This window comes from Lagopus leucura, unplaced genomic scaffold (genome assembly GCF_019238085.1).
Source record: "Lagopus leucura isolate 7727_CA_CO unplaced genomic scaffold, USGS_WTPT01 Super-Scaffold_100009, whole genome shotgun sequence".
In the NCBI taxonomy this organism is placed as follows: Eukaryota; Metazoa; Chordata; class Aves; order Galliformes; family Phasianidae; genus Lagopus; species Lagopus leucura.
In genome coordinates, this window is record NW_024962266.1 from 612053 (window position 1) to 736776 (window position 124724).

Genomic DNA, 124724 nt, shown 5'->3' on the forward strand with positions numbered 1-124724 from the left:
AAACAATTCACAGAATTTTAAATAAATAATCTCAAACATACACATTTATCACGATCAACTTGAACCCAGCCAAACCCAGCAGGTTGGGTCACAGATAAACATGGCTTCAGAGTACAAAGCGTAGAGTGAACTGGATTCCTTTCCAAAGCAGCTTGTAAGAACAAGGCTGAAATGAACTTTTTTTTTTTTTTTTTTTAAATGAATTCTTTTTTACCTACCTCAAAATAACTAGATCTGCCCAGACTTGTCTTCCTTTGATTTTAAGACATACTGTTTTCCTTGAGAATGGTAGTAGATGCTCTAACACATTCCAAAGGTGGTCTGAATGATAGCTACATGCTTAACCAATAATTAAGTAGCTTTCACTAATTGAACACAGTACTGGCCCCTTTTTTTTGTTACAAGGTTATTGAATTTTCTTCCTTCTGTGCCTCAAATACAAAGAGCAAAAACACCCTTCCATCTCCCAAAGCATTTATACCACAGACCACCTCAAATCAGTCACTAGTATCAATTGCTGTAGGAGATCTGGAGTCAGCTATTTGTGCTACCAGTTACAAATTTGCACTGTAGAACATGATCAGCATCTTTAAACAAATCAATAGAAATACAGAAGTCACAGTCAAACTATACTAGTACCACAGTCATTACAACACAAGCCTCTACAAGCATTCAAGAGATTCAGATGGAAATATAAAACAAGTCCTTTTCCACAAGTAGCCAAGGAATTTTGGCTGGGGGCATAGAATACCAGGTTGCTGCTCTACTCCAGTCTGAAGTAACATTCTTTTTATCTACAGTTCCCCAGCTGATTTTATGGGAAGATCATCTTCTACATTTCTTCTCTAGAAATTAAAAAAAGATACCCTTATATGCAAAGGTTGAAGTGCTGGTACAAGATCCCACGTAAGTTCTTATGTGCCCCAATGAGACTAGATACTTCAATGCTGGACCAGGACAAATGTGTCTGGGACATTTTGTGCTTAGCTAGCTATTATTTTTTTCTTCTTAGAGCTCAAGCCACTCCTTTAAAATGCCTCTGTTTATACTTCAATAAATAAAACATTAACATCCCCCCTCCAACCAAATAAACAATTTATAGTCATGAGTTAGAGCTCTATTTATGTAGACCTAGATTAACAAAGCCTTGGTGCCTTGAAGTTTAGGTCACTCAGTGCTACTTATGTTTATATAATATCCCAATTTTTTTTTTTCCCCCCCCCGCGCCCCCCATTTTCTAAATTATTCCCCAATAATTTCCATTTGGCTACGCAAACCTATATTATACTCATGTCCTTAAGGACAAAAGGATTGTATAGTTTTATCTAAAATAACAGATTTATACCATCCAGAGAATTTATATTGACCAATTACAGCTACAAAAACAAAAACAACCCCACACTAATAAACTTTGGATTAAGTTTAAGATCTCCCCAAACTCACAAAGTAAAATGTCTACTGATATACAAGCAGCCTTGTTTTCCTGCCTGACAGTCGTGTCTAAGCTCAGTACCTCTGTTAACATCATCTCACATAATACTTCTGCGACACATGCTTCAAAAACAAGTAGGATTTCAGACAAGTTCTATTATTCTTAAATAATTAAATTAATAATTAAATTAAAAATGATGAAAAAGTATAATGCCACACAAAAGGACAGACTTACAAAAAAAAAAAAAATCAATCATGTAAATTACTGTACAAAGTGCCTTATTTGCATGAGGGAGAGGTAGTATCATTGACAAACGCAATGCATTTTGACTTTAAATAAGCAAGTCTCAAACATATTTGTTAATCCTGGAGTGCTCATACGGAATTCAGAATCTTTTTTTAGCAGTTTCAATAAATCATGCTCTCATTTTTAGTCTGAAAGTCTGTTTTCAAGTTCAAAAAATTGCTGAGGCAATAACTTGCTTTTTGTAGTGTTACATGGCCTATCAAAGTGAGAAGACAATCCTAACACCCTTAGTCAAGTATTAAAACAAGTAAAAAAACCAAAAACTGGAACTTGGTCCATTTTGGAATACGTAGTTCTGCTACAGAAGGCTTTTAACAAGGGATTTGCTACTACAGAGCTGAAACACAGAAAATCCCTTTTTCTAAAATGAAGCCTTACCTGAGTAAGGAATCTAGGGCAACCCTCAAAGTGAAGATGCAAAAGGTTGCTTTTTGTTTTCTAAATACTAGAGCTATAAATAGAATAACTTAGATAAATAAATAAATTAGATGGCTAATTTACAACTCAGCAGATCGCTCTTTCAGTAGTAGTGTGGGGTTGATATCTTCCATTGCTGTGTTTGAGGTACTAACATTAATAGTTGCCTCTGTGGGTTCAGGATTTAAGACATGGAAAGCAGTGAAAGGACAGCCTTTCACATTGTTGCAGATGAGCTTCTGTAAGGAGGCAGTATTGATTATTTCAAACCCCACTTTTCCACCAAAGGTGCTTGGCTTCCAGTACTCAGGGGAGCATATTGTATTTCCCATCAGTCCTTTCAGAGAGAACGGTGCGCCAATTTCTACCATTGTTTCACCAAAGATGGCACCTGGTCTTGGCTTTTCTACAAGAAGGCCTGGATACAGTTCCATAGCATCTATGTCTCCGTAAAGCTCTTCTAGTTCAGCAGCCATTTCTTTTTCTCCTGTAATTATTAATGAATAAGAACAGTAAGTGGAAAGTCCTGTTTCAACAACAATATCCTGCTGAAGTTCAGAAATAGCATCACAGGTTTCTATTACCCACTTTAAGGAAAAATTGAACTTGTTTATAAGGAAAGATTAAAAACTGTTACCTGTAAGTTCTTCAAATGATTTGAATGGTTTCAACATGAAGCGTTTCCTGTACTCATTCAAGGACTGGTATCTCATTTCTCTGCTTTGGTCAATTGAAGCCTTTGCTACTTTTTGTACTGCAGCTGGAATATTTTTCCCACCAGCAACCTATTTGACAGAAACAAAAAAGTAGTAAGAACTCCACATAAAAGTTGAATCTTTATATTATTAGTTCTGGATAGATTTATTGAACTGCTGCTCAACCCCCAAGTTGATGTTTCCATACTAGTAACTTGAGGAAAATACCTACCCTGCCAGCACTTTGCTTGGAGAAAGATTTCACCATATGGGAAAGGCCATGTTCCAGCATTATGGAGTTGTTGTAGAGGAACTGCTGGAAAGTGTACTCCTGGTCACGTATCTGAAAAGTGTCAGGCAGCAGTGGGTGCCAGTGGTACAGAGTATTGAATTCAGCTGCAATTCGGTTCTGGTATTGAAAACGCTGGTTGAACAGAAGCTCAGGATCAAACTTCAGTTTGAAGTGGTAGCCACTCAAGTGCTGCACGTAATCTTCAATAACTATCTTGATTGTTTCTCCTGTTGGAGAATAAAAAGGATAAAAAAAAAAAAAAAAAAAGTCAATATAGCTTCCCCTAAGAATTACCAGGCAGTTGCCCTGCTCTGAGGGCATATTTCTAAGCTTCTCTAGGGAACAAACACACAGAAAACCTTCAAAACTATAGAAATCAAGAATAATACACTCATTAGCATTCTGTAGTATATTATGGAATGGATATTTATATTTTGGGAGATAAGTTTTCTCCCTCTACCACCTCCACAGCTTGCACCACTTTGCTTATCCTCTCCCAAACTATACTTCCTTTGGTTTTCTACAAAACCTGTAGAAAATCATTAATTACTGTCTGCATTGCATTTGATTATACAATACTATCTGGGATAGAGGTAGGAGGAAAAAGAAGTCAGCATCTCAAGGCAGTCTCTCAGCTTCTGAACTGCTTAATGTAATTGCTTTCTTTTGGTTTACTGTTTCATTCGCTATTTGGGCACAGACTTTTTCAACTGTGTGTATCAACATTAACAAGATGTAATACCATTTAACAGAAAGTAAGACATAAGAAACACGTACAGTTTTATTCTAGGCTGCTTTTCTGACTTAACTATAGCCCATCTCAAAGCATACCTGGTTTCACCCAGTCCCAGAAGAAATTGTCATAGTTGGAGAGCAACTGAGATCACCTAACCTCACAGGCTTTTTCTCTGAGAAAACTAACCTTAGCTTCTGCCTTTTCAGTTCTGCTTCCCTTAGATAAAAAGAAGTGTCTATCACTTGACTCCATTTTCTTCATTTTGGTATTTAACATGGGCAGGAGGAAGCTGTATTTTACAGCTTCAGTATTGTACAGTTTCAGTAGTGGTCATGAAGGTTGATTTATTTCCTCACATTTTTCTTATTAAATTTACTGCAGCTGCCATAGGAAATGGGCAGAAGTGTCAACCTCAAGAGAATATTAAGAGTTTTACATGCAAAAATAACACACCTATCAATATGAGTCTTGTAGTCTGAAATAGCTGCTCATCATCCCACTCTGGATGCTCCTGTTTCAAGACATCACAGACTCTGTTGTGTTCTCTTAGCCATATCGTTGCATACATCATTAGGCCTGGGACCAAGCCAAACACCTCCTGCCCAACAGAAAACTGCAGGTGCTCAGGAACGTGAGGAGGGTAGATCATCTCTGCTTGAGTGTCCTTTACTGTTGGTGGATACATTTCTCCATCAATCATCTGCCAGGGAGGGGGCACAGGAAAAAGAACAAGAGCATTATTAGCTAAGATGCTTATACGTTACACCACATCAACTCCATTAATGCCAACTTTAGGCGAGCTCTGCTGTGAACAGAGCAGTAATTTTAAGAAACATGTCAGCCAATAAAGAGGTGGCAGTTGAGATAAGATGTACCTGGTACTTTAGTTTTCCATCCTTGTGAAGTCTCAATTTAAGTTGCCTCTCCAGAGTCTCTCCATAAATGTGATTCAAGTCAACCTGTAAAATAAGAGCATTAAGAACATGAAAAGAACGTTAAAACAAGCCACATTTTTTTTGCTATTTTAGGACAGGTCCTATTTCTAATAGATGATCTGGCATCCACAGATGTTTACCTTTTGATTACAGTATTGTTACCTTATAAGTATCACACACTGATATTTAAGATGAAGCCAAATTATTTCCTGGCAACTGCAGCAATCTCTGCATTAAGTTTTTAAATCACACTGGCAATTTAAGAGGACTCTGTTTAGAGTGTCAATGGCATTTTATTAAGCAGACAGCTCTTTATATATACACAAAGATGTTACAGATTTCTGCTTTAGACATGCAAACTATATTTATATTGAGAATTTCTTCATCCCAAAACCATTTTTCTCATAGATAAATATCTTAAAATCCAAATTTGCTTTTCAAGTTCTTTTAAATCTGTCTAATTAGCAGCACAAAATAAAATACTGTATAAAGCATCTCTGCAACTGATGGGAAGAGTCCGGAGTAGTTCTAAAAACACTCATTACATCTAGCACACTTTAGGTAAAAGCAGATTCTTTGAAGAATTCACAGTCCTCACTGTACAGAGATCTTAAGCAGAATTATGTGCTTGGCACAAACAGTTCTGACCTAAGAGATGCTACTGAGTAGCTGGAATTTTGCCTAAAGATAAGCCACGTATGGGGTAAAGCCAACAGTTTGTTGCTGTGTTGCACAGTACAGTCACTAGTGTTTGCGTATTCTAACTGCTTGGTAGCTCCTAAGAGCTTAGTGCCGCATTCAAGTTCCAAAGATATGATCTTACCCCATGGCCATAAGCTTTAGTGAAGCCAGGTCCTTTCTTATGGTCTGTCTTAAAGAACTGATGAGTGAAGTGCTGGGCAAAGAATGTGAACATCACATTTGTGCCTTGTGGGTCAGGAATAAATTTTCTCCGCAGCAAGAATTTCTCCACAATCAGCTTTGAATCTGGGAGCTCCTTCTTACCTAGAAGAAAAGTTTCCTTATAGCAAGATATTCACAACAATTATGCTTCATACTTATTTTTACTCCTAACAACCAAACAGGTTTCCCATTTTCAACTCTTTTACAAAGGACAGCAGCTTACTAACAAGGGGAACTATCTCCTTTTTGTTGGTTGTAGTCATAGGTTTTCCATGCTTATTTTTTTGAATTTATTAAAGCTTTCTAATTCCTGGTTTTAGAACACAGTTCAATAATGAGTGCCAGAATGGTTATTTTTTAGGTCATTACACAATATAACTCATTCATTGCCACTCTCAAAGTCAACAGCGCATTAGGGTGGTTGCAGACAAGCAGATCTGTTGGTGTTTTCTAGGACAACAAGATAAATGACATTCCTAGAAATGAACACTGTGCATCCTTATTCCTTACCTTTAACACCCATCGGTGTTGGACAGTCATGTCCTACTGGTGGAAGGCTTCTTGTGTAATAGGAAAGATTGGAATAAGCTTCCCAGGATTTGTAATTATAGTCACCGTTGTATGTTGGTGGGCTGTCAATCAAGTGTGATCTTGCTGGAAGAGGAAAAAAAAAAAAAAAAAAAAAAAAAAGTACTTCTTAGGCTCCACTTTGATATATGCCAAATAAAAGAAGTCACAGTGCTACGTTGTTTCCATGTATTTTTGGCAGCGGTTGCATTCATAAATTCCACACATATAATTGCATTTGACTCCAGTAACTTGTGGCTAATAGATAATAGGAACCGATCCCAGTTTACCAGTTGGATCCAGCTACTAAATTTATAACAAATGGTTCAGGTTGTGTTAGCAAAATTTGAGATTTAATTTGAGGAAAAAAAAAAAAAAAAAAAAAAAAAAACATCTGAAAGCCTATTTCACACCAAGCGTGAATATGCTTATAGATCTTAAGTTTTCTTTAAAGTGCTTTTACCATAACACATTTTCCTCTTGCTATTTTATCAATAAACTAATCAAATAAAGTATTTGGAGCCCAACATATAGCTCCTGTCAGGAGTACTGGAAGAGTGAATGTATACTTACACGTCAACACGTATCTCATAATAGTATCTCGTAAGAAGGAAACATTGTTGATGATGTTCCAGACTCCTTTGAAGTGGGTGAGAATGTAGTGGACAGTATTTGGTGTAGGTTTTAATGTTAGTCTCAGCCATGTGAAGAATTCCGCTGTGAGCAAAGATGGAAAGACTGTAAGTTGCTATTCAGAAAAACCTGCAATTCTGTAATTGAGTTCTCAGACTCCATTTCCGCACAGAGATCAGAGGTACTTACGTGTCGTACAGTTTTCCCCATAATAGCCTGTCCTCGTGCAGTCGCATTCATACCGATCAAATCCTGTTGTCATACACACACCTCTGTTCTGACACGGGAGGGAGCAGCAAGGGTTGGCTGGAATGAAATCAAACGCCGCAGTTAAAAGAGCGCCTTCTCTACTGGATCAGCACCGCAGGGCGGGCAGCAGAACGAGTTCCACTCGCACGAGATTTCGGGCATCTCCCGGCAACATCAGTGACACAAGTATGGAAGCGCACTGCTTGCGGGCTGCGACGAACCAGTTCCGAACGCTGGCTCAGCGGGGGGTCCGACAGCCCTCCTGCCACGCTAACTTCAGAGTCACGAAGCACGTAAAACAGAAGTCCTACGCTCCGGCCGCGAGCATCGCCGCGGCCCAGCCCACCGCCGCCCATCCGAGAGCTCCCCGCACCGTGGCCGTGCGGCACCGCGCAGCACCGGAACCCGTTGGGCCAGACGCCCACCGCACCCCACACTCACCTGCGTGGCCGGCAGCAAGGAGAGCAGCCAGCAGCGCACAAGGCAGGAGCATATCCCGGCGGGCTTCTTTACGCTTTCCTCGCAGCTATTGAAATCCCAAGGACGCTCGAAATCGCACAGATCGTACTGCAGCCAGGTACTCACCCTCATTTATACATCCCGCCGTGAGTCACCTCCCCCCCCCCCGGCCCGGAAACTAACGAAAGGGGTGGGGGATTTCGCGTGCCTTGCTCCGCCCCGCTCCACCCCCCGCTCCCACCTGCTGTGGGCCGCCCCCGAGCGCGGGCCGTGCCTCGTTCCTCTCGGTCCGGTCTGGCGCGGTCCGGGCGCTGCGTGGTACGTGAGGGGGCGCTGAGGGAGAGCGCCGGGCTTGGGGCGGGGGAGCGCAGCACCGCGAGGCACCGTGCAGCGTAGCGGGGCAGCCGCGGGGTGCCACTGAGCGCCACTGAGCGCAGTGGGCGCGCGGAGCGGGCAGCCCGCGGCATCGTGTGCGCCGGGCTCCTTCCGCCGGACGCTGCTGACCCCCCGCTGACCCAGCCTTGGTTGGATCGTGGCTCATTCGCTTTTAGTGAGGTCATCTCGGCAGTTTCATTTAGTGAAGCGCGTTTCCTCACGCGCGGAGCAGAGCCCGTCGCACATCGTGGTGCCGCAGACGGATGCTGCGGGGTGAGACGGGTGTTTGGGGCATACTTGGTTTAACTTTTGCACATTTGCCAATCCCGTTATTAGGAGTCTTACCTCCATACGAGTAGCGCTGCTTTTTTTCTTGCCTTTGCCTTAAAGTGCCCCCGTTGCTCTGAGCACAGTCACGTTGTAAACAAAATCTTAGCTCATTTCCTCCCAGCAGCACGCAGACGGGATGCTTTTTGTCACAGATTTCTAACCGGCACACGTTACCTCTATTTTTACTCTTTGTTGCGCACGGAAGGTTACGAAACAACAGGACGTTGCCGAGTTGTGTAAGGGCCGCGCGGTGCTGGGCCGCGGTGTAAGGGCCGCGCGGTGCCTTCCCTGCCGCCTGCCCGCTCCGAGCCACGGTCGGGTCTGCAACGACGCCTCGAGATTTGAGGTGATGGTGTTTACATTGCAAATCGTTGCCTTGAAAAGGGATTTAGTCCGATTTAAACAAAATCTTTATTTTTGGCTCTGAAGAAACCTGCTTTGGCTGAGTGAATAATTTGTGCGCATTGGTAATTGGTCATCAAGACCTTTCAGAGAGCGGTGCACAAAGGTCTGTCATTGCGTGATTCTTCTGCAATAGCACAAGAAGCATCTTCTGATTTTATGCTCACACACACAGAGATATGTGTAGGTGTCAGTGTCCCTACAAAGCACTGCTAGCCTCAGCTGCACATATGGAGCACAACATGGCGTCAGGAGCCTGTCCCTGCACGCACTGCTGCTCGCTGTGCCTTTCTGCAGGTTGTTCAGCCCTCCCTTGTGTGAAACAGGGAGCCTGGCTCCTGCGTTATGAGCTCAACGTCTGGTCGTGAAACACAAGTGGTGTTAGAATCATAGAATCACAAGGTTGGAAAGGACTACGAGGTCATCGAGTCCAACCATCCTCCCATCACCACAGCTACCACAGACACTAAACCACATCTCACAGCTCCTCATCCAGACGCCTCTTGAACACTGCCAGGGACAGCAACTCAACCACCTCCCTGGGCAGCCATTCCAGTGCCTGACCATTCTCTGAGAGAAAAAGTTTTTCCTCATGTCCAACCTAAACCTTCTCTGGTACGACTTGTGGCCATTTCCTCGGGTCCTGTTGCCTGAGAGAAGAGGCCAAACCCCTCCTCATCACAACCTCCCTTCAGGAAGCTGTAGAGTGTAGTGTTCCACGGGACAGGATATGGAGAGGAACATCCCCTACACCATGGATCGAGGTCTAGCCTTACAGGTTTTGCATTTTCATTTCACACCTTTCCTATTTTGTCTCTCAAAGTGGTGATGGATGTTGTTGGGCACTAAGACCTCACTGAAAACATCAGACAAGCGAGGTGTTACTTTTTAATTGTGTGGGAATTGGTAAATGCAGACAGTATTTCTGAGATGTAAAAGCAACAGTGATAAAGGGAAAACTGAATGAGTTGCGTAGTAGAGAATTATCTTTGAAATGATTAAACCTTGCTTGGGTACCATGTAGATATGGGAAATGTATTAGTAAAGGTTTTTCATTACAAAAACAAATGCTATACACCTTGAGCAACAGAGCAGAACTTTTCTGCTGAGAGTGAGGGGATGCTGCTGCTGGCACCACGCTGTACTGGCTCCAGGCAGGGTGTGTGGTGAAATGTGAGCTCTCTTTAGTCTGCTTTATGCTGGGAAGGGGCATTTGTGCAGAGAATGGCTGTGCTGGAGCTGGAGGCATCCAGCGCCTGCTCTGGCAGGTTGAAGCAGGGTGATAGAAAATCAGGGAGATGGGGTATGGTTGTTTTTCCAAAGGGTGCCCTTCAGCATCACGTGTTGTTTTGAAATTGCTTGTAATCAAGATCTGATCATATTCTTGAATGAGATTTTTTCTTATAAATAAATTATTTTTGCTGTGGCAGCATTCAGCACCAGGTGTAGAGTCTTTGCATCAACTAACAAATTCATTATTTATTTAACATATAAAGTGTCCATGAAAAAAATCACCATTATTTTTACTTCTCCAGTGATCATTTCAGATATCCTTTGCTCTAGATGAAGCAGTGTGTGGAATGGAATAGCTTTCTCTACCTGAGCAGTTTCACTTTGACTGAAATTTCTGAAGCTGGTGATTCCCATGTTTCCCTTATGTCCTGTTTCTGTTCCAGGTAGTTCTGTCTAGAGCATCTGCTGAATTCACAGTTCTTTACTGAGGCCAGTTTGCTACCTCCTGATGGCTGAGTTTCAGGAAAGCACTAGGAGAAAATTCAGCAATCTGGCATGCCTCAGTAATGCCCCTGAGGGACACAATGGACATCCTTATCCTTCTGCATTACCCACCACGTGCACCCAGGTCTGAGAAAAAGCAGTCCCACAGATAGGCTTGTCTTTGCCCGAAACCCTGAAAACCTAGGCAAATTGTGTTGTTCTGATAAGAATGATGATGTTTCTGAGATGTTCGTGGCATGTTTGTGGTGGTGAGATGAAGGTTTTGCAAAGTGGGAATGTTTGTCCATCATTCATCTTCCTTGCAAGGTGTGTACAGTTTTTAAGCATAGCTTTCAAAGCCACATTTATTTATTTATTTATTTATTTTAACAAATGCAGTTTTTCTTTTCCTGACTGTCTTCATTTGTTCATTTTATCTGTAGGCATGGCTTGGAGGGAAAAATTAGGAAAAGCTTCATTTATCATTGGGAATGTTTGTATCCCTGAAGTTAAATTTGCCTCTGCCACTCTGATATGTTTGTTAACAACACATGGAAATTAAGTTATAGCTCTATATACATAGTGGATATAAAGTAACATAGATTTTCCCCCATATTAGTAGGCAGAACCCCACCTGGCCTGTTTATGACAGCTCTGCTTAAAGAAGCAGTAAGTGTCTGAATCACAGAATATCCTAGATTGGAAGGGACCCATAGACATAACTGAATCCAACTCTGGCTCCACACAGGACTACCCAAAATCTGAACCCTATGTGTGAGAATGTTGTTTTAATGCCCCCTGAGCTCCACAGCTTTGGGCTGTGCTCACTGCCCTGGGCAGCCTGCTAAGTGCCCAACCACTGGTATAGAATCTTTCCCTAACTCCCACCAGCCCCTCCCCGACTGCTCAGTGCTGTTTCTCCAGGCCCTGCCGCCGTCACAGAGAGCAGGGCTCAGAGCAACTCTTCTTCTCCCCATCATGGGAAAGCCATAGGCCAACATGGGGCCTCCTCTCAGCCTCTCTGGGTTGAACAAACCATGGGACCTCAGCCATGCCTCACATCTCTTCCCCTCCAGACCCTTTATCATCTTTGTAGCCCTCCTTTGAACACACTCAAACAGTTCTGTTCCTTTTTGTACTGTGCCCACAGCTGCATGTAGTATGCAAAGCTGCACCAGTGTAGTACAGGGTGGGACAGTCACTTCCCTTGGCCAGTTCGCAACGCTGGAGTGCTTGATGCACTCCAGGATACAGTTGGCCTTCCTGGCTGCCTGGACACAATGTTGATTCATGTTCAATTTGCTGTCGAGCAAGATCCCCCCAGGTCCCTTTCACTGAGGCTGCTGTCCAGCGTCTCCCTCCCCAGTACAGATAGGCAGGAAATGCAGAAGGGTTCACTGAATGTTACTGCCCCCTTCTGCTGGATGGTTTTTTCTTCTGCATGTCATGATAAATGATGGTATTCATATGTTGTGTTTTTTTTTTTGCCATTTAGATGGCAGTTTATTTTCAAGGTGAGCTCTAATAAGTCAGTCACTTACGAAGCAAGCCACACAGTGTTCTGTTTTGTAACTGAACTCCATAAGATGAAGTTGTCATTAGATTCTTAAACAAAAGGCAGACAAAAAAATATATGTACATATTAATTTTAAGTAACTTAACTAAAAAGAGAAGTGGAGAACATAAGATATTGCCACTTAATGATCACAAATCACCTTTCTTACTTGGTTTAAGAATCAAGTATTAAGAACAGCTTCTGAATGCCTTTTTCCTTTTCTTCTTGTTTTCTATCTGCCCTCTCCTTCCATATGGTGAAGAAGTTAAGCTTTATAAGGAGGTGTGAGTTTATTCTTATTTTGCATCATACAGGGTGAAAATGACAAAAGCCTCTAAGTTACAGACCTATTAAACTTTTAATTGTAGTGAGTGGAAGGATCTTGTACATCTAAAAGAATCCCTGAGAAAATTGCTTTTGGAGGTAAAAAAAAATACTCCAAAACCTGATTCTTTTCATTGAGCAGTATGCTGTTGAGTAGAAGTAAAATAGAGTGTGAGAAACTGTGATTTAGACCTCTGCCATGTTCACCTGTGTAGTGGGTCTTCTTGTTGCTCCAAAATATGATGGGTAGCAGAAAGGCTCTTTTCTGTTGGGAATGTTCTGGAGAGGGAGCTTCAATCTCCAAGGACTGCATGTGTTTCCCAGCGAGGTGCTGGTGCAGTGTGCTGGTCAGCTCCTTTAATTAACTGATTGTGTTTTTATAAATGAATAAGTATACAGTGCACAGTGCCAGGTAAAGGCGTGTTTCTGCTGATAATTACAAAGATCCATGTCTGAGCATGTAACAGTTTTGTGTTCATCATGAGCTCCAAGTCTAACATCTGTCACAACTGTTACAAATTAAGTGTGGTATTTGTGGCACATTCATGGAAACATGAATCAAATATTTATAGGCGCTTTAGAGAATGGAATGAAACAAAGTGCATTTTTTTCCTATCCATTTTTTGCCTTTATGGGTTTCTGAGAAAATAGAAATACAGCCCGATCAATGAGTTGTGTGGGATACACACATTGCATAGTAAAAATGGTAAAACCAAAGACTCGCATCAGCTGACATTGAAATCAGAGGGGCTGCTTGCACTGAAGCTGGCAGTGAATTTATTTTCACTTCTTTTTAATATGTTTCAAATGTTTTCCCTTCCTCTGTGATTGTAGGAGTCTCATCGTCATGTTATTTCCTGGCAAATAGACCTGTTATATTTCTTCAGCCTGTACTTTTCTGCTCTTTTATTGCAAAACATGCTTGATCTGAAGCTCCCTATCACCATCATGTTAAATATGTTGCAGCACAAACACTCTGCAGAGTTGTTGGGGATAAAGATACGATAATAAATCTGCGTGTTCTGAAAACATTCTTGAAAACTGAAGGACCTGAGGAGGAAGTTTGTCTTTATGCTTCTTTTGCTGCCTTCTGCTAGTCAGAGATGTATTAACAGAAATGTGTGTCTGTGTGCTTGCTTTAAACTCTCATGAAACCAGCTGGTTTGTCTGGCCAGGGTTGCCATTTTTCTGTCTTTTTATGTGGTCTCTTGGAGAATTCTGGTCATTTGGGTCTCGGTTTCACTGGGACCCCAGTTCTGTAGGTGAAATACTCAGTTACCTGGTTTCAGTAATGGAGATCAATTTTTTTTCCAGGTTTAAAAAAAAAAAAATCATGGTAAAAACAATTTCTGGAGCTTCTAGACTGCTTCAGTTTTGCTTTTGTCATTTGAAATGCAAAGAAATGTGTTCCAGTGAAAGCTGAGTATGAATGGGAAATCTGCGAGGTCCAGGATATGGGTGGCTGTGCTCTGAAGCACAACACCATGGACTGCGTGTGCGCCCTGCCTGCCAGCATAGGTCTGCTTCAGGGAGCACAGTGGGTTGAGATGGGAGGCCAGTCAGGTGTGGAATTGCTTAGGAAAAAGGAGCCGTACCTTAAATTCAAATTCAGTTTTTTCTTCCAGAATTATCCTAGAAAGAAATTGGCAGAACTAATGGGTAGGTGGAAGAAAAAGCTACTGCTAATTTAGGGAAGAGCTGAGTGAATTTGGTCCCAAATTAATTTTTGTTTTGCTGAAAAAGAAACAAATCCATTGCTTGTGTTTTATTTGGAAGCTGAGAGGAATTTTGGATTATGCTTTCCAATATGGGAAGATTGCAGTTTCTATCATTAACGTCTTCTCAAGTAACTCTTTCCTTGCTTCTGTTTTATTAATGCCTGATTTTTTGTTTTAATCCTCTGAATCATTCTGGACGGATGCAAAGCTGAGTGAAAGGCCAAACTGAAACTAAGTTGAAAAGAATGACTTAATGTCAGATTTAACTAGTGAGATGAAGTGTGAAATGAGACACCTCATTGCGTGGCTTCCTGGTTAGGTATTTCCCACTGCTGCTTGCTTGCTTTATAGATTATTTGCCATTTGCATGTGTTATAACACAGCTATAGGGAAACTGTGCATTTCTTGGTGCTTGATAAACATCAGTTTGTTACATAACCAGACAGAAAATAAGAATCGCCAGGTAAAAATTCAGTATCTGCCTTATTCAAAGAACGGGTGAGCTCTCTACTTTGGGAAGTGACTAGATGTGGGGTTCATCTTATTTTAAATGAAAGTTAATCCATGATTCTTCTGCAAAAATGACTTCCAGAATCGTGTCTCCTGTTTTTCAGATGAAGTGTATTAGACAGCATTGCTCTTTTCCTCATTTGCAAACTCGGTAGTCACAAAATCAGTCCTGCCCAACTAGTTCCTGAAAAACAAACTCTAAATGACTTAAACTCAGCTGGAAGCACTCTAGGATGAATTTTTTCCAATGAGTGTAGGCAATGGTATATGAAACAGAACATTTTTATCCTATGGGGTAGTTTGAGTTTGCGGCAGAGGCTGCCCTTGATATTTCAGCCCCATTGCTGTCTGTCATATTTTGTTTAGGTCTTTTATGGGTGAATTTAAAGGAAAAGGCCATAAATGAAAGCGATCAGGTTTCATTTTTGTTTTTTTTTTTTGGTCAGCCTGAATGCATCAAATCTATGTATGTATGTATGTATGTATGTATTACTATTATTATTATTATTATTATTATTATTATTATTATTATTATTTAATGTAGCTAATACTTTTTCAAGAAGCCTTGTTTGGATGCCCTTGACTTTGACATTTTCTTCCTATTTTAACAGTACCTGTGGGAATTTTTCATTGTTACTTGAGTGAAAGGAAATAGATTTTTCTTATTGGCAATCAGCGCCCAACTTCTCTGCTACCGTGATTTTTTTGTGTGATTTTTTTTTTTAGTAGTTTCCATTTTTCCTCAACGTAGCCTCAATGTGTTTTCTATTTCCTATGCAGACATTTGATCTATTAGATGTGACAAATACGTCATGAGATTTTATAACTTTCTTACATAAAGAAGCATCAGCTGACATTTTGTCTGCTTTGTCATCTCACAAAGCTGTAAATTGTATGAGGGTAATTGATCGTGTTACGCCATTTATAATAAGCATTTTAGATCAAAACAATCAAAAGGTTACCTTTCCGTGGAAAATCCATCCATAGAGAGAACATTTGCAAATGCTGCTCCCTTCCTCATTGCAGATGCTGGAATTTTCTCTTAGCTACTTCCTGCTTAACTTTAGTGAATTCTTTCACGCAATCTCACGCTCTTTTGTCATGCAACTGTAAACCAGTCATTTGTTACAGCAGTGAATATTTTATCTTGGAATTTTCCATCACTACCAAAGGGAAGAAAAGGAGCACTTTGGCATAAACTATGTAAAATGGACTGTGATAGGATTATACCTAAATAAAAGATTAAATCTAACTCAGTTTAAAGCATTTATCCATATGTGCATACTATATAAATACTCCCACTTATAACTAGGAGAATTAGGAATAATCTGGAATTAGCAGAATAGCATGGCAGAGCATTCAAACCCCAATTGCAGTGCAAAAAATTAGAGGCTGAGAGATATGCAGAGCAGCTATGCAGGACTGCAGCACCAGTAGCCTAAACGTTGCATGGTTGTCGGTGCGTGTGCAGGGATGGACTCACCGACCCAGTGGTTCACTGCAAGCCTCTGTCCCTAAAGCAATGCTTAGTGGAAATACTGGGATATTTTATTTTTTGCTACCTGAAGTGCACAAATGTGATGTCTCATCGTGACTTGCCATTCTTTAATCTAATGCATCGCAGAATCATAGAATATCCTGACTTGGAAAGGACCCATGAGGATCATCAGGTTGCTACAACAGGCTGTCTGTATGTGAATCTCCAGGGTGAGTAATAATTGGGACGTTTGATGTGTGTAGTGCGGTAAGGCAGGCTTCTGGTCAGGGCTCCGACATGTTTAATATGGGACAAGAGCAGAATCTCAGGAGATGGGTACACCTTCTTCCTGCTGTGAGCGTTCACACAGAGCCCACGTGAGCAGGTGCCATCAGGGCGCATTCTCATTAAGGACTGGATGTGGATTAAGGTGTTGGTGTTAAGATGTTGAGTTCATTAAAACTGTCTCTTCCCATTGCAGAGGTTGGAGGAGTCACTGGGTGTCAGGCAAAAATGTTCCATGACACAGATCTGGTGGCAGTACTTTGCGATGGGCAGGGACCGTGCGGGCACAAATTGCAGTGGTGTCTCATGAGGTGTCTATAGGGAGGTTGTGCTCCAGGCTGGGCTGCCCAAACCGTGTCTTCTTGCTGGTCATCTCTACTCCCAGGTTTAAGTCAGAAGAGTTTTCCATTGTCCCAGTGTCCTTGTAATTGCTTGTTGTTTTGCCTCTCCTCCAACATGTTCTTATGACACACACACACACGCAAAATTTTTCAAAGAAAAAAGAAAAAGGAAATTTTGAGAGAAAAAAGCTGAAAAAGACTCGAGATTAGAGAACAACTGTTCCGTGTGATCGTTTTCCTTAAAGACCTTTGAAAACTCTAGCTAGGTGGGTAACTTGCTATAATTTCTTGCAGTTACCAATGTGAATTGAAGGCGCTGGGGAATATCATGAGTTGCACTGCTTAGGTCAGAACAGGAATTGTAATGCAGGATGATTCTGCCAGCAAAATATGGGGCTCAGGAGAGAAAATCTGGAGAAAGTCCTGCCTTTTTCAAAGTGAAATTAGATGATTGTGCAGGAGACATCACATCATGTTATGTCTTGCCAGACATATGATCCTTACCAAAGAAAAAATAATTCAGAAATTGTTCAAATGCTTTTATGCTTTAAAAGACGGCCAATTATCTAATGGCACCAGCAACTGACTTGCTCACTGGGCTGAAAACCAAGCCCCTGAGGGAAATAAAGTCTCGCTGTTTACTCTCTGAAGGTCTTTAATTTCTTTTCCCTAGAATTTTCAATTAAGGGAAATGTGTAAATTATGTTAAGATATAAAATAATTAAGGAGATATAAACACTGCAATGGCTGTACTAGATCAGACTCAAAGCCTGTCTAATCTAGTATCTGCCAGGGAAAATATCTATCATTGCTTGAACTGTGTTAGAGGTTTTAGCCTGCTTACTGTGACAGGAAAGTCATCTACTTATAATTTCTATTTTAGTTCATTAGTGTACCAGAACACAGCAAATTCCACTGCTGAAATGCACCTTTTGCCAGTAGGAACATCGTTTTGCAAAGCAGAAGGTCTGCCTCCTGAGAGGATATTTTTTCAGGAAAGGGTATGTGCTTATTTCTTTCAGGTATCGCCGGATTCCAGGTGCTGAATTGTCAGCACACAGGCTGAAGGACTAACTCAGGTCTAGCTGATAGTGTCATTGCCATTAGTAAGTGCTATGCATGTGATCTTGTGATTACTTCTGATTATTTCACTCCACACATTATGTCTTATATCACAAACATTGATGGTGTTTCTTGGTGGACCTAAAGTAATTGTCTGTTTGGTATGATACTGCTGTGACTCTGTTTCACTGTTTATCTGTTTATACAGCAGATACCACTAAAATATTTTTTGGTTTATTTCTCATCCTATACCCGAAGGAGGAGAAATGGGCTGAGTGCTATCACTGCTTCTCCTTACAGGCCACTCATTAAGTAAATGAGGGCTTTCCAGCATGCAATGGCAACGTGTGTTATTTTGGGTCATCGCTTTGTGTGGCAGTTTTCCTGAGCTTGTTTGGAGAGAGTTGCCAGAGACCTCAGGACTGCCAGCTTCCATGGAAGCTCGGCTTCCCTGGTGGGCAGGTCTGGAAGGAAACGGCAGAGCACCTCATCAGCTTGTCTTGGGAGCCGGCTCTGTGCCAGAGCTGTTGCTTCTCTGGACCACCACCAGCTCCTCCGAAGGGGCTGGTTTCCAGCTATTGCAAAAGCTGTCAGCATTTTGTGATGCAGCCAATGAGTTCCCGGGTCAATAGCTGGTTCCAGCGGTTACTAGATATGAGCTTTTCTTCCTCACCTGCTGCTCCTTTGGCTGGGAGAAGGGCGTACTGCATCTAGGGCTTTTAGCTCCTGCTGGGAGAGGAACGGCTGGCACTCTGCAGGGCTTGCCTTTCCTCTGGACTTGACTGTGCAGGGCTGTGGCTCCTGTGAAAACAGCTCTCCCACCTCCCTGACCGCAGGACACCTCCCACAGCGTCCCAACCCACTCTCTGCCCTCGCTGTCCTTGGCTGGCTCTGGGTGAGGCCCGCAGGCACCTTAGGACACTGTGAATGGAACATGGCGGGGGCAAACATGGCCCTGTGAACTTCCTTTCGATGTACTCGTTAGAGCACTCCTGCCTGTGTCAATTAAACATGCAGAGTCGTTCTTGAGTGCTATAACTTAGCTCTTGGGGATTTGGAATGCTTGTACACTTTCCCTCAGGAAGGAAAAGGAGAAATATTTATATGTAGAACACTTTGTCGTTTCCTTTTGCTGGTGAGAATGATTCGCCCTCCTACCCGAGGCTCCTTGTCCCCGGCTCTAACACAAATTAATGTAAATGCCATGTTGGCGGTACTGTACTCAGAAAAGTCAGGTATTATTGTCACACTATGAGCAATACTGAATGGGAAAAAAAATCCCCAGCAAATGCAAAGCGCTTTGCAGAGCAGGAATTTCTAGGTAGTGTGGGTAACATTCTTTGCTGCACCACGCTGTGCAGCAGCACTGTGGTGTTGGCTCATGGTTACCTGCTCCCCAACAAGTCTGTGCAGCTCCATGGGGATTCACACAGCAATGTTTTGGATACTCTACAGCACTGTCCTGGGGATGAAGTATTTCAGTGTTTTCCTACTACCTCGAAGCCCTCTCAACACAAATTGGTGTAAGATTAACGTGAAATAAAGAATTTACGCACATCATCAACATTTGAACGGCTGAACTGTTGTGGAAAACAGAAGAAAAACAAGCCCATATGCAGAAATCTGTCTTCAGATCAAATCCAGGTTTCTTGCAGTGTACCTGATAGGTGGATAACACTTGTCTAACTGTTCAAGTGGGGAACCAGTTCCTTGCGCCTGTGGGTTTGCTGTCACGAAAAATAAAACTGATTGAGATAGATGGATTTCACTTTATACCCTAACCCTGTTTAGATTTTATCCAGATGAAAATCTCAAAATCTCCCCTTCTTCGGGTGCACTTGATTCTAGCTTAACTAGGAAGTTAATTCTAATCTTCTTTTTGCTAAACTATTCTATGTTGCTCAGTACTTAACCAACATATTAATGAGTTGTTAACCTATTTTGGATTAAAACCAGTCTTCGTCACCTGGCATAGCCATGCCCTTATCTTAAGGAAAATCTTCTCTTTCTCTGGCTTTAAATACAAGGGCTCCAAATATAGTGCCTCCTGTTTTATGATGTTGGCCCTAGGAGGCAGGTTTTGCTGGTTTGGCGGTAGAGGTTGAACCTTCCCACCACCACTCCATTACATGTTGTTGCCTTATGACAGATGACAGCAGAGGGGCAGCCTGACAGAATGGTGCCTGACATGGAAGTGTATGAAGCAAAGGAGTGTCATTAAATTCCTCAGTGAGGAAAAAACGGCACCTGCTGACATTCACTGACACCTGGTGAACATTTATGGAGACCAAACAGTGGATGTGAGCACAGTGAGGTGGTCAGTGGTGCATTTTAACACTGGTGACAGTGATGTGAAAGGCAAGCCACATTTTGGAGAGCCGCACACAGCTGTCATACCACAAAATGAAGAGCATCTCAATCAACTCATCTGCACAAATTGTCTAGTAGTAGTGACTGTATTAAAAACTAGTGTTTGTTGCTGAGAATTTGCTCTATCAAACAGTGTTTCTGCTCCCTTTGTATCCTTCGTAATCTTCATGGAAATAAATAGCAGGCGTTACTTTCAGAGTAACTTACGTATATTGATGCTTGCTATATCTATATTCATACCCAGGATTGAAGGGCAACCTTCAAGCTTTCCTCAAACAATGTGTTCCTCATTTGCATAATTTTTGTTTAAAATACAGCACCATGTTGTTCATTGGGCATACACAAAGTACCTCCTTCTGACAAGGGCTGACTGTTTCAGCCCCGCCTGCCATATGGATGCGTTCCTCTGCTCATCCAGTGTGTCTGTCACAGACCAGACTGTGGCTCCCAGGAGTTTTTTTTTATTTACTGGTTTTGGAAGACAGCAGACCATTAAGAAAATGTGACAAGCAGAACTTGGGCAGACAGTTCTGGAAGAAAACTTGTCGTTTTTTGTCCAAAAGCATATTTAGAGAGAACTATCACAGTATGGTTGCACTGCATGTTTTCTTGATATGAGATGAACCACAGCAGATGAACTTCCAAATTGGCTTGCATGGGTTTGTGCAAGGACCCACATAAATAGTATTTTGTTATGTTTTGCAGCATATGGAGGATTTGAAGCTCCTCTTGGGCTTTCAAAAGTCATGAAACAAGAAACTGAACATTTGATGTTCATTTGCGCCCAATTAATTTGCTAGGTTTCATTGGACAAGAGCTGATTTATTTCCTGAATTAAATACCACTTCAAAAGTGTATTCATTCTGTGCCTGCTTTTTTGGGAACGTGAGGCATTGTTTTGTTGATTTCTGTACAAAAAAGGAATAGGTAACTAAAATCTCCTTTTCTCCATCTTTTTAATTACTGCCTTCATCTTTTTCTAATGAGAAGACAAAACAAAAATGACACTTTTGAGAGTTAATGAAACTTCGGGCTATGGCAGCTAAGTGGAAGACCTATAAAAACCCACAGAATTTGCTAACCTTAAAAATAAAATGTAATAATTTACAAAAAGGCAAACAACCCTACCAGCAGTAAATGTTCTATTCAGTTACTGAATAAAGTACCATTATGCAAATCAGGTTGCAAATTTGACTTTTACGAATTATTCAGGAAATGCATCTTGAAATATAAATATAGTGGTAGCCTGTTTGTTCTCTGAAGTCACTCCTCTTTTTGTCTATGTGGCATGGCACGGCATGGGAACTGTGCAAGGGAACTATTTGCCTTCTCCAGTTATAAGAACTTTCCAGCTCACATAGGCTGTCAGAAACCTCACTTCTTGAAGAGCGTGGGGACTGAGGTGAGCTGCAAGTTGCACGTCACCAGGTTATTCCTGTGTAGCTGAGGAAATGCCTTCAGTTCAGAAATTGGACTTAATAAATAATGGAAACAGCCAGTTTATTGATTTTTCACACAGAGAATATGGGGGAGAACTTACTAAGACTGAAAGTGATCATCCATTTGCAGGTTCTCCTCCTCTTCCACTCTCCCCACTTTCTTTTCAAAAAGGAAAATGGTTGGTTTTGCACTGTTTTCCAACTGAAAATGCACAGTGAGTTGCGCTTGGTTGGGTGTACATGGACATGATTCAGAGCCCTTCTTGCTGAAATTTGTGAGAACGTATGCATAACAACAGTAAGCACAAAGAGCAATGTACACATAATGCCTGTTTTTATCTTCTCTCAGGTTATATGCCCAACATTTTCCTTGCCAGGTTTCTAGTTTTTTTTTGTATTGTATGAATTCAGTGAGATAAATATGCAGAAAGGTGAATTCAGTATATCTAAGCATAGCCTATTAATTGCAAAAGAGAGTAACAGAAATAATCTCAAACGAGTTAACATTTTTGGGAGCAGACTCAAAGTTTATCCGCATAGCTGGTAGCCCCCAAGAGTCAAATTCCCAGAGGGATTTGCTTGCTAGGGAATGGAGCTACAGAGGGCTACTTTGAGTAGGATCAAGCTTCATGCAGATCAAGTTTCTGTGAAATAGTTGTTCTTTTTGTGATGTCTCACTGCATCTTAAAAGTGGGAAAGCTAGATACCAAGTGAGGCTGATCTTGTGGAGTACTTTGATTTTAAAACATGCTGCGAACATCTCCATTGAGAATGGTATGACTGTGTCCCCAGGCTTTTTTCACAGGATTATGATCAGGAGAAGTAGTCACTCTTGAGTTTATTATTGTGATGGTGTGTATAATATATATAGTCTATGAGACTGCTTTGCTGAATCTGATCAATTAATATTGACTTTAACAGACATAGCTCTGAACAGTCACAATTCTCTGCAAGGGTAATGAAAGAGGAATTAATGCAAGTGGCATCCTCCTGGGAAAACTTTATAAACAGAAAAAAAATGAGTTCGTTGTTTGTTCTTAAGCTGCTAATACAAAACTTAGAAAAAAAACGTAATGTAAATGTATGCATTATGTTAAAGATTTTTCTGTGATAATGCTTCTCCTGTTTCAAATGGTGACCATTCCATTTACAGGAAGGTAAAGATCATCTGTATTTCCATACACCAGCTGAAGACATTTAAGGCCTGTCTTTAGCAGTAGAGATAGTCCTTCAGAAGATGTGTGTTCTTAGGAGCAAAAGCATTGCTATCTTCTCCACTGACAGCATAAGAATATATGTGAATCATATGCACTTTCTCAGGTCTTGACTTAATCACAGTCTCAGGGCTTCTGAGCCTGTGCTCATTTGTGGTGAAAAATCTCATTTATTCCAATAGAACATGGAAAAAAAAACAATAGGGTTTTATTACAAAGAAAGCATAACAATAGGAAGTGAATGTTTTTTGTGCGTTCCTGGTTTATTGCATGTTTCCATGCTTGCCTTTTTTGACAAGGCACTAGCTTAGCACATATCAGAGAAATCCTAAAGAAATGTGACCTGGGTAAATGAACCAGTTTTTCCCAAGCTGAAGAAGAATGACTTTGAAATTAAAGTTAGGTCTTTGCCATAAGCTTCACATGTAATGCGCTGAGACTTGTTCAGGCTCCTGTGTCAACTTCTAACTGGAGCAGCAGCAGAACTTCTCACTATGTCTTGCCTTCTGGGAAGGGGCACCCTTCTGTGCTCCTACAAAATGCGATGTCTGAATTGCAGTGCCAGTGGAAGTCTCTGGTGGAAGGAATTGCAAGTAATCCCCAAAACAAGGAGGGTTTGGGATTTGGGACTGCAAAGCCTGAACATAAACATGATTTATGCCCATTAAATCAGACCTCTTTGTACATTTTCAGCTAAGTTTTCAGGTTCTTCTCATGCATAGCAAGAAAGGATCTGCAAACATAGCTGTCTCTGGAAAAAAAAAAAAACAACAACATTTATGATGTGCTCAAATAGTTCACATTAAAATGTAGCTGAATACAATGACTGATATGTATCTAACCCTCTGACTGGTATAGGTGATGCCACAACTCAGCTTTCTGCCTAATCTAGGGTATTTTTTTTTCTACCAGCAGCACTGGGTAGCACACAAGGTCAGGTCACATTCTTACCTGCTTCTTTGGATCACCAGTGGCAGTGACCACTCTGAGCCCATGTGGCTCATGCTCCATGGCCTCTTGCCATCTATTTCTATGGGCTGTGACACCCAAGAGGCTGAAGCTGCTCCTGATGAGAAGTGTGCTACTGCAGTGAGATCCTGGTGGTGACCAACATCAGCAGGGACCACAGCTTACCTCCACCACTGAGATGGAAGCTGTTTTCTGGTTCTTTTTATGTGTTGTTAGCTTTAGCTACAGCTACCTTGGCTTAGTACTGTGGCGCACCTGGGAGGAATTGGACTTGAGCCTTTCTGTTAAGTCCAGGTTTAGCATTAAAGACTTTTTGGGCCTTCTTAGCTTTGTGCAGGTGTATATTTTTGTCTTACTCTAGCTAATCCTGAGAAACTCCCACAGAAACTTCATAAAAATCCCATCCTCACCCTACCTCAGCACAGAAGGGTGGTGGGTGTTCACACAGCTACTGGAGAGCTCCATGCTGCAGTACTCGTGAACAACAGGATGGACCTGATGGTGAAGAGCCAAAGGTTGCAGGTATTTTGATTACTCAAGTCTGCTGGATCAAAAGCTGGATGTGAAGTTGTAAAGAATTTTTCATTATTTGGCAACAAGTAGTGTATGAAATTCGAAGTAAAGCATCCAAGGAGAAACACTTAACTGTGCATAATCAGTGGTGCAATGCTAAAGCAAGTCATAAGCAAGACAATGTGGAGCTCTCATGATTTCTTTAAATCTTCAAAGCCATAGGAAGAACTGAAGTGAGTTCCTGACACATGAATGTATGCTAATTCATATGTCTATGAATGTTTATTTAGGTGTATCAGTGCTTAGACCCAGCTTGATGATTTTCCAGACACCATTCCACATGACATCCCTTCTTCTAGGATGGTTACTTGCTCTCCACTGCTTGACATCTTGCTGAGTGTGATCTCTGTTATACAGTTCTGGCACATGGCCAGCATATTTCCAACCAAAGTTTGGATGATAATGATATCTATCCATCTGCCTATCGAGCTGTCTCCCTTCCAGGAAATGTTTTAGCTGTGCTTTGTATCCCTTTTAGCTACAGTCAGCACAGTGACATTTACGGCTTGTGTGTGTTGTGATTTAACCTGTTGGGCAGCTCAACACCATAAAGGGGATTGCAGAGAGAATGGAAAATAAACAAAAAAGTAGAACTTGTGGGCTGAGATAAAAACCAAGTTTTATTAAGACAGAAAATGAAGAAGAAAAATGATAGTAGTCATGTAGTAATATTTACAGGTTGCATCCACTGTTTGGTCTCCATAAACGTAAGCAAGTGTTGATGAATTACAGTGGGTGCCATTTATATTTTTATATTTATTTAAGACAAGTGATGCAGAAGCAATTACTCAACACCTGGCAACTGGTGCCCTCTCGGTCCCCAAGCAGCAGCTGCCTGCCCGGCCAACTCCCCACCCTTTTTGATTTTTTTTTTTTTTTTTTTTATTTTTTTGTTTTCTTTTGCATGATGCCATATGGGATGGAATATCCCTGTGACCTTTTGAGGGCAGTTGTCTTGGTTCTGTCCCCTTCCAGCTCCTTGTGCTTCCCAGCCTGCACAGCACTGCTCAGCAACAACTGGAACATCAGTGTTTTATCAACCACTGTTTTTCTCCTAAAGCCAAAACACAGCATCATACCAGACACTGAAGAAAGTCAACTCTGTCCCAGCTGAAACCAGCACAGTGTGCCTGTTGTGATCAGAAAAATCAGATTACACCAGTCCTTCAGACTAACAAAGAAAGAGGCGGCTGAGCAAGGCCGTAGCTAGGAAGCGGTGATATGGATCATCTGAACAAAGAGCCAAGAATTAAACCTGATAACGTAGTTAAGCCATTTTTTCCACATGGTGAGAAACTGGACAGGATTGCATCCCATGGAAATACCCAAGATTTGCTCTATTTGGTGAAAATCCAAAATCAGTAGGAGACACAGAATGATGAGTCAGCTGAACACAGGGACTACTCTTGATGCTGATGAGTATTTGGCTGCTAGAGAGGGATGAGTGGCACTGTTAGTCCTCCTGCTGCAGTAAGAGTATTTTGCTAAACAGCAGTGGATCCACTTGTATGGAGAAAGCTCAGCTGGTAAGGATTTCTCTTTTAATTTCTTCTAACGCTGCTTGGTTGTTTTTCTTGCTGTTGGTATTACATGCAATGATGCAGATTGTTCACCATTATACCATACTGATGTATCAGTACAAGGGGTATTTGTGTGCGTGCATGTGGCACATCTGGCTACATAGTTATATACTTGCAGGGTTTTCTGAGAGCCCAGGATGAAGCACAGTTTGCTGTGTTTGAAACTCTAGACCTAATTTTAATCTGTATCATAAATCTAAAGTGTGTAATTTCTGAGGGGTCTGGTAGAAGATAAAATGTCTTTACATTACAGGTTTGCAGAACTTGGGAAGACCTCAGTCTGTATGTGCACTAAATATTGCATTATAGGCTAACACAACAGGTGACTGATGTGGATGAAGAAGCTCTGTGATGCCGCTGGTGTCAGGCACTGTGGGTGCCTGCTGAAGTCCCGCATGCACCTGGGACTTACTGTGCTCATAAAAGGCAAGAGCAGCAATGACAGATCAGTTTCCTGGCCTTCCTTCTCATCCTTTCCTCTTGCATTTCTGTGCAATTACTTTAATCTGTGGCTGAGAAAATGGCACAGTATTTCTCTAATTTGGGAAGGAAGCTCATTACTACATGTGTGTGTACTGTCCATCCGAGGCATTACATAACTTCAGGAACAGCACACAGAGCTGCTCCGGTGTTGTTAAAGTTGGCATCAAAGAGGAACAGCATGCTTGGCTTGGCTGAACAAATGCTTCCCTATTAAGTAAGACATATTGCAAACACAGAGGTGTCCTTGGCATTCTTGTAATTTTGTACAGCTTTTACCGCTGCGCTAAATTTAAACTGGAAATATTGTTTCCATTTAATTATTAGGAAAGGAACAGTTAGGATTTTCATCCTAATCTTTCCTTGCTAATGACCTTCCATATCTTCTGGGCAGCTAAGCGCACTTCTCCTCTGATACATTACACCCATCTGAAAGATGATTAGAATGTACTTTGTGCATTACATCTCATCTACTGATTACAGTTATTCCCAGTGAGAAATAAGGGTACTGTGTGGACAGTAGGAGTTGGTTACTTCCACTCAAGCTTTTCCTCAATTTCAGGAAGCATGTCAGCAGGAATGAATTCGCTTTGGCAACTGGTGTTTTCTGAGATAAAAAGCAAAAAGCAAGGATTGTTAACCTGGGTTTCAAATGTGATAATTTGGAGCATCGAAGATCTTTGAATCATTGCTCAGTTCTTAGATACAGTTAAACTTCTGGATGTTGTATGCCGAAGGAAGAAAGTCTGAAAAAATTACGGTTAGGGCAAAAGAGTCCTATTGCAAGTTGTCTGTCTCTGTCTTTATATCTCTGTCTATATCCATGTAGTGAACCAAATCTTAAAAAATTCATATGCTGTTTATGCCACTTAAGACCCAGGAAAAGGAATCCATGTGTGACTGTAGGCTTCCCCCCTCTGCCTTCCCTCTCTGCCCCTCCAAAATTCCAACATTCCTTTTTAAGGGAGTTTTGCAAAACTAGTGGCTGAAGAGACAGCAGCACATAATAAAACAAAGCTTGAGTAAAACATTGTCAAAAGGAATAAAATTGAAATCCTGCCATCTCAAGTCCAAAACTACTTGGAATTGCTATAGGCAGACAGTGGGCTATGTAAAGTAGTAAATAAAAGGTAATCAATAACAATGATTTACTTACAAAAGCAAGTATCCAGTCAATTGTACTTAATGAGTTAGTTGATTATCTGTAACTGAATGCTAATGAAATTTGGGACGTTTACAAAATAAGAAAAGTCATGCTTTAGTGAGGATTATGATTATTTTTAAATGAAGAAATTAATTATTAGTGGTGGCTTCAACGAGATGGTAGTGTATTCTTTTAAATTTGTGGCAATACGGAGAAGTCATAGACTTTAAAGATGTAATAATACTTCATTATGTTTTAATTCTTTGCTGTTTTTAGGCTTCAGATAGATGAAGTGTTACAAACATGTCTGTGAAATGACAGTAAGTGGCAGGAAGTTGTCAGGTCAAGAAGGCACCAAAGTAAACATACAGTAACTAAATAGCTGAAGAAATTGGGGGAAAAAAGATATACAAAATGAAATTCAGGATGGGAACCACAGAAAAGTGCAGCCAAAAGGAAATCATCTGAAACAAACAAACAGCAAACAACAATAACAACAACAACAACAACAACAACAAAAAACAATAAGAGTGAAAGATAGGAATAGGGAAAAAATTATGCTACTGAAATTCTGGTATAACAATTCACAGCAAATTGGTCAGAATTACCCAGAACAGCCCAGTATGATTTTGAGGTTCGTCCCATCATGTACCAGAGTGGAACATAATGTTACTAGTGCAATTATATCCAGATTGTGGCATTCCCTTCTAAGCAGAATGTGCCTGGGAGAAGTTGAGAGAGAACCCAGAAATAAAAAAGATAAGTGGCTGGAAGGTTTGGGTTATGAGAGAATGTAAAAAAAGGTAAATATACTGCATAACTTGGCTAAATGACAACTTGCTGGACAGCTAACTGTCTGCAGACACTGGAAGGGCATATTCAGGAGGATGACAGAGCAGTTTCAGGTGTCTTTAAAAATAACAGGCAAAGTAACAGAGGAAACATTTCATCCGGATGAGAGGACAGGCTCTCTTAACAGTGATCTCTCACAGGCCACCATGTTCTCTGGGAAGCGGTAGAAATGATCTCGAGGATGTTGAACGAGGGATGAGGAGGTGGCAGCAAGAAGCAAAGCAGGCACAAAGGAGGGGCAGAAGAGGGGGAAGAAAAGCAATGTCTTGTTCTCTCCTCTGCATAACTGTGGCCGGCTGGTCGTGCCACTGCAGTCCTGGAATGGATTTCAGGAGGACAGATTCCCGCAGTGCTGGCTCCATCTACAAGAGCCATTCCAGGCCTGGCATGTTTGAACGATTGATCTCAGTGACTGAGAATTCACTCAGTCCTGCTGAGAACATGCATTCCATACAAATGACAGTGGACTTTTAGTTAGCAGCACGCACCTTAATTGACTTTTCTCAAGTGACTGGTAGCGAGGATCCACTAAGATGCTCTAATATGAAGAGACCAGAGGGGATGCATGCCCATCCAGAGCAGTCAGAGCAAGAGATGTCTGCAATGGCACCAACTAATTGGGCAGTCATTTCAGCAATTATAATATTCCAAGTCTGTAGGAATTCCTTTTTTATTCCCAGTGGGCCAACAGAAGAGAAAACAGAAAGTTTGAGAACAAAACTGGGAAGATGCAGAATGGAGTAGTGGCTAATGGCTGGCAAATTTGTTCAGTGACCTTGACCTGATGGTGGTATTAAAATACTTTCTAAGGAAATATACTGAGGAAATTGGTTGTTTGAAACAATTAATGGCCTGAATGAGTAGCTTGCAGCCTAAGGGAAAACTTAAAACCAAAGACTTAGTAAGTTAATCGTTAACAGTAGTAATGTTTTGTTTTCAACAGTTTATTATAAGAAAAACAGTGTTTTAATGTCATGTCTGAGAATTGTTATTCAAGCTTTAGAAATTTCTTCTCGTTAGGCTTGCCATGGTTTGCACATACAGAATACAGAATAAACTTGTGTGGGAATACAAGAATTAGTTCCCCTGGGGGAGATGCACAACCCCATAAGATTTTTAATGAATGCAGAAGTCGGCCATCTATGACCAATTTCAAGGCAGCCTTTAAGCATAAAATTAAAGCAACGCATATGTTTATGTTTCCTTGACGTCAATGGGCCTTCAGCAGGGCTTAAGAGGTGTCCTGATTAGCAAAGCTTCCATCAGCTCCTGCTTCTGCTTATTTAAAACTGGACCTTAACAGGAGTCCTTAAAGCCTTGGTGCCATTTCAGGTGGTGGTACTGTTCCACTCTATCAGATATACACACAGTGGAATAAAAACGTAATGAGAAGTCTCAGAACTTCAGAAATTCAGAACCAGAGCTATCTAGAGTCTTTGCTGCAAGTTTTTGTACAGGTTTCACACTATCTTCTACACTGGGAGCTTGGTTTTGGGATGTACACAAAGCTAGTTCTGCACGGGGAGAGGCAGCAGGGAAGAATTTTCCATTTATTGAATTAGATGTAGTCCTGCTATGTGAGTAGGGGAGAAGAGGTAGCCAGCAAGGAAGCACAGTTCTGTTCTGATGAGCATAATGCTAGAACAAGTTCTTTGCTCTTGGCATCAAATTAGAGGTGGTACTGATGGAAATGATGCTGAAGTTGCTGTCGAGTCCAGTTGGCTGTTTAGCAAGAAGAGTTCTGCTTGCTAAGATTTGTGCATTTCTGCTTGCTGATATCTGCCAGTTCATGTAAGAACAAAAGAAGAAAGATCAGGGTTTGGAAGTGCCAAAGTGAAGGGTGCAACAGCCGTTGAGAGACGTGGTTTCTGCCCAAAGGGATTTTCTTGTGCAGCCTTTGCAAGTGCTGCTATGCAGGGCTCTGCCAGAGACGAGACAAACTCTGCAGGCACCTCATGCATATGAACCATTCCGCTCTGTTTTAATTTCCGCTTCTTTACTATTATAATAACTTGCACTCTTGATTTTCTTGTTATCAAAACCACTCTTCATTCCTCACAATAAAGAGAAATGCTGTCTGCCCACTGTTCTTCTCATGCATTTCATTCACTCGATTCCCTCTCCAAGCCTGTGTCCTTCTGCCAGTAATGAGCTTGTCTAGATGAAACATCCCAGTGTTTCCCATATTAACAAAAATATTGTTTATACATCCATCTTTAATTGTTTATTCTTTAGTTGCTTTATTTGGCAGCTTTGCAGGAGTAAGCCCTGCTTTCCTGATGGTAAATATGAGGTTATGTCCCCTAAGATAATTTAATTTGGGAATATAAAGGACTATAAGGAAGTGTATTCACTGGAGACTGAGGTGTTTCACCCACTTAGTCATTAATGAAAGGGATTATGCCTTGTCAGAAAATAATAGTAACATGCTCTACTAATTCCTGTACAAATTTTGTTTTATTTGGCAAATTGTATCAGTTCTTTTCCAATAGATAGCAGTACTCTGAGGGGCAGGGAGAACAACCATGACGCTGAAGGGTGTTCCAAAAATTGCAACACTATTCTCTGCTGCATTTAGGCAATTTTTTACTAAAACAGGGGTTTGCATCCTGTTCTTTTCCAGGCAAGAGAGCAGTTATTCTGGTCTTGCTGACATGAGGAAGTATTACTTTTCAGAAAGGGTGGTCAGGCACTGGAATGGACTGCCCAGGGAGGTGGTGGAGTCACCGAGCCTGGGGGTGTTCAAGGAAAGGCTGGATGTTGTGTTGAGGGACATGGTTTAGTGGGAGCTATTGGGAATAGGTGAACGGTTGGACTGGATGATCTTTTAGGTCTTTTCTAATCTTGGTGATTCTATGATTCTATGATTCTATGTTGAGTTAATGCCCTAACACTGCATTTAATGGCTACAGGTGGACATATCCTTCATGTATTTCTCTGATCTCCAGGTCTGTATAGAGTAACAAGAAGATAGCCAATAATTGTAACAGAAATGAAAGCTCTTTGGAGGAGTGATCCCATACAATTTTCAGCTTTATGGAAGTATGACATAGTTTGTGCTAAGTAGGTTCCTGTCTTTCAGATTTTCTCTATAATCAGAACAACCTGACGGTGTAAGAGAATGAGGGAAGGTACAGGAAAATTACCTGGAGTGTGTTTGTAACTGTCTGACAGAGAAAGCAAATCAGAAGATATTCTCTAGCCCCAGGCTCAGAGACGTGAAATGCATTTTTTTCTTGCTATATTGTGTTGTCCTGATTTGTCTGCAGAAGTAAAAAAAAGTTTCTGCTGCATTGTTTGTTTACCAGCAGCAGCTGTCTGTGTTGATGGCTTCAGATGTGTCTTGGTTTTACTGCCATGTCTCAGCTCCTTCTCACAAATCAGATCATCAGCTTGTTATTGTTGCTGTGTGTGATGATGTTGGTAGCATTTGTTAGTTTTAATGTGTTCTAGTCATTTCTGGGAACAGATGTCTTTCATCATTAGAGTGCTTTACTTTGGAAATAAATAAGGGAAGCATTCATAGCAATACATATAATCAAAGTCCTGGATAAATTTCCTAAGTATCAACTGAAGAACTCAGCTTACAAATGTTGAAAGGTCTTCAGGTTTACTCTTATTTTTGAATGCATTTATCCCTTTATATAACATAAAAGATGGAATGGTTTCTCCATGTGAGATGTGTAAGTCAGTACAATCTGTGTGGCTGGCCCTTGATCCCCTTTTCTTTTTCTCATGTATTATGGCAAACATTTGAGAACAGAGGGTGACATGTTTAACTTCAAGATGATCTATTCCTTAAAGCAAAGCAAGCAAAAAAGCCAAAACAAAAATGCAGTTTTCTCATTCTGCAAATCATAGAATCATAGAATCGCTCAGGTTAGAAAAGATGTTAGAGACCACTGAGTCCAACCACAACCTGCCCACACTATGTAAATGTCATGTAAAAATTACTTTGTGCACGTGATCTTCTTTCTTCCCAAACTTCAGAATCTGTTGGCTGAGAGATTATTCAATAGGAGACTTATTTTTGATTACTGGATGCTTGGTACATGGTAGCATTTGTACACAAAGGTTCAGCTATTCTAGAATTATTTTGCAGTTTCAAATTCAGTATACTGAGCAGTCTTAGTTTCCTTGTGATGGCTACAGAACTGTGAGCCCCACGCTCTTCCTGGTAGGATGAATCCCCATTGAATTTAACTTGTTTTACAGAGCGTTTCTTTGTGGTTAGGGGATATTTATCCACTTTGCTATTGTCATAGTAATATAGATTTAGGACACGGGGGGATGAGGTTCCCTGTTATATGTAAAGACTCTGTAACGGTAGCCAGGAACATTGCTGAATCTCAGAACATATAAACCATGCAGTCATTTCTCTTTCTCATGTAGTTTCTTGTACGGCCTTTGATGCAGGTATTTTAAGTCTATCCTAGTTCATGGACATGAGACCAAAGAAGTGACATTCAGAAGAAGGAAGCCAGAGTAACCCAAGGAGATGGAAGTAGATTATTTTTTTTGGGCGTTGTTTTGTCTAAATTCCTAGCTGGGAGGGCATTCCCTGGAGAGCTCCCTGCTTGATCGCAGCAGGAGGAAATCTTTGGAAATGGCATCTGGGATTTTCTCTTCTTCTACTTTTCCTGTATAATTCTGATTTGGGTGTTGAACCCCTTCTTGTGGTCACAGCAAAGGTCATTGATTTTAGTCAAAAGAGAAGCAGAATCAAAATGAGCGCTGTGAAAATAATAATCATTATTAGTAACAACACAGAGTAAATTGGAAATCTCTTTTTCCAATTGTTTTTAAAAAGTTCATTTTTAAAAAATTTCCAAATTTCCTTTTTTAAAAATTTCCAAAATGTGTTTAGAGTAACAGGGAGAGCAGGGAAAGCTGAAGGTGAAATACTCATTGAAGAGGGACAGCTGGGAAAATATTTAACCTTTTTATCACTGTTCTTTGCCACTTTCTTAGCTGCCTGAGCAACAAGTTACTGTACGGCAATAGCACTACTAACAGAACTGTGGTAATCTGAGTAAAAAAGACATTTCTGGCATACTTTAAATGTTTAAATAGACCTTATAACCACAAAAAAGGAAAGATTATTTTCAGTATTTTAAAAGGAAAGTTAATGCAAAAAGTGACAAGTTTGAGATTTGCTTACAGTGCTGTGATACAGAAGTGGAAATTGCATCTTAAATAATACACTGAAAATACATTAAAAAAAAAAAAACAAAAAAACAAAAAACCAAAAAAGTAAGTGTAGCAGAAAGGCACTTGTTCAAGAGAGGAAATGGGCAAGTTACTCTTTAACTGAGTGAAGAATCTGAATGAAGAACTTGAATAAAGTGTGCAGAAAACTAGTGACCTACAATGGAAACAATAGGAGAGAATGGTTATTATGTGGTAATTTTCAAAAGGGCCAACAAGGTTGTTCAAACACTACACTGAGCTTCTTAACAGAAGTATTTTATCTCCTGAAAAGTGTCTCTCCAATATAAACTGTGTTTATTATTATTACACTGTGTATATTATGATATATGGGTTTATTTCATTTTTCTTGTGATACCCGTGTGGGTTCTTCCTAGAAAACTCCACTGTGTCACTGAAGCCCTTGCCTTCTCCAGGCATATTAACTCCAGTACAGTGAGTATCTGAGCTGTTCCATACTGCCAAAGTTAGAAAGTTATTAATAAAAATACTTTTTTTTTTTTTTTTTTTTTTCATTGTGCAGAGGTGTTGTAAGTCTCATTGCACACAAAATGCAGAACAGAATAACCACTGAGTTTTGCAAATACTTCCTCCCATGTGTAGTGCCATTTGCTTTATTTGAACAACTTCCATGAATAAAGGTGTGCTGGCAAGAACATGACTGTTAAGGGTGGGACATGATCAAGTCCCTGAATGCCCTATATTTATGTTCTGGTTCTTGCTGTGATGAACAGAGCACAGCCCCACTATGCATTCCTCTGCTTTTCACTGATGTGGCCTCCCAGACTCTTAGATATTTTGCTTTGAGTACTGTGAACCACTCTTATGTAAAGTAGTGGGATTGACTTCTTGTGAATGCCCTTAATTCAGTTTTTTTTCAGATCACAGTCTTCCTTAGTTGCTGATTTTTAGGTTACATTCAAACAGAACTGTACAATTTCTTCCTGCTTACACTGTCTTTTTCAATTTCTTTCAGTGAATGTAAGATGTGACAGGAGCACTTAAGGATGACAGCAAACAGTAGGAAACCTACATAAATTAATTGCATCCATCTTTTGTACAGCAGAAGTCAATGAGATTCCTACAGTGGAGTCATTCGTCAAGGAGCAAAATTAGAGGGAAAGTCTCAGTAAAAGAAGCTCAGGACAGGTTGATAACACAAATATAAGAGCAGCTCAAGTAAAAAAATGCTCAACTGCTGGTTTTGCTGTGTGCAGCCTATCATTGGATTCGATGTTGCTGCGAGCCCAGCAGCTGATACACAACTGATTTTTTCCAGAGATGGTTGCAGAGTAGTCCTGAGGCTTCCAGAGCAATGCTTACCCCTTGCTAGGCAATATTAAATTAGAGCTGTAAATATCCTGTGATAACATTTATTTTCCAAGAGGAAATCATGCCTCAAAATCTACTTAGAAGATGTTTGCCATCATTTAGGTGAAGGTGTTCTGATCTGATAAACTGGGATTTTTGGAAAAGAAGGTAAAATATCTCCAATCCTCTCATGAATTAATAAATGGTTAAAAGAGACTGGGGAGGAAATGTAGGAATTATGTTCAGTTTTCATAACTGAGAGCAATAAGCAGTGGAATCTCTTGCTGGAAGCAGTGCTATCTTTTATATGCATAAATGAACAGGATAATAAAAGGTTGAATAGTGGAGGAGCCAGCTTTGTAGCTAGCAGAATTATTCCATCTAACTGCAACTGCAGAGCATACGCACAGCCACAGATTCTAAGCTGGCATTACTTGTTAGGAAGGAGAGCTGGACATCTTATGCAAAGCTCAATGGTATGCAAAAGGCAACCAAGAAGTTAAAAATAATTACGAGGGAAATAGAACACAAGCAAACCCACTGTTACTTTGTGAACTCACAGCCCATGTTTTGAATGATGTGTGTCATTCTACTCACCCATCTTATGAAGAACACAGAAAATAAAAAATGTAAGTGAAAGAAATGGCCTGCCTCAAGGAAAAAAAAAACCTAAATCGACAGAGTTTGGAAAAGAGATGAGTAATAGATATCTGTAAGTAACTGACAATTTGGGAAATGTCTACAGGAAATTACTCGCAGTTACTTAGAGCAGAGAAGTTCAGCTGCATGCAGTATGTGGGCAACTTGTAGACAAACAAAAGAATGTAAGTTTTCTGTTGGCTCTAACTGTGGAATTTGTAGTCACAAGAAAGTACAGAGATTGAGGGTATTCCTTCAAAATGATTAATCAGTGGCAGAGAGGAGCATATTACATGATTTCTGGTTCCAGTACAAAAGAGCACTTAGGTTTCTGCTGGTGATCACTGATGGAGACAAGCAATGGCGAAGAAAGAAGGTGGGCAATTACAGCCAGAACAGCAGATCTTTAGAGTGATGAACTCCATACCACTCAGATGTAAGCTGTTGATCAAATTATTTTCTTTTTTTCTTCTGGTCTGCTGCTTCTTTTTTATGACAGGTTTTTGTTTAGACTCGAGCAGCTTTGTTGAATTCTACAGTATAAATAGTACTTTGGGGTATACTTTAATCCCAAGTTCAGTCCTGTATTAATCTCTTTTAAAAATGAATGTTCTTAAGTGCTCCTACTGTAAATATGATCAGCCTTAGTTGTATAATTATTGTACTTTGTTGGCAAATCATGTGATTTTCCTGATTTGTTTCAGAGAAGCTGCTAATACCATAAAGGATTTTTAAATGATGCAAAACTACCTTGAAATGTCAACTGCTGTGAGATTACTTCAACTGATCTAGTTGTTCACAGACCAACTATCAGGAGCATTGTGCTGGCCCTTCAGCTGGCACTAATTTGGAGGAAATCCAAATGCCATGTCACTTTGTGGCAGATGTGGCTGTTCTGCAGCTCAGGGTGCAATGTGAAGCACAGCAGTTGTGTGTGCAGGGAGGGGATCAAAGAGACTGAGCCAGTTCCTTCACAGGGCTGATGTGTGGTGTGAAAACCTCAGACAATGGGCCTGAGCCCATCAGGAAAGGTATGGAGTGGATATTTGGAGAAGCTAGTTCCCCTCGAGGGAAGGCTGGCAGCAGCAGGGGTGGCCCTGAGATGCTGTGCTGCCTCCATCCTTGGAGGTTTCCAAGTCCTGACTTGATCAAGCCCTGGGAAGCCTGGCCTGAATACAGAACTTCCCCAGCTTTGAGCTGAATGTTGGACCAGAATCCTCCTGAGATCTCTTTCCAGCCTGAGTTATCCTGCAATCCTACCATTTTATGAGGTCAGACATTACAGATATAACAGCAGACAATTACAGAGACTAACTTCTTCCTAAATATAAAGGTTTCACCCAACATGCTGTACTTCAAGCTCTCAGAAGATATTTCAGGATTGCAGCATCAAGACCTGCTGTTATTTCAGCCCTTTGTGTTTGTTTCCCTAACTGCCACGGGTGACTCGGCCACAGCCTGAGCAAACCACCGTGTAGGTGGAAGAAGGGACAGAAAGCGGGGCTCTGCCAAAGCACTGGGCACCTGAGTAGAATTCACTCAGTGCAAATTTTCCTCACTTGCAGCGGAAAGTCTGCCAGAATGATTTGTTATTTTTTAAGTGTTGAGGAGGAATGTTTGTGTGTGGATATGGGGGATTGAGTGCAGAGCAACGAAGAAATTTCAGTTTTCCACTGTGACAATGTGTCTGATAAATTGCCTCAGAGGAGCCAAGTGGAAACCTGGAGTGCATGTGTTCTGCAGAATGTCTGTGATAAGAGGCACTGGGATGGCAGCTTCTAGCTGTGAGTCCAGCTTTAGCCAGGGATCCAGCTCTTCAGATTATGCAACTGATAAGCAAATAGCCATTTATCATTACAGACAATCTTAGAGACAAGGGTTACATTCCCCCCCCCCCCCCCCCTCCACCCTTTGGTGTTATATAACACCTTCTGGTGTTATATATAATGGATGAAACTATTTTTACCACAGAAAAGAGACATTTTGTCTCTGCATGGGCAAGTGTTTGTCACAGAGGTCCCGGGGAGGTGGAACTGGAGGTAATCCTTCAATAGCTGGAGTTTGTAGACCTAACCAAAGAGTGATATATATATATATATTTTTCTGATGCACTGTGAGGTGTTTGTGACTAAAAGAAAATTCCAGGTTTGTGTTAAGCATCTGACAAAATATCCCTTTTTGTTTCCTTGGATGATTGTTTGTCCTGATATGACCAGTCTTGCTTTTCAGTGGTTTTGCCTACAGTTTTGTCTGAGCCTTGACGCTCAAGAGCAGCACACTTAAAATGCCCTCTGTAATTTGTCATAGCTTCCCTTACAAGTCTGCTTCAGAAAAGACCTTTGTCTGCTTGGTACTTCACAATGCCATTCCCACACCCTCTAATTGCCTCACTGCAGCTCATGGCTTGTTTCCACTGTGGGCCACGCCAAGGGCCGATTTGCCACCGTCATAGGGAGAAGCTGAGAAGGTGGCTCTGGGTCTGAAGGCTTTGGCCAAACACCTCCCTCCTCCCAGAGACAGAGACGAGTCAGGCTGGGGAGGGCAGGACCTTGTGGGGCGTCCTAGAATGAACGGCAGCATCAGCAGGTAGTTGTTAGTGGGCTGAAGTAGTCTGAAACAACAAAATAAAAACCAACAATACTCTTCACATGAAAGAGAGTGGAAGGAGGTTTCCTAACCCAGTTAATTCAGGCATTGTTTGGCCAGGCACCCACAAAAGATTACAAGGACATAGTGGGGTGAGTAATGGGCTACCATGTAGGGGGTAGAGCAAGGGAGCAGGGAGGGTATCTGCTCAGCTGGTTTGGTCACAGGAAAAAAAATTACAAACTCTACCCATAATTTTCTTGAAGAAATGGGATGAAGACCAAAAATAACTTTCATAATATTATGAGAAATAACAGGAACAGTCAAAATGTAAATGAAAGCTTTTCATTTCTCCTGTCTGTCAGAAGAAACAGGAATTTTTTCTCCCTTCATTAGTCAGCGCCTTATCAAGAGTCTGTGTTGCTTCCTTGGGCAGGGAAAAATCAGTGTTGCTACTGAGAACTAAATGGGGGATTTTCAAAGGAAATCCTGGAGTTCCCCATTTGTTGTTGATATTCAGAACCATACCCTGGCAGTAACATTTTGCATATATTTAAAATGTGAGATTGGAGATGAAATGTGGGCTTGGCACAGCCTTGGGACAGGTAATGAAGCCTGTGGGCAGCGTGTGGCTTCAGAAGCTTGTACGTTAGCAGAGTGAAACCATGCCAGGGTGGAGATGTTGGGGAAGCAAGTCAGGTCCTTGGGAACAGGACCGTTGGCTCATCCCAACATGTTGGGTGCTGATGATGACCTCTGAGATGAACACAGCTTCTGGGAACGCTGCCTCTCCAGCACTCTGCAGGATGTGGTATGTTTCTGCAGCAATTCAAAACAAAATTTGGACAAGTAGATAAGAGGCACCTGGTCATACCCTCAGCTTTGCCAGCAGGGAAGAGGGAAGAAAGTAACAGGTTTCCTAAGAGCAATCATATTCATGCCATCTATCATTTCTACGTGTCTTAAGACTGTTACTGAGCTCTAATGACATATTCTGAAGTGTCCTTTCCTATCAAAAGATAGAGTGGAGGATGATCTTCAGAGAGCAGTTGTTTCGGGAGTCAAAAGTACCCAAATAATGACACCATAGTGGGTTTTCTGTCTTTTTCTGGTTAGTGTTCCCTCAAATATGCACAATGAAGAAATGGGTGAAGAGGCTGTCCACATCAAATAAGTGCTTTCTGAGCTGGCAGTCCTGGGGCTGCTTTCCAAACACAATCTTGCTCTTTTTTGTGACAGTGCCCACAGGACAGCACTTTCCTACCATGCCTTTTTTTCCTTACAAGATGAGACAGAAAACGAAGTTAGAAGTAATGGTCAGAGTTGCTCAGCTCTTGCAGTGCATCATAGCAGAAGACTACTAAGATTATGGAGAAAATGAGGTTTCTGCCTGGCATTGCTTTGTAGAGAGGAGTGGCTCATTTTCCCATAATTGTGGCTACCAGCTTGCTACACTTCTAGGAACCTTGTTAATAGGATCTGAATGCTGCCTACTTACCTCTCACTTGTGTAAGCCTAATCCTTTGGTTTTCTGCACTTTGAATCATTCAAGGCATTTTTCTCCTTAATCCACTCCTGCCTTTTGGTACCTAAGGAAGAACAAGCTTTATGGGGTACGCTGAGGCCAGTGCTGGGTGAGCAGCAGCTGAAGCCTGGGAGGTTCTGCTGACCCATGATGGAGTCCACAAACCCAAGTGGGACATATTTTTTTTTTAATCTCACGATAATGATGCAGCAAATACTTACAAACGTACATTAATATGCTTCACACTACATCATTTTAAAGTCCTTTAAAGAAAAACAGCACAAATATGGAAGAGGTATTTAAAGACATTTTACATCTTTGCAGAAGTGATAGAATTAATGAAAACCAGTGCGTTGACATTAAAACTGGCTCAAAGCAGTCAGCTGCCTCCACGAATCCCTTCCTCCCCTTCCTCCAGGAAAGACCATCGCACACACCCAAAATGGAGAGATATGAGCTTGATCTGCGCCAGATGAGGTGTAGTTTGCATAGTGCACAACCGGGGTGTATTTTCAGAGTCAAATCTTTTAACAATACTGAAGCGTGAGGAGCTGCAGCCTGAGAAGAGCAGCAAGAGGAGGGACTCCAAGTGTGCGTGAGCTGCTTCGTCCTCGTGAGCTTCGGGCCGGCGGCAGTGAAACCCGGGCTCCACAGCAGAGACGGAGCCCGGGGATTTCAGGGCTCCCCACCGCGCAGCCGGCAGGCCTGGACGCAGCCTGGCACGGAGCCACGCGGGCCCGACCGGAGCCTGGCGTGCGATCCCCGGCTGCCGGTGCGGGCGGCTCCAACGCGCCCAAAACCCCACAGGCCGCGGCCCCGCGCCTCGCACAGCCCCGGAGCTCGGCTCGCCTCCTTAAGAGCGGCGGTCAGCTGACAGCTGGCGCCTCCTCCGCCGCGCGGCTGCAAAGTGCCGAATGCCCGCAACGCGGAGCGCGACGGCACTCGGACCGGCAGGGACCGCCGAGCGTGCGGGACATCGCGCAGCCGTAAGCGCCTCGGGCCGCGCGTGGGGGAGCGCGGGGCAGCGCGGGGCTTGGACTGCTGCGAATGGCCGGGGAGGAGATCCTTCCCGGGATCCGAAACCTCGGGGGGGGCGGCGCGGAACCGAGCGGTGCGACCTCCGCCCTGAGTGGGGAGCGCGGCGGAGCGGAGGAGGGGGACCTCGCGGGGCTGTGCGCACCCACGTGGGAGGAGGGAGAGCGGGAGCTGCGTCACGCTCGTTGCTCACGCATCCCCGGCGCGCGGGGCGGGCGCGCAGCTGTCCCGGTGCTGCCCGCGGTGAAGGCTGCACCGAGAGCTGCTGTGCAGAGCTGCAAGCGGCGCTCCCGCTGCACGGAGGCGTCGCCGCCTGCTCGCTGTGCCGCCCCACCCCCTGCGGCCGGCCCGAGGCCGTGCGCTCGGCTCATCTCTCCGTTAGGGAACGGGTGTGTGTGTGTTTGTGTGTGTGTCCGCGGCGTGAGGCGCTCATCTGCCTTGTCCGTGTACCGCCGTTCTGCCGCGGTCGTGTTTGAAGACACGTAGCAGGAGAGACGTGGAAATGCTCACTCACACCTGAGTCGCGCCACTCCATCTCCTGGCGGCGGTGCTGCCCGCTGCCTTTTGGAACAGACAAAAGGGGAAAGAATTCCGATGTTATTGCTTCATTGAGACTGCATACTTCGCGTCTTCTGAACTTTTTTTTCTTAGCACAGTTATCCTAAGGTGCCCCTCCAGTATTTTCTCAGTGCTGTATGCAGCTTTACCCACTGCCCTGAAACTGCCACACCGAGGTTCTGCAGCCCAGCTGTTTGCCTTAGGACATGTAAATCCAGAGCACTGCGCCGGTCCTGAGCTCTGACTGCAGCCCGGGCCCTGATCCCTGCTGGCTCCCTGTGGGGCCTTTGCAGCACCAGTCCCGCGTGGCCATGTCTGCCAGGCACACAGCTCAGGGATGGCTGTGTGTGAAGGCACCAATTGGTTATGGCTGTGGAAGCAGTGTCACTGTGTGTGAGCCAGCTGGAGACGATCTTCGCTGTGGGACTGGAGCTGCCCTTGGTGAACTGAGCTCGTGCTGAGAGCAGGTCACTGCCTAGCATGGGCTGGAGAGCATCAGGGGCAGGCTCATGTAGCAGCCAGAGAAGGATGCGTGTCCTATCCCGCACATGTCTAGGCAGGCGTAGGAAAGCTGTCCATACAATACAGCAGGTACTCAGCTTGCTCCTGGTGCACACAGAGCTGAAGCCCACCTGCTGCCTTTTGGCTGTGGTGACTTGCTACCAGGCAGCTGACCCTTAGTGTGGGTTGGGGCTGAGTCCACAGCTGAGAGATGGGAGAGTGTGTTCATGTTTATTTCCTACCTGGTACAAAACACGGTGGATCAGTCTCCTTATCGTTCAGGACGGTGTCTGAAGAACAGAGGTGACCTTGGGGGAGCAGAAACAAAGTTGTGTCTAAGCACTTGCTTTGTGCTGATGGGAAAGTCCACATTTCCCATGGTTATTCTGAAGAGTGACAAATGCCAAAAAGCACATGCGCCTTTTCCTACAGTTCTGGTTACACTGGTGTTTGAGCTTCCAGGCAGAAACTGGGGGGCTGATCACCAGACATGCTTTTAGACTGGGTTTATGGGCTGGCCTGCCGTTATTTTGTTCTCCTCTTTCTAAATAAGAGCTCCTCGTCATCCCTGGAAGGAATTTTCTCTACTTTCCTGGCTCACGGCAGCACTGGCTATCATGCTTTGAGGCAATGATCTCTGTTTCTGTGCTTCCTATCCCTCGGTGATATAACTTCATCTCTCCGGGCTGAAAAACAAGATTCAGAACCTGCTTTAGTAATGGAAATGAGCTCATCTGGGTTATAATAATGTGATGTAATAACAGAATGCTTTGAAACTAACTCTTTGTTTATTTTGTTTTTTTCTTTCTTAAAACTGTTATTCAGACTTTCCTAAGGGCTTTCCTTTGCCTCTTACCTCAGAGAAAGGATAGGAATTTCCTGACCGTGTGGACTTCCAGTAGCCTGTGTGTCAATGTCTGGAGCAGAATTACTCAGCCCATAGTACAGGGATGGGTGGTGGGCTCGAGGCCACGGACAGTGCTTTGCAGGGGGCAAACAGCAGCAAGGAGCTGTATGCCACGAATGGCCAGCCTGCTGCTCTTGTTTTTGTTGCTCTTTCTTTAATGTTTCAATAAAAATATGAAAACCAAAAAGGTTTTATGGCATACGTTAGCTATACTGTGTGTTTTATACATGGCCCAAAACAATTCATCCTTACTCAGTTGTGGGGAAAGTTGAAGTGATTAACCAACATTTGAGCTTCAGCTTGAGTTTTATGAATGAAAAGGATTGTGGTGATGGTGCAGAAGTGCTGGTTGACTCTGCTTAGAAAGATCAGTGAGTCATTCATCTTACTGGTACTGCATTCCATCAGATGTTTTCTGTAAGAGTAAGGTTATGGTGTTGGTCAGAGTGGGAGCCCATCTGCTCATGCTGGCATGCACTGTGATGGAAACACACAGATATCAGAGCTGATGTGTGAGTGAGATGGCCAGACTCTTCAGGTAATCCCTTGAGGAAGTACATGCAACCAGGGTTAAATTAGTATCATCCTACAGCAGGTATCCACACAAGTTATGTGCCATGAGTGCCTGCTTCTCCCTGTGGGCCGAGGGCAGATGAACACTTGTGCATGGCGGGCATTTGGAGTTAGGTGAGGGGAATCCTGTGAAGATTGTGCACAGTGCTGCAGGCAAGCCCTTGTTTCTCAGTTTTGATGTACAAACTCTTTGGAACAGATGGTAGTGTTGCCACTGCTGCATGCTAGGACTAAAAGCAAAGAATGTCATGCTTCTTTATCTCTTGGATAACAAAACTAGTTGGGCAGACATTTTTAGTCTTAATTACTAAACTGAATGTTGCTCACTGTTATTTTTCACCATCGCATGGTGAAAGGACATTTTTTCCTTCTCCCTCTTCTCGTCCCTGTACTGCTATAGCTCCCATCCCGAAAAGTACAGATTCATGAAGGAGACACTTAGCTTCCACATATGGAAGTTCAGAGCTGTACTGACTTTGAACTTGACTCTGTCGTACTTTGTGTGTTTCTGTGGTTAACTGTTAATGGGCCCATCAAATTCAAGCTGATATTAATCTCATATTTTCATTAAATGATCTCAGCATAAAACACTCAAACTTTTATTTGTTTTCCTGTGAATAATATCTAACTGTGCTTTTATCCTTAGCTAAGATTTGAGGGAATGTGCACTCATTTTAATAAACTATCCTTAACAATTATTAACTTTTTAAATATGTGTTTGCATGTATATAAATTAATCCTTGTGTTCACAGAATCACAGAAACACCAACAAGAAAAGACCTGTAAGATCACCCAGTCCAACCATCCACCTATCACCAATAGTTCTCACTAAACCATGTTCCTCAACACAAAATCCAAACATTCCTTGAACACCTCCAGGCTCGGTGACTCCACCACCTCCCTGTGCATCCCATTCCACTGCCTGACCACTCTTTCAGAGTAGTATTTCCTAACATCCAGCCTAAATCTCCCCAGCTCAGTGCAACCTCCCTTCAGGTAGTTGTAGAGCGCAATGAGGTCTCCCCTGAGCCTCCTCTTCTCCAGACTGAACAACCCCAGCTCCTTCAGCCACTCCTCATCAGCCCTGTGCTCCAGACTCTCACCAGTGTTGTCGCCTTTCTTTGAACCCGCTCCAGGGCCTCAATGTCTTTCTTGCAGTGAGGGGCCCAAAAGTGGACACAGCACTCGAGGTGCAGCCTCACCAGAGCTGAGTACAGGGGGACAATCACTGCCCTGTTCCTGCTGGCAACACCATTTCTGATGCAAAACTTTACAGACATTGTGTGATACATATTTATACGCACACACACGGACACAGATCTTAAGATAGTGCATTTATTTAAGAAGTGCTCATCATGGCCCTCAGAAGATTGCATTTTGGAAGATGTGCATGGCAGGCAAGACTAAGAAGTGAAGGTCAGAAGGGTGGTGGATGCAGTTGTGTGGGCTGTGCCATTCCCCTTGGCTAATTGAATTTGCCAGGCTGTTAAACAGAAAGATCTGGCTTTTGGAAAGCCTGGCGGGGTGGTTTTGTTTTGTTTGTTTGTTTTGTGTGTATTCTGTAGCCGTGTGCGTCTCCAGGATGTAGACTGTAAATGGGACTTAACTACTAGAACTATATTTCTCATTCATTTAACTTAGTGTGTTGTCAGTTATGCAGTAAAAACAAATGCCCTCAAGTAGAATGTTTGGCTTTGGCCTTAACTGTAGTGGGAAAGCAAAAAACACTCCTGTGTGACTTCTGCCAGACACAGAGAAACTCACCGTAGCCGAAGCTGTCGTTTTGCATGCTCTGTTAGAGACATTGTGCTGCTGGCCTCAGCATGCAAAAGTATGCAGAATCAGCAGCTGCTGTGTAACGTTGCCATCCTGTTGGAAAAAACACGTGAAAGCTATAGTACTTCTGGGGGAAAGTGACTCTACAGAGCCTTGGAATGCTATTAATTGGGACACTTCTGGCTGGTACTCCTGTGTGCCATCTCTTAAAAATAGTCCACAACAGAGAATTGTAAAGGGATGGCTTTTGATGCACTTCTGTTCTTAAAAGTTTCATGGATACGGATGCCTATGTAAATGAACATCTGGAATAGCGATGGTATCTTGACCTGGACAATTGCTGTATTATATGAAGCCTGCCATTGTCATTCCGTTTTGTTTGGATCCTTTCTCCTTAGGCTACAAGTACTTCCCCTTTATCTTTTGATAAAGGCCATCTTGTTACGTGAAGAGATGCTTTTTCCTCACATAAGCAAAGACCTGCAGCTATGAATCAAGGGCAGCACTGGTGAAAAACTTGGAGACAAATGAGAATAACTTGTACAGCATCTAATGGGAGGATTCAAGGAAGCAAATCTTCACTTTACCTCTGGCTTATTTATGTGGGTTTGTGCAGTGTCTTCACAGAGGATACTTGCAGTCTTGTATTTATTTTTTTTTATCAGGCTGTGCAGGGTTCCTCTGGGCAGCTGATGTGGTGTGTGTGCTGGCAGGACTGAAAGGAGAGCTGGAAAGTCATTTTCTAATGGCAGGCATTTGCCCATCCCTTGTATTTCTGGTGTTTTCCACTTTGAAATGCACAAGCTCACACAGACCTTCTTGGTAAGAGGCTGATTGCATTTGGCTGGGACATACTGCCACAACAATTTTGTTTTTCATACTTGGATTCCTTTTGGTCCAAGCATTCCAGATTTATGAACTTAATGAGATCTTCAACTCTCCTGTGGCTGAGTGAGTGTAGGTTTCATTTTTATAAGAGAATTTTTGTAATACGAAAACAAAGTAACTTTGTCCTGGTTAAAGTCAAGTTTGGATCTGTAGTGTTATATTGATGTGTGGCTTTCTCTTTTTGTTGTTGTTTTTTGTTGTGTTACTGAGATTCTTCTGTGACTTAGAAACTTAAATATTGGAAAGCGTGAAAAAAATGTTTGATATGGCTGAAGTAAAGGAAGGCAAGTTTTGTTGCTTGCAAAACTTACTTCACGTTTACTTGGCGGGAAAAAAAAGGAGGCTGAGATGAACCAAGCTTGGCTTTCCCCTCCAGTTCCTTCTCTTTAAAATGGTGCATAGGTGTGTCTGTGGTCAGCTGTGGCACAGAGAGATGCTTCTGAAGGAAGCTGAGGAGAATTCTGGCTGCCAGCTCGGTGCTGGGGGGATGAAGGCAGTGCCTGGGCTCTTTGCCACAAAGTTCTGCTGAAAAACTTATCCCTAGAGCTCCTTTATGCTATTTGGTTGGCTGTGTGACCATCTCATTTCTTGGCATTATTCCACGTCCATAACTGATGGCCAGAGGGAGACTGACATGTGATGCTCTCTTGCCAAAAGGAGTGTTACTAAAACTGATCTGGTAATGATAGCTTTTTGCTTTGGCAAGTTGACATTTTTTGACCAAAAACTTCTTCGCTAAAAAGTGCTTGGACATCTTTGCTGTGTTCATTTTCCCGTTGTGTAGTTTGTAGCTATCATTTCAGTACAACGTAGACACGTCAGACAGCTTTAATACGCTGAGAATGGAGCTGGTGAGGGAGGTTCTAAGTCCCTGATGTCTTAAGAAAGCAGTAAATGAATTGTTTAGGCAAATTTGTAAGAGCGTAGTCATAGTTCATGCAAAACTGCTGAACTTTCTCTGACTGAACAATCTTGATGCATCAGAGGTACGGCAAGAAAGTCCCTCTTGCATCCCTGATTTTGCAAAGCAGTTTTAACAAGAGGATATGTAGGTTTGGTGTTTCTTCCTGAGTTTGATTGCTCTTAATTATTTTTTTAGTCATCATCTGTGGCTTCTTAGTGAATTAGGCAGTATCGCATTCCTGTAGGCCAGCCCTGTTTAAGGTCTGGGTACCCAGCAGTTAGTTCTGTATTTCTGTTTTGAAACCGCTGGCATTGCTAAGCTCTTAGTAGTGGTAGAATCAAATTGCAGTGAGGCCTGGCATATCTCGTGATGGCTTATGATAAATAGGAAACTTTCCAGCATCTATATGAAATCAAAATACGATTTTTAGTTCTAACCTATATGCAAAGCCCTGGTTGATGATGGTATGTGCATATTCAGGATGGCTCCTTCTCTCAAGGTTTGGCTGCATTGTTAATGGTAGCACTTGAGATGGCTGTCTAAAAGTGAAGCAGGCATGACCCAGTTCAAAACTTTCTTAAATCAGCATTCTTAGTGTTGCTCCTCTGAGCTTGGTGAAGCAAACAGTGCAAGCAGTTCTGCAGCTGCTAGAGCCCTGGGAGGGAGCTGGGAGAGAAGGTGGTAAATGACCAGGGAACGGAAGGAGCCTCAGAGCTCTGAGAGGCATGGAGCAGAAAGAGGAAGCTGAGGAAGAGCGGAAAGACGTACCACTTCCTTGTGTAGTTGCCCAGGAGGAAGATGTGTGTGTGGCTTCTCAGCTGAGTGAGCAAGCGGGGCTGCAGCCAGGCTCCTGTCAGTTTGCACGGAAAAGCAAAATCTTGGGGTAAATACTTTCATTGGTTAAGAGGATGCTTGGGGGGAGACCTTATCGCTCTCTACAACTCCCTGAAAGGAGTTTTCCTTGAGGTGGGGTTCAGCCTCTTCTCCCACATAACAGTGTTAGGACGAGAGGTAATGGCTTTAAGTTCTGCCAGGGGATGTTCAGTTGGATACTAAAGAAAATTTATTCTGAAGAGAAGTGGCAAGTCACTGGAACAGACTGCCCAGAGAAGTGGCAGTGTTGCTGTCCTTGAAAGTGTTTGAGAAACGTGGAGATGTGGCACGTAAGGATGGGGTTTAGTGGGCATGGTGGTGGTGAGTTGATGGTTGGACTGGATGATCTTTGTGGTCTTTTCCAGGATGGGTGATTTCATGATTTTGCATTACTGATGTAACCCTGGCTTCAGACCAGCTGGTAAGTTGGGAGCTCCTTTGGTAACTGCCCAGATTTTGAGCTGCATGGGGTCACGCACACTTGACTTGTGTACTGTTCTGTGTGACAGCCATGCGCATGATGCAGATCAGTGATACGCATGTTGGTACATTTTCTCTTTCAGTTGTTTGCTGATAAAACTACTGAAAAGAGCCAAGAATCTTTCACAGCATAAATTCACCCATCACCTTGTCTGATTCTTTAAGAGTATGGTGTGTGCAGCAGGGATGCCTCTGTCTGTTCATGTGCAAGACCTTCATTTCTGTTAAATATTCAGACTTCAGCTTGGCAGAAATCATAAAACATTTCCATATAAATTTTACTCACATAGTTTAAAAGCTGCTGAGAAATCTCATAGTCAGAAGTTTATTCATAAGCACTTTTACTAGAAAGTCCTGACCAATTTCCGTGAGGGCACACCCATCAGGCACCCTAACTACTTTGTCATGCTTTGAACGTGATGACCATGCAGACCAGAGGAAATGTCACACAATTGTCCCCTTTACTGTGGACAGTGGCTAGAGCTGGTGTTTTCAGTAAATGGTCCAAAGCCAGTGCGCGACACTTGTAATGTTGAGTCATGTGCAGCCGTGCTGAGTGATGCTGACGAAGTGCACCTTGCTCTGCTCCAGCCGCGCCGTGCCAGCAGGGCACTGGCCTGCCTCGTGGGCTGCGCTGCAATTTGTTACACTGCAATGCTAGGAAATCAGTGGGGGGAAAAAAACCCGACAGTTTGGGAGATTTACTCTGGACGCAAAAAGAAGTTGAAGTGTTTGCCTAACTTTCAGCTATATTTGTTTTGCTGCTGACATCTTTGACCATGACAGAAGCCAGCTGTTAATTTCACTGGCTCTTTGCATTTTTAGCTATTATTGTGGTTGCTCTTTTGTGTGTAACCACTGCATATCTGCAGTGCAGAGGCACTTTCCTTTGGAATTGAAACCTGAGAGCATTGGAGCGCTTTGCCTGCAGCACAACAGATTACCTCTTCTCCAGAGGCAAAATGTAAAAACTTAGGGAGAACATAAGAATAATGTTTTAAAATCAAACTTTTCGTATTGAATCATCCCTATTTTACAGCGGGGAAGAGAAAGAAGGTGTAGAAAGATTATAGATATATAAGAACCAAACTCTAATTCCTCATTGTAGTTCATTATTCTAATTAATTTTTTAAAAGGCATTGGACAGAAGCATTTAGAGATAGAATGATGTCACTGTTGTTGCCAAGGCTGAGTGAAGGACTCAGGTTGGAGTCTAAGTCTAGTGCCTTCCTGTAAAATGTTCAGCAATAGTTACTGCTGCAGTACTAGTGACACTTCTTACAGAACAGGTCCTGGGCATTCTGGCAGACAACAGCTCTCAGTAAGGGAAAATGGAAAGAGACAGAAAATTTTGTTAAAGATCCAGATAAGAGTTAAATGTAGAATGGTGTTTTTTTTCCTCCCATGTAAGATTTAATAGGATGCAGTCAACAGAACTACTCTGTCCAGGTTTTCCAGTATTGCAATTGAGTTATTATATGGCAATTAATTTTAGAAGTTACTTTTTAAGAGTTTGCATTTCTGGCAACACTTTCAAAGCTGTGACTGGTATTAAATTTTCCATTTCTGATAGCCTGCGTTGATATCTCAAACATACTGTGTAGCTGGGGCACCCCTTCCTTACATGGAAACTGAAGTGGAAACGTGTATTCTTTATTGCCATAAACTGGGCTTCTGAAAGTGAGAACATGTCTAAATGAACAACTGTTACATATGTGAAAAGCTTATTTGTAGGGTAACTAAATCCCCAAACCCTGAAGTATGAAAACATTGGGCATTTTAAATCTCACTTCCTTTGAACTGAAATGTGCACATAACAAATAGTCTGCATAGATGATCCCCTTGAAATTATTTAAGCAATTTGTGGCTTGGCCATCTGAAAGAAAAGACAGTGATCTCTACTTCTTTCCTTGGCTTCCATCAGCTGAACTTAGTTATATTCAGGGATGAGTTCTGTTTTTTTGTTTGTTATCTGTAGTACAGTTTCACTGGAACTAAAATATAAAGCACTGGGGAAAAGTTGCGTAAAGGTTTGCATTAAGACAATCTTTCATTCTCAGTCTGAATTCATTCCTGAGGTTCTTCTAGGAAGATCCAGTTCTGTTCCATTTTCTGACTTCTCTGTAAGTTGGAAATGTAGTAAAATCACTTATGATGACATGGCTCTTTTCGTAACCTCTTGTGAACCGTTGCAGTGAGTGTTTCTCGTTAACCCTTCCTTGCGTAAGTGGTATAATTGTAGGATAAACCAGCATGCACTGAATCAGTCACCTCTTCCTCTCAGGCCTGTAGTTAGTGACCATGGCGAAAATGCAATATTTGGCTAGAAAGGAAATGTACTGGGAACTCCTATGACTGCCGTGATGTGTGTCAGGTATTCAGGTTTCCAGCCTAGTGAGTATTTGTTGGTTAGGTATTTGCTTGCTGAACATAGCTGGGTTAAACCCAGCCCAATTAAGTTGGTTATGGGAGCGTGTCTACTTCCCCCTGACTCACCATTCCTGTCTCCTGTTACAGGAGGTTGCTGTAGCTTGGAGACCTCCAGGAGATGCTGGGCAGCTTGTACCTAGAGAACTGGCCATTCCCACTCTTGTCTTCTCAAGTAGCCTCCAGCACTAGATAAGATGTAAATTTACCGCAGTCTTTGGAAATGTTTCAAGAGTTTTAGCCCTTCTGGTGTGCTCAGCATCTCTCTTCCACTGAGAAAAAATCTTGCTCTCGGTGCTACCTGTAGCATCAGTAATTGCTTACAGGCCACCAGGTCATCTTTCAAAAAGACGTTCACAATCCTTTCATCTCTGTCCTCTCTAGCAGGAAGTCAGATGTGGTTTCCCAATCTTAAAATCTCCTCTTCAGTCAACTTCCTTACCAAACTTTGCCCCACGGCATCCTCCAAAAATGTGGCACAGAGGTCAAGCTTTTTGCTTTTCTGTCAGGATCCTTCCTTCCACCCCTGCTCTCAGCAGGGCATGGGAAGAATGCTCGTTAAATGTTGAAGCATATAATTTTTTACTTGTGATGAAAACCAGTGATGAGTACCCTGCAGAGAGTAAACGAAAATCCTTTCTTGTGTGGGAAGACCTAAATTAAGAAATAACGTTTCAGTGATTTTCCAGGATGCTTGACTAAATAATGTAGAAACAGATTATTTATTTCTACTGTACAATCACAAGATCAATCTGTAACCAAATAAAATTCTGCTGTCTGATCTGATAAAAGTGGATGGTGACATTCATACCAAAACCCTGAGACAGTATTGAAGTTTTTCTGTACCTTTATCATATCATTCATGAGCATTAATGACTGTATTAGTGAGTCACATTTATTCTCTATCTTTTACTTGTGTATTTGATTTTAAAGAGAATTGGTCAACTGGATATAAACAGAGTCCCTTTGTGATTGTCTTATAATCGTGAGGACTTGCTGTGGTGGTAGTATTCATACTGTGTTGTAATTTACTCATCTTTGGAGTTCTGTCTGTGCACTAACCTCATGCTCAGCATGGAGCAGGGAAACCTCATTATTCATGTGTTTCATCCTGCACAACTGTGAGGTAGCAGTAAGCGGTGTTACTGGATCAACACTGGGAAGTAAGGCACTTCCAGTAATAACCTGTGTGTGCGTCAACTTCTTTTTGTGGAAGGGCGCTGTTTATTGGTGGTCATTATAGTTGCTTTCCTTATCCTTTTTAGTTTGTTACCTCATGTGATAATGGGCTAAGATCAAAAAAGTCTGGTTTTAAACCAGACAACGCCTGTCCTGTAATGGTTTGTTACTGTTGGTGTCTGAAACAGTGCCTAACAATTAGTCCTGTGCTGACAAAATAGTGCAGCTTGAGTACAAGTGAGATTCAGAAGATGAACAGAAAGCTGTTCTGTGTGGTCATGCTAAATGGTGGTCTGTTCAAGATGCTATGTTTGTTTTTCCACTGTGTATCGCATCAGGCTCTGCTTGCTCATGGCTTTTTTCTCTCTTTTAGCGATCAATTTTTTTTCCCTGAACTTTTGTGTCTGTGTTTTTGATAGAGCTGCTAATTACGTGATTGCATATTTGTCTGTTTGCATGATCCTTGCCTCATTCAACATGGAGGACAGATGACACTTGGGAAGTCATTGCGCAGTACTCAAAGAGGCTGTTGTTTGTAGGATCCCAAACATGTTTCCTGCAGATGTTGAAATAAATGAGGCGGGGGGTTGTAGGAGCAGCGAGGATGATCTCATGTCTAAGGCAGATGAACAGCAGAGTAATGATCCGGGGAGCTGGATCCCTGCCTCCAGGACAAGCCTTTCAACTTGGCCTGTCCAGCCCTCCCCTCCTGCAGGCAGCAGCTACCTCTTCTGCTTGGTGGATCTTCCCAAAACAAGCGTGGTAACCTGCTGGAAGTTTTGCTGTGCACTTAGGGAAAGGGCACATTTTCAGTTTTATTGACTTACAAATTTTTCAGCATCACAGTGACTGGGTATTCCTCATTGCTCCCTTTTCCTCTTTCTTGTGCAGCCCATACAGAAGGGCTTGTTTATCAAGATTCCAGTGTCCTTCTTTAACTGGGACATCAGCCAAAATAACCTCGACTGTTGCAAATCAACTATATGGTATTTTTGCAAATGGTTTTCTCCCATCTGCCTGCTTATAGCATTGCTGAACTTGGCTGAAATAATTGTAATGAAAATCAGTCCTTGCAGTTGTGATCACAGTAGGGTGAAATAATGTTACAATAGGGCATTTTTGTGTTAGGGAGCTTCCTTTAAGTACGAGAAGCTGTTTTGCTCTCTGTAATGAAGGTGACTTGTTCCTGATAACCTGACACTGAGCTGCTTTGAATCAAAACTGTGAGTTTAAGGCACGGTTAAGTTTCTGTTCAGACTTCCTTAGACTGCAATTAGCAAGTTAATAAAGTCAGGGTAATTTCTAGCCTCCAGCTCTTGCTGGAGCTGAAAGGATCAAAGAATGTATGCGATGTATTCTAATTACTAAAAGTTTTATGGAAAAGCATACACATAGTTGTTTCAGAGTGACTCTTCTGAGAATGACATAAGTCATCATTCTTCAGGGCTTATGCTGTCCGTTAGAAATGGAAGATAAGGCAACTTTTCCTTGAGACCAATCCACCCATGTAGTGCTTTGTTCTTTTCATTCCCAGCCTGCCCACCTGTGGATCCCTGCAGGCTGCTGACTGCTCAGGGCCGAGCCACTGCTCTGCTGGAATTGCCTCTGCAGCTGTACAGAGGGCACTGTTGCTGCTGGTTTATCACTTACGGAAAGCAGAGAAGCCACCCTGGGCTATTAGCACCCAGATCTGCATTGAGGAGGCTGAGCAGAGCTGAGTGAGGCAGGATGCTGCCTGCCATGCCTGAACCTTTCAGTCTGAATTTCGCAGCTCATTGTGAGCGCAGGAGGTAGCCTTGTGCATCACTGTGTGAGGGGAGGGAGCACAAAGAGGAGCTTTATCTCTGTGCCTTGTCTGTGTGAGCACGTTTGTGTGCAGGTAACCTACAGAGACCAAGAATGGGTTGTTACAATAAAAAGGCAATTAATGAAAGAGTGGTTTTTTTTATTACTTACTTGAGTTATAGTGCATGGAGCTTTAACAGTTGTTTTATTCTTTTGTTTATCTGTAGATCCGACAGAAGCACTTGGATGTCTGGAATTCAAGATACTTTTTTTTATGCTCTTACGCTGAAGTAGAACAAATAAGTGCAAGAAATTTCTCTAGTTCAGGCAAGTAGGTATACCCCTACTGCATGTATGAAATTAAGATTTTGCTTAACAAATGAATCGTGGGAACCGTTTTTAAAATGAAGGAACTCATTTGTTCTGGTACAACATACAATTTCAAAGGAACGTAAGGATTTTAATATTTGACTTTCATTTTTTGTTATTTAATAGTTACAGGTCATACTGAATCCTGCTTTGAATAACTGAGAAGCCTCTTCGGTGTGGAACTGTACAAGACATTTGGCAGTTGTCTTGAGTAAAAATTGAGACAGAAATGTCCTTCATAGATCCTTATCAACACATTGTGGTAAGTAGCTATGAATCTTCTATGTGATTTCTTGTATACTGTCTTGTGCTATGTATTCTGTAACAAGTTATTCTGAAGATACACACTGCACTAGAAGTAGCTTAAGTTTGTTTAAGTAATGTTGTGTGACTAGAGCAAATTTATGAAGGATCTTGTTTGAATGAAATATGAAAGACAGCCAGCTTCTCGAAAGCAGTCAGTGACTTGGAGAGTGATTTCATGTAGAAGTTGCAACAGAGTGCAGGGTCCTACCTTAACTGATGGGTGTGATGTCACTATGGTGGTGTTCTGAGGGAACTGTTGGGATTGTTTCATCAAAATGCTTATATTTGTCTGGTTTTTCATAACTAATTGTCAGTCAGAACTGTTTCCCACAGGAGTAACATTGTGTTATTATCTTTCTCCTTTCCAATACAAATTTTTATAATATTCTATGAACTGAGTAACGTTTTCCCATGAAAGTGGGTAGAGAGATGAATTGGCAGTTTTGGACGCACAGGTCCTAAAGCAATGTCCATCAGTGATGTTTGTTCAGAGTCTCTAAAGTATATAGCCTGTAGGCTCCAGGTAAGGATCAGTGAGATGACCTGTGCCACTCAACAACACATTGATGCCACTGTGCTCCCTTCTTCCCACAGCCTCCCAGTCTTCTCCCTGCACCCACCGTAGCAGGTCAGAGGCACAGCTAGTCCTGACCTTGCTGAAGTGGGAGAAAATCAGTGCAAAAGCTCAGCTGTGGGTTGTCAGAGCTGACCTAAGGGAAGCACAGAACCATACGAGTGTGGGCTGTGTCTGTGGAGAAGTAGGAGCTGGGGGCTGAAATGGGAAACGGGAGCAGCACTGCCTGCTGAGTGCTGGAAGGCAGCAGGATGGCTCAGCTGCTGGCCGGACTTTTGGCTGTAATGTGCTCTCGTGTGTCGCTGCTTGAATAACTTTCCAGGTTAAATATTTCCATTCCTATCCCAACCAAAATCTTGGAACAAGTGAGTCTGTTCTTATCAGCCATTTTTCATAACAATCTTATGGCAGGAAACTAGATACACACTTAAAGATAATTCATACACTTGTAATAAAGTTGAACTTTTTACATTACTAAAAATGTAGCGTGTGCTTCCTTGAAAAGATCTCTTATCAGTTTTGTGGTTTCCACCCCACACAGTCACATCCTTTATATGAGTTAGCAGCCAACAGATGTGAAACTCATGCTCTGCTTGATCCGTAGCTCCGTGAAGACCACTGTAAAGAGAAACTTCAGGGTCATTGATGCCTGTATTTAACAGCATTTAAAACAACACATGAATTTATTCCTTTCTGTGTCAGTGCCCTCTTCTGGATAGAATGTTTTCTCTGCTCTGCACCTCTGTGGAAGCAGTCTGAGGCATTCCCATCATTCACTTAAAAGATCTCTTTTGACACTATAGTGAGGAAAGCTCAGCTTTAGAAGTATAAGTAATTTTAATCCTCTAGCAGTGCTGAATTCTAATTAAGAGTGTTGTTACAGGAACACTGTTAATGCAAGAAACTTTCTTCTTTTTTCTTTTCACGTGACTTTAAATTGCAAGGAAAGTTGCACTAACTTGGAACACTCAGGGCAGCAGGAAAAACCAATGTGTTTTTAATAACAGTTGACATTCAAAGACTCAGAAGTCAGCATTTTCCAAAAGTCCTGCTAAATACTGTGTGTTTTCTGCTCTCTTTGTCTTTTCCCTTCCCTGTGTTATGAAAGCTGAGAGAATGAAAGGAGGCATTTGCAAAGTCACCGTAGGTACAGGTAGATCTGACTGCACCAAAAGTACTGTCAGATAAATAAATAGCTGTGACTTAATGCACGTTGTTAAATTGTTATTGGGGTTAAATATTAAAATAATGGGTAAAGTTATTTCAAGACTTGCATGCAGAACTATCTGCCTTAATTTGTAGCATCTGTGTGAGAGTGTGGTCTTCATGGATATCCGTTATTTAAGAAAATAGGCAAACATTTTCCTTTGTCTGACTCAATTGACAGCTCAGGTGTCCTGCATAAAGTTGAGGAAGTAAAAGCAGTAACTCTTTATTACACAATGTATACCAGACTTTCCTGGTTTGTATTTTGTGTGTATCTCCAGATTGAGTTACACCTTGTGACTCAGCATTCTAGGGCATGAAAAATACTGTATTCAATGCATGCAAATTCCATGCTTTCTTTGTAAGTGTGGGAAGTTCATAGGCAAAACCTGGCTGTCTTACAGCAGATTTTTAGAGCATCGTCTGTGATGGGAAAGTAATGATTTTACGCAAATACGTAACAATGGGTAAAAATAAAGTGAGTTAGATAACAAATGAAAGTTTATGGGGAGGACAGAACAGCTAAAGTGGAAAAGGAAGGAAGAAGGCAGAAGGGGAGTTTAAAAAAACCAAACAGTTTGGGAGTTGTGTGAGGGCAGGAGATATTGAACAGTGGATCTTCCAAGTAGCATACTTGGAAGACCTTGTGCTTGTATCTCGGGGGGGGGGGGATCAACCCCCCCCCCGATCAAACATGGGAGTGTTTCATTCAGAAAACCCATCTCTGGAGAAGGCAAATTGAAGGTTATTTTTATTTTAACTTCTTCCTTCTTCCTATTTATAGAGAAAGAGGAAATAAAATGAAACAAATGCTTAAAGCCAGGCCTCATTAGGAGAGAGTATTTAGGCTTTTGAGTTATGTGATCTTCTGAAATTTTAACCTGACTTGTGTTTCTAAAGGTATGCAGATATTGCTCCACTCAGTGTTGCAATGTTTAAGTGATTTACGTGCAGTCTTGTTTTTTTCAGAAGTAATTGAGAGGTTGGCAATGTACAGATTTTTATCAAGAATTAAGATGAACATAAATCACTTGAAAATGAAGCTTTGTCATCTAAATTATTAAGGGCTGGATTTACAAAGGTATTCAGAGTCAATACGTTGTATTTTCAGGGCTTCTCGCTTCTGTATAAGTTAGCCTTTCCAAAAGACAACAAAGAAGTGATCCCCAAACATGTGCTAGCTGTTAATTTTGGATATTTATTACTCTTAGAAACAAAATCCAAAATGGAAAAATGCCTTTACTTCTGATTGCACTGAGTTGCATTGAAAACATTTTGGGATAAGAAAGGAGCTGGACTTTCAAGCTTCCTGTGTTTCTATGCACATTTTTTTTCTAAGAGGGCGATAGTTCATTTTAGTACTGTTCACTTTAGTACTTGTTGCAAAACTCTCCTAAGCATGTGATTACAGCCAAATATTAATAACTTTATAATTGTAAACCTCGCTGTGTTATTTTGGGTGAGGTATGGGGAAAGAAGATAATGCTTTTGTGTTGTTTTGCCATTGTTATGTGTGCATTCATCTTGGAGGGTACCAAACGTTATTCCACACACAGTTAACAGTTCGGAGCCCGATCTGGTGAGGGCAGCCAGCCCATGGCAGGGGCTGAGGCTGAAAGGCCCCTTCCAACACAGCCACTCTGTGATTTGACAGTGGGCAATTTATTGATGCATACGAGTTTGATAAATAGGGCCAAGGTACAGGCAGGCTGCCTTCCAGTGATACTGTCTCTAAGGGAGCACCTTTGCAGCGCTGTGGGACACCAGAACTGCACTTGAGCTGCACATGGCAGCTGAAAACTAAATCCAGCCCTCCAATGTCTTGTACCTGTAACTTAATGACAGCTCGATCCTCTCTTTGTTGCTAAATGCTCAGTGATCTCTGGTTCAAGGTCTCAAGTGAGGACAGGATCTTTTTTAACAGTTAGAACAAGGGGAAGGGCGGTGTGTTTGCACTTTGGACATTTCTTTTTAATTATAAGGTTGTGTATAACAAAGCAACGACACCAGTTTGTGTGAGCAAACACTGGGCCAGCACTGTGTTGTGAAACCTTCAGCAGTCTGACATGCATGTGGACGTGGTGCACACCAATAAAACAGCCCTGAGCACTTGTAAAGTGAACTGGAAACAGGGTGATGAGAGAAGCTGTCTTCTGGAGATTCAGAGCATCTGAAAATTCACAAAACCACATAAATGACACAGCTGGGGAAGCCCCACATAGCTCACAGCAGTCTCAGCTACCCACCAACCCCCTTCTTCTCTCCTGTGGCGGAAAGTGTGTTCAGGGAGAGGTTCCATCCTCCTTGCCATTCAAGCAGCTCATGCAAGTTGCAGTGCAGAAAGTGGATATTATGAAGTTACTGAGCTGTCTGCATGTAAGTTTTTTGTGTTTTTTTTGGCTCTTCAGCTTATTCCTTTAAAAAAAGATGTGTTTTTATTTATTTATTTATTTTAATGTGTCCAGAAGAAAACATAGCAGGAAAGCACCAGACACAGCTTGAATGGGCACGTCCCATTTCAGAGGTAGTCTGTCATGTTAAAAAAGCTTTAAGGAGTTTCCTGATTTCAGTAGTTGCTCTTTTACTTCTGATTGGAAACTTTTGCAAGATAATCTGGTTAGTTGCTCTGATTTTAATGATTCAGAAGCAGTGTTTATCTAACTATATTTCACAAAGCTGGTGGGCGTTGAAGAAGAGATAACAAGAATACCCCAAGTGGAGACCCAGGGCATAGGTGTGTCAGTGTGGTTTCAGGAGAGCACCTGGGACCCCAGGGAGTGTGTAGGGCCTCGTGCAGCCTTCGTGCCTGGGGCTGCAGGGCCCAGCAGCTCGGACTCAGTGCTGTCTGCATGGAAGAGCTTGGGGCCGAGGATGTACCTGGATTTCTTGCCAGGAGACTGAGTTTGTACTAGGTGAACCAATGCTGCGTAGGCAGTCAGAAAGCCCAGGTAAGGCTGGGCACCAAGCAGGCAGTGTAGGTGTAGTACTGGGAGCAGTTGCCTGGCTGCAGGGCTGGGTGCTCGCAGCTTCCGTGCCCTTGAGCCCTTCCTGTGTAAGGAAGGCCTTGGCACCTGCTGGCAGTGCCAGGATGGTTCTCAGTGGCATTCAGTGGGTTGGTCAAACATGGTGTGACTATGTAGATGATGAGAAGAGCTCATGTCTGCCTCTACTTTGAGGTTTTTACTTTTGTTTCTTAATTTCACGTCCTTTTCTACTTCCCTATTTCATTTGGGACATGCGTTCCGGCTGCTTTAGAAGGGCAGCTCCTGCTGTTGCTTGGTCTTTGCAGGAAACAGGAAGCTCCAAAAACTGTGTGCAGTTTACTTGTGGGCATTGTAACAGCTTGCTTTTCACATTTTCTCCACTGTGTTGGGGATACTTGTGCTTTAAGTGTTGATGTGTACTAAAAGCTATACCATGTTTTACTGATTTTTTTTTTAAATCCTTTTTTTGCACCCTTTTTTACTGGAGGAAAGTAATTGTAAAATGAGCATATGGTAAAATAGTACCCCCCACTATCTTTTTTTATCATACTGGGTTGGTTGACTGACTAAATGCCTTAAAGCAGATTCTGTAGAGGAGGAGTATTATTCACTGAGATCAGTAGGTGTGGCTGCAGGAAAATCAAGCAACCCCAGTATAAGGTCTGACCTTTCAGTAAAGCTACGGGGTGCAGTTCAGCTTTATGATGCTCTATCCAGTATGCATTTCTATTTATTTATTTATTTATTAACATTTTGACTTGGAGATTCCTTTCTTTCAGTTCTCAGATGAAGTGAAAGGTGTTTCTAACAGCCGCTTTTTGGTTCTGGACTTTAATCACATTTAACTCTCCGACTTCTAGGTGGAACACCAGTACTCACACATATTCACTGTGACAGTAAGGAAAGCCACAAATGTCACAAAAGGAGCCATTGGTGACATGCGTGAGTATCTCTTTCTGTTTTGCTTCTTTTTTCTAAGAGACCGTTCCATAGGCAGGGGGGAGAGGGAGTGCCTCAACACACTTGTCATGCAATAAAAGGTTGATTGTGTTTTGTCTTTTCTGTCTGCTTTGTTGAAGTGAAAGCTGTGCACCCATTTTGTTGCTCGCTCATTTCAAATTAGAAAGCAGATTTGCCGCTCCTTCTTTCTGTTGATCCAGAGAAGATGAGTGAGTTATAAACAATTTGCCTACGAGCAAACATACCTATGTTTAGTTTTTTGGCTTAGTAAGAAGTGCTGTTCTGAGGATAGTGAATCTGGCTCTTGTATCTTCAAAAGACTGTGGTTTGGTGTTACTAACAGTTGAGAAGAAAGAAGCCTAGAGCTCTGCTGAGTGAACACAACAGAAAAAGAAAGGGGGGAGAGAATAAGCAGATCTCACATTGGAGTGCTACATAAGGCACCACTGCTTCTTCCCCTTTCTGTTACACTTCTGAGTCTCCTGGTTTAGCAGCTGAACAGGAAGCCACCAGGAAAGACCCATGAAAACTCTTGCCTGTTCTTAAGGAGGAAAGTAGAGAATACTACACTGGCTCAGTCTGTAAGGAGAGTATTCCTGCTTCCTTTATTATGAGTGTTTGGCTCTCTTGTGTTGTCACTCTTTTCTCTGGCGCTTCTTCCCTTACTTAGCCTGGAACTGCATCTGAGGAGGAGGAGGAGCATGGTAGTACCTTGCTTTTCCTCTATGGTCAGGCTTGTTTGAGAGGCAGTTATTTCTTTCCCACGGCATTCTTGGAAGCTGCTTACAGGTCAGACTACAGCAGCTGCTCTCAAACACAGATTTGCTTTGGCAAGTGAATGATTCTTCTATACTTAGTTGCCAGCACTGATAATTAAACATGGCAGGTAGGTGGGGGAGTGATGGCAGGGAGCCTTGGCAGGGGAAGACTTGGGAATCTGGTATCTGCTATGGGGTCTTCACATAAAACAAAACAAAAAACATGGGAGAAGTGCTGTAAAGACTAGAACAACGGCCTCACAAATTTATGTGTAGGAGAAGATGGATTCAGTGGAAGGACACAGGGTCTTGGCACAAGAGAGTGGGGAGATGGGGAGGGAAGAAAGGATGGGAGGCTTGAAGTATAGGTAGTAAGTTTGTAAGTAAGGTTGAATGAAAAATAGTATAGGTAGTAAGTTTGTAAGTAAGAGAGAATGAAAAATGTTAAAAAGAAAGCCAGAAGATCACCAGAACAGGTATGGTCCTAAGGTATAAACTCCAGATATTATCCATCAATAATGTATTTCCATCCAGTAAGTCTGAAAACTTACTGAATTACTGAAATGGAATGGTTACTCAGAAAAAAACTTGGATACAACCCGGCAGAACTATCTCAGGGGCTACTGAAACCTGCCTGGTTTCCTGTCTGAGGCACTGCCAACACTCCATAGCCTGGTGCACCTCAGAGAACTTTCATGTTCCCAGGGCTTGTTCTTGGAGTCCTGGCAAATCCCCCAAAGTGAAATAAAAACCAGCAAAAGGCATGTGATTGCTTCTATTTTGGAAATGTTTCTATTTCCCATGTATATACAAATCTTGGTGTATTGGAGCCTGGAAGCTATTTGATCAAATCTGTAACCTTCTGCATCTTTATTTGGTATCAGCAAGCTGTGAGTAGTGCACATCCTTCACAGTTGATTGTGGCAGCCAGTATTTTTTTCATTTGGTTTGTCGAAAATAACTCGTTGAAGGAATTTCTGAACATTTATATCAGGTTTCTGACCTCAAATATAGGATTTGATAGCAGAGAGAATGTCTGTGTTATGTAACATAAGGTAAGTCTATTTGTATAACTTCAGAGAGTTAACTTGTAGTGGTGATGGAGATTCTGGGGAAGATCAGTGGTGTGCTTTTGTTCCTTTTCCCATATCACAAGTGAATGTCTTAGATGCTAAGAGTATCCTGCTAGAAAATTATCAATTCATTTATATTTATGTTTCTCAGGCTGTAATCTGGAACTCTCTCTTCTTCAGAAAGGGCTTCTTAAACGCTGATATCTTCAGGATGTCAAGTGTTGGGTTCTGAAGGGGTTCTCATCTCCTGGCTTAGAGGGCATGGGTGGCCAACAGCTTTTCATCGCTTTGTATTTTGAAACGCTGTTGTTCTTTGCAGCCACATGATTCATTTTACATCTTTGCCATCTTTTATGAGACTGATAGCTTTCTGGAACAGTGTTGAAGGATCTGGGTAGACTGAAGTTTATTGTGGAGGAACTTCCTACTTTGCTGTATTCCTACCTTAAGTATCTGAGGTATGCCTCTGCCCAAGAAGCCTTGTGTCTGTTGTATATGGGGTTCTGACTGTGCTTGGGCATCAAGAGTGTATGGCGTACTATCTACTCCTCTATCCTTCCAGGCCTAGGCTGGAGAGATGTGCAGAATTTTCAAGATGTCCCGAACTCTTCATTAATGAAGAATATAAATGGATGTGTCATCCTTAAAAGTCAGTAATGGATGTATACTGCAACTTCCACAGGCTATGTTTCCTTATGTGAACAGTTCATACACAGCATTGCTGACTCAAGGTATATGCTTTGTTTCCTGGCTGACTGGAGCAACACAGAAAACTGGAGCTAGGATAGCTTCAGGCCCTCTTTTTTGTTTTTCTCACTGAGATTCTCTATAAGCTTTAAAATCTTTATAGAGTGATCTGACAAATACTGGCAATCAGATCTGAATCTGGATCATACCAGCATACAGCTCTTTCAGCCTGGAGGTGTTCCATCCCTTGGATCATTTTTGTGTCCTTCCTCTGGATGCCCTCAAATAGGTCCATGTGTCTCCTGTACTGAGGACTCTACATCTGGATGCAGTGCTCCAAGTGAGGTCTCAAAGCGCAGAGCAGAGGGGCAGATCCTCTCCCTCTACCTGCTGGCCACTCTGCTTTTGATGCAGACCAGGGTATGGTTAGCCGCCTTTGAGGGCACGTTGCTGGCACAAGTTCAGCTGCCATCTAGCAGTACCCCCAGGACCTTTTTGGCAAGGTTGTGCTCAGTCATTGCATCCCTTAACTTGTACCTATAGTAGGGGTTGCCATCACCGAGCTGCAGTACCTTGCATTTGGCTTTCTTGAACCTCATGAGGTTCTTCTGCGCCCACTGCTCAGGCTGCCTAGGTCTCTTTGGATAGCATCCTGTCCCTTGGGTGTATCATCTGCAGCCCATGGCTTGGTGTCATATGCAAACTTGCTGAGGGTGCACTCAATCCCACTGTTGATGTCACTGATGAAGATATTAAAGGACAGTGATCCCTGTATTGATTCCAGATGCATGTTTCCTGGTGAAACATCATAGTGGGATTCCTGGGAGTCTCTTCATGGAGCTGAAGGTACCACTTTTTCTACATTTTGAGCTTTTCTTTTTTAGGAATGGGTCTCCCTCCTTTTCTTGTTAGTCCTCCGTAGAAGCTTGATTTCTTCCTGCTTTCTTCTCTTCTTGTGGTTTTATTGAGGCATGAGGTTTATGTAACCAACCTCAGCCTGCACTCATCTGTGGTCCTGCCAGGTTTGGGCAGCTCCAGGCTCTTGAAGTCTCACTGACAGCATTTGTCAGAATCAGAAAGCCAGCCTCTCTCACTCAGAGGTTCTGAGGCTGTGCTTCAGCATCGCAGTGCAAGGAGTTCTGTAGCCACTGGTAAAAGACCGAAACCTCTAAGGCCCTGTGATACCAAGCACAGATCCAGTATAAACTTGTTCTGAGGATTCAGAAAATGTTGACAGTTTCAGTTAGCATTAGCAGACTTTATGCCAGACTAGAACTAAGCTATACTTATCAACATGTAGAAGTTACACTGTGGGCTTGAGTAATATACCAGGAATGTGATGATATACCTAAGCCTACACCAGCCCCAGTTGTCGCTGCACAGATGAGGCATCAGCATGGACCCACAGCTGCATGGGGCATATGGCAGTGACGGAGGGAAAGGGTTCATAGATGTGGCACTAACAGTGCTTGTAAGAGCTAAGCTTTTCAATTGAAGAAGGAAAAAACAAACAATACCTTGAATTCTGCTGTACCACCAGAAAAATGGGTTTTTCTCTGGGCCATTACAAACTGATGTTTTAGTTGTTTTTCCCTGCTGTCTACAAAGGCAGCTGGAGAGAGAACCTAGAGGGGGGAATTTTTTCTCTTGGCAGTTTGATGGATCTGTTGTGAAACTATTGAAGGGTTCAGGTGGCAATGTTATTTTACTTTTTTTGTCAAACCTGTGTCAGGAAAGCTGGTGGTGGTGTCCCTTCTACCAGTGAAATAGATAGTAATGCACTCCCTGAGCTGGGAGCACAGTCCTTTCCTTCACCTAAAGAGTGCCAGAGCTGAAAAGCATTGTAATACAAGGCAGTAATAATCTCTAACAAATCAGTTGCTCAATGACAGAATTTCTCAGAGCAAAGCTGCTGTTTTGGGAGCAGTGTCGCCTCACTTGCAGTCACCTTCCACAAATGGAATCCAGTCCTGCATCATCCTCTTTTCAACATCTGTCTGATAAGGCCAGAAACCTGGGCAGTGCTTATATAGTACCCGGAACGCATGCAGCAAATAACCTCATGCCTCCTGCTTGTGGCCCCTTGCTGGCAGTCCATTAATTTGTTCGAAGGCTCTCAGAAGCAATTGCTCCAAATTAATGGGAAGATTGAAGATGTAGTAATTAGACTGCATTAGTACCTGTTGTGAATACTCTTTCAGAATTGGCGTTAAATTGAATAAATAATTGAAGTTAAATTGATTTATGAGATGGCCTACATAGGAATTTAATTAAACTTAGCTAATGTGCTTTGCAGGTTAATTGTATTTATTTTATTAGTTCAAATCAGCTAATTTAAAAAAGCTAAAATAGCTGAAACAGTCTCATCTGAAGTATGGGTGACACAGGGGGTTGGAGGCCACCACTGCTAACCTGGGAGGAGTGCACTAAGCCACGGTCCTCTTGATAAGTGGGAATTCAGAACAAACTTGGGAAGACAGATCATGGCCTTGCTGCTTTTCGGATTCTGCTGTTGGCTGCTGGAGATTTTAATGTAAAGATTACCCAATAGAGTCATAAGATGCTTCTTGGTGTTGCAGACTGACACAGCCAGTTCTGCTGCATTGTGTTCCTGGCTCCACCTACCCAAGTAGGAGAAGAACTGTAGGGTTTCCGGAGTTGCACCTCCAGCCCATGTGAATCAAATGAGGTTCAACAGGGCCAAGTGCAAAATGCTGCACTTGGGTTGGGACAATCCCAGAGCACATACTGGGGGAAGAACTCATTGAATGGCTCTGCTGCAAAGGACCTGGGGGTCCTGCAGAACAAAAAGTTGACATGAGCCAGCAGTGTGCACTTGCAGCCTAGAAGGCCAATGGTAACCTGATCTGCATTAAAAAAGGGGTGGCAGCAGGGAGAGGGAGGTCATTGCCCCCTCTCTTCTGCCCTGCTGCATCCCTGGCTGGAGTACTGCACCCAAGCCTGGGGCTCCCAGCACGAGAAGGATGTGGAGCTGTTGGAGTTTGTCTGGTGGAGTGCCACAACGATGTGCTCCAGCCCTTCAATCCTTTTTTGTGAAGAAAGGTTGAATGAGTTGGGCTTGTTCACCTTGGAGAAGGCTTCTAGGAGCTTTACTGTGGCCTACCAGTACTTGAGGGTAGTTTGTAAACAGGAGACTGACTTTTTACATGGTCCCATCATTAGATGGGACAAGGGGTAGAGGCCTTAAACTAAAGGAGAGGAGATGTAGGTTAGATGCTAGGAAGAAATTCTTCACTCAGAGGTTGGCGATGCGCTGGCACAGGCTGCCCAGAGATGTTATGGGTGCCCAATCTCGGAGGCATTGAACGCCAGGTTGGATGGGGCCCTGGGCAGCCTGATCTAGTGAGTGGCACCCAGCCCATGGCAGGAGGTTGGAACTAGATGATCTTTGAGGTCCCTTCTAACCCAAGCCATTCTATGATTCTGTGTTTCTCTGATTTTATGAATGACAGGGCATGCTTAACTGTTGCCTGCTGCAGTGAGAGACATCTATGTGATGTCTTACCCAGAGCACCAGGCAATCCAGTCAGGGTGCTCACTGCCATTGTTCACATGCCCAAGTGGCACTGCTGGGACTCTGTGTGGGACCTGGCAGCTCTGACATTTCCATTCCTCCCTGGCTACTTGCAAGTAAGTAGTTAATGGTGCTTCTGTTCTGGACGCACACTGTCAGGCCTTCCATTAAACTGTTCTTTCATTAATTTCAGCAGAGCAAGGGCAAGACAAATCTAGTGATACAAATACTTATTAATACTTTGGGGAATATTTGTTATTCGGCAATTACTCATGATGGATAGTTGTTAATAAACAGCCTTTTTATTCATGAAAATGGTAAAAGACATTTTCACTCAACTGTGATAGGGATAACAACTCGTATTTCCATGCCACTGTAAAGCACATTGTGAAGTGAGCCCGACAAAATTCACCATTAAAACAAAAATGTGACTGTCAAAGCCATGCTTCTGACCTGTGAAGAGATTCACATAGCTTGCACGATACTGGTTTGAGCAATCAGTGCTAATCAACTTGTTGAAGCACCTTGCTTAGAATCCTGTAAGGAAATAGCAGGTTTATTAGCTTCCAGACCCTTCAGTCATACCTTCCTGCTGCACAGCCTCCTCTGCTCCCTTCCACAGTAAGACCTGCTTGCTCCTAAGGCATGGCTGCTATTTCCTTCCTCCACTGGGAGGAGAGGGGAAACAGCAGATAAGATGTCGGGGATATTTTTCACCAGGTGTAGTGAGATGCTAGAACAGGCTGCCCAGACAGGTCGCCCTGTCCCTGGAGGTGTTCAAGGCCAGATTGGATGAGGCCCTGAGGAACCTCATCTAGTATTTGATCTAGTGTTTGGCAACCCTGCCAGTGGCAGGGAGGTTGGGACTTAATGATCCTTGGGGTCCTTTTCAACCCATGTCATTCTATGATCCTACCACTGGCTGTGCTCAGGCTGCTCTTAAATTTGTGCCATTACCACTGAAATCCAAGCATCGACGCTGTGTGTGGCACAGGGGGGAGTTGGCCTTGTTGTTCTTGGTATCATGTGAGGAAAGAATGATGGAAATTGGGAAGGTGGATTGAATGGTATCTGTGAAGTCGGGAGAGGCTTGTGTTAATTCATGTTAATTCATTTCATAACTCTAAATCCTCACTGTTCGTACTTAAAGAAAAATGAGATGTGACAAGATTAGTTAGAGCTTCGATCTTAATGAGGTTGTACGGCAGTCCTGTGAGCCAAAAAATGGGTGGAAGGTAGACTAAGATGGTAATTTGGGACCTCGTGATAATTATGAACATGGTAACACATAATCATAGAGGATGTTGGTTACCCAGAAGCTGAAAAAACTTCAGTCAACCAAACCAACAAAATTCTTCTTTAAAGTTCTGCAATACACTTGCTGAAATATTCCTGTAAGTGCATAGGTATGGTGCCTGGAGGTCGTGGGTCCAAAGTGTCTGGATCCAGATTTGCTTTCTATAATGCTAGGCATATATTAACCAAAATTAATATTAATATAGTTTTCACAGAATCCCAGAATGGCAGGGGTTGGAAGGGACCTCAAGGGATCACTCAGTCCAATGCCCTGCTAAAGCAGGCACCCTACAGTAGGTTGAACATGTCCAGAAGATCTTGAATATCTCCGTAGAAGCAGACTCCACCACTTCTCTGAGCAGCCTGTTCCAGTGCCCTGGCACCCTTACTGTAAAGAAGTTCTTCCTCGTGTTAGTACAGAACTTTCTGTGTTCAAGGCTCAAGTTGTTACTCCTTGCTCTATCACTGTGCACCGCTGAGAAGAGCCTGGCCTCATCCATTTTCCTCCCACCTCCCTTTAGATATTTATCAACATTATCAGGCCCCTCCCCCCCCCAATCTTCTTTTCCCCAGGCTGAACAGACCCAGGTTACTCAGCCTTTCTTCACACAGGAGGTGCTGCAAGCCCTTAACAGTCTTTGTGGCCCTCTGCTGGATTCCTTCTAGGAGATCCCTGCCTATTTTGAACAGAGGAGCCCAGAATTGGATGCAGTACTAAGTGTGGCCTCACCAGTTTTATTTAATAATCCAGTAATAGTTTGTTTAATAATCCAAGATTATTATGCAATGATAACAAGTATTTATAATAAGCTTATAATAAGTGGGATAAAGAAGACAGATTCTTCTGTAGCAAATTGGATTTTTGAATGCTTCAAGAGCTTTGCATTTCTTTCATGCTTTGATAAACCAATTAGATGAATTTTAATGATTAATAGAGGTGGCTTTATCCCTTCTGGTTTAGATTTGAACAAGTTTTCTGTAGATTCTGAGTCTGTTATAGTATTGAAATAATTGAAATTGGAATGACTGAAATATATACTGTTAATTATATTAATATGGAGGCCTGATCTCAGCCATTCTGCCAAATGGATAGTACAAAATAAAATGGTTTCCAGTCATTGTAGAGAATCATACAGTTTTCTTTAGTATATTGCTTCATTTTTCACGTGAGAATGATCAGTTGTAATTAATGTCCATTGTGTGTTTCACTTTATGATTCACTGTGTTGTTCAGAGGTAGGATTCTATAGGAATTATATATGTGGAGATAGAAGAGAAGTCATTAAAACCTTACTTCCTACCTCTTGGCCATTTGTTAAGACTGTTTATAAGTTTGTTAAAGAAACAAATCAACAGCACCTTTATACGCTAATTTTGCTTTTGTATTGGATCTCTCCAAACCCTTGGAAAATGGCAGATGCTGTAGATCTTTCAGAATATGTATTATAAATGTTTTGTTAACTACCTTTATAATTCATCCAGCTCTGAGCTAATAATTGTACGACCCCTTGAAATCAATGCTGAAACTAATTTTGTACTTTGTATGAAGGTGGATTTTTGGCCACGTTTGTATGTCAGTTTATTTTCCTTTTTTCTCTGAGGAATGGTGTCTGGTGTCTCTGTTTTGTAGCACGCCTGTGCCACCGTGTGTGCAGCTCTTAGTTACTTCTGGAAGTGTCTTGTGTTAATTGCCTGCCAACACTGAGGCTCTTACTGTATAGAGTCACAGTGCCAAGAAGGGAGGAATATGGAGTTGTACACTACAGTCGCTGTCTATCAATAGTTCATGTGTCTATAGGTCTGTCCTGAGAAAGAGGTATGAATAGACATTGCTTTTCATGGAGAGTCTTTGAAGTTGGCTGTGTTTCTTTCCGGTTTTGCTTCACTTCAGTCAAGGAGCAATTCTCTAACAGTGTTGCCCCTATGTATGCAAACTTAGTTCTCTTACAATGATTGCAGTTTCAAAGCGACAGCTTTTGACCCACGAGCTGTTTCATTATAATGTTGGGTATTTTTAATATCAAAATACAGATAACAGTGATGATCAAGCTGTTTTTCATTTTTTGAGATTCTTTTTTTTTTTTTTTGTTAAGCATACCTAGGAAATCAACCAGCAAAGACATGTACAGGAATAAATAGATCTGTGCAAGAAGATGCACACACCATCTATTTTACCTGCACATTAAATATATTAAGCAACTTTGCATTACTAGATTGCTAGTAGCTAGTTTGTGAGTGCCATCCCCAAGTGATAAAAGGAGTACAATTTTTATTTATACAGCATGGCTCACAGCAATATCTTAATCAGAGCACACAGTCTTCCAGTATTTTTCCTCTTTGGCTGAAGAAGGAAGTTTGAAAAGAATAGATTTTCATTTTCTTAATTGAAAATAGCACAAAATAAACTTTAAAACATGAAAGGGCAGATTATTAACTCCTAGCCTCGGGTTAAAAAGCATAATAAAGGCAGGGAGTGAGGGGGAGGCTTGGCATTGGCAAGATATTTCTTTTATTTATTTTAGTTGCTGATTTTCTAAGTTTAGCTGCTCTGTGCCTTGATTTAAGTTCTGCTTCAGTGTTCACTTACATTCTCTCTGGTGAGGAGTCAGTAATGGCAGCTGGCTGCCAGCTGTGCTGAGGCCTGAGTTTTCCACGTGCTTTGGGGTTTGGAATACAGATGGGGAGCCATTGGCTTTTTGTGCTTAAAACAAAAATCAAAGTTTTGTAACTTCCAGTTAGAGCCGATCCCATAGTCACATAAAAATTGAACAGGAGAGGCATCAAAGTTTTGTTCAGAACGTTGCTAAGTGTTGGTATTTTTATTAAAAACCAAGCTTCTGGGGGCACATTCAGCCTCTTGGCACTGTGTGTCCCTAGGGTTTGTTGCCTAGGTATTGCTCAATGTCTAGGCTTACAGATGAGATCTTGTCACTGCTCACTGCAGTAGGTGTTTTGCTGTGCAGGCTCCTGGGGCTTTGAATTCCCTGCCTTTAGGCACGGATTTGTGTTGTAATTCAAGAGAGGCAGCCAGTAGAAGTTGGCAATTAGTTACATCTGTCAGTGGAAAAAGAAAGATGCAAAATACACCTGGGGATTGATCCCATGTCTTCCCCTGACTAAGAGACAAGCTAAGACAAAAATTCTCAGGAGCTAATGAAGAGTGCTATCTAAAGGCTTGCCACACCATTCCCTAGCTTTAAATAGCTCCTCGTTAATTAACAGGTAACATGTGATCTGCCAAGTTGTAGCAATTAGCTGAGACCCACAGATACAGAGCATGACATAAAAATCTGTCTGAGTCTTGTATGTTGTTCTGCTTCTCCACAGGGATTGTAAGTTTTTTTATTTTGTGCAAGTTCAGTACTTTCTCTGTTGGTAGTGTCAGAAACTGTGTTAGCTCTCGCTGATGTTCCCAAGTAGCAGTGGCAGGTGGCCAGAATGTTCTGACTCCATTCTGCCTTGGTACACAAAACCTCCTGAGGCTTTTCAGGAGGTTTTCCAAAAGGAGATTGACTCCTGAAAGTATTGATATAAACTTTTTTGTTTACTCTTTCTCCTTGCTGTAGGGACCCCATGACTCTTGACTTCAGCACACTCTGATAATGTATTGAAATCAGGAACCTCTGAACACATCTGGCTCTGTTGAAAAAAGTATCTTTAGACTTGAAGTTTATACAGGGTGGGATGTTCAGACCTGTTTGACCTAGTGATGGATTTTAATCTCTTTCCTAAAGACATCTTTAATACAAGGATTCATGTTTATAGTGAGCAGAATGTTTTCTTTAAAGTATTCCCCAAAAGCAGAGGACAACCTTTGCAGAAAGGCTGCGGAGATGTGTGTGTTTTACCATGTTACAGCTAGTGGCTTTGTATGGAAAGGTCAACACCAGTCTGTTTCTTGTATTTGTAGGATAATAAATTGTTGCAAAAAATACTTTCTGTTAAACCTTGATTGACAGTGGTGAGATGAAGAAAATGAAAATCCATACTATTACTGAACATATGGTTGAAGCAAAACAAACTAATATGGAGTTAGAAAAAAATAAGAGAAAGATAGTGATGCTGACAGCACATGTCCTATTCATGCCTACTGCTTTCTGTAACAGGTTGGCTGAATTTCTTCTGTTGATAAAACACACTAGTGACATTCTATTTCCACAGTGCTCTCTATCTTTTACGAGTTGAACTTAAATGTGAAAACAGGATAGAATCTCTTCTGCAGTTACAATGTGACACTATTTAAGGATCAGGACAACTGAAATTTCTCATTTAGGAATGAACTGTCATTCATAATAGAGACGTTGATGCTGGTGATGGTTAAATATCAGACAAAAAATAATCTCTTTTGAGTGAAAAATCTCATTTGTCAGAAGAAAATTACTGGCTTTAATGGATTGGAAATGTTGGGATGCCAACAGTGTGTTCTTTGCTTTCAGGATGGAATGGCTTTGATTGAATGTCAGGTGAATTTTTTCAAGGTGTACTTTTTCTCCCACTAATAGTTCTGATTAGATAAAGTTGTCATACGTTACTGTATTTTCAGCCAGGGTTCTGCAGTTGTTTTTCAAATATAACGTGCTAGCAAGGTCATGGTTCTGCGGTGACCTCCACAAAGTCAAACAGGTGAAAGAGGATCCAAAGCTAGACACCCCATTGCTTGTTTAGATTTTTAATTGAGGACTGTTTTGTGGAATGCTCTTGTGTCACTGCTGTGACACTGGGATGAGGAAGGGGTAAGAGCTTTTGGAAATAATTACCAATGCTAGGTAGAAGTATACGTATTTCCAATAAAGGTGAATCTTTCCCAGTGCCTTTCTGTTTGTTCAAGTCTCTCTTCCCCTAACAGCATAACTTCTGTTTCCTTCTGAGATACTGGTAATATTGTTTTATTGCTTGTTTCATTATATTCATGGAATTTGTATAGTTAAGTTTAAATATATTTCTGCCATAGATCATGAGGTAATCAGCGTTTTCACATAACTGTTTTCACATAACTGTTACAACTCAGATTTGAGTTACATGGAATGCTGCATTGTTTGTCTCTGTAGTTGACACTCCAGACCCCTATGTGGAACTGTTCATCCCTTCTGCTCCTGACTGCAGGAAGAGAACTAAACATTTCAATAATGATGTGAATCCTGTGTGGAACGAGACTTTTGAGTTCATTCTGGACCCCAACCAGGAGAACGTTCTTGAGGTAAATAATGTGACTGAGCTGCCTGTCAAAAAATCAAAAAATGTCTGGAAGTTTAAAATAACAGTACTTTGTTCATCTGCTGTGTTGAGATTTTGGAGTTTGTGGTGGTGGTGTTGTTTTTTATCGTTTAACAGTAAAGGCTGGATTTTGCTTTTAGTCATGGTGCTAGGTAAGAGGTGTTGTATTCAGTGAATAGCCTTGAGAGTCATTGTAAGATCACATCAGCCATAAATTTTTTCTCATTGCTTCCTTCACTGATTCTGCAATTATGGACAGTGAGTATGTGGGGGCTGTAAAGTCAAGTTTCTGCCCATTCATTCCCTGCTTTCCCCTCAGTAGTCAAAAAGCAGAAGTGTGGTTCTGCTTTTTTCTCAGTGCACACACAGTGATGTTTTGGAACTCTTAGTCCATGTGCAGGCTTGCTGTCTGAGCCATTGTCTAATATCAGTATGTTAAGCTTCCTTGGGTTGTGTACAAAAGGTGAGTATTATATATAATTATTTTACCAGTCCATATAGTAAGAATGTAAGTTCTGTGGTGCTGTGTTAGCTTGGTTCTTCAAAGGACATGGTCCTAACATGTAAATTGATCTGACGTAAGCGTACAGGTTTTCAGCCTAAATTAAATGGGGAGCAAGGGCAGAAGATAAAGCCTGGAAAGCTATTTGTTGACCTAGTAACTATGACCTCTTGAGGCTAAACAGATCAAGATCCTAGAATTGTGTTGTGCTTCCAACAATGCTCTCTCTGCTCCTGGGGTGAGGATCAGATTTGCAGTTCAAAGAAGAAGAATCGGTGGTCAGCCTACTGGAGCACAAAGAACTTTCATGTTCATCCTACCAATGTGACAATGACTTCAGGGAAGTCAGAGTAACTTCACAATTGTTTTGCAGAAAAGAGATTATGCAAAACAGCTCCTGACATTTTATCTTGTGCAGTGGTCACCTGAGTTGATTCTCACTAAGTGTTTTGATCTCAGACATGCAGCGTAGCCAAGTGAAATCAGGGAAAAAGTTGGAATCTGTAACTTAGTTGTTATTTTTTCATGAAAATATAGGTGAATAGTAATCAGGACTTAGAAAGAGAAATGCAGTGATTGGGGAAATAGGAAGAAGAAAGTAAGAATTTGGGTTCATCAACCTGTCTTTGTTGCTCTATTTTATGAGGGCTATATATAACTATATATATATTATTATATTTTATATTTCATATTAAGATAAAATATATATTTTATATAATATAAATATATATATATATTTTATGAGGGCTGCTCCAAAAGTAATACCTCATATTTTATTGTGTTGGCTTACAACGTTAGAGGTGGATGTTGGTGGGATGGCAGTAGAGGCTGAACCTTTCTGCCTGCATTCCATTACATGTTGTTGCAGCGTGACAGATGGCAGCAAAGGGACAGTCTGACAGAATGACGTCTGAAGTGGAAGTGTGTATGAAGCAGAGGTGTGGAACTGAATTCCTCCATGCAGAAAAAAAAATTACACCCATTGACATTCATCAGCACATGCTGAATGTTGATGGAGATCAAACAGTGGATGTGAGCACAGTGAGGGGTGGGTGGTGCGTTTCAGCAGTGGTGACAGCAACAGTGGATCACCTCCACTGGTGCAGATTTTTACCAGCATGGCATGCAGGCTCTTGTTCATTGCTGATGCAAGTGCGTAGCTAGTAGTGGTGACTGTGTTAATAACTGCTTTTTGTAGCTGAGAATCTGCTCTATCAAATAGTGTTATTGTACTTTTTGTATGTGTTGTGGTTTCCATGGAAATAAATAGGAGGCATTACTTTTGGAGACACTTATGTAGGTGCTGCCCAAGACAGCTCATTTTCACGCAGCATGGCCCAGGCAAGCCAAAAGGACAGCCATGTTATAAGAGAATGCGGCAGATTTCTTTAGAAGTAGAATTTGGACAATGATCTTTACAATAACTAAAGATCATTGCTGTTTTAGGAGGCGAGTGCTATAAAATTTTATGGAAATTGCCTGCAAAGAGCCAGCGATACCATGTAGTAATGGTTAATGTTGGATCTGCTTGATTTATGTCTGCATAAACAAATACATGCTGTTTTTCGTAAAGCTTCTCTTCCCCATGAAAAACACGCTCTTTAAGTTAAGGCTGGTATTTTTGTTGTGCCATTGTGGTGCACACACAGAGTCCATAGCAGAGCCTTTGGATTCCTGTGTGGAGGACAGCATCAGAATTCAAATCAGCAAAATCCACCTAAAGCTTATTTTGTGAGTTCCCAGGCTCACGCAGACTCCACAACCCCTTCTACTCCTCAGGTCGTTTAAACGTTTAACGCTGTCACAAGTGTAGTTTTTACTTTGAAGTGTAAGAAGCTCTCTAAAATCCTGCTATGAAGTTCTTACTGCTGCTGCTGGTTTCATAAATCAGCCCTCAAAGGTTACAACAATGAGTATTGAGTCCTGTGAGGAAACAGAAGAATGCAGATGATGTTAGAATACCAATGTCACTAAAATACAGTTTGTTTCAAAGAATCAGTAGTGGCACAGGATGAGACAAATTCTCTATAGCTGAGCAAAGGTTGAGCTCAGATTTAACAAATAGTCATGCAAGTGTTTGTGTCTTGATTGCATTTGTTTTACGCAAAATATATGCTCCAAGCCACAAACATGGTATTTCAGAAGAAACTAATCCACAGAGTGGAAAAAAAGTCATAAGCCAAATGAATTTGGGGGACTCATTTACTAGAAACCACGGAAACAGTAATTTGAAACTCTTTGCAGGCATCTTACTTGAGAACTGAAAGGCTGCCTCTGAGAAAAAAGACAGCTAGACATAGGCACAAGAGAATTAGGGCAAATGCATTGGCACAGGAGAATTAGGGCAAATGCATTGGACAGTGTTCTCTGCTGTTTGCATCAATGCTTGGACAGTATTGCATTTGCAAAGGTATATGCTCTGATATGAAAAATGAGAAGAGACTTGAATGTCTGGTTTGATACAGAGAAAGGCTTTGTGTCGTTTGGAATGCTGTGCTTTTTTTGCTATGAAATTCTTGGTCTGTGAATGGAAAATAAGGACACATGGATTCCATCTTAGCTGAAAAAGTTGCATTATGTATTTGGCATATGATGCTTAGAACACCATTGTCTTCTCCACAGAGATTTACTAGCTAGAAATTGAAATGATTATATATATAATTCATATAATTTGAAGTAATTGCATCTGTTCAGAATTGTGATGAGATTTATTGACAGAAAAAGTGCACAAATGAAAATTGTTTTACGAATGATACTGTCATACTCACTCTATTGAATGCCTTAAAAAAAAGCCACCTTCACTGTGTGCCTGCTTATCTTGCCTGAAGAGCATACCCTAGGGTGTTGACTGTGTTGGGTTAGTTACATTCTTTTCCACATCCCTTTTTAAAAGTTACTTTGGACATAATCCATATGGACCTAAAAAAGGGATTTATCAGTGTTGAATTGAATGCCATTTATCTTTTTAGGTTACTTTGATGGATGCCAACTACGTTATGGATGAGACTCTTGGTATGGCCACATTTCCTATATCCTCTCTGAAACTGGGAGAGAAGAAGGAGGTCCAATTAACTTTCAACAATGTGAGTCGTAACATTTGTGGCTTTGCCTTTGTTATGTGGCTGTGAATCTGTTGGGAAGTTTGTAATCAGTGTAATCAGTGCCTGAACTGAGAGCACCTAAATCACTGTATAATGTGGATATGCATGGTTAGATACAGCTTCTTCACAAGTCATGCTGAAGTTGGTGCTTAGAAAGCCTGAGTGATGTTTCCTAAGGAATCTCACTGAGTCTGATGTTACTCGGAGTTTACCCTTAGTCACTTCATAAGAAAAACATTTAGCCTGCACTTGCAACCCTGATTAAAAATCCAAGGCTTCTTTGTTGCTATTTCTGGCTGTGTTTTATCAACACAGTTTTAAATTTAAAATAGACAATGAGATATTACATCCCTCATTGGGTAATGGCTGCCTGTAGGTCAGGAAATAGCTACATCTTTGGAGGCTTTGGGGCAGGGGGAAATCTCAGCTCAGGTTTGCACACCTGGTCCTGAAGCTGGATTCCTGAGCATTCACTGTTGGCCATGGTTAAGCACTGGGCTGCCTGCTGGCACTGTATTTATCTCTTTGCAGTACGACTGAAGATAATGAATAAACAGAGTAGCACTGAATACTTTTCTTTCTGAGGCAATTATCTCTACAAATCTAGTATCAAACAGGTTTCAGCACCACTTGGTTCACTTTAGTTTCATGGCCTTTGTTATATGGATTTTATTTTATCTCTACTACTTGAAGTTTGTGACTTCCAGAAAGCTAACAGAAATTCTTTTATTACTGTGCATTGCAGTTGTAATGAATGGCTTGTTGTAACACAGCCCTACTTAACGTTAATGATGCATTACTGCATGTGACGCTGAAAAAAAAGAAGACAAGTTCTAGTTTGATTATTTTCTTTAAACTCATATGCAAAACAAAATGGTGTCAGTTTAACAAGGATTGCCTGTCTGCATGGTAACTCCTGGAAATTGTTATTACATCTGTTAATAATTTAATTTGTTCTACATGGATTAAAGTATCACAATATTGAAGGCCATTCTGAACACACTTCATCAGTTGATTATATCTCTCACGTCTGCTCATCTTTTTATATATCATGTGCATATACTATATCTATTATCAGTACTGCATGCATTCCTGCTTGGGGCTATGATCGTGATATGGTCAGAGCTCCTGATTTGTGACTGCTCTGCTATTTTCAGCCGGATACAGCTTTAAAAGTAGGTTTGATTACAGCAAATAAACAATTAAAGCCCATTTGTTGGGAAGCCTGGAGCTCCATGCACGAACCTTAGTGTTTAACTAGGGGTTGCCTTAAGAAGCAAATGGGAAGGGAACATCAGGTCAGGCTGAGTCCCATGCAGGCAGTTTGCATGCACAGTGCGTATCCCTGAGATTTGCTGGGCAGTCTGTGTAAGGTAAAAAAGACACGCTCTCCCTGCTGGAACATTTCCCTTCAAGGGTTTATGTAGTACTGTGTGCATACATTTCTTCAACCATTGAATCATTGCATGTTTTCTGAAGTGCTTTCTAAATTAATAATGTCAGGTGCTGGAATTACGTAATTGCTACTCTGCCTTTGATGTGTTTCCATAAATGACTCTTCGCACTGTTCCTTCACGTTCTCCCTCTGCCTTTCCTTTCTCCAGCCCTGCTGCTGTGCCTCCCTCCCTGCGTGCAGTGCTGGTGTGGGAGGCAGCAGATTTTGCCCCATCCATACCTGCTCTGCACTCAGCAGGGCTGTTATCCTCTCCTTGCCCTGTGCTAAGATCACATACTGCACGTGGGGAAGAGAATCCAGGTATAGCAAGAGGCAGAGTGAAGGAAGACAATGTGTGTTACATGCCTGCAGGGCTGTACTGGTGTGTCAGCAGCCATTTCCTGCAAGGTCTTGGGGAGATGCCTGTGCTTATCTCTATCCTTAATCTGGCAACCTTGTACTCTCAGACTGGTGCTAACGAGTATGATCAGTGCTTTAACCATTTTTTGTAAACCTTTGCTTGCAGGGAACCCTCTTAAGTGCTCTGTGAAGGAGGCAGAGAGAACCAAGCTATAGCTATGTCCAGGTAGATCCATGTAGCTTGCAGGAGTCCTGCAAGATTTCTGTCCCTCACTGTGTGAATAGTATCTTCTGCATGTGCAGCTGATCAGCTGGTGATTGCTAGGGCTGTTGCTAAAAGTCAAACTGCAGCCACATCTTCAGTGTATGAAAACAATCAGATACCTTTAGGTCAAACATAAATAACTGTCAAAAAGTGATTGCCATTGAAAAAATGGAAGATAATGCCATCTAACCACTGAAAGCCAGCACCTAGCTGCACCTAGCAGCATTTTCTTGTGTTTTCGGTAAAAAGTAAACTCACTGACACATTTTAGCAATTTCTTCTTTTTTCAATGAAGTGATCTAAAAAAGCCCATAGCACTAGTGATTTTGTATTCCAGGTGGCTGTGTGGGTTTTTTCCTGCTGAAAATGTTGTAATTTGATTTAAATCTCTCTTGTGTAGGTTACAGAAATGACTTTGGAGCTGTCTCTTGAAGTGTGGTAAGTATCTCCTATTGAAACCCATAAATAAATAAATAAAAGGAAAATATACTAGCAACAAAATCCTTTATTTAAAATTTATTCCATTTGTTGTAGTTTTCTTTTAAACATGCCATGCAGAGTGCAAAAATCCTTAATTTTAGTTTTTAAATACCAAGGACTGAAAAAATCAAAGACTTGAAAATTGAAGGTTGTCTTCGAACAGCAGTTGTCTGATCGACTTGAACAGCGTTACTTTTCTGAATAGTTTTTCCTTTTCCAAATGTTTGAGGGTCAAGGCTATTGGACTTCTCATGTTGGCTTGTGTTAAATACTTTCTTTTTCAAGGGCTCTCCCTAATGAACTCTTAGACATTGAATTCAGCTTGTTGTTTTACTTTCTGTAGTGACTTTGCATCTCATGGTAGCTTTCATTAAGTGTGTGTAGTCATTACAAAGCAGCCCTGAAGTGCACCTCAGTGTAGTATCAAGGTGGAAATGGAATATCCCATTCTGGACAGGATTTCCCATGAAGCTGAGCTGATACCTCCTTTTTTGTTTTGTTTTAATCTTCTTTCTTTCAATGTCTTTATCCCTCTATCTCGGTCTATCCAGGTGAAAGACAAAAAATCACCTTGAGGCATAATCAGTAAAATGTCTTTTAAGTCTAGAAATGAATTTCTGAGAACAAGGTGTTTAAAGTCTTTTTTTTTTCTTCCTTTTTTTTCCCAGAACTATAATAACAGTGCTGAGCCTGTAGCTAAATGTATGTAATGACTCTGAAGGCTGACAGAGAGCCCCCAGGGATCATTTTTTTGTTCATCATTTGATGCTAATAAAGGTGGATATGTGGGTGGTTCTTCAGACCAGCCCTAAAACATTCAGAGCTCTTAATTATGAGTGTTTCATATCTCAGACTTAAGTGAACGTAAGATGCTTGACAGTGTCTGGCTGATGCATTGGCAGTAGACACTGAAGTAAAGCAGAAGAATCCAGTCGAGTTCTACTCTGCTATGCACTGACAGTCACACGGATTTTGGGTTCTGTGGGGCTCTCCAATTGTAATATACTTTCCTGGGATGTTGCTTGTAAACAGTACTTTTTTAAAAAATATGGGAATTTCACTGAGGCAATTGCAAGGAGGAATCTGCATGCCTACCCTCACTGCTACCTGGCAGAGGCAGTGTTGCAGCAGGTCGCTCCTGTGCAAGTGTCTGTCACTCACCTGCATGCCCGTGTGTGAGAGGGACCCTTCTGAGCTCTGTGATGCATATTCACAAAAGGGGTCTTAAGCAGGAGATGGCTTCTGGGCTGGCAGTAGTGAGACTTTTTCTGAAGGCCTTTTTCTAAAGGGAGAAAAGGTCTGTCAGGCTCTGAAAACTGGCAGTGCTGTAGTTTAGACCCATGGGGTGACATGCTGACTCAGTTCCTGTCTTGTTATCTGAAATGAGAAGTGGGAGCTGGAGCTGTGGCTGTTATTCAGAGAGGGTGTTGAAGTCTTTACACAGTCCTGTGCATGCTTGTGATCATGTGGGGTAGGAAAACAGCTGGAAAAAAGAGACTTTGTTTTTTCTGTCTCCATTCAGTACAATCTGCTGAGATCCATACAGATTTTGATAGTAAGACTGTATGGATATGGCATCAAAATTGCCCTCTCCTCCCCTTAAGAGTATACAGTAGCACACATGAATGTTTTTTCATTGTAGTTGGTGATTTTTTGGTGGATAAATAGAGAATTCAAACTTCTAGGCTAAAAATTTGTAGTTGCTTCATCACTCACATTTATTAACTTAATGTTACTTTTTGACACTAGGTAATACACTAGTAAAAGCTGCTTATTTTGTGCCTTCTTTTACTCTAGGATGTGAACAGTGAAGTTTCTGTGTGAAATACATATCTCAGCGACACAATGTCATTGTTTTGTGCTTCCTTCACTGTGTCAAATCACATTATGCAGCTGTTGCATGAGTATATGTTTGTTTTATTCTGTCTTATTTTATTTAGAACTCATAGTTGGTCTTCTTCTTGGAATTCATAGTTGGTCTTCTTCCTTGAATAGGGGCTTTCTCTAATTCCTGTCTGTTCTGAAAAACAGCTCTTCAACTGACCTCCGGTTCAGCATGGCTCTGTGTGACGAGGAGAAGAAATTCCGGCAGCAGCGGAAGGATAATATCATGCAGAGTATGAAGTCATTCCTAGGAGAGGAAAACAGCAAGAACTTGACCACTTCCCGTGACGTAAGTTTGCAGAATCCACATAAAAATAAATATCCCTAGTGGAGTCCTGCATTTGTGTCTCAGCTGAAGGAGTGACACGCGTTAGGTAGAACAGTCCAATGTAATGACAGATGACAAAAGCAAAACAATTGTTTTCCCTCTGTGCTTAGGATGAGGAGTGATTTTTCTCATGCCCTAAGTTTATAGGTAAAAGTTTAAGGAGACAAAATCCTGTGTCAAAACGAAGCTGCACTGAAATAAAATTGCATGCAAAAGAACAGGACTGCAGAAATACTATTTTAGGGTAGAAATCACAGCTTTTTATCAGTGTACCTTAAAAAATCCAGTGTGAATTCCAGCCTGGTTCTTGGTTTTAATTTTTGAAAGCAGTGTCTGAGTTAGAATTGGGCAAGGGAGGAGACATATCAGTGCGTTTCATTTCACTCTTGTAAGATGGCCTTGACTCTATGGCCTTTGTGTCTAAAGGACCAGGCAGAAAAAGAGCAGTTTTAATGTTAGAGTCAGTTTGTAAATGGTTTCTTTATTTTACTGTAGCCTGTTCTGTAGAGCTGGACTTACGGAGTTTAATTCTTTGAGGGTATGTGAAGCTGTGCTAGTGAGCCCAGTAGAAAAGTGAGCTGGGCAGAGCTAGATGGATTGGTTGGATTGATGATGGTTTGGGTCACATGGAAGATATAAAGTGTGCTGAATCTTACCACTCCTTAATGTGATTCTGTGTAATAGTGCTTTATTTTCAGTTAATAAAGGATAAATTCAGTATACAATTCAGTTATTTGTGTTGGTCTGGCTTATCCATACTCTTCATTCTTCCCTGCTTGTTCCCTATCCTGTTTTGCTCCCTTGGCTTGCAATAGCAATGAACAAAACTGCTAAATTTATCTGGCTTTAAAATATTGATTCCATTTGTGCTGTTTAGCAGAAGCAGAATGTGATAGTATTTTGCAGAAATCAGAACCAATACAGAATTCCCTTCTAAATTTCTGTGAAGTTTTGAGTAGGGAGTGACTGTGTTATTGATGTATAGCTTTGAGCTTGTTCTTAGTAAAGTGTGCTTGCATGATTTTACTGAGTAAAATGAAAATGTGAAAGTGTTGTGCATATTTTATTTGTAGTGATATATATCATACACTTTGTATAGGAATTTTTTTATTATATGGGATTTTATTTTTTTTTAATGAGGTGCAGTTATTTTACTGTTCACACATACACATAGGGTAGATATCTACGAATGATACTGGTCTGGTCTTCTATAGCAGGCATATATTTGTCAGAAAAGATGTAAAGATGTTCTGCCAAGTTCCAGGTAAAATTGGAGTGAAGCTTAGTGTTTGAAGTATCAGTTTTCTGCAGGTGGCATATGTGCATAAGTTAATCTGATTACTGAAAAAGCTAGGTAAGCTTTCATATTTTTTTGTTGTCATCTTCTCTTGGTATTCCTCGCTGTCTCAAAGTTCATCAGTTAAGCTGCATCTACCAAGACCAAAGAGTGTTTGTAGTCTTATCAGCCCTAGAGGACTGAGGTAATGCAGTCACCCCCCTTTTTGTTTGTCAAGTATGTATTTCTGAGCTGACATGTCAAATATTATAGCTGCTTCCAGCAATGAAAAATCATTTTTGTTCAAATTAAAATACATTTGTGTCCTTACAGCTTGTCATTTCTCTTTCTTTTGCTAGAAATGTGAGATAGCAGGAGGATTTATAGTATATTTGAAGAAGTCTTAACGTGGCTTCAGGAATCGAAAGACGTGAGTGTTCTTAGCTGCCTGTGGTTTTAAACAAGTACCTACTTAGATTTCATGTAAGTTTCTTCATCTGTCAATGGCAGTGTGTGCTTTGCAAGGATGCTAGGAGACTTGAATACCTGTGAAATAATTATGCCACCCTGGATGGAAGATAATTGTATACTTCCAAGTCTCCTTAGTTAATTTAGAAGCACATTCAGAAAACACAGAAGATGAGATTTCTCATACCTGTGATATTTCTTATTTTTATAGTTTTCATTTGAACAGTTTTCTAAAAATATCAGAATCAGAGAAGGTATATAATTGTCTGAGACTAAATTTTCAGAACAATTTTTAATAATCATCTATGTACCCCACAGCAAGTACTTTTACACTTCAGACCTTTACATCCAGGTTTTGTGCGCTGTGCTTCCAGAGCAGTTGAATGAGAACATCTGCAGCTCTTGTTCTCAAAACAGAATTTAATGTTTAATATTTTAGCTTTTTTTTTTTTTTTTTTTTTTTTTTTTTTTTTGCCAGGTTACTGAAAAATAGGATTGAGATGGTCCTTTTCAGAGCTTGTTTTCCTGAAATCATATCTTGTTTCCCAGATCTTTTTCATTTTCTTGACCAGTTAAGGAGATTGAGTAGCCAGCACTTGTTGAAGTGAGATGCTTGGTGACTGAAGTTTTGCACTGAGCCTGTTCATGTTTCATGCTGCTACCTGGTTCCTACAAGCAGTAAGAGCGTATTGAGGAAATTCTTTATCAAAGTTGCAAAGTCCTGTTCAGTGGAGTTTGGATGATGTAATTTTTTTTCAGAATTAGGTTGGTGCCATGCAGACCAACAATAAGAAAAAGAAACCCAAGCCAGTATAGCTTTTTGCTTGTTCAGAGAAGTGTGCAACCTTATAGAAGTAGGTGTTCAAGATCAGGTTGGACAGGTCTTGGGCAACCTGTTGTGGTGGGTGAAAACCCTGCCCACAACAGGGCGGTGGGAGCTCAGTGAACTTTAAGGTTCCTTCCAAGCCATTTTGTGATTCTAAGTCAGTGTGGCAGTATGGCCAGAGATCAGAGCAAAGGGCTTTTGTTAACAAGACTCTTGATTTCAGCTCACAATGTTGCCATTGACTCACTGCATGACATCCTTGTGAGTCCCTTGCCTTTTTGGTCTAGGTTGCTAACTTGCTTGAATAGAGTCCCTCAGAAGAGCATAGTGCTTAGCAACCGTCTGTGTGCATGGAGGTGTATGCATGTCTTAGTCTCCTCTGTTCTTTCTCAGTGCTGAGTTGGCATCTTCTTCTCCCTTTGTCATCCCTGCTTCTGCCCTATTTATCTTAGAGCAGAACTTGTAGGATGGCTGTAAGTGATTTCAGACTTTTCCATTTCTTACCTTTAAACCTGCTAGAAACTGAATTGCAGCTGAAATGCTGCTTTAACAAACCTACTTACGTGGTAGTAGTAAAAAAAAACTCTTTGCATTCTTTTGCACAGCAGAAAAGGACTCACACCTTCATCACCTTGCTTATATCTCCATGTCAGTTATTATTAGATTGGTCTAAATGAATTGATGTAGATATGCAGAAGATGCTTCTCTCCAGTTATATTTTCAGTATTTAAAGAAGTTGTTTACCGTGGGGTGCTTGCTTCAGCTATTGCCCTCTGCTCTAGAGCTCTTTCAGTGCATTTCTGGAAATAAAGTAGTACATTCAGTTCTTCATGTTTTGCTTTGATATCACAAGTGAAAATTGAGATTCCTATATATACACATAGCTCTTTGCATACCCCTCTTTCCCCAGTATAGGTAACTCTGATTCTCAGGATGCCTGTGGATTAAGTATACATAAACGTTTGCATTCAGATGGTAGTGACTCTTCTTGACATGCTTTGTTGATCCTACTTGCAGACTTCTCTGCATTCTGAAGGAAGCTCAAATTTTCCCTTGTGCTCTTGCCACTCTAGTGATGAATAGATTTGTTGAATAGTGGTGCTTTGAAAGTATTCTCACATACTTTTTTCCAGCCTTGCACCTGCAAACCACCCTCTTCATCCTGTCGGGATTTGTCTATGTAGGTTAATTAGGTAGTGTTTGTAAAGAGCTTTCAAAGCCTAACATACGTTATTAAATTTCTGATTAGTAATATGGCTCTCCTGTTCAAAGCTACTGCTCTGTTATTGAGGTGTTGGCTTAACAAAACAAGGCATGTCCTCAATCTTTACCTTTGCTTTGTCATTTTTGGGTAGATAGCTATCTGTGGATGTGCATGATGAATGCTGGTGCCAGTAAATACCTGTGGTTTATATTACTAAAGCTTAACACTTATAAAGAAGATGATCGAATAATCTGGTTGCATCAAGAATAAGTAGTTTTTGCAGAATGTAAGCCTCAGGAAATGTCTCAACTTACTGGTCACTGTGCATGATCATTTCCATGGGGCTGTACAGTTTTGTTCTGCACAGAAGCTTCGCTACTTGGAATATGGAGTCTATAGAAAGAAACCGAACTCAGTAGTCACGTGGTTCCATTTCTTTAACTCATTCTATCCATTGGCAGCTTGAGTTTCAGTGACATTTTTGACTGATTGCTAGTTTGATCAGATACAGTCTTCCTACTCAGCTGTGTGAGTTTTTTACACTTAGTAACAGCCAAGGAGTTGCCTAATTACACTGAACAGTGGAAAAGTCTAGATTTCTGAAAGCGGGAGCCAGGTGGGACTTTTGCTTAGTATAAAATTCTTGATGCTGGTAGTGATTGTGCTTGTGTTCTCTTCTATCTTCTTTCCAAATACTGTGGGAAGCTATGCAGTAGCTAATTAGGTAAACAGATGCCTATAAATTCTCCTTATTTCACCAGTAGCTTTTGTAAGGTTGGTTAAATTTGAGACTGGCTTCATGCTGTGTAGCAATATCTTCTTTTCCTTTTTTTTTTTAAATTATTGTTATCAAATGTGGATTAATTTAATCTCCTAACCAAAATATTATTTGCTTGTCTTTTGGTTTTTATTAGTAACTCTTCCTGCCTTTGGCTCTGTCACTTCATTTGGATTAGAGCTGGTCTTTGGATTGCTTCAAAAATTTCTGTGGCTTTGTGACTAAGAAGTTACTGAATATCTGCATTTAATGCCTTTTCTGTTTTGTTTATTTCCTGGCTTATACAAAATCAGAACCAACAGTCAAAAGAAACTTGGAGTATATTTTTATTAAGAATTCTTGCTAAAAGTGGAGGCTTCTTCAAATAAATTCTGATTATTAAGATATTGGGCAATTAGTGTTCTAAGTAACAGGATATTGTGGGTCCACAGCTTACTGTTGCCAAAACCTACCTTGGTTTATTCAGGTGGTCTGTAGCTCTACTGATTGTATTTTGAGTCTGTATTAGTGAAGGAGGCTCATAATAGTAGTGTTTGACTTTCACTATGCGTACATATTTTACTGCTTGACCCAAGAAATCAGAAAAATCAGACACCTTCCATGCCAATAAGGAACCTAAAATTAAGAATTCTGCACAGTGATAATGTTGCACTCTGTCAGCAAGTAATGAATAAGAACTAAGATACAACAACTACAGAGTTACTGTTTGGAAGGAACCTCTCAAGATCAGCTAGTTCAGTTGTGCTTGGATGGAATACATTTGTCAACACTCAGTCAACTGTCAGCAGAGAAAATCAGGGGCATTCTGTGTCATGGGTCTCAGTCCTACCAGAGTCCTACTGCGGTGTTCATCTCTGCAACCTTGACCTGGTTCTCAGCTCAGTCACTCACAATGCCTACAGTCTAAGCTGCTCCCAGTGCCACCTTTGCCCCTGGTGCTTTACTGAGCAGCAGCTGCAGTACAGCGTTACCAGTCGGTCCTCTAGCATTTGCAGTAGGCTTTGAAGTCTACAGACTTCTTTGATGGTTTGCAAAGTGTTATTCTTTGATCACAGCCAGACTAGGAGACTTCTGGGTTTTTTTTTAGAGAAAGCCTTACTCCCTTGATCCAGTTGATTCACCAGTCCAAATCAGACTGCCCCAACATCTCTTATCTTGACCCAGAAGCTCCCCAAGGGTAAGTCTTTGGTTTAATCCTGATGAAAATTTGTTCAGGGAAATATTCCTCCCTCTGTTGGTTAAGAGGATAATTTATTTTCCCAGTGGACCATTTTCATCGTCAAGGCTTCACAATCTTGACAAGAGTCTCCTGGTGATACCACCTGTGCATGACAAGATCAGCCGGAGCTATTCCTCTTCCAGACTGAAAAGATCAAGGCCACAGGCTACAGGCTTGGGGACTTGTGCCCCTTACTCCTCTTTAAAGTGGAGTCAAACCCTTCTCATCTTCATCTGTATCAGTAATGCCACATGGGTGAGAGGTGAGAAACTGGAAGGCCAAATGAGACTCAGCCTTCTCTGCGTGCTGTCCTGGATCCAGAGTCTGAATGAGCAGCAGACCTCCCTGTACGAGCTGGTCTGACTGTCAGGTTGGCCTGTGTCCCAAAGAGTAGGGAATAGCCAGCTGCTTGTCACCTTGTCATCTTGTTTCTTAGAGAGCAGCCAGTTCAAAATCCTCCCTGACTGCATTTGTTCATCCCTCTCTGTCACTAGAGCTCTGAACTAAGGCAAAGAGCTGGAGGTGGTGGGAGGGATTTCCCTCACCACTCGAAGTAGCAAGTTTACTACTGCCTATTCTGGAAGCTCATGCTTCCTTCCTACCCTTGTGTTACGCCAGTTGTGTCTTCTTGCTCACCTTGGTAGGCCCAAGTAGCCTCCTTTTACATCCCTTCATACCAGATGGTGCCTTTCATTTGCGCCTCCTGGTTACCAGTAATCCCTTGGTACCAGATAAATAGGAAGGTGAAAGGAAATCTGCCCTTGCACGAGGTTTTCACCGTGGCAGAACTTTGAATCTTTTGCTGCTGGTTGATTCCTGGTTGCTCTTCCTTGTGGTCCCATGCTGCAGTCTGTAAGTATTTCTGCTGTACAGCTCTTAGTGAAGCTGAAAGACAATGCAAGTGATATGCAGAAGATGTACATCACTCCTGGGCCTGGTGATGCTAAGGTAGACACTTAACCTCATGGTGCATTCATGGCACTCTTGCTATTTAAATGTCATATCTCAGAGCGCTTTAAAGTTATTTTCCACTCTCTTACACATGTGCCACTAAGAAGCTGCAAAATACCTTTTGTTTGTCTTGTTAGAACTTGTTACACACAGATCAGTGTAGGTCTTGTGTCTGCTGTGAGGTTTACTGCGTGGTGACTTTACTAATTACACAGTTAATATGTTTGGCTGGTGATTAGTGAATAACATTTATTTACTACTTAAGTCTGTAACCGAGCTGATGTGATGACAGACTGTTCTTTTAATCTCTCGCAGGTACCAGTGATAGCAGTACTGGGTTCAGGAGGTGGATTTCGTGCCATGGTTGGGTTTGCTGGAGTCATGAAAGCGCTTTATGAATCAGGAGTTTTAGACTGTGCAACTTACGTCGCTGGTCTTTCTGGATCCACGTGGTAAGAGATTTTTCTTTTTTCCTCAGGAAGTTTGAGAACAAATTTTCATGAAAGTGAACTTATTTCTAAGGCTGTTATTCACATCAAATCATTGCTATCAGCAGGTAAGAGGCTCACAGAGCCAATTGTCTTACAGGTCAGCGTGTCAGTAGAGCAGATCTGCTAGAGGATGTGTTCCAGAATGCCTGGAAGGGTAAAGACAGCTTGGTCTCCAGGTGGTCTTCCTGAGAGCTTTGCTAGCAGCAACAGATGAAAAGAAGTGCTACACATGTACACCCACATTTCTCTGTCTGTCGTCAATGCTGAATATATTAAAGCTATGTAACTGATTTTTTTTCATCCTGATGGGTGAACAAAAAAAAATCATGCTGTTGATATAAATCCAACTATTTTCTTTTCTGTTTTCTTTCTCTAATTAAATGAAAAAAAATAAAAATCTTCAGTCTGAAGATGAAGACTCATTCAACCCCAAGTGGATAATATCCTCTTGGGGCACTTCTCAGCAATTCTCGAAATCATTGAAAGGTCTGCTCCATTTTTAGACTCACTACTCTCTTTCATAGTGGTTACTGGTGATGTCCAGGGCCTAATTGGGAATCATTTTTTAGCATGAGGAAATTGGAGCAGATGTATTTCAGCTTTTAGGAGAGGATACAGTTTGCCATGCTGCAGGTGATACTGATTGCGTTGTATCAGGAAATATGGTTTTCTTTTGTTGTTGTTGTTGTTTGTTAAAGCAATACGTCATTCAGATGGGAGAAAAGATCTTCCAAGATGTCTTAACTTGAGAATGCCCTCATCAGGTAGCTGTGATGTCCTTGTGACTCAGTGAATACTTCATGCCAGTAACAGGAGAAAATCAGATTGATAACGGTATGAAAGGCACTCTCTGGATGTTATAGGCTCAGGGCTTTGTAGGCAGCAGAATAATTTGAACCCTGGTGTTACTTCTGCTTTGATCAATCTTCTGAAAAGGAGGGTTGCTATTCTCCCTGACCAGTGTTATGAATTTGCAGCCTTTTGTCTTCTTGGCTTTTATAAAAGTTATCCCAAATTACACTTATTACAAATGTTGAAACTATTTGTTTTTACATTTCTTAAATGAAATGATGTAATTTGCATCAGCCAAAGACATCTGGCAAATACAAGCTAAATTTCTTAACTGTTTGGCCTCCTTAGCGCTACATTTTCTTTGTTAAGTGAAAACTGCTTTTTTTATTGTCTAACTAAAACTCAGTTTTAATGTCAGCTGGTCAGTTTGCAGTAGAGGATGTTGCATCTTAAGAAAATTTTGAACTTTTCAAGGAAATATCCCAAATGTCGCAATAAATGATTTTAACATAACTGGTTCTTTTTGTATGTACCACTTTGAATACTGGAACTGAACCTGAATCAGTTTAGGTCTGATGGATAGGTCTGTCCACAGGTTAAATGAATTCTACCACAGTACCGCCTACGCAATTAGGGGAGTAGAGTTCTTGGAAAGCTGAGGTGGATGGATTTTTTCAGACTTGAGGAGGGAAGGCAAAGGTAGTGGTATGGGGAGGTCTTGTTGCTGTTTTCAGGAACCTAATGGGTAAAGAAAACAGGCTCTTTGGAGATAGATATACAAGGGACAAGGAGTAATGGCTGTAAATTACAGCAAGAGAAATTTGGTTAGTTATTAGGAAAATTGTTTTGCAGTGAGAATGGTCAAGCACTGGAATGAATTGCTCCATCATTACTTGACTGGGCTGGATAGGATGTCTGACTCAGGTTGTCTGAATGCTTGCTGTGGAAGGAGAACTTGACTGAACAAAGCCCTGAGCAACTTGATCTGACTTTTCAGCTGGCTCTGCATTGAGCAGAACCTTGGACTAGAGGCCTCAAAGTTCCAGTGTAAATCACGGGATGGTATGAATGTTTAGTTGTTTCTTTAAGACTGAGGGAAAATGGCTATTTTTGGAATAGTGGGAGATGTACCTGAGATGAGTTTTGAAGAGGAGGCTCAGGGGAGACCTCACTGTTCTCTGTAACTACCTGAAGGGAGGTTGTGGTGAGCTGGGGGTTGGCCTCTTCGCTTGTGTAACAGCGATAGAACTAGAGGAAATGGCTTCAAGCTGCCCCAGGGGAGATTTAGGCTGGATGTTAGGAAATACTACTCTGAAAGAGTGGTCAGGCAGTGGAATGGGATGCACAGGGAGGTGGTGGAGTCACCGAGCCTGGTGGTATTCAAAGAACGTTTGGACTTGGTGTTGAGGGACGTGGTTTAGTGAGAACTGTCGGTGATGGGTGAATGGTTGGACTGGATGATCTTGTAGGTCTTTTCCAACCTTGGTGACTCTGTGATTATCCACTTGTCTAACTCTAAGCAAGTACATGAATTTTGGTTACACGTTCTAAGGAAACACTCTTGAAGTTGCTATTTGAAATAGTTAATAGTCTGTTCTATTTCTTGTTATTTTTTTCAATTATTTTCAGTTTTGGGTTGAAGCTTGATCCCACTCCCATACTATACAGGAAGCTTCTGAACCTTTTTAAATGCCAGAACAGACTCTGAATTAAAAATAAGAATTTGTGATTCAGATTTCACTGTAAGAGGCTGGCACCCTGGAACATGTTTCTGCTGGATTTTCTGGTTGGTGCGGCAGATTACTGCTCTCTGTTAAGTGATCTGGATGTACCTTTTCCAATTTGCAGCAAAAGGGGAAGGTCTGCTTTGACTGTATGACGAGCAGTTGAATTGTGTGGCATAATGTGAAGGCTTGTTAGTGTGTTTCTAGGGAGTAATAGGTAGTCCGTGTTTTGAAAAGATGTCAGCTGGGTGTGCAGTCCTTTCTCCAGAAAACCCAGGTGTGAATACAGAGTCACCTAATATAAACCTATAGAGCATGTTTTAAAATAGCAGGATTATCTGAACTGATTCAGTCAGAACCATGTTTGAAAACAGTTGTATTTAAACAAATTTGCTTTTGCTGTCTTTGTGATGTTACCTATTCAGAATTTTCTCACTTGATGAATAAATAAATTGACACTTTGGCACACTTCCTATTCTTTTTTTTTCCATGCATTCTGATAGTTTGCAATAATGCTCTTTTCTTTATTTTTTGAAGGGTGGAGTATCCCTTTCCTAGACGGAGTGTCAGGTTTTCGCTTGTTTACTCAGATGCGTGCCAAACCTTGGAGCAATGCATTTACCTACTTGACTGTTTCATCTGTCTTCTTGCTTCAACCTTGTGCTGAATTCTTCATCCTGTGTTTTCCTTTCTCTGCTTGGATGGAAGCTTGCTGCTGTATTTGTTCCACCCACAGGCTGACGTGCACGCTGAGCTTTAGAGACTGCACAGGGGCTTAGTGAATCAAGTTCTTACATCTCGCATGTGACGAAGTTCATCATGCCGTCAACTAAATTGCAGAGTAGTGACCTCAGGGCCAAGATTACACAGTGTGTGTGAAACTGCTATGCAGAATTATGCGTGAAGCATGGTATGTATATATAAGCCAGCTAATTGAATAAATAATAGTGAAAGGAGCCTCTACTAGGTTTGGATGGCATATCTAGAGTCTTTAACCATAGTTTTAATTGAGCCAGCCAAGCGAAAACCACAGTTGTCTACATCTGAATCTAAATTTTGTTTTGAGTAAACAAAACCTCAGTTTCCAGAGTTACTCAACGACAAAATTACAGTTTGCCCGATAGGCCTTTACTAAATCCCCAGTTAAATCCCTGCACAGGTTGTAGTTATTATGCTTCATCCTATTATGAAAACATCTATGTCCTGGAAAGTATGCTAGCACACTGGTATATTTTAGGGTTTTTTGAATCTGTATATACCCATAGAATATCCAGTCCTCCTGTTTTTCTGCCTTCTGCAATTCTGTCCACTATCCCTTAAGCAGGTAAATGATAAACACATTAGAATTTTACATCATAAATACCATGGAAGTGTTTGTTGAGTACTTGCTTGTGTGTTTCCACTTACAACAAATTCTGTAGCTTTCTATACTTCGGGGAAAAAAAAAAAAAAGATTTACAGTGAGTAAAGTAATCAGCAAGTGAACAAGGCTTTGGCACTGAGAGAGCCTGTTTTCCATTGCAGGTACATGTCAACTTTGTATTCACACCCGGATTTTCCAGAAAAAGGACCAAAGGAGATTAATCAAGAATTGATGAACTCCGTCAGTCACAACCCGCTTCTGCTGCTCACTCCTCAGAAAGTCAAACGCTACATTGAAGCATTGTGGAATAAAAAAAGCTCAGGGCAGCCAGTCACCTTTACTGATATCTTTGGAATGCTTATAGGTGAAACGCTTATTCATAACGTGAGTGCATTTTTTTAATGAATATTAAAGCTGTGAAACTATTGCTTGTTTGATCTGTTGCTGTTTTGTTTTGTTTGTTTGTTTGTTTTAAATTACCTTGATAACTTTTTGCAAAGCGTATTTAGCAATAGGAATATTCGAAGTGACTGCTGAACAGATACTGGATAAGAAGCTTGTAAAATGCTTTCTGTGCTCTGGGGTATGATTGGAATGGTTCTCGTTTCATTAAGAGCTAGGAGAACATACATTCATGTGCAGTGAAAATGAACTCAAGTGCTGGATAATTGCAGCATGCTCTTAGCGTGCATATCATCCATAGAAGTTGCTGCTCAAGCATTTTCAACAAACAGTTATGCAATGTTGCAACATCTTTACACACGTTCTGCTAGGAGAGAAGCAGCAGTTACTTAACAAAATATTATTTTCAATGTGAAAGACCAGATCCACATCTCTAATACTAATTGTTTTTCTGAGAAGTGACACAATAGCAGTGTTTCATACTGTTGTATTTTATTATTGACAAATCCTATTTGACTGAATCAGTCACAGACTTCAAGTTGAAATGAGTCAAGTAAGCAGAATTAAATTTGATCTTATCGTAAGATTGAAATGTGTTAATAGATTCGCAGACTTTTTAATGCACATGTTCATTTCATAAGTACATATGTTAGTTTTAAACATTAAAATACTGAAAAACAGGCAACACAGCAAAGGAATGTTGATGATCCTGTGAGGCTGGTTAGAAGTCCCTGTATGCTAAGGAGTTAAGCAAATGCACAGATGTTTAGCTGAAATCTGAACCTGACGCTGTCAGTAAGTAAAGAATATAAAGCTCTTGGTTTTCTGCAGGTATCAAGTCCTAGTCCTATCTTCGTTCTTTTCTTGATTGCAGTCTCGGTATGGGGGAGATGCAGGGCCCTTAGTTAGCCTCTTAGTGGTCCGTTTGCTTCTCCTGGCTTTTCCTGAGTTCTTAGGAGCAGCACAGACTGAAAAATATTACATGATTGTTAGTGGCTGTTCTGAATGAGAGGTTTTTCCTTTAATGGTTTGCAGTATCAGCAGGGAAGAACCTGCATTGACCAACAGTACTGTTTCCTTTGTGATTATGTTATCTCAGATTCTGCATAGACTGCAGTGAAAGTAAAGCCTCCTATTTATTTCCAAGGAATCTACAACAGATACAAAGAGCACAGTGGCACTGTTTGACAGAGAAAATTCTCAGCTACAAAACACTCTTTTTCAGCATGTCACCACTATTACTTGTGCATTTTTACCAGTGATAAAGTGATGCCTCTGTGTCACAATGGTAAAAGTCTGCATGGCTGTCTGGAACATGACTTGTCTTTCACATCTCTGTCACCACCACCTCACTGTGCTCACATTCACTGATTGGCCTCCTTAAATGTTCACAAGTGTCAGTGAATGTCAGAGGATGCCATTTTTTTCTGCATGGAGGCTTTCAGTTCCACTCCTTTCCTTCATGCATACATCCATGTCAGGCACTATTCTATCAGACTGCCCCTCTGCTGCCAGCTGTCACACAGCAACAACATGTAACAGGATTTTGGTGTGAAGGTACAACCTCTTTTGCCATCCCACCAACATCTGCATCTGATGTGATGGACCAACAGCATAACATAGGAGGCATTATTTTCTGAGTAGCTCTCATATAACTCATGCTTGTATCATCTTTCTATCAACTCTTTGCCCATCCCTTTCCTCCTGAGTTATCAAGTCTTTGAAAGGGTTGATAACAGCAGGACAAGGGGAAATGGTTTTAAGTTGAGGGAGGGAAGATTCAGGTTGGAAGTCAGAGGGAAGGTCTTTACAGAGAGAGCGGGGAGGTGCTGGAACAGCCGCCCAGAGAGGCTGTGGATGCCCCGTCCATCCCTGGAGGTGTTCAAGGCCAGCTTGGATGGGGCCCTGGGCATCCTGGGCTGGTATGAAATGTGGAGGTTTGTGGCCCTGCATGTGGCAGGGGGGTTGGAGATTCATCATCCTTGAGGTCCCTTCCAACTTGGGCTGTTCTGTGATTCTGTGTGATTCTGAGTTGTGCAGATAAAAGACATTCAACCAAATTGTTTCCTTTTACAAGTTCTTCTGTTTTATTGGAATTATTTTGTCAATTTTCGAGAGAAATTGAGTAGTCTCCAAAAGTATCAGCAGGCTGTAACAGGATCTCTTTGGATGTAACTTCTTTCTTTTCACACAGAGAATGGACACCACTCTGAGTGACATGAAGGAGAAAGTCAATGAAGCACAGTGTGCTCTTCCACTCTTTACATGTCTCCACGTCAAACCAGATGTCTCAGAGCTTATGTTTGCAGGTATGTTTTCAATCTGTCCGCGGAATCATTTGTAACAAGGAATGAGAAGTGCATGAGTAAAAAAAGGAAAAGCCTGTTTGTTTTTTTTTTTTCTAACTTCTGAGAATAATTGTGTCGTGTTACTTGAATGCACTTCATTTTCCTTGTGGCAAGGACTAGGTAAGAACCTGGCATTTTATTAAACATTCTTTTGAATTTATCAGGAATTCACAGTGCTATGAACCGACTACAGAGAGTTCTCGTTTAAAACAAGAATAGGAACCTGTGATAAAGAATGTACCAAAGCAAAACATAATCATAACAGTTCTGACTGTTAGGAGAGATGTTGACGAAATAGACATGTTTGTGCTCAGTGGCTGCTGGGAATCTGACAGTAGAATCTGCAAGGATCAGTGAGCACGTCCTTATGTGTGTACTTGGTTGCTGGGGTCAGTGTGTGGACACAGTCTATCAGAGCAAAGCAGCTTTGAGAAGAGATGTTGAATACTTCTATTCCTTATGGCATAGCCCGGAGCTGAGGTTTTGCTTGTCTTGTAAGGTGCATCTTTTCCTGTCCCTATTACCAAGTAAATCAGAAAGACAAATAGAGTGTATTTTAGATCAACTGCATAGACATAGGTGAGATCTTTCATGTTGTTTCAGAGTTGAGATACATTAGTTACATCAGGTAACGTTCCTTGGAGGAGTGATGGTGCAAGATTTCCTGCAGCTGATAATTGCCCTCATGCCCCAGGCTCTGCATGCTTTCCCAGAACTCCTGACCCTGGCAGCGCTGGCTGTACCCAGAACTGCAGTAATCGCTGTAACTGAACATAATTACAGTGATCTAGTTGAAGACTGCTTCTTAAATTACTTTTTATTACTTTTTTTTTTTAATTAAGATATCTTCCTAAATGATAAAAAGATACTGATATCCAGTGATATCCAGAGAGGAGTGGAGGACTTCTGACATTGGTACATTTTGGAACAAGCCACAGATGAGGAACTAACCCACTTGACAGGGAAACTCCTAGAAACACCTAAGTGTTTCTCATGGTATCAGGTTCCATTCTCACTCTCTGTCTTTCAGTGTGAGACTTCTCTCTTGGGACACCAATTTGAGTGGCTATTGTCTCAGGGAGCTTCAGGAATGGCAGAAGAAGCTAAGGTTTTAAGACAGTTGCCTTATTTCTGTGAATAGAGTATGTTTTCAGAAATCATCATCATTAGTGCAAATAGAAAAATGAAAGCAGACAATCACAGATTTAAGTTAATTCTAATTCTAACTTGTTTCTCTACCAGCATGATTCTGAAATACTTACCTTCCAAAGCTTGTTGGTGACATGAAAGGCAAATAGCTTTAAGTTCCTGGACTGGATCTTTAAAGGAATTTCCTTTTGTTCTAATAACTGAAAATTTATTTGTGGTGGTTTATTTGGAAAGTAGGATGTTTGACTCATGTAGTTAAGCATTGCCCCACGAAACGAAACTCATAGCAGTCATGATTAAATCTTTCCATTTGGGGACAGATGGTTAACTTTCCTCTTGCTGTTTCAAATGAAACATTGAATACCTGCATGAGTGGATAGCATCCTGTGATCTGTGGGGATTTCTGAAAACTCTTTCTTTTGACTTTTTGCTTCAGGGTTGTTTCTAATCTATAATTACATAAGTGACCAAATTGATCACTACTAAAAATCTGCAAGATAAAGCGGATGACTAAAGTAGTGAAAATGTAAGGTATTTTTTATTTACTTTTGCTCAAAGATGAAGGAAATTCTCTAATAGAAACAGTTCCACTTGTACAAAAACAGTAGTTCAAAATCAACTAAAATACATTTTCTAGAGACATAAGCTGTAGAATGTAAATCACGTCTGGAATTTTCTTCTGAGGTCAGAAAATGCTCTGGAATATTTTGCTTTGTGTTTGAATGAATCTTCTATTTGTCAAGTTAGTGTATATATTAAAAAAATATTAGCATAGTTTGATACTAGTAACTTTCTGAAGTGCCTCTCAGCTTTGACTTACCTTGTTGCATTTCTAAGAAAACATTTTTGGTGTAACCTTAATGCCTCTGCTATAATCCTTCACAACATCACAGTCTTTCTTGCCATGTTAAATAATTTTTCTTTTGCCTTTGTTGCTGTAGTCCACAATTTGGATAGCATATTTGATGGGATCACAGTGAAGGAAAAGAAACCTGGCACTAAGATCCATATTGGTGCTTTATGTAACAAGGAATCATATGGGACTGAGAGATGAAAACAAGATGACATTTTGTGTTTGCTGTTTTTTTCCTTTTGTTCTTCCAACCTTATATTTCTCCTCCAAATATTGTTGTAATAAGAGGGAATGGAAATGGCAATTCTTCCTTTGCTGTGACGTAAAGCTGTTCTTCATTTGCAAACAAAATGTTCAAATCTGCACGATGTAAGAGACATTACTGGTGGTTCAGAGCCAATTTAATTCATATTTGTTGCCTTGGATGGGAGCCTCAGCATTTATGTGTGAACATCCTCTGTTTCTATTCAGATTGAGATTGTGATGCAAATTTCTTATTTTGCAGACTGGGTGGAATTCAGTCCGTATGAAATCGGTATGGCGAAGTATGGCACTTTTATGTCTCCTGATTTGTTTGGAAGCAAATTTTTTATGGGAACAGTGGTGAAGAAATACAGTGAAAATCCTTTGCATTTCTTGATGGGTAAGTACGTGATGGAAGGAAACTTGAAACTAATTTTAATAGTTCATTAACAGACGCTTATAAAAACAAGCACAAAATATGGAAAGCAAGAAGTACCATTGTAGTTGGTGAGAAGACAAACATTTGGAAGATTTCACAGATGTGGATTGTCATTTCCTAGCTTTGGGTTTCTGGTAAATCTGGGTTTGACATAATGTGCTCCATAATCACAAGTCTGTTCGGAATGAAAGCAACTACTTAAATATTGTAGTATGTAGTTGGCTTTTGTTTTTATTATTTCTTTTTTCTTCTTCTACCAGCCTCCATTCATTTTTTGTTTTCACTTTACAGGTGTCTGGGGCAGCGCGTTTTCTATATTATTTAACAGAGTGCTCGGTGTCTCCAATTCTCAAAACAAAGGTCCCACCATGGAAGAAGAACTAGGTAACTTTCGTAAATAGTTATACCATTAAGCAGAACAGTTCCTAACAAGATTCAGTGGACTCTCTGAAGAAAGATGGCACATTGTTGGTAGTGACTGTAAGGATGTGTAATGCAAGCAGTTTGAACTGCTGACATTGCTGGATCCTAGAGAGGGTAGGGAAAGAAAACTAGAACTTTTCTTACTTTCACTTTCTTTTCTGATCAGTGTCAGATGAACATCACATGCATATGTCTACCTAATATTTTCATAGAGGTGTAAGATTCTACCACTCTTATGCTAGTTTTTACAGATTGAAAGATGACAAGTGCTGTATAGTTGCTTTTATAATCTCTTGACATAGTGCTGCATTACTCTAGAAATTAGTCGAGTAAACATAAGTTTTATCATTTCTGAATTGTTAGACTACTTATTTCTAATCAGAAATCAGCTGCTGGTTTCTGATCCTTCGCTTAATAATTTGGTGATTCTGTTTCCATTCCTAATGTACATATGGCAAAATAAGCGTAACAAAAGAATTGTAGTTTGCTTGGGTTAGACTGCTATTTGAGAATGCTGTTGATAAGGAAACAGCTTTTTAACACTTTTTTTCCTTAAGAAGGCATTACAGGGAAATTTATCTAAAGCAATAGACATTTTTTTTAGAATGAAGTTGATGATTAAAAACCAAATCCTTAAGCCCCTCAGCTGTATCTCTCTTCTAATAGATGTTACTTAACTGTTTGATACTGTACTTCTTTATGGAAGAAAATGGGACCTGTGCCTTCAGGTTCATATACCTCGTACATATCATGAGCGTTAACAACCAAGGAGGGTGTCTGTTAATGAATTTGCTACTAGAAGGGTTTATGTAATTGCTTATGATGTTGAGATACAGATTGTTATCTCCTACCCCTGGCTAACGTCTGTATTTATTTCACATGTAATTTAAAAAGTGTACTCTAAGATGTTAAAATACTGATTAGAGGAGAACCACAATCTGTTACCAGAGCTGCAGATGTCCCAGTAAAATCTCAGTACCTCTAGAGTGTATGGCAAAATGCCAGCGGGCATCAGAAGAGCCACGGTTGTACAGAGAATCTGTTAGTCATACTTAGCAGCAGCAAACAAGCACTTTTTCTTAAGGTTTGCTTTACAGAGATGATGTAATGTCCTAAAACTGGATTTGTTATTTTTGTTATCTTCCTTTTTAATCACTGATATTGAATTTTCAACTGTTTTGTGTGACGTGGCTTTAGAATTTGTACATGTTTGTCTTTGGTATGTGTGTGTATTTTATTGGCGTTTTTTGGATAGTGATTGAGGATCCCTGAGTATTAGAAAGTATTTAAGGAAAAATCCATAATGACAAGAGCTCTTTTGTTTTGTTATGTGATTTTATATAGCTACATATATCTTCAGAAAAAAGCAACAATGGTAGTCATCTGTATTTGTTATTCTTTACAGAGATTAATAAAGCTGTATTTTTTTTTTTACAGTTGGCATTATGGTAAATCTCTCTCCAGTCTATATGCTTACAGGAAATAGATTTTAACCTTGAGGTAAAATAACAGAGTGATATTACCATTGCTTTAATATGGCATATGGTGGAAATGACAACCTAAAAGATGAATGTACCATCATAGAATATGATGATAGAATATTCCAAGTTGGAAGTGACCCCCACAGATCACAGAGTTCAGTCATTGGCTTCACACAGGACCACCCAAAACCCAAACCCTACTTCTGAGAGCAGTGTCCCAGTGCTCTCTGAGCTGCAGCATTGTTCCTCTGTTTGAATATTAGCAGTGGATTAAGAGATCTCCTGTTGTCTTCCTAGTTTGCTAGGAGTTACTGAGACAATTGAAGCTATACATCTGAATTTTACTTCAGCTGAATGAGATGTGTCAAATGTGATGCAATAGCAGATAGTGTGTACTGCTTTAGGTTTTCCTTTTGTTGTTGGCTTTTTTTTCTTTTCTTTTTTCCAACCTTTTGGTTAATCTGCTTATTTCAGGAGCTTGGCAAAAATTGCAAGCTAACGGCAATGTATTCTGATCAGATTCTGAACATAGAGATGTCCATAACAGATTAAATTTCTTAGCTGTGTTCTCTATTATGAAAAATATCACAGTTTTATGCCTCAAATTGGTTTGAAATTCTTGGCTATCCTGACAGTTAAGCGGTAGTAGTTCAAAGTAATTTTGTATTTCTTTAACAGAAAATATTAGACTAAAGCACCTTGTAAGTAATGACAGCTCAGACAGTGAAGATGAATCACAGCATCCAAAAGGTAAGGAAATCAACACATTTTATTTCATACTTTACTTTCTTCATCAGCTTTCTTGTAACATATTCAAATTTAAAGGATGTTGTCAAATCCCATTTTCCTTAGTCTTATCAGCCTCTTGCAAGTGATAACAATGATAAAACTTAACTATTTAGCAGAAGGGTTTTAAAGGAGCCAGTGGCTCAGGAAAACAAAGATGTCTTGATCAAAAGCCCTCAGAAAGCCTTTGGCTTGACCTTGTGTCTCCTGCTCAGGTCAGTGATTAAATGACTCTCTTGCATGCCTTCAGTCTTAGCATCCACCCAGCAAGGCTTCACAGTGATCTGCACTTTCACGTACATCCAAAAATCAGACTTTCTGAGCCAGTGATCTCCTGAAGTTCAGCAAGCAATGGAGCTCAGAGGCGTGCTTGAATTGTTATCAGCATAGCAAACTAGTACTACTCATTGTTATGAAGGGCTCCTTATCAAATATTTACTTGTGAATGGTTTACTTTGTGTTTCCAGTATTCGTAGATATCTTCCAGCACCTGTACAAACAATATCTGGTACAGGAAATTCCTAGTGGTTGGCGTAGTGCTTTAAACAGTGCCCAAATCCAGTTTCCCAGAACAGGCACAACCACGTGCGGTAAGAAAAGATCCTACTGAAAAAATTCAGGCATCTGAACCACCTGAGGATGTGTGAGATTTCAGTCCAGGTTCTGGTCTTATCCTAATAACATTTTCTGTACATGATGATACAGGGATAATAGTGATTTTCATCTGAAGAATTCAATTATTTTTTTAACAACTTAGGCAAGAATGGGAATGTGGCTCCGTGTGCTCATTTGTAATTTTAAAGTCTGCAGGAAGAAAAGAAAACCTTGTGAAATCTTGAGCCTTTGATTGGGTCATTAGCTGAGCTGAATGATTGCTTCTTCATTTCCCTTATGTGTAAAATAACAGGGAGGGGTGATATCACTTTTTATGCTGCAGATTTCCTGTTTAAGTACTAGAAGCTCTTATTTAAGCCAGCAAGAAACACTACATTTTTTTCACAGTTTGTAGCCATAGTGGAGGACAACCTACAGATCTGTCCTGTGTGCACTTGCTTATCTTCTATAGGATATTTTTCTATGAATATTGGACCTCAGAACTCCGTGGTGTTTGATGTTTGTTATCTCTCTTCTTGTTTAAAGAGCCTGAGCTTGAGTGATCTCAATGTACAAAGCAATGGAAAAGCTGTGTTATGGCAGGTTATAAATGGTCACACCAGTCCAACTCATTTTAGCATTTATAACAACTAGTTGTAGATATTTAAGACTGGACATTTCATTGTACTTCTTAAGTAAAATTAAATATTGATTATTGTCTCTAGTGAAGTTATCTTTTTCAGATATTTTAGAATTTCTGTGTGATAGCATTCTCATTTATGCAGATATCACAGAATTCATATCTGATATCTACAACTTTATGCATACTTCCATATCCACTGTGACTGTGAGGAATACATCTAACTCTGAGATTGTCTGCAGTTAAGTAAAATAGAAATGACCTCTATTTGAGCAGACTACCCAGAGCCAGTATAAATACTGTATCTCCACCTGAGAAAGGTGGACATACCTTGGTATTTTCCAGTGGCACAGTAAAGGGATGTGCTCAGGAGAACCAAACAAAGATTTTATGAAGATTCAGAGGCCTAGCTCTGGTTCCTTAAGGAAAGCTGGATTTCTAGCAGTCAGCAAAGGATGAAAGAGATATCAATATACATTCAGATGAATTTGAGTCTACAGTATACAGATATTGGTGACTCAAGTTTCTCACCTGAGTCTAGGACAGATAAAGTCATATTTTTCTTGCCTTTGCCATCCAGACTAGCTAAAATACAGCTCAGGTCATCTAACATAGTCCCAGCACGTTTTCCTGTTGGATATATCCACACTGCTATAGTGCAAATGAGAACATTCGCTGGCTTGTAAAGGTGACAGGATGATTTCTATCCATTCTCTCCATAAGCTCCTTCATTCAGTCTGTGGCTCTTTGAAAGAAGGCAATGGCCTAGTTCTGCTTATTTTATTTGATATTTTATTTCAAAAGACCCAGAAATTTTGGTTTAATACTTCACACGTTAATTAGCTTACCACTGAATTTTTTCCTTTGTCCTCTAAAGGCACTGAAAATTCAGAGGCAAATGAAGAGTATCAGAACAGCAGCCAAGAAAGCTGGGTGCAGCGAATGCTGATGGCTTTGGTGGGTGATAGTGCCCTTTTCAATACCAGGGAAGGACGTGCTGGGAAAGTGCACAACTTCATGCTGGGATTGAACCTCAACAGCTGTTACCCACTGTCTCCTCTGGCAGACCTCCTGACTCAGGAATCTGTGGAAGAAGATGAACTAGATGCAGCCGTTGCAGGTTAGTTTGCAGAAAGCCTGTGTTGCTGCATATTCATTGATTAAACTGTGTTCCTCAATATGGTAACATTTACTCAAACTACAGGGTTTACAACTGCTCTTGAACAAAGGTGGGACAACATTTCTCTATAAGCAGTCATGAGTACTGACCAGCACTGAAGGTTGTCAGATGACTGGGAGTCACAAAAGGCACTGCACAACAGTTTTGCCTGCCACCTACTTCCTGAATCCCCTGACAAGCTCTACAGCACAACTGCTACCATTTTGGCTTTGTTTTCAAGGAGATGCTGACAGAGGGGATCAAGCCATTTTTGTGTGTGGCACCCTTCATTAAGGCTGCTTCTTACTCACTTGGGCTGCTCCAAGGGATGGTCTGTGTTCTTTTCACAGGCTAAGCCTTTGGATGGAAGGAGAACCTCTCCTTATCCTTCTACAGCTTTTCTGTAGCTTCTGACACTTTTGTTTTCCTCTGACAATCCTGTGGAGGCAGTGCACTTCTTTAGTTGAACATCCTTGCCTTCCTGACTCCATGTTCCTCCTAGTGTGAATGATCTGTCAGACGCATCTGCATTTCACAGTCCCAGGGGTTGGAAGGGACCTCAAGAGATCGCTGAGTCCAAACCCCTTGCAAAAGCAGGCACCCTACAATAGGTGGCACAGGTCAGCATCCAGATGGGGCTTGAATAGAAGGGGCTTCATAGAAGGAGACTCCACAACCTCTCTGGGCAGCTTGTTCCAGTGCTCCATCACTGCAAAGAAGTTTGTCTGCATGTTAGTACAGATCTTTCAAGTTCAAGTTTTAGGCCATTACTCCTTGTCCTATTGCTACATACCACTGAGAAGAGCCTGGCCTCATCTGTTTTCCTCCTACCTCCCTTTAGATATTTATTAACATTCATCTGATCCCACCCCCTCCCCCCGCCCCCTCCAAACTTCTTTTCCCCTTGCTAAACAGACCCTGGTCTTTCAGAATTTCCTCACACAGGAGATGCTCCAGGCCCTTCATCATCTTTGTGGTCCTCCACTGGACTCCTTGTCGGAGGTCCCTGTCTATTTTGTACAGGGGAGCCCATGGTCTGTGTGGCCTCACCAGGACAGAGCAGAGGGGGAGGATCACCTCCTTCAACCACGCTCTTTTTAATGCACTGCAGGACAGCATTGGCCTTCTTGGCCCCCAGGGCACACTGCTGGCTCATGGCCAACCTGTTGTCCAGCAGGACACCCAGACCCTTCTCCTGAGCTCCTCTCCAGCAGGTCAGCCCCCAGCCTGTACTGATACATGCAGTTATTCCTTCCCAGGTACAAGACTCTACACTTGCTCTTATTAAACCTCATCAGGGTCCTTCTATACCCTATTTCATCTTGTCATAAGCAGGAAGCAAGCATGCTGGTGGCAAACTTGAATTTAAGAAAAAAATCAATTTGCAGAAGTTGTTCAGTGCCTTTCCCCACCCCTCTGCATGAACTGCATGGTGAATAGGACAGTAGGTGTAGAGAATTAGGTATCACATTTAATTAGCATTTCAAAGACTTCCTATTGGCAGTGTTAATTACGCTCTGCTCAGTGAAAGCCTCTGAATTTCTGAGTTTTCTTTTGTCTCTGATGCACTTTTTTTCTTCCTTAGTAGACAACAGAGCGCTGCGTTATGGATGTGGTTTTCCCTATAGAGAAGTTAAGTCACAGTCAAGATACAGTGTGGAGTTTCTGTGGTACAAACTGCAATGCTTGTAGATTATTATTGACATCTTTCAAGTCAAGGAGCTGCCATTCTCTGTTCCTTCCATGTTCTTGTGTGGCAGCACAGCACTGTCAACCATCCCATGTTATAACAGTCACTTCAGTCCCTATTTTCTATCCAGAGGAAATAGATTGTCTCAGTCAGTCATTAGGCAATAGTAAATACCAGATGTCGTTTAAAAGCTTAAGGAGCAGGCGCTGTCTAATGTGTATTTGTTAATGTAACAAATCCCTTTGAGTGGTTGTATAGTAATTTCCATCTGTACTCCACTTTCTAAATATTTCTACCATCTCAGAGGTGTTTACAACTGGGTAATCTTAATATTTATAGTGGTTCTAAAAGAGGCAGGAAAGCGGGTAGTAAACTTATGGTTGGAAAAAGTGACAGTTGATGAGAGTTTTGCATAATTAAGACACGTGGATAATCTTCAATATCAACTATCAGCTTCCTGGATTTTAATTTCAGTTGAAGTAAAATGCGGGCTTGACAGAATGAGTCTGTTTCTCTGAGGCAATTACTTGACTGTCTGTCACCTGAAAATTCTTGGGCTAAAATGTCTGGTGGAAGTTTGCTATAGCTGCAAGTTTTTAGTGTTTTTTGGGAGCCCAGACTCATAAACCTGAATTAACAACTAAAAATCTAACATCTGTGAATGGCTCCAATGTAGCCAGGAGTAATAAAAAGCCAAAACAAAGCACAAAATGTCAGCAGTTAATCTAAAAATTAATCATTCAGTAGTGCAGAACATATCCACTTTTTAATGCTGCTGGTGAATTTTGCTAATAGCTGTAAGAACCTGGGAATCCAGAGGAATAGATAGAAAAGAAACTTAGGAATAAATTTGAAATACCATGTATTACCATGGCACTGGTTGCATTTAAGCACTGCGTATTTATTCCTATCAGTAAGAATTTTCCTAGCAGCTTGAGTACAGAGAAGTCTGGATTTCTTAAACTTCGCTTTTATTAACCCCAAACAGAAAAGTAAATGAATCAAAATGTATATGAACAGAAAAGTAAATGAATCAAAAAGTAATGTTTTACATCTCCAGTAATCTCAAGCCTTTCACAGACACAAATCATGCTCTGGGAGTTCAGCATGGGTGTGCAGTCTGCTTAGAAAGAAACACTCCTACAGACCAGATTCTGTTCTTGTGACAATCAGTGGGATTACTGCTGCCTAAGTCAGTGGGCCAGCATCTAACTCCTTAAGCACTGAAGCAGAGAGTGTACATGAGCAAACTGCTCTTGCAGTGGGCTCATTAAGAGTTATAAATTGGTGAAAATGCCAGTCTAGCACCTGTATTTGAACTGTATTGTGATTTTGTTTTTTTTCATGTGTGTGCTCTACTTTGTGAATTCTGTCTCTCTGGTGCTTACATCCCCAGCTTATATAATGAAAATACTTGGCATCATTTTGCTGCGGATTCCATTTGTACTGAGAGTTTTCTTAACTGACTACAAATATGCTTCAAAGTTTACATTTCTTGAGCAGTTTCATTGTGAATTCAGAGTTGTTTTATTTCTGTGCCTTAATATTACAACACACCAAAATTCCTTGAGAAAATGCCATATGAATAACAATAGGGGAAAAAAAAAACAACTTACAATTTCCACTTCCTTACTTATAATCTCCACTTCCTTGCTTCATTATTTATGGAAACTCTGCTATAGTAAATGCACGTCAATAGCAAATGCCCTTTTCATCCTCCTTACTTTCATTGAAGCTGCCATCTGTGACAAAGTTTGGTCGCTAGAGCACAGTATTTTTTTATTTCCAAGCAGCTCTTGTTTATTTCCAAGCTGGCTGTGTATCCGATTGCTGCAGACCAGGCAAGCATTTCATGCATCTCTCTGTTGGCTGTTCCATGACCTGAAAGCTTCTCTTCATACAGATACATCTTTCAGAAGAGCAGTCTGCCTGATCTGAAAATTCACATCCCAGGCTCTCAAAGCATAAATATTATTTCAGCCTTCACTCTGGTGCATAATGGTGGGCTGATGTAGCGGGGCTACTGGAGTACGTGGTGTGATAGTTCTGGGAGCGCGTGTTGTAAAATATAAATGGAATAAAGGTTTCTTACCCAGCCCTTTAAAATAACTGCAGCATAGGGTATAAAGTAAGCAGTGCTTCATTCAGCATGGTTCAGTCTGGCTGCTTGTCTTACCTCACTGGTTCTACTGCTGGCCTCCATCTCCATCATGTAAATCCATCCAAACTACATGCTGAGTCTGCCCTTAAGTTCAGGACGTTAAAATAAAATAACTACTGGATAATCTTCACTGCGTTTTTAATTCTGATCACACAGCATGGACATAGGTTATGTTTTGGAACTTTTCTTCTCAGTTCAAAAACTAGATCATAGATCATAGAATCATAGATCATAGAATCACCAAGGTTGGAAAAGACCTAAAAGATCACCCAGTCCAACCGTTCACCTATTCCCAATAGCTCCTACTAAACCATGTCCCTCAACACAACATCCAGTCTTTCCTTGAACACCCCCAGGGTCGGTGATTCCACCACCTCCCTGGGCAGTCCATTCCAGTGCCTGACCACCCTTTCTGAAAAGTAATACTTCCTCATGTCCAGCCTGAATCTCCCCTGCCGTAGCTTGAAACCATTCCCCCTGGTCCTATCACTAATGACACGAGAAACGAGAAAGACGCTTCTCGGCCTTTTGGCTAAGATCATGTGTAGTAACTAGATTTACTTCTAAAAGATACTGTGATAAAAAAAAAAAAGCTCTAAAATTGAATTTCTCCTGTTATTACAGGAGTCCATGAATAATGATAACAATCCGTGTGGTCGTTATAAATTCAGTGATGATGTTACAATGCTTTATCCTATTAAGTATCTTAACAATTACGTTATGGTAAGTTGGAAAATAGTATCGCAAACACTGTCTCCATAGAGCTGTTTTGTTTTTGGTAGGGGATTTATGTATGCAGTAGCATAAAAAATACAGGAGGTGGTACAAACTTAATTTAAAAGATCACCGTTAACTTGATTTGGCTTCAAACTCAAGTTTTATAAAAAAAATCTAATACAAAACTTGACCAAAGATGTTTTTTCAATTTTTGGGAATTCTAGCAAGAACAAAGGTTTAAAATGAATAATAGATTGTTTGAAATACAGTCTTCAAAAAAGGAGAGGGAGATCAGAACTGTTTTAATTGTGCTAGAGGTGTGTGTAGTAAGTGCATCTTTTCAATGGCAAATATTGGATCGTAAGTAATTCGATAAATTCTAATATAATTTCATTGATTTATGCTGATTAACAGGTATGAAATATACCTGTTTTTCAAATAAGTCTCTTATTCAGCTCTTTAGCACCAAGCAGTAATTTGAAGATGTTTTTTATAGGAATCAGAGCAAATATGAGGAAACTGGTGAGTCATTTTTTTAATCATTTTTTATCCAACTGCAGTTTAGGGAATAATAATAACAGAACTAAAAAAATATTATAAATGTTTTGCTGCTCATAGCAGTATTTTTTTCTCATGGATCCTGAAATGAAGAAAGAAGTTTGTTCTTTCAAACTGGAATTTGAATCAGATTTGATCTTCTTTTTTTCACGTTAAAATATCTTTCTTTCAGATAATTTCTACCACTAATAGGTAGATGATAGTAAATTTAATCATACAAGAAATAGTTGCAGCATTCTATTCAGCATTACTTAGATTACACTGCCCTCTATAGATATTGTAATTTGTTTTTAGTTAAAAAGCTAAACCATGAATCAGAAATACTTTTAAAATCTGGAGCTAGAAATAATTGTTAGGAGCAAATTTTTACCTATTTACAGGGATGGTTTAACAGTATCCAGAGGATTGGATAGCACAATAACACCCGCCAAAACTCACTTGGTTTTCCTGAGTGGCACCCAGAGAATATTGGGATTGAAAGGAAAACATCATTTTCCTCAGCCCTCCATTTGGACATCGATGGAATGACTTGACTCAGAAGGAATCTTAAATTAGGTTGTCTAGTTTGAAAACATTAGGCGTAGGAACTATTTTATAATGACAGTAAGTAGCTAATTCTGTCCACTGCTTAATTTCAGATGTGAATATGGGTTACAGTAATGAGGTCATGAGGTTTGGAGTGGGTTGAGAAGCAAGTTGTTTGACCTGTCATCCTGAGCAGTCAGGAACAGACAGAGACAAGCAGTGCCCCAGAGCAGATCCACTTTGAAGCTCTGTGGGCAAATTCCAGTTATTTGGGTGAAGAGGAGCTGGAAAGAACAGAAGGTTTAGGTGAGAAACTTGGGGAGAAGGCTAGGCAGGGATTGTAGGGCATGGGATATACTTTAGGATTCTATCTTGGCATCCCACAAACACTTTCCTTTGTGTCTTGTGTTGTTGGGTTAAGGGATAAAGCTAGTAAGGCCAGGGATAAAGCTGGGCATCTGTCCTCACCAGTTACACCTTGAGCCACTTCTGCCTTGAGGCAGGGAGTTGCTGCACATGACCTATTGGGACCATCCCACCTGTTTCTTTTTCTGCTTCTCTAGTTGATGAGATTTAAGGTGATATATGTGTTCTTTTAATGATTAGCTGGAATACTGAGCATTTTAAAGTTTCTAGATTCTTCATTACTTGGGGAAACATTAAAAACTCCATCAAAATTGCAGTTTTTAATTGATTGATGTGTTCCTGTTTTGTTTTGTTTTCATTTGTTCTGCATAGATCCTGATGAGTTTGAGAGGATATATGAGCCACTAGATGTGAAGAGCAAAAAGATTCACATTGTGGACAGTGGTCTTACATTTAACCTTCCATATCCACTTATCCTAAGACCTCAAAGAGGAGTTGATCTCATCATCTCTTTCGATTTTTCAGCAAGGCCAAGTGATTCCAGTCCGCCTTTCAAAGTAAGTAAGATAGGGTATTCTCTTATTTGCATTAATAAATTTAAGTTAAATTTTATTTTTCTAGTTGAACTGGTTGCTCACTTAACGCTGGCAATTCTGTCTGTCTACAGCATTAAAGCAATTTGTTTCCACACCAAGGCAGAATATTCCACTCTGCCTCAGTTCCTGTTTACATTTACACAAGACAAGTGACACAAAGTAGAAGAATGTAATTTGCATCTCTGCAAACCACTATTTAGAGTAGTAGCTGTGTTGCTTTTTATGAAAGTCTTGCTGTCATGCTGAATTGCTGATTTTATATCAGTAGTTAACAGTTAAGTTTACTGTTGTGCTTTTAGATCTGTACAGCTGTTCTCTTCTGTGATGCAAACTAATGTTTTTCTGTCATTGCCTTGTCAAAACAGGTTTTCACTCAGCTACTCTGGTATTGCTAAATGTATAACATTTTGTAAATGAAACTAACTGTTCATTTTCATCTCTCTAGGATAATCCCTGTGCTGTTTTAAGCAGTATGCCTAAATGTGTTCATGCCAAGGCAAAAACCACAGAAAAGTACAGATTAAATACAGAATAAATACACCTGCTTACTTTCTTTAGCAGGTGTAGAAAGCATGGCTGTTAGGCCACGCAGTCTGTACAAGTTCTGCATCCAGACAGCTGCAGCTGATCAAAAAAGGTTAATGTTGAATGATTAGATAGCTGATAAAGAAACAGCAGTACTTCATAGTCTATTGTGAGGGTCTTAAAGAATAGGGAACATTTATTTGAAACCCGAGTGAATTTTAATAAATAAGTTTTAAGGAAACCAGGAAAGCATGCTAATTGAGGAACACCTGGTGTTCTTTGTTAGTGTACAGGCAACTTTTAATTAGAACAAAGAAAGAGCTTTTTTTGTCCTTCTGACTATCAAGGAACGAAACCTCAGAACAACATTAAGATCACAGTTTTCAAATGCAAAGAAAAGCAAAAGGACTAGAAAAGTCATAATCTCCAGGTGTCTTGGGGGCTGCTGGAAAGAGTAGAACTCTGAGAGGAACTGGAGTAGTGCCAGGACCTTTCATTTTGATTCAATCCCACAGTCGTCTTTCTTCCTCTAAGTTCATTAATTCATTTAAAAATTTCTTTCCTAATTTGTCATGACTACCTTCCATATCAGCTGGATTTACTGATACAATTCTGTCATCTCCTCTGAAACATTTATTACACTCTTTTTTATGTTCTGCACATGGGGCCTACGTAGAAGGCTCTACGTAGTTGTTTCTATTACTTTTCCTATGCATTGAGCCTTCTATCTCAATCCGTTGCAGTTTTCTGTGCCGTTTTGGTGAACATATCTGGATGGTGTCCTGAAAGTTTTTCTATAAACTCTAAGTTTGAAAAGGTGAACTCATTTTACAAAAGAAAGGACAGTGAGAAATTTAAATGATGCCTTGGGATTTTAGTGGTAAACGGTAAAGCTGCTGTTGAAGGGAATGGTTCATTTGTTCCTGAAGCACCAATACGTGTATAATAAAAATAGTGATGTACCTCTAGCTAATGCGCATAGAGCCCACCACATAGAGGCAGAGGTTGCATGATAATGGCCTAAAGGACAGGAACAGGTTTTGTTTACTGGCTGTGCGTAGTGCTATGAAGAGTAGATGTCAGTTTAACAGTTGGGCTTGTTCTGTCTATGGTAGCACTCTGATACGCTTTTAGTACTCTACCGCATTGGAAAATCAGCCAGCTGAAGTCAGTGGCTCCACACTTGTTTTATTGTTTTATCGTTTTATACCCACTGTCTCTTAATCTCTTGTGTATCCAAAACATTTGCTCCAAGAAAGGTCCTATTTCATTTAAAACCAAGACTGAATATGTTGATTTTCCTTCCCCTCCCTTTCGCACACCCTCGTTAAATGCTTTTGAGTCATTATTTGCAAATTATTTTGTTCACTGACTTGTTAGAAGGAAAAAAAGACTGTTTTCTAGACTCTTTTGCTTAGCATGCTTTCAAATGCTCCCCTGTGTTGTGATGTGACTGGGAACATAACAATGCGTGGACTTGTGTTTATTAACTCTCACTGGTTTCCATAGTGCTGATACTCAGTTTGCAAGTAAAATGACAAATGTTTTTTTCCTACCTGTCAACTCTGTAAATTCAAATGAAGATTTATTTGACAGACCAATTCTTTCCTTCCTGTGAATCATCCCAGGTGATGAGGATTGGGCAGACTGAGTTAGCTGCTCGGTTTGCTGTACTGGGTCTTCTGTACAAAGATCAGCTTGATTAGTTCTTCTGCAGTAAAGAAGTATGAGTTAATAAAATTGCTTCTAGAACTGACATCTGGTTGAACTGCATCCTTCTAAAGAAAAATCCTACTTTTCAGTGAGTGCTTATATGCATCTTGTTTCTTTTCAGGAAATTTTACTTGCTGAAAAATGGGCCAAAATGAACAAGCTTCCTTTCCCAAAAATAGATCCAAATGTTTTTGATCGAGAGGGCTTGAAGGAGTGCTATGTTTTTAAACCAAAGGATACCTCTTCAGAGAAGGATTGCCCAACTATAATCCATTTTGTACTGGCAAACATCAACTTCCGGAAGTACAAAGCTCCAGGTGAGCAAATTGTTTGGGATGCTGTATCTAGCTGTTCCTTTAAAAATGTTTCATGGCAAAGTGATTAGAGGCCAGAAATTTTTTTGTCTTTGAAGTGTCTGTTATGTTTAGGACTGTTATGTTTAGTCTGTTATGATTAGGACTTTCAAAAAACCCTTAAAAAGTAAGATGGTAAGTCTTAGATTGTGTTTGTGTTTTGCTTTTGTATGCAGGTCTTCCAAGAGAGACAAAGGAAGAGAAGGACTTTGCTGACTTTGACATTTTTGATGATCCTAATACACCATTCTCTACCTTCAACTTCCAGTATCCCAATGAGGCTTTCAAGAGGCTTCACGATTTAATGGAGTTCAACACCCTCAATAACTTAGATGTATGTATGCCAGTGTTGAAGGGTCTTAAACTATCTAGACTGTTAAAAGAGGGGAACAGATGATCTAAGTAAAGCCCTTTATCAGCTATACTGATGGTACAGAGGTTTTATTTCAGTATTTACCTGATAATTTCGATGTACAAGGTGCTTCCTCTATTTAGTTGTGCCCCTTGTTTTCTCAAAATTGAGGCTGGATCAAAGCCATTGATAGCCAGTGGGGGCTGGATTAAGCTCAAGATAGGCTCTATATGAGCTTATGTAGAAGTGCGCTGATGATGGGTGCACACACAACAAACTGTGGTATGGTTGACTTGTGTCCTTCCAGCATGGGAAGGAATGTAGAGAATCAGGTCACTGTAGGTAATACAGTGACTGGAATTACATGAAGAAAGTTGGATGGGATGCATAGGGAGAACAGGACGAGTAGAATTTGGTCTTCTCACCTGACCTCTATTTCTGAAGTTCTGTAATACCAATTTTATAGGAAGCATTACCATATACGATCCTCTCTCCATATACTGCGAGGCAAATATGCTGCTGAAAAGGTCAGGAGGTGCTGCCAAGCAGATAAAAAAAGTCTACTTTCAGGGCTAGGAAGATGGACTGAATATCATGACTTTCTTCCAAATAGAACTAAAGAGTAGTCTTGTGTTTCCTGCAGCGCTTGAACCTGTGCTTGTCAGGACCTGTTCCCATTCATGTTCCATTCTACTTTGGTTTCTGTGATGTTTTTGTCATTTGAAGATCAAAAGCTCTGCAGGGTAACTGAGCAAAGGTGATTGTGTAGGATATGCACTATTATGTTCAGGTTTTTTTACCCAGGCCTTTATGTATGATGTTTTTCTAAAAAAAAAAAAAGAAAAAAGGGGACGTGAAACTTCTTTTGTAAAGAAATTTCTTCACCCGTTAACTTCACAACAATTAATTATACTTTTTAATTGATATTAACTGTAACATGGGACCATGACTGATAACCCAGTTCCCACATTATCTGTAGAGTAGCTTTCTATACTCACAGATGTATCATCTGTGGTAAAGAAAGGATTATTTTTTTTTCAGTGCAGTAAGCAGACCTTGCTACATTGGGACCAAGAAAGCAAAAACGAGGGTGTAATCCTTCAAGATAGTCATGATTTAATGCATTAATTAACTGTGAATTTTTGCATTGTTTTGATTTACCCTTCAGTGTTGTTTTGGAACTCGCTTCAGATGGTTTATGTTCCTAAGTGACTTCTTTGACATTGGTGGTATGCTATCATAGCTTTATCTATAAATTACATTTCAGTCAGTGTGTTATGCAGTAAAGAAATTGAACTCATAATGATACTCAGCAATCACTTTGTTGAATTTTGGAGCAGAGGTGGAATTAAGAGTAGCAGACATTAAGATCTGAAGGGTTTTTCTCTATGAATTTTATCAATTAGTAATCATTGAAACTTAGTTACTTTCCTGAATGACATGTTGTTAAATGTTTTCCAGGTGATCAAGCAGGCTATGATGGAAAGCATTGAATACAGAAAGGAAAATCCATCTCGCTGCTCTGTGTCACTTAGCAGTGTTGAAGCAAGGAGATTCTTTAACAAGAACAATCTTAACAACAACCACACGTAGAGAATGTGTCATAGGTCTGCTGCTTCAAGAAACTGATTCTATCTTTATAACTGGATTCAGAAAGACATTATGAGAGCAACACTCCTCTCGAAAAAAAGGGCTGTGCTGAACTCCTGAAAACATTTTCTTGTGAATTTTCAATATTATTTTGTATTTCCTTTTTTTTTTTTTAACATTTAAAGCATTTCAGTATATTGATATTCGTATTTTAAAAGCTATGTACGTATGTTGGTATGGCTATAAAGTCACTGAGTTTATTGTCTTTATTTTTTATCTTAGGAAAGTGTAAACACTGGTCTTTCTTAGTAGGACAATTGTCTCATTTTTAATTGATATCAACTGGCATCTCCTGAAATGTGAGATGGAATTAGAAACAACAGAATAAAAGTTTACTAGCAGAGATAATGCAGATGAGTTCCTTACCATGGACCCTGATTCCATTCAAATTGCATCAGTGAGATTTCCTTCAGCTTTATTTTAGAAAGTCAATAATTACTAATACTGTTCAGTGCACTTCTCTTGAATGTAAGTCACTTGACTGCTTGTTATTGCTGTTAAGATTGGTTTCTTGTACTGGAAGGGGTTTTGCTTACCCATAACCATTGGATGTACTGACCTAGCCAAAGCTCCGTCATCAAGCTATGTTTCATGTGTTGCTTTTCTTGACTGAGTGGCAAACAGCAAATGTTTGGTAACAAATGCCTATCAAAAAAAGCGAGATCTGTACAACTTTGAGATTATAAGTAGGGTGTTCAGCTGGTTATTAATCTTAGTAGAGCTTTCGTAATGGTTATTTGAAAGGATCTGCTCTTGAATCTTTGAGTCGCATATGTGTTCACAAAAATCAAAGTCTGCTTGACTGACATTTAAGAATACATACATCCATCAAGGACAGGAAAAAAAAAAGCCAGCTTTTTACATTTCCTTTTTCTCTCTTGTTCCACAAAATCACAGTGCTTGAGGTTTTTTTAGCTGGTAGCACCTGTATGTTAGGTAGTTGTCAGTTCACAAATTTCTACACAAATTGTTTCCAGATAAATTAAAAATGATTTTGCATGTCATGATTAAAAGCATAACATTTCTGCAAAGGAACAGTGGCAGTGTTTACTATGGATAAATAAAATATTCCTAGGTAAGAATGTGAAGTAGTTAATCTGCTAAGGGTTGTGTTTTGAAGTCTATTTTTAGTACTTCCAATAACTGAAGACTGCAAGTTAGATACAGGTTATTTGAGTACCATCTGAAAAAGTGATGAAAGTCTTCATAGTAAATGTAGTTAAAAAGTAAATATAGAGAAAAATATAGTCACACTTGAAAGACTTCCAGCCTCCTTTGAAATAATGTAATCAGCTTGTATATAACATAGAAAAGAGCAGAAGGAGCTGATGGGGCCACTGGTGGCACATATGGGAGCAAGAAGCAAGAGCTGCACATTTGAGAAGTGCTTGGCTGGCTTCTCTTTGCATCTCTTTAATTTCACGGGATTAACACTCAGCAGGTGTACCTGGCAGTCCCAGCAATTTTTTGTCAGCTGTTCTCTTCTGGAGTTTGGAGAAGGCGACAGGGACTGAACAGTGTGGCTAAAGGTAGACTTACTGTCTCTGAAGGTCAATGAAGAGCATAAAAAAGATATTTGTAGAGATTTGGACAAAAACCGTCCTCAGCTATGCTGCGAGTTGCTTGACCATCAGCAGATGGAGAAGAAAAACACACTTTAGGAATTTCACTGCAGTGAAAACAAGGCACGTAATTGAAGTTGTTTGCAGGATTGTGGTCAGAAGGCAGGAGTGTTTCCTTGCAAGAGTTTTAAGGGAGGTTTTGGTCTCAAGATTTCTGTTGACTCTAACAGACCCCCTTATCAGTCTGAGGGGGCCTTCAATATCCTAGCAGGCACAGAGGCAGTCATCACAAGGAATAGCATCACTTTGAGTAAAGACTATTTGAAGCAGGTCTGATCTTGTTTGATAGTTTTCTGACAGAACAACTTTTACAGTAACTGCTCATTTATCAAAATTTGTGCTAATTCAGTGACTACTCATTTTATTGTGAATAGCTTAGATATTTTTTAATTGCTAAAATTTCTAAGCCTGTGAGAAGGAAAGTAATTATAATATGTAATAGGTACTGCATCATCCCTCCTTAAATCTGCGTGCGATGCTTGGTGATTAATAACACTTTCTGCATTGATTAATAGGTTTCATTTCTGTTTGAGTTAATGCATGTTTAAAATCAAGAACAAAAATAAAAGTAACTTATCTTAGTGCTGCATAATTTAAACATTTTTTCCAATAAATTTTGCTGTACAGGAAGAAACTGGTACCATGATTTTATTGTAATATTTTCTTTATATTTTTTTTCCTTCTGCTAACATAAGTGTTTTTATATTTTTTACGTTATAGTATGTACTTTCTCTGTTTTATGGCAGTGTTTTATCATGCGTTATACAGTTTATGTTATTGCAGTGTTATCAGACAAAAAGAAACACTTACTGTACTTGGCGCCTGCTATTTTTACTTTGATCATTTATGTGGTGCTTTCACTTTATTTTTTTGGTGAAGGTTATAGAACACCTCTGTATCTGGAAGCTCTCGGGATAGCTTACATGGAAGACATTCAAGGCTTTGCTTGTTAAGTCTTTCTTTTCAGTTATGTTAAAAACACAACTTCCTCAAGCAGCCCCATGTGTGAAAACAGCATTTCAGTCATTTTCCTACTGTTGTGTTCTGCTACCACCACATTACTGGATAGTTTGTGCTGCTGTGTGCACATCTGATTGCAGCGTGGGTTTGCGTGCTGCGTTTCTGCTGTCTTTAATCTCAGATTCCTTGAAAAACTGGCGAAAGTCAACATGTTCATTCCTTCTAGCTTGTTCAGATCAAATAGCTGTTGGTTTGTTGCTTCTGTTTGCTAAAAGCTGAGTACCTGCAGGTACTTCACAAACACAAGGACATTGTTTTCTCACTGGGGATTGTGTTGTCTGCCTGCAAGGGTAGTGGTTTCTCTGCCTCTGCTGAACCCAAAGTCATAATAACAAAACCTTGTTCCAACATCTTCAAACATTTGAAGTGTCTTTGACTCCCCAGAAGCTCATTGCCAAGTTCATAATTGTCATTTCACAGCAGTCTCAATAAAACCTCTTCTAATTTTATGCCCATAAACTTCAAGTAGAAAAATCCATCATGGTATGATGAGCAGTTTACAGATTGAAACCTATTTCAGGCCAGCTGTACAGCTGACAGATAATACTTCTAGTCTTACCCATCACATTAAAAATTATGTGAAGGGGGAATAGAAGTGAAAAACCGTACAAAACCCTTCCACTTCTGATAAGTGAGGAGAAACCAAGAACATATGCAACTTTTTGCTTAGCCGTCCTTCTAACTATTCTTGGTCTGTTTTAGCCCTGGGATCTTTAAAGGTCATTTCATCCAACTCCCCTGCAATGAGCAGGAACTTCCACAGCTCCATCAGGTGCTCAGAATGTGGTCTAACCTGGCCTTGAAAGTCTCCAGGTATGGGGCTCTCACCACATCTCTGGGCAACCTGCATCAGTGTCTTACCACCATCACTGTAAAAGACTTTTTCCTTATATCCAATCTCTCTTCTTTAAGCTTGAAGCCATTTCCCCTTGTCATCACCACAGACTCTGCTAAAGATTCTGTCCACTTCTTTCCTGTAGCTCCCCTTTAGATACTAACAGGCTGCTCTCAGGTCTCCCTGGAGCCTTCTCCAGGCTGAACAGCCCCAGCTATCTTGGCCTGTCCTCATAGTTGAGGTATTCCATCCCTTTTGTGGCCCTCCTCTGGATGCACTCCAGCAGGTCTACATCTCTCCTCTACTGAGGACTCCACACTTGGATGCACTGCTCCAGGTCAGGTCCCACAGTGCCAAGCAGAGGGGCAAGATCATCTCCCTTGCCCTGCTGGCCACATTTCTTCTTCAGTGATGGCACTCATCACTGATCTCCATCCAAACATGGAGTCATTGACCACCAGTCTCTGGACTCAATCCTGCAGCCAGTTCCTCATTCATCGAATAGTCCTCCCATAATATACATCTCTTTCCAATTTGGAGAGAAGGATGTTGTGAGGTACTGTGTCAAAGACCTTACTGCAGTCCAGTTAGGTGATAGCAGCAGCTCTTTTCTTGTCCACTGATGCAGTTACACTATCATAGAAGAGCACTTGGCTGGCTCTCTTGTTTCTCCTCCCTGACTTCCATGTGCCTTACAGTAGCTTCCAGGAGGATCCATTCCATGATCTTCCCTGGCACAGAGGTGAGACTGACATAGAGGCGTCATCCTTTTTACCTTTTTAAAAATGGGTGTAATGCTGCCTTTTTCCAGTCACCAGGGATTTCACCTGATTGGCATGACTTCAAATATCATTTAAATATCTTTGTGACTACATCAAACAGTTTCCTCAGGACTCTGGGAGGCACCTCATCAGGACCCATAGACTGGTATGTGGTCATGAACCTGATCTTGCTCACTGTGAAAGGGATGTGGCTTCCCCAATCCCCTCCTTCCAAACCAATCCTTCGAGGGCTGTGACGTGAGCAGTTACTAGAGAAGACTGAGGCAAAAAGTTCTCAAGTACCTCAGCCTTCTCCTTGTCCATCATAACCAGCTTGCCTGTGTCACTCACTGGGGGGGTATGCCTTCCTGGACTTTCCTTTTCTGGTTGAGGTACCTATGAAAGCCTTTCTTGTTCTTCTTGGCACTCGTATCCGTATGTGTTTGGAGGAGGTTCTTCTCAAATGTATGCATGTTTGGAGGCAGATTCTCTCAAAATCTACTGAGAAGACTGTGGATATTGGATTGTAGAATGAGGAAAAAGAACTTTTCCCGGGCAGAGAGAATTGGGGTGGTTCATCCTGGAGAAGGCTCCAGGGGGACATTTTAGTGGCCTTCCAGTACCTGATGGGAAGCTGGGGAGGGACTTTTTATAAGGACAGGTAGTGACAGGACAAGGGGAAATGGCTTTAAACATGAAGAGAGTAGATTTAGACTAGATTTCAGGAAGATATTCCTTACTGTGAGGGTGCTGACACACTGGAACAGGTTGCCCAGTGAGTTTGCCCCCTCCCTGGAAGAACTCAAGGCCAGACTGGATGGGGCTGTGAGCAACCTGGTCTAGAGGGAGGTGTCCCTGCCTATAGCACAGGGTTGGAACTAGGTGATCCCTTCCAACACAAACCATTCTGTGGTTCTGTGATTTTGAGGGATGGCACTGGAAACTTTTTTTTTTTTAATTCTTTTTTAGCAACGGAAGTGAATGCTCAGAAAAAAATCCTATTAACCTGGAAAGCATGAGGGTGCAAAGATGTTGACCTCAAGATTGTTTGCATCAGCAAAGGGAAAATGAGTTTTGGCAGGGAACTGGGTCACAGCAAATGCGTTGTTTTGATCCAGCCTATTTTGTCTGCAACTTGAGAAGTGTAAACAGGCTCTGGGATTCTCTAACAGATTGGATCACCCACAGATCTCAGCTTTTGGAAAACCAGGAGGTTTGTTTCTGAGGTTCAACTGTTCTGCACAAACAAATGGATATGATTTTAGCAGCAAGGAGAAACAGGTTGTGCAACCAGACATTTACACACCACATGTTTGTCGATATTCAAACCAAAAGCATGTAGACATTTCCTGAAGCTGTAAATTCACCCATTGCTCTTAGTGCTTTTCACTTCACATGCGAGTTAGATTTGTGTATTAATCTGACTCACCCAATTAAGTTGTTATACACGGGCCCTTCTCACGCTAGGTAAAAGATCACCATAGCAAAGAATTCCCCATGACAACAAAAACACGAGACTGCTTGCATGCAAAGAAAAGGCAGTGAAAAGATACAGTCGGCAGAGTGGCCCATTCAGAATTCTGGCTAAGCAAAAAAATGACAATTTTCAGTACAACAGGATTGGCAATTTCTTATGTGATTGTTTAATCCCTGAGTGCTACGCTGCAAATTTGGCTCAAGCAGAAATTAGGGGCGGAAGCCTGCGCCAAAAGACTCCTGCTCCCTCTAGGTCTGGTTAGAAGAGATCTTGGAACAGAAGAGGAGATGGAAATAGCTCCATCAAACTGTTATGCCTTTGTTTTCCTTAGGCTCTTCCAGTTTCTTGGGGAATGGATGCTGACACAACGTTCTGCTTAAAAATCTGCCACCGTGTCAGAGCAGTTCTCCTCTGGTGCCGTGTCCTTGAAGCTTGTGGCTGAGCTAGAAACAGAAACACAAGTACTTTAGAATGATTTTTGGCCTTTCTGTTTCTCTCATTCTCAACCAGACGTATATTTAGGTGATTGAGCAGGGAGAAATAGGAGACAATGTTTTTATTCATGATGAAACAATAATTTCTGCCATTGCAGAACACAGAAGTTTTGCAGTTTCCTTCTTCCCATTTTCTACTTTATCACTGTACCTGTTCCTAACCTGATGTTTAATGGGACTGGTTGCTGGGACATCGCCTGCTCCACGGGAACACAAGCACTTGACCCTGCAGCACAGCAGATCTGTAAGCATTTGGGACGATGAGGTAATATCAGAGGCATGTTCCCCATCACACATTCAAGCATTTGTTTGCCAATTCGTTGTTTAGGGTGTGTTATGGAAAGCATGAGAAGGAATTGAGATGATGACATTAAAAGAAATTGAGGCAAGTATTTTGCCTGGCAACTAGAAACACTGATGCTTTGCAGCTGCTCAGGTTTAATACAAGTGCTTCCTTCTGGTCCAGTTTTGCCAAATCCTGAGGATTTACTGCAGGACGTTTATGTCTTATGGACAAACACTGTTATGACACTAACTAACTGATCACAGAAGCACACCAAGGTTGGAAAAGACCTACAAGATCATCCAGTCCAGCCATCAATGATGCTAGATGCCTGCAGAGATAGATGCAGCCTGCATGGCTAAGATAGTACCTCTGCGCTGGCAGACACAGATGTGAACGTCCAGCTGTTTGGCTACATGCTGCTGTTGGCAACCCCAGGGGAGCAAGCAAAATGTGTCTGAGCCCCATCCAACCCATGGAGCAAGGAGCCAGCAGTGCCTGTGCACCTCATGCTAGCAGGCCTCAAGCAGATTTGAATAACCACTGCACCAGAGACTGTTTTCACTTGTATGCCCATTCTGTGGTTACTTTTTTCAGGTGACAAGGGACTGCCAAATACCACACAGATAATCATTTGGTGGCTGGTGTTTAGAGCACACCTGTATCAGATATTCCCTTCTCTTCCTTTACTTTGGCACTGGAGCTCAGTGCTCTTTTTCTGAGTGTACTGTGCATAATGCTCTGCATTACTGCTCTTTTTGGAGCCTGAGCCGTGTTTCACATGCTAAGTCCAGTAAATGCTGCTCAGCAGAAAGCAGGCAGTGGCTCCAGAATGATGGCATGTCAGTGGCAGGAGGATGGCACACCAGGGCTGTGCACAGCAAGATACAGAGGCTGCTCCTGAGTGTTGGGTGGTCTTGGTTCCCCAAGGGTAAAATTTGTGCTCTTTCTACCTCCCTACTCTTCTAGGCACTTTTGAGACCAGATACAGAAGTGACACCTAGATCGGTGACATTTGTGTAATTAGGAGGATTTGTGAAGTCACCAATGGACAAAAGTTCCATCCAGGTGTAAAAGAAAAAGCAGATTCGTATCCATAAGTATAAATAACAGAGAAAAAGGTTGTAGGTAAATCACTGAGGGCAAGAGAATTTTTGGAAATCCAATTTCTTCTGAACCTGCTTGTTCCGTTTAAGCCATGTCAGAATAATAGAAATTTTCCCTTTATACTCAGTTGCAGTGAAGCAAGAAGATATTCTAAAAAGGCTTCTACCATCTAGTCAAGAAATACTGTCTCCTAGATGAAGAAAGCAGATGTATATTTGTGCAGATAAACATACACATTTAAAATTTATATTCAACTTACTGAACTGTAGATCAGAAGCAAACAAAGCTCACTTTCATACCTATGGAACACAGCATGTTTCAGCTAAAAACTACATTAAAAATAAAAATGATCATTGCCCCATTGGTGCATTTACGCAGGCGTCAGTGATGAGATCAGGGTCTGGCTTTTTGCTTGTGCATCATTTGATACTGCACAGTAGTGAAAAGAGCAGCAAAACATGATAAAAATTGTGCTTTAGTCTGCATAAAGTGGTAAAACTGAAATGATGTTAAAAACAGGTAAACAGAAACACTGATTTTTCTTATGTCAGTTTCATGCAGGAAAACAGGCAGAAAGCATCTCTGAGTCTGCAACCTCAGCTGCTTCGTACAGCATATGCTGTAACTTAGCTGTTTTCCTTATGAGCAACAGTAACTGCCTGCCTATCCAAATTTTACTCAATTTGAATGACAACTCGAAAGCACAGTGTTTGGTCTATGGTTTTTCATCTTCACCTGGGTTTTGACGTGTGCACTCATGCATATAACTTGCCAGAAAACATAGGTCCATGCCTTTAATCAACCAATCAGCACAATTTGGTCATCAGGGAATGCATGTCATCTAAATTTTTGCCAGGCATTGTTTTATTTCCTCAAACAGGAGTTAACACAAAGGAGTGAATGCAAAAGCAAATGAACCAAAGCAAAACAAAATAATAAAAAAAATACAAAAAAAATAAAACAAAACAGCAATCAGCAAGAAGATTAAAACATATTAATTCCTTCCTTTTGTCTTGCAAAAATGTATGACTGCTAAGTAGGGAAAATATGAGAACTATCCACAGAAAGCTGCTAATTTGATCCTTGCTCCTAGAGCTAAAAGGGAATTTGCTGTTTTAGATTTGGTTTTCTCTCAAATCAGAATGAGAATTCAGATTCCAGGAGCTGAAATACTTAATCATTCCCTTTGGTAAAGTTTTAACATTGCACTCAAATGTGAAATTTCAACATTCATATGTTACAGTATGATGAAAGCCAGCTTTTCCACTATGTTGTGTAATTAAATAGATGTCAGAATGAAAAATTCAACTTCACTAGAATGTCTTTGTATAATTGCCTGTGATGTTGTAAGATGCGCTTAGCAAAATGTGTTGACTTAAGGATGCAATTGAATCACCACTTTCTGATGGCAAGCCACAGAAAAATATCCCTTGCTAATAATTTCCATGTTCTCTGTGTGCCAGGACAGTGAGGAAAGCTCTTGTGAAATGCAAAACTTTGTCTCGTAAGGCCACAGGTAATGCCCAAATGATGGCCTGCTAGATAATGTTTAGGGAAAAGAAAGTAGTAGAAATCTAGACTTCAGCTTCCAGCAGGAGGAAACAGTGCTCGAGTGCTTTTGCAAGTCCACCATTGACTCCCTCAGTGTTTGTATCACTACAGTGTCCTCTCCTCACAGCTGTCGGCTGATGATTTCAGCAGCGCAATATTGCTCAGCATGACGAGGCCATCCTGGAAGTGACACAGTGAGGACATCCCTGGCAGGTCTGGGCATCCAGAGATGGTGAGCCCTTCCCCAGGCAGGGAACCACAGTCAGAATGAGGTGCTGTCATCTGTTAGCTCAGTAAATGAAGATTTAATTTCTCCCTGATGCACAAACACACTTTTACAGGACATTAATGCTGACTGCCTCCAAGTGATCTGTTCACTGCAGGTATGGAGGACATAACCTGCTGTACCCAAGTGGGCCCTTCTTGTGACACAAGAACAGGCTGTCACAGCCAATCCGTGAAGCTGGGAAAAATTATTCTTGGAATAGAAATGATTTCAGAGTAAAGTATGAACAGCTTTCCATCTTTCTAAGACAGGGCACATCTGCCAATTTGTCTTAAAATCCTTTACAGGAATCTTATCCCCTTAAGTTTTGTGCTTCTTAGTGGTATCACAATAATTATAAGTCTATTATTTGTGTCGCTGATTATTATATGGTTATGAGATATTCATGAATGAATTATTGAACAGTGTTTTGGTTTTTATTTTTTTAATTCTGATTGTGTTTAAGGAGAAGATACAATGCCTCCATGAGCTGAGACTCTGAGCTTAGCCTTCTACCACCTGCAAAACTGCTGGAGATAGTTAGTCTAGCTAGTTATTTATAGTTATTTGCCAAGTAATTTACACATCAATCCACTTGCTTCATTAGTTGTCAGTAGCTATAAAAAAATATTGTCATCCTGTAACTCACGGAAAACTGTGTGTAAAAAAATGAAACAAAAACCCTAAGAAGCCGCTGCCTACAAAGGTTGAAAAATTCAGACTCTTTTGCAGCACTCACAAATCAAGGAGAACTGTGAACTGTTTTTCTTCTCTAGAATGAGTTGGTGTCCATATGAGAGCGTGGCCTTGGCTGTGCTGTTGATAACTGCAGCCTGTGGCACTTGCATGTTTTTTCCCTAGGGACTGTCAGTGCACATGTGTCTGAGGTTTCTGCCATATCTGTGTGTAGGCTACTGAAGGCTACTTGTATCTTATGGGGTTTGTGCTCATGTTTTAGGTCTACTAAACTCTTAGGCCACTGTTACATTATAGTAATTTAGGATAAATTTAAGCCATAAGCAACAAAATAAAGAAAACGTAGGGCATCCACACATCAAGTGAGTCAACTACTATGATCAGTCCCTGATGAGGATTTGATCGTAAAAGTTATGAATGGGGGACAAGCCCATGCAGAATAGGATTTCCTTCACAGACATGCTATTATTTTGCTTGTGTCCTATCACTTTTCTTGCTTTTAGGTCTTTCATCTGTAAAGAACTACCAGATTGCAAATACATTATTATGTATCACTCATTTTTGAGTGGGCAAAAAAGAAAATGAGGTGGTAGCTGGACTTGTTAATTTTTACCCATAGCAATTTTGTATGTTTATACACACACACACATATATATATATACATACATGCAAACTCATATAAATATAGCAGATGTTCTTTAGAAAGGATAGAGCAGATGTTCTTTAGAAAGGATAGATCCAAAACTATTCAAGGGGTGTCACACTGAATATCAGATGGTGGAGAGATCCTCAGATTTTAGTGCACTTTGACTTGTGTCCCAGGCAATACTTTTTGGGCATGATCTTACTGCAGCTTGTGACAGCTTCAACTGCAGTCATTGACATGCCATATTTGCATATAAAAAATTCATAGGTTTGCTGGAAAGGAAGGAAGGAAGGAAGGAAGGAAGGAAGGAAGGAAGGAAGGAAGGAAGGAAGGAAGGAAGG

At 41.0% G+C, this 124724-nt stretch overlaps 2 protein-coding genes across 6 annotated transcripts in view; one reads left to right on the top strand and one right to left on the bottom strand.

Moving 5' to 3' along the window:
* PTGS2 (prostaglandin-endoperoxide synthase 2) overlaps nucleotides 1–7756 on the bottom strand; it is a 7846-nt gene extending 90 nt beyond the window's left edge. The window contains exons 1-11 of one of the 2 annotated variants that reach the window (XM_042873652.1): nucleotides 7607–7756; nucleotides 7106–7222; nucleotides 6857–7000; nucleotides 6227–6370; nucleotides 5637–5818; nucleotides 4754–4837; nucleotides 4332–4578; nucleotides 3083–3369; nucleotides 2793–2940; nucleotides 2311–2642; nucleotides 1–845 (exon numbers count right to left, since the gene is read on the bottom strand). The exon at nucleotides 1–845 is cut by the window's left edge and continues 90 nt beyond it. In XM_042873652.1, the coding sequence (XP_042729586.1) occupies nucleotides 795–845; nucleotides 2311–2642; nucleotides 2793–2940; nucleotides 3083–3369; nucleotides 4332–4578; nucleotides 4754–4837; nucleotides 5637–5818; nucleotides 6227–6370; nucleotides 6857–7000; nucleotides 7106–7222; nucleotides 7607–7658 (1788 nt within the window). In that variant the 5' untranslated portion in view covers nucleotides 7659–7756 and the 3' untranslated portion in view covers nucleotides 1–794. Of the gene's footprint in view, nucleotides 846–1255; nucleotides 2643–2792; nucleotides 2941–3082; nucleotides 3370–4331; nucleotides 4579–4753; nucleotides 4838–5636; nucleotides 5819–6226; nucleotides 6371–6856; nucleotides 7001–7105; nucleotides 7223–7606 lie in introns of those variants that run through there. The other variant, XM_042873651.1, reaches the window with a different exon arrangement.
* A 32752-nt stretch (nucleotides 7757–40508) lies between these two features.
* Nucleotides 40509–115830, top strand: PLA2G4A (phospholipase A2 group IVA). Of its 4 annotated transcripts, XM_042874131.1 has the most exons (20): nucleotides 47561–47634; nucleotides 47990–48045; nucleotides 53723–53826; nucleotides 53991–54126; nucleotides 59795–59876; nucleotides 72291–72439; nucleotides 75928–76041; nucleotides 78520–78557; nucleotides 80631–80772; nucleotides 87849–87985; nucleotides 92065–92287; nucleotides 94500–94614; nucleotides 97161–97298; nucleotides 97629–97721; nucleotides 99920–99991; nucleotides 102139–102381; nucleotides 108810–108994; nucleotides 111393–111588; nucleotides 111801–111958; nucleotides 113438–115830. In XM_042874131.1, exons 4-20 carry the CDS (start codon nucleotides 54094–54096, stop codon nucleotides 113567–113569), a joined length of 2250 nt encoding a protein of 749 aa, XP_042730065.1. In that variant the 5' UTR covers nucleotides 47561–47634; nucleotides 47990–48045; nucleotides 53723–53826; nucleotides 53991–54093; the 3' UTR covers nucleotides 113570–115830. The 4 variants fall into 4 exon arrangements, with proteins under 4 accessions (XP_042730064.1, XP_042730065.1, XP_042730066.1 ...); XM_042874130.1 differs by lacking the exons at nucleotides 47561–47634; nucleotides 47990–48045 and adding an exon at nucleotides 40509–40595; XM_042874132.1 differs by lacking the exon at nucleotides 47990–48045 and having other exon boundaries at nucleotides 47591–47634.
* The last annotated feature ends 8894 nt before the right edge of the window (nucleotides 115831–124724 follow it).

What these genes read in the sequence shown, in the direction of transcription:
- PLA2G4A (XM_042874130.1), top strand. Translation starts at nt 54,094, where the DNA reads ATGTCCTTCATAGATCCTTATCAACACATTGTG. An exon ending in TCCAATTAACTTTCAACAAT is followed by an intron (nt 76,042 to 78,519) that starts GTGAGTCGTAAC and finishes TCTCTTGTGTAG; the next exon opens with GTTACAGAAATGACTTTGGA. An exon ending in CTCAGAGCTTATGTTTGCAG is followed by an intron (nt 94,615 to 97,160) that starts GTATGTTTTCAA and finishes CTTATTTTGCAG; the next exon opens with ACTGGGTGGAATTCAGTCCG.